Here is a 143,649-nt window from a genome sequence, read left to right as displayed (position 1 = left end):
AAACTTCTTCCATTTAAGAATGATGGAGGTCCCTTTCAATGTTGCAGACATTTTTTGATAGCCTTCCCCAGATCTGTGCCTTGACATAATCCTATCTCGGAGCTCTACGGACAATTCCTTTGACTTCATGGCTTGGTTTTTGCTCTGAAATGCACTGTCAACGGTGGGACCTTTTTATATAGACAGATGTGTACCTTTGCAAATCCAACTTCAATCAAGTTGTAGAAACATCTCAAGGATGATCAATGAGCACAATTTAAAATCCCATAGCAAAGGGTCTTAATATATTTGCAAAAATGTTTAAACCTCTTTTCGCTTTGTCATTATTGGGTATTGTGTGTAGATGAGGAAAATAAGGCTGTCACGTAACAAAGTGGAAAGTGAAGGGGTCTGAACTTTCCGAATGCAATGTATGTAAGCCTATTACTAGTGACCCGCTGGATTAACCACACTTATGTGACAGAGGTAAGACTGGTAAACGAACCATGTAATGGTTAGGACTAACTAAAGTGATAGTTAGTATGTGGGTATTACTGACGGTGGCTAATATTTAATTCAATAGAAATTGTCAAAACAAACCACTGATAAGTTGGGGCATATAATTGAAACATTCTAGAGTGCATAAATCATCTCGGTAGGTTTGGAATTACTGTCAGTGTGCACAGGTTACCATAGGCTCCAGCCTCTGCTTGGATCTCCAAATTCAGCCCCACAAATGATGAAACAATAGGCCTACAATTTATAATTTTGAATAACATCACTGCTGTTTATAATTCATTGTGGAAAAACCTGACAAGTTGACATGCTTTTCAGTTTGCTGAAATGACTAGTTTCACATTCTGTCGCGACAGGTTGAAATGACTAGTTTCACATTCTGTCGCGACAGGTTGCTCGATCATCACAGTTTCCTCATGAGTAAAGGTGGTGGCATTATGAGGGAATTCAGTCAAGTTCAGAATACAGCGTACCTGTAAGACACACCACCACACCTTAATTTCTTTGATTGCCACATTAAATGCTTACCTTAGCTGGCACTGGCATTTCCCCTAGCACAAGATCAAGGTCAGAATACGCAGAGAGAAGTGCCTAAAAACTGAATAAATTTCCATTCCGCGTGTGTAGCTGGTCTGAATTCCCCCTTTTAGAGACACAATTAGTTACATTTTTTTCCCCCCTTCACATTTTGAACATTGTCACTTGTGTTAAAAGTACAAGTTGTATCCTATTCTCCCCCCCAGTTGGAACAGTATTTATACTGCGGGTTGAATAATTTTTGTTTTCAAGATGTTTGTTAGATGATACTGTACAAGTTATTACTAGATGCTGAAAATGAGTCCCTCTCAAGTTGGTACATTTATAAGTGGAGGAATCCTTCAGAAAGCACAACACCCAGGTCGCCACATGTGGCAGCAAAGTCTTACTGTGATAGACTAGCCAATGGGAAGTTTGAGTTCTGCCAAATAACTTTGTTTTGTGTAGTCTCATAACATTAACCTTGTGCAATAAAACAACCAATGTTTGTACGAAGGCATCATTTTGTTATTTTTTTGGTTTTGTGTATCACACACAATCTGCATTTCCTCACCAGTAACATCTCTCCTGAACGCCACGTGCTATGTGTTCACTCTTACTCCCAGACAGTGTGCTGTAATGACGAACGTACAGTGTTGTCAGTTTACTATTTGGACGGTTGCCCATAAGGGCCATGGGTCGAAAGTCATGACAGCAGTCAATGGGGTCGTAATATTTTGGGCTGTTGTGTGACGGAGAAAATCTCTGGAACTGTCTAACTTCTCAGGAACCACATTTATGTGACAATCCTCTTGAGTTGCACAGTTTGACAGTAAAGAAAAAAAAGACCTGGCTCGACCCAAATGATAGCAGTGGTGAACATACAATGTAATGTAAGTCCATCTCTTTCTCTTGTTACACCAAATTTGGCCTTTGAGGCCAGCCGCTTCTATTGGGCTTTTAATCAGCAAGTTTAGACTTGGGATACCGGGGTCATGTTTATGGCCCACTGAATCAAACTATTCTGTTTGGCAATGGGAAAATAGAACTTCAGGGGTACCTCGTTTTTCAAAGCATTTTCTCGTATTGAACATGGCCAGATGTGTAGACTGGCCAATTAACTAATCGAGTAAAATTAGACACTGGTTGGATTCAATCCATATCGCCGAAGGTAATTAACGATGTGGCGTGAATGCAGTCTCCAGAACCATGGGAACATTGCCTTTTAATAGTGGATCTTCAGCGCTGCAAATTGAGTAGAGCCGGCCCTTAGTGTCTTTTCTCTAATTAATCAGTGTGTGCAAAGTAAAGGCTTACCTTGACCTATACAGTGTAAGTACTGGAGGTCATCCTAGGTTAAAGTATTTTACAACCTGCAAAACCGTTTCCATTACCCTGGTCCAAGATTTGATCTGATCTTGTTTGGCATGCCAATGAGAGGCAGGAAGTTGGCATGATGATAGTACTTTTGATTTGGACACGATTCAATAGTTTACACCCTTCCTCTTTCGGCCAGGGAGAATGCCTAGAATGGAGGGAGGGAGCTACTGAGCTGCTGGTCCTTCCCCTCTGGTTGAGTATAAGACTGCAGCTCCAAGGCCTTACTGCCTCTATGCCTAGACAGACAGACAGACAAGATGCACTCCTCTGAGCCCTCACTACACTGGTCGTCTGCCAAAGGATGTACACTGAAGGTATGTACGGTCACTCAGGAGAACATTGAACTAATTCTGGAACAGTGGTTATTGACATTTATTTGTACTGTGCAATTTCAGGAGGTTTGATTTGGAGATCTAGTCTATTGAGCATGCTTTAGTCCAGGAATAGATTTATGCCAATCTGTCCGGGAAACTGGCCCAAAGTAGAAGTTGCATCAAGCTATTGGTCCCTAGTGACCCAATGTATTTTCTTTACACATATTGAAAACCGTTTTTAGGTTACAAACAGTATAATATTCATGCTCTTATGTGGAGTTGTGGCTTTGCAGAAATTGAAATGTGATATTTTCACTGCATAGCATTTAAATATCCACCTACATGGTGGCAAATTTAGGGATGCACAGTTTAGCAAGTTCACATGATGCATCTTTGGCTGTGTGGGATGCAGTGAAATAATATCTACCCAGTGGCTGCAAAGTGTTGTATTTGTTTGAATGTTATGAGCTGGAGGCCCTTCACCTCCAGCTCATGACATTCCTATCAGCAGACTGCACCAAAGAAATATAATATATTCATTTTCTGCACTGCAACTCTCATTTGCCCAGTGGGTTCATTCAGTTGTTGTATTGCAATAATTATCTGCATGGACAATTTTGACATTAGTGCAGCTCAAAATTAGTAGGTTCTGCTTGTCACCCTTAATAATGTACTTTCTATGAGCAATGTATACTCTTCATTATGATGCCATATCTAATCTACCTGCATATTTGCTGCTTTTTCTGCAAGGAAGAACTTGGTATTGAAGGAGCAATTATGTCCTCAGTTGTAAAGCATCAGAGGATTGGATGCAATGTCTCCTTTTGGGTCCCTGAGATGTATATGTGAATGAAGTGTACATGTGTAATGTAGGCTTCAGTAGAAATGGAGCATCCTCCTTTCTACGGTATCTTTCTAGAGGGGAGGGCAGAGTATCCTTGCCAGAGTGACAGAAAGAGCGTGGGAGGCGGTTGTATTTTAAGGCTGCTATCATCCATAATTCTATCCTAGCTGAATTATTAATCTTTATTTTGTAACTCGCTGTACTAAAACAAGCATCAAGGTTAATACGGGGTAACTGCTATGTGCTCTTTGCTTGATAAGGATAATTTTGGGGGCAATGTTTGTTGCCATGCTTTGGTTTGTAGTGGCTGTTTTGATAGTGTGCATGGAGACTCCTCCTACTTTATGTTGGGTTGAATGTCTTTGTCTTGAATATTTATGAGTTTCCTTGCTTATCAACTAAATAATAATCTATAATTACTGACCGCCAATTGTTAAGCTTTATTACAGTGAAACTTATAACCAGCAAATAAAATATTATTTTTAGGTTTTATGCCACCTGTTTGCCCAAATTGTTGTGGAAAAGTATGATTAAGCCTACGCTAAAAAATGTTTCATCTTCAACTCAATAGCCTAATGTTTTTGTATATGTTAATGTGTTGGTGTTAATAATGTAGTGGACAAGACCATTGTGTTCAGTCAGATGAGTGGTGCTAGATATTGATTATTAAAGTGCATTCTTTCTTAGGTGCTATGTTGGCGGAGTGTTGGTGTGCTGTACTCCATCTTGTGCCTTGCAGCTCTACCAGACCATGCAGAGTCAAGAGCACGTTGTGGATCTGAACTTGTTGCCCACCTAGAGTTTGTGTGCGGAGACCGTGGATTTTACAGAGGTATGGTTCCCTGTTGTCACCTTTTGTGCTGCTACTTGCCATTTAATGTCCTGCTGTTTAGATAGTATGCTCCCTCTTTCTGTCAGAGAAACACTACATGGTCACTGAATCCCACAGCTGACACCAGTGTTACAACTCGATGCTCAGAAGAAAACGTATACTGGGACATTTCTTACAGGCAAATAGCCATTCATTTGAAGGGGGGAAAAAGTATCCATGCTGAGACATTAGCAGTATGACCAGACATACTATCCATAAGCCCTCTCACCTAATCACCTTTACCCTTATTCTACCAAGGCCACTTTCACAGCCTGATATCATGTTTCTTTCTCATCCAACAAAATGACAGAGTGCTTACAAGGAACATTTTGCCAACACTAGAGCGATAGCCGTAGCTATAACAATAAATAATACAACTGATTATGTGCAATTTTATGTAAAGGGAAGTGTATTAAACAGGGGAAAAATGCTTAGAGAACTGCAGTAGGGGAGAGTGGGGTAAGTTGAGCCACGCTTGTTTCTAGGAAACCATACACAAAATGTATCATTTGACCAAATATTTAGGAAGGGGTCATTTTATGTAGTCTGTGAAGAAAGAAATCACATGGAAAATTTGGTAAGCAAGTTGGGTCCAAAAAACATGTATTTTTACCAAGTCAAATGAATTTATGTTAGGAGTTTCATTCTTGTATCTACATCAAAGTAGATCATTTTAAGATTGTTCTATACATCAAACGGGGTCTCTAAGCTTCAACATGAGGTCCTACACCTAGCAAGAAAGTGCATCCTTCTACTGTATACTGAACAAAAATCTAAATGCAACAATTTCAAAGATTTTGCTGAGTTCATAAGGAAATCAGTCAATTTCACGTCACTGGTGCAGCCCTGCCAATCAGAACGAGTTTTTCTTCATTGCAGACAGAAATACTCTTCAGCACCCTTCAGTAGATGATAAATTATGCTTAATTCTCTGGCAACAGCTCTGGTGGATATTCCTGCAGTCAGCATGCCAATTGGATGCTCTCTCAACTTGAGGCACATTTTAGTGGCCTATTGTCCCCAGCATAAGGTGCACATGTAATGATCACGCTGTGATATGCCACACCTGTCAGATGGATAGATGTATCTTGAAAAATGATACAATGCTCACTAACAGGGATGTAAACAAATGTGTGCTCAACATTTTAGAGAAATAAGCTTTTGGTGCGTATGGAAAATGTCTGTCTTATATTTCAGCTCATGAAACATGGGACCAACACTTTACATGTTGCGTTTTATATTTTTGTTCAGTATAGCTGTGTGGTCTAAATGTTTGCTTGGGGTAAGTTGAGCTTATGGTTGAGTGAATTTAAGTGTTTTCTTCCCAGGCGTAATGCAAGCAAGGCATTAACGCTTGGGTATGAGGTAACAACTGGGCCTGGCCTACGTCGTGTTAAAAAAAAAAATTTAAAGCACAAAGTGTTGGAGATATAGATGGTTTTAAAAAGGCAGTGGTAATATTTAATTCAACACAGAAATGTATATCCTGCTTAAGTTAACCTGGCTCAATTTACCCCATATCCATGGTATGTTGTGCCAAGAGACCCGTTTTGGACAAGCTATGTTTTCAGAACTGTGATGTTTTGGGCAGCAGGTAGCCTAGTGGTTAGTGTTGGACTAGTAACCGGAAGGTTGCAAGATTGAATCCAAGAGCTGACAGGGTAAAAATTTGTCGTTCTGCCCCTGAACAAGGCAGTTAACCCACTGTTCCTAGGCTGTCATTGAAAATAAGAATGTGTTCTTAACTGACTTGCCTAGTTAAATGAAGGTAAACAATGTAATTAGAGCAGTAAAAATAAACGTTTGTCACACCCTTGGTATACGGTTTGATATACCACGCCTGTCAGCCAATCAGCATTTAGGGCTCAAACCAGTCAGTTTACAATTGCATACAAAAACATACTTTATACTGTTCTAATTATGTTGGTAACCAGTACATTTTCTTTATGATTTTGTCAAATATATGAAGTATATAGATGGCCAAAAAAAATACCCGTCAGAAGTTTACATACCATACACCTTTGCCAAATACATTTAAACTATTGTTCACAATTTCTGACATTTAATCATAGTAAAAGTTAGGATCACCACTTTATTTTAAGAATGTGAAATGTCAGAATAATAGTGGAGAGAATTATTTATTTATTTCATCACATTCCCAGTGGGTCAGAAGTTTACATGCACTCAATCGGTATTTGGTAGCATTGCCTTTTAAATTGCTTAACTTGGGTCAAACATTTTGGGTATCCTACCACAAGCTTCCCACAATAAGTTGGGTGAATTTTGGCCCATTCCTCCTGACAACTGGTGTGACTGAGTCAGGTTTGTAGGCCTCCTTGCTCCACACACTTTTTCAGTTCTTCCCACAAATTTTCTATAGGATTGAGGTCAGGGCTTTGATTGCCACTCCAATACCTTGACCTTGTTGTCCTCAAGCCATTTTGCCACAACTTTGAAAGTATGCTTGGGGTCATTGTCCATTTGGAAGACCCATTTGCGACCAAGCTTTAACTTCCTGACTGATGTCTTGAGATGTTGCTTCAATATATCCACATAATTTTCCTGCCTCACGATGCCATCTATTTTGTGAAGTGCACCAGACCCTCCTGCAGCAAAGCACCCCCACACCATGATGCTGCCACCCCCGTGCTTCACGGTTGGGATGGTGTTCTTCGGCTTGCAAGCCCCCCCTTTTCCTCCAAACATAACGATGATCATTATGGCCAAACAAGTTTATTTTTATATTTTTCATTTCTCCAAAAAGTACGATCTTTGTCCCCATGTGCAGTTGCAATCCGTAGTCTGGTTTTTTTATGCCAGTTTTGGAGCAGTGGTTTCTTCCTTGCTGAGCAGCCTTTCAGGTTATGCTGATATAGGACTCTTTTTACTGTGGATATAGATACTTTTGTACCTGTTTCCTCCAGCATCTTCACAGCATCTGTTGTTCTGGGATTGATTTGCACTTTTCGCACCAAAGTACGTTCATCTCTTGGAGACAGATTGTGTTTCCTTTCTGAGCGGTATGACGGCTGCGTGGTCCCATGGTGTTAATACTTGTGTACTATTGTTTGTACAGATGAACGTGGTACCTTCAGGCGTTTTGGAAATTGCTCCCAAGGATGAACCAAACTTGTGGAGGTCTACAATTTTTTTTCTGAGGTCTTGGCTGATTTCTTTTGATTTTCCCATGATGACAAAGAGGCGCTGACTTTGAAGGTAGGCCTTGAAATACATCCACAGGTACACCTCTAATTGACTCAAATTATGTCAATTAGCCTATCAGAAGTGTCTAAAGCCATGAACTACTTTCTGGAATTCTCCAAGCTGTTTAAAGACAGTCAACTTAGTGTATGTAAAGTTCTGACCCACTGGAATTGTGATAATTTCATTTATAATTCACTATCTGTCAAACAATTGTTGAAAAATAACTTTTGCCATGCACAAAGTAGATGTCCTAACCGACTTGCCAAAACTATAATTTAACAAGAAATTTGTGGAGTGGTTGAAAAACGAGTTTTGATGACTCCAACCTAAGTGTATGTAAACTTCCGACTTCAACTGTAAGTACTGTAACGACCCTGGGTTTATGTTACTGCTAATTGGTCAATGGAGTTAGTACTTCATATGATCAAGACCATTCTTGCATGCTACATATTTAAAGTGCACTCAAACAGATATTTATCCTATTTCAGTCTTTGGGAGCTAATGTTAGTTCCTCTTAAAACACTGACAGCAGATCACGATTTCATGGTAGGCTGTGTTTAAATTTTAGATAGAAGCAGGCCATTGGCTGCCTTCATCACGAGGGGTATATACGGGAGTTCTGATTGGTTCCAAGTTTAGCAGTTTGCAAGTTTGCCTGAACAGACAGTTGACATAACTTTCTGATGAAATTTGCAAGAATTGAAGGTGCCAACAAACTTACAGTAATTATAATATTTAATTGTCATATAAAAAGAAACAGCTCCTCCCTCGACGTAGGTCGATCAACTTCCTGATTTTTCAGCTTCAGCCCACCACCTACTAGATGTGTATTGCAACTCTTCAAGACGGTGCATTGTTTCACGATCTGATCCAAATACTTTTTGTTGTTGTTACAGCACCGAATGGACTTCGGTCCACCCGAGGGAATGGTCCTCGCCTCAGAGGGAATGGGACTCGGATGAGAGGGAAGGGAATTGTGGAGCAGTGTTGCTTAAAGGCCTGTGACTTGCAGCATTTGGAGAGCTACTGCGCAAAGCCAAAGCGGAGCCGACGACACGCTCCCCTCACCCCTCAGCAAGTTATGGTAAGAGACCTCACTTGGGTATCAACCAGTGGCGGATTTAGGTATAAGCGGCATCTTGCCCGGGCCGCCCGCACATTTTTTGTAATAGTGTCATATGAGCGATCGGTTTTCTATCGCTCATTTGCACGTTACGTCAATGATATCATGTCACCGTGTGGGACTGTTAGTCAATTAACCTTGTCTGATTGGGCGCCCTGATTCTAATTTGTGAGCTAGGCAGGCTACTGCCTGTGAAGGTCTCCCACTCAGAAGTACGAGGTGGGCGGGGGTTGACCTCAGGTCTCCCCACTGAATGCCTGAGGTAGTGGTAGTGGGGGAGTTTGTCAAATAGCGCACCTCTAACTTTGTACAGTACTAATGCAATTAGTCAAATCAGTCACACTACAAAATGCTACCAAATAAACCACAATTCATTCATAATACTGTGAATATATAGTTTCACAGACATATTGTTGCCTTTTTTTGTGTGAAATCGTTATTATATTATTAAAGAAAAATATAAAACCAGTCTGCACACCACCAGGGTGAATTGGTTTCGTCTTGACTCTTAGTTGTCAGTGTTGGGGGGGGGGGGGGAGAATGTATTGATGCTCCAGTGCCAAATCATCACAAATTTGTTTTTATTTGTGTTTGTTACTACTTTTTGATATTTATAAGTCTTTTTGTATGTATTTGTGGTGTTCCAAATGTCTGAATAAAAAGGGGGGTCCGCACAGGGTGCCGTACAGGGTGCCGTACAGGGTGCAGTACAGGGTGCCGTACAGGGTGCCGTACAGGGTGCCGTACAGGGTGCCGTACAGGGTGCCGTACAGGGTGCCGTACAGGCTAGAACCGCTGCTGGTATCAGTCCCATAGAAATGTTAAGTCAACCTCATTCTAAAGCTCTTACTTGGAAGGCCTTGGAATTGGTGTTTGAAAAGTTGAATCCAACCATCTGTCTAGCACGTCCATTAAGTTTAACACATGCACACACATACTAGAGGGGACAGCACATCCACAGGGTGTAGCTACAATTTGAAACCAGTAGCTCCCTCAATCTTGAATGTAAAACAACCTGTTTTCTTTGTCATTTCTAGGAGGAGCAATTTCAGACTGTTTTTCGGAGGAGAATAATGAACCACTGGAAACTTGAGTCAAGTCATGATGAAGAGCGGCAGATCCACAGTGTGCATCATGAAAATAAAGTGCATTACGGACACCGTAGACCTCAAAGGGTTAGTGCTGAGGGGAACACAGCGAAAACGCCAGACACGGACTCCCTCAGACTCAAGAAATCCCTTCAAAGCAGCAGCAACAACACTGTGGCCATTGTGATCTTTGACCTTTTTTGAGTCCAGCATTTCAAGAAACTGAGATGAACAGTCTGAACTGGGCGCAAAATATCTCTGATCCTTTTATTATTGGCTGTGAGACTGACAAGTCAATCCAGTACACCCAATGCACTTTAAAACTCTAGGCAGAGGAACTGAGAGAAAAAATGCAATGATCTAGTTCTGCTTTGTCATGTTATGAATTCAACATTATTTTGGGTATATAATCAATTTTGCTTAAGTTGCAGGACTTGTCCTGGAGATGTTCAGTACCCCTGATGTTCTTTAGCAGCATGCCAAATAGTGTACATTTGTTTCAATTCTTCTTGCATTCTAACAATAGCACAATTATGTGAATGCTTTATAAATAAAGGGGAAGAAGTTATCAAAAATAACTTACATTCCAGAAGTAAAAAGGTATTAATAAAATTGTGGTATCATGCCTAGAATAATTAAACTCAATCAATAATTACAATATATTGTTCCTTTATGAAAGAAGCAAGTAATTTACAGGTTATTATAATGACAATTTCACCATGTAAGCCAAATAGCCCCATAATGTCAAAGATCCACCACCATATTTGACAGTAGGCATGGGGTTATTTTCTGCTCATGCGTTTTCATTTCGATGATAAACCCACCGCTATTTTCATGTCATCTGACAATCCAACTGCTGTTTCGCATGTTCCAGGTGTTTACATTTGTTGTATGATGTGAAAATAGAGCTCTTTGGCCACACACACCAGTGATGGGTTTGAAATGTATGAGAATCAATGAGCATAACCCTATACCTACTGTCAAATATGGTGCTGGATCTTTGATGTTTTGGGGCTATCTTGCTTCCACAGGTCCTGGGGCTCAACGGCATCATGAACTTTACCCAGGACATTTTTGCCAAAAACCTGGTTGCCTCTGCCAGGCGCCTGAAACTTGGCTGCAAATGGATCTTCCAGCAAGACTATGACCCCCAAGCACACATTAAAATCCACAGAGAAATGGTTAATTGGCTGCAAAATCAACATTTTACAATGGCCATCTCATTCTCTGGACTTCAAACCAGTTCAAAATGTGTGGTTTGTGTTGAGGGCTGTCTAAAAGCACAGATTAATATCAAGGATCTGGAAAGACTTTGTATGGAGGAATGGTCCAAGATCCCTCCCAACAATCTTAAACATTTTAGATAAGGCTCAGTGTCGTTATCCTCGCAAGGTGCTGTATTGAAAACGGGTGTCCATTTTTACCCCTAACTTTGAGAAAAAACTATTACTTAAAAGTTTCTCTGATCAATTGTATTATAAAATAATGTAAATGTACAATATACAGTAGCTCAGTATTTAAATTATTTATTTTATACAATCATTTTTGCTCATTAAAGGTGTCAATCATTTCAGACCCCACTATATCATAAATGAAAGCACTACCATTATATTTCATATGCATATGACTTTTGTATTGATAACCTCACTTTATACTAGTATCACCACAAGCACTGCAAATAGCAGCACTGGGTTCCAATTTAAACAGCATCAGTACACTTGATTTGCCTTTAACCTGTATTTTGTCTCACCATGTCTTTATCTTTGAATATGAATCGTATGTGCCTTATGTACAGGCCCCTTCTGTGACTTGATGACTTACTATAATTATTTACTGTTGCCATGCCTCAGGCCAGGGCTAATGTTTATGAATGGAGACAATCTTTTTTTTTAAACTATTTATTACAATGTATCTGCTTTAATAGCCAGAGTGTTTATTGGATGAATGAAGAGTGAACCAGTATGCTGCTATGTATTTGAATGCTTTTTTTTTTTGTTTACTTTTTTTTTTTTACACGCCTTTTTCTCCCCAATTCCGTTGTGTCCAATTGGGAGTATAAAATAATGTCAATGTACAATTGTCTTGTCTCATCACTGCAACTCCCGCACAGACTCGGGAGAGGCGAAGGTCGAGAGCCTTGCGCCCTCCGAAACAACGCATTTGAGTGCTTGACGTATACAAAAAGTGTAGATTGCAATTTGTTCAACGCTTATTGTTTTGTACTTTGACTACATTGGAAGTGTTCACAATATTTGATGTAATACAATGTATTATTACATATTACATATATGCCACCACCTGACTTCTGGCTATTTGTGTCTTGTCATTCAAATCCTATTTTATATCATTTGCCAGAGGCTAGTACAATTCAAGTGTCACAATAACTACATTCATTATTAATCTTTCCATTACCTTCCTCCTGTCTGAAGGCTGTGCAGGGCAGAAAACTGTAATTTGCTACAGTCAAGAGCACGACCCCCAGTAGAACTCCATTGTACCATAAACAACTCCAAATGTTACTTTGAGTCAATTCGAATATAATCTCTTTAAGAAGCATCAATAATTGTGTCGAGTGGAATGTAGAGTAAATGTCCAAAATAGGTTTCTAAGGATCACAGGTCACCACACAGACAATGATTAAATGTTTAGAGTTATTTACTTAAAATCTCAGAAGTACACAATCATAAACCAAAATCAAAGGTCTGTGCTACTGGAGGAGTGTCCAGGATGGCCACAGCCAACTCCCGTCGGTTGCTCGTCTGCCGTTGGTTAGTTTAACTGTTGGTAGTTTGGCAGTCGCTCCCTGTCGTCTGTTGTCATCAAGCCTACACACTTCTCACACCTCAGAATCTCCCTTTAACATACTGCTGCAACAAAACCGTAAACTTGGTACCTGAAACATCATAGTGGGTTTGGCTACCACAGGATAACTTTTATTTATTTAACCATTATTTAACTAGGCAAGTCAGTTAAGAACACATTCTTATTCACAATGACGGCCTACACAACTTATATACCCTAGCATGACTTTATCCGGCAAACACTTTGCATCAAAACTCAGAAAGACAGACCTGGTCAGTCTCAAGGCCCTCACCTGGTCTGCATCGAAACACACGGCATGCATCAGACACAGAATCCTCAACTTCAGTCAATCCACCCCAGCGCCACCCCAGTTATCACTCCTTTCAGCGGCGCTCTGCTCTGGAGAGCAGAACACAGCTCTCATCCAGAGTCACTTGCACCTTCTCCCTCTGGGCAGCAGACACACAACAAATGTAATAAACACAAGTCCACTTCTGGATACTTTGCCCAAATTGACAGAACCAAAATCCTTCTTCACCCAGCCCGATACCACAAATGTATCACCAAAAGAAATCCACTTTCTCCACAAACCATACTCCCACTGGGCCAGAGTCATCTCGGGCATTTTCCTGATAATTGGGGTGAGGCTCGGAAGCTTTCACCTCACCTGTTGGCGGTTTTTCCTCTTCATTTCTGTCAGGTTCAATTTCTGTGAGTTCACTGTCTGTCAACTGCTCAACATTTTCAGGAGTGGAACATGTAATTATCTCTCCTGTACTTGACTCAAAGGAGAAAGTACTCAGCTTGTATTTCACAGATTAACCTTTGAACCTTGCACCCTTCTTTCTGCCTTGTGTCATCTCACCAGCTGCCATCTTGCCCACTGGCACCTCCTCCAGCAGCAGCTCCAGAACTTTAAGTTAGTTGATCAGGCCCAGGTGTGACAGGCCTGAGCCAACTCCGGTCTCCAAGGAGACCAGCCAAGGGGGAGGTTTACATTTCAGATGTGTGTGTTCAGACAGCAGTTATTTGCCGACATGTCTGCGCTAGTTGTCATAGTAATGACGGGTGTGCACAGGGGTGTATGCTGATTGGTGGTGGTGCTCATGCTTCCTATCACTCAGCAGTTATGAGGCAAGCTAAGGTGACAACATTCCTGCCATGGTCATTTATCAGTTGCTTTGAATGTTCAAAATCATAGTGTAAGTACACTTTTAAAGCCTCAAAGGATGAGATGATCCAATTTTCAAAAACAAGTCATTTTTGGCTAGCCACATCAGGCAACTAGCTAGCTAGGCACTGTAGTCGTTTAACTTTCGAGCACATTCACACGATTGTTTGTAAACCATTAACAAGCTAGTTAGCTACCATATGTTCTTGTCAAAGCTGTCAACAGAGTAGCTATCAAGCAGCAAGATATGACAAATAGTCTAAAAACCACTTGAGGGCAAATAAATAATATTTCACCATTTGAAGGTGGTTTTAAATGTGGCTTAAAATATCTGATTCCAAGTGCTGTTTGGTGTTCAGACTGCAAGAAAAAGAACAGATTTGAATCAGATATGCAAAAAAAATGATTTTTTGATTTGATTTGAGTCACTACACCCCACTACGCCAGGGTGAACAAGGCTTTAGCTGCGCTTGAGTTGGGAAGGTTTAGGGCTTACCCTGATCATTTTCCATAAAGAATAGGGTGCTATCTGGGGTTTCACATATGAATAAGCAAAACACTACATCCTCTCCCTTCCTCCCAGAGCAAAATTGGTTGATCACTGGTGGCAAAAAGAGAGCCAGAGGAAGGAGATGCAGAGCGGAATGACACAAATGTGTCACATAGTGTAACTGTTACAAATCATTGTGTCTGTAAGGTTTTTGGTGCTATCTGCTTCATGGCAGTCCATTGTGGCAAATCTGGTCAAATTTGATGGCAGCGGGAAATTGACCTAAAATGAGGCAGAGATGGTTTAACTTGGATGCTTACAGCAGTCCAAAAGTGATCCATGTACACTTGAATAGATCAAATGTCACAACAATTTTATTTATTTTTTATACCTTTATTTAACTAGGCAAGTCAGTTTAGAACTAATTCTTATTTTCAATGACGGCCTAGGAACACTGGGTTAACTGCCTTATTCAGGGGCAGAACAACAGATTTTTACCTTGCCGCAATCTTGCAACCTTTCGGTTACTAGTCCAACCCTCTAACCACTAGGCTACCTGCTGCCCCACTAAACAATGACAGGGGATTTGTCCAAAATCGGTCCTGCCTACTACTTACTAAAACTACATACTGTACTAATAGTACTACATACTATTTGGAACGTACTGTTTAGTAAAAACATATGCAGTATGCATAGCTACAGGAAGGGGGTGGGAGTTTTTTTTTGCATGCTCTACAGATGGCTATGTCAGTCCACTCAGAAGGACTAGTAAAGGCCCAGTGCACTACATTTGTGAAGAAAAACACATTTTTTATTCTTTATTTTTTTTAAACTGATTTTTCAAGGGGTGCTGCAACACCCCGACTTCCCACGGATATGGAAGCATGCAAATAAATATCAACATACTACTCATCCATACTGAGAAGGCGTCATACAACACACAATCCCGCTTGTTCCTCGCCATTCATACATTTTTGTTGAGCTCGTCCCCTATTCGTATTAACAGCTGTTGTCAAAACACACGTGAGTGTGACAAGACAATTCTCTTCCTCAATAGTGTGCAGCGAATCATACTGGATGAAAAGCCTAAATCAGAGGATGCATGTCAGCAAAGGATGCATGTCAGCACCAGATATAAACAGGGCTTATAAGACCTCTGCACCATGCTGGGTAGCATTGCGCCCTTTCTCCTCAGTAGGTTGTTGGTAATCTCAGTTGTTTCTGAGTTCCGGTTAGGAGTGCAAAGGGCAGTGAAGCTTTTCTCTAAGAATTTATGGCGCTTCTACTAGATGCACCTAGTGTGGAGAGTGGATTTTCTGCAGGATATTAGTAGGATTTTATGGGAATATTGTATGGGCTGGAGGGCAACATGTTGCACCTTAAAAGGCTTAAAGCAACAACAGCAGCCTGCAAAATACTTGGTTTGTTTCAGAACTGCAGGTGCAGAGCAAGTTGAAATTATATGTTAAACACATTCAATAAAACAGTGTTTAGATTATTATTGTGAACCCAGGTATTGCTTCCTTCTTTTACATAACTGTGACTACTGCATTTCACACACTGTCGCCAACGCAAACTGTCTGTCGTCTCACATAATATTCACTGAATTCCCCTCTCCTGACACCGACATGACACATCAACAAGACTGGTCCAAACCAGACTTCACCCTTTCATTCAGTTTGAAACATCCATTTTCCAGCACAAGGAGATGGAACTGGCCTTTTTAATATAGCGACTGAGTAACAGCTGCTCAGGCACTTGATAACCGCCTAAGTAAAGAGCCTGTTTCCCTGTGCCTGCCTGCGTCATTAGGCTACTCCAGATAGGGCCGTTCACTCCCCTATTTCACTTCGGTCCTCTTCTCTGATAATGCCCACAGTTATATTTGATCTCCATAGACAGGAATGAACCCAGGTTCCCAGGGCAAAAAACAAGAAGGGAAAGTGTGCACTGTCACCAATGGCTACATAGTAATAACTCTCTCTCAGTAACCTGTTGCACAACAGACAGTTGAGTTTTGCCAAGCTCAGCAAATCTAAGATCTGACATTTAGCAGTGAGGCAGAGTTTGTGAGACAGTGGGCTTGTGCAATGGAATAAGTCAGTGCATGACTTTGATGGTGACATACAGTGCCTTGCAAAAGTATTCATCCTCCTTGGTGTTTTTCCTATTTTGTTGCATTTGGATTTTATGTAATGGACATACACAAAATATTCCAAATTGGTGAAGTGAAATGAATAAAATAACTTGTTTCAAAAAATAAAAAACTGAAAAGTGGTGCGTGCATGTGAATTCACCCCCTTTGCTATGAAGCCCCTAAATAAGATCTGGTGCAACCAATTACCTTCAGAAGTCACATAATTAGATAAATAAAGTCCACCTGTGTGCAATCTAAGTGTCACATGATTTCAGTACTGTTCTGAAAGGCCCCAGAGTCTGCAACACCACCAAGCAAGCGGCACCATGAAGACCAAGGAGCTCTCCAAACAGGTCAGGGACAAAGTTGTGGAGAAGTACAGAAGAAGTACAAAAAATACCAGAAACTTTGAACATCCCACGGAGCACCATTAAATCCATTATGGAAAATATAGAAAGAATATGGCACCACAATCAAAACTCACGGACCAGGCAAGGAGGGCATTAATCAGAGAAGCAACAAAGAGACCAAAGATAACCCTGAAGGAGCTGCAAAGCTCCACAGAGGAGATTGGAGTATCTGTCCATTGGACCACTTTAAGCTGTACACTCCACAGAGCTGGGCTTTACTGAAGAGGGGCCAGAAAAAAAAACATTGCTTATTAAAGAAAAAAATAAGCAAACACATTTGGTGTTCAACAAAGGCATGTGGGAGACTCCCCAAACATATGGAAGAAGGCACTCTGGTCAGATGAGACAAAAATTGATAGTAGTTACTCGGGAGAGATGAAGGTCAAAAGCCATGCGTCCTCCGAAACACAACCCAACCAAGCCGCACTGCTTCTTAACACAGCGCGCATCCAACCCGGAAGCCAGCCGCACCAATGTGTCAGAGGAAACCCCGTGCGACCTGGTTAGCGTGCACTGCACCCGGCCCGCTACAGGAGTCGCTAGTGCGCGATGAGAAAAGGATATCCAGCCGCAGCCCGTCTAGTGTTCAACCTTCCCAAGTTCTCTCACGTCACCCCGCTCCTCCGCTCTCTCCACTGGCTTCCAGTTGAAGCTCGCATCCGCTACAAGACCATGGTGCTTGCCTACGGAGCTGTGAGGGGAACGGCACCTCAGTACCTCCAGGCTCTGATCAGGCCCTACACCCAAATAAGGGCACTGCGTTCATCCACCTCTGGCCTGCTCGCCTCCCTACCACTGAGGAAGTACAGTTCCCGCTCAGCTCAGTCAAAACTGTTCGCTGCTCTGGCTCCCCAATGGTGGAACAAACTCCCTCACGACGCCAGGACAGCGGAGTCAATCACCACCTTCCGGAGACACCTGAAACCCCACCTCTTTAAGGAATACCTAGGATAGGATAAAGTAATCCTTCTCACCCCCCTCCCCCCTTAAAATATTTAGATGCACTATTGTAAAGTGGTTGTTCCACTGGATGTCATAAGGTGAATGCACCAATTTGTAAGTCGCTCTGGATAAGAGCGTCTGCTAAATGACTTAAATGTTAAATGTAAATATCCCTACCGGCCAAACCCTCCCTAACCCGGACGGCGCTAGGCCCACGGACCTCCCGGTCGCGGCCGGCTGCGACAGAGCCTGGGCGCGAACCCAGAGTCTCTGGTGGCACAGCTAGCACTGCAATGCAGTGCCCTAGACCACTGCGCCACTTGGGAGGCAGGAATGTAGCTTTTTGGCCATTAAGGAAAACACTATGTCTGACGCAAACACAACACCTCTCATCACCCCGGGAACATCATCTCCACAGTGAAGCATGGTGGTGGCAGCATCATGCTGAGGGGATGTTTTTAGTCGGCAGGGACTGGGGAAACTGGTCAGAATTTAAGGAATGATGGATGGTGCAAAATACAGGGAAATTATTGAGGGAAACCTGTTTCAGTCTTCCAGAGATTTGAGACTGGGACAGAGGTTCACCTTCCAGCAGGACAATGACCCTACGCATACTGCTAAAGCAACACTCAACTGGTTGAAGGGGAAACATTTAAATGTATTGGAATGGCCTAGTCAAAGCCCAGACCTCAATCCAATTGAGAATATGTGGTATGACTTAAAGACTGTTGTACACCAACGGAACCCATCCAACTTGAAGGAGCTGGAGCAGTTGTGCCTTGAATGGGCAAAAATCCCAGTGGCTAGATGTGCCAAGCTTATAGAGACATACCCCAAGAGACATGCAGCTGAAATTACTGCAAAAGGTGGCTCTACAAAGTATTGACTTTACGGGGGGTGAATAGTTATGCACGCTCAAGTTCTGTTTTTTGTCTTATTTCTTGTATGTTTCACAAAAAATATTTTGCATTTTCAAAGTGGTAGGCATGTTGTGTAAATCAAATGATACAACCCCCCCCCCCCAAAAAAAAAAACTATTTTAATTCCAGGTTGTAAGGTAACAAAATAGAAAAAATGCCTAGGGGGATGAATACTTTCGCAAACCACTATCTACATTGGGCTGCAAAGAGTCTTTCAATGTGTTTGGAAAGAATCCTTTGGAAAAATTCAAAACAGAGGCACTGAGGACATGCCGCTCTCCCCTTCCTGCTACAATCTCAGCCTCACCTCAGTTATCAACCTGCAGACCAGCTGCACAGTGCACACACAGTTCGAATGGCCATGGGCCCTGCCTGCCAGTGCTGCCTTCAACAGATAATTTGTTCCTTACCCCTCTCCCTTCGTCCTAACCATTTGATGTTTACATACTTGTGTGTATATATACACTTGTGTGTGTATATATATATATATAAGTCTATGTGGACACCCCTTCAAATGAGTGGATTTGGCTATTTCAGCCACACTCGTTTCTGACAGGTGTATAAAATAGAGCACACAGCCATGCAATCTCCATAGACAAACATTGGTAGTAGAATGAGCTTACTGAAGAGCTCAGAGACTTTCAAAGTGGCACCGTCATGGCACCTTTCCAACAAGTCAGTTCGTCAAATTTCTGCTCTGCTAGAGCTGCTCCGGTCAACTGTAAGTGCTGTTATTGTGAAGTGGAAACGTCTAGGAGCAACAATGGCTTATCCAGGAAGTGGTGGGCCACAACCTCACAGAACATGACCGCCAACTGCTGAAGTGCGCACCGTGTAAAAATGGTCTATTCTTTGGGAGCAACACTCACTATCGAGTTCAAAACTGCCTCTGGAAGCAACGTCAGCACAAGAACTGTTCGTCTGGAGCTTCAGCTGGCACTCCGAGCGATGAATCTGGGTTTGGCGGTTGCCAGGAGAACGCTACCTGCCCAAATGCATAATGCCAACTGTAAAGTTTGGTAGAGGAGGAATAATGGTCTGGGCCTGTTTTTCATGGTTTGGGCATGGCTCCTTACTTCCAGTAAAATGAAATCTCAACGCTACAGCATACAATGACATTCTAGACGATTCTGTGCTCCCAACTTAGTGGCTACAGTTTGGGGAAGGCCCTTTCCTGTTTCAACATGACACTGCCCCCGTTCTTCCACACTGAAATGGTGTGGAAGAACTTGACTGGCCTGCACAGAGCCCTGACCTCAACTCCATCAAACACCTTTGGGAGGAATTGGAATGCCGACTGTGAACCAGGACTAATCGCCCAACATGAGTGCCCGTCCTCACTATGCTCTTGTGGCTGAATGGAAGCAAGTCCCTGCTGTAATGTTCTAACATCTAGTGGACAGCCTTCCCAGAAGAGAGGAGGCTGTAATATCAGCAAAGAGGGGACCAACTCCATATTAATACCCATGATTTTGGATGTAGATGTTTGACGAGTGGGTGTCCACATACACTACATGACCAAAAGTATCTTTAAGGTGGAAGAAAGATAGTATAAGCTCCACCACTGCACGGATTTTACCCGACTGCTTCGATCTGCCAACATCCAAGGGTTTGAGCCAATGGCAAGGGCTAGAGAGCAATTTGGGACCAGCTGTCAGAATCCTCAAAGTCGATGGGCACGTTTAAGTCCTGTGTCTGGTGTCTGTGCTGCTCCTATACTACACATAATTTATCTTCAAGCCCTTTATCTTGTGTTTTTAACATGGTTTTTTTCTCCAATATAATGAAGTACTGTTTTTACATATCACTGTATTTCACCTATTGTAAGATGTGCACAGGAATGTCCAATGTATTTGTCAATGTGCAAGTTCTAAGATATCAGGATGTAAAGGTAAAAACATTTTCATTATCTGGAAATTCCTGTGGATGACACGTTCAAAAAACCCATTCACGCGCACATCAAACGCAGTCCCAGAGAATACTGCCCATCCTGCTGGTGGGTCATCAAGATGGCCACTGCCACCACTTGACGATCGCTCCATTGGTTGGTTGGTTAATTCGTTCGTCAGTAGTCGGTTGCCAGTCTTTCTGCATCGTCCGTTGTCATCAAGTGTATATGGCACTCAGACCATGAGCCAGGCCCATGCAGGCGAAAGAAACATGCATGAACAGGGAGTTAATCTGAACACAAGTATTCAACCACACGTTTGGTCCCCCTCTGGATGCAGGTCATTGGCAGCTGTGGTTCTGCATTGGTGTTATCCCTCCAGCAGCAGCCCGAGAATTAACTGGAAGCTCCATTTTAAGGAGCACAGGTGGCTCGTTAGTTGATCAATTCTCATCAGGAGTCTACAATAAATCAATTAAGAAAACAATGAAGAGAAACACAGCAAACCAAGGTAAATCATGGAAAGTAACAAGGTACTCAATTTCTAAATGAAAATTCACTGCAAACTCTCAATACATATGAAATTCACACAAAAAAGGTCTGGCCTGCAAATACTAGGGAGGAACATATCATTCTACTGACTTCAAGGAAATAGGCTTGCATGCTACAAACCATTCTTTTTGCTATAGGATGGTACTAATTCACAGAGGTATTCAATTCTACCCATATAAATAATGCTTACTTGAGTCCACACAGGCACAATATAACATGAGTCGGAAATTGGATTTGAACAACTTGAGTGTGAACACAGCCATGGTCAACTGAAACCCACCTGGTCCTGATAAACGCACCTGCTGTGTCACACAGCTGTGCTTGTTGCAATGGGAGTTTTTGTCAACAACTTTCTAATTGAGCCAGGACAGTGGGAAAAGCTGGCCATTCAAAACCAAAGACCAAGGGCTCTATTCAATCTGTAAAGTGTTACAGATTCCGCTATATACATTTTAAGGTAATTTCCGATTGAGCCAACATATGCAGCATTTACCATGAATGCCGTCTCTGCTAAAGCTGAAACATTGCCTTTAAATTCCAGTCATGCTGTAAAGCTGAACTTCCACTTTGTCGATTGAATAGAGCCCCTAATCATCTTTGTATAGTGTGACAGGGCAAAACAACTAAATGTCCTGAATAGGAACATACTGTAGGAATTCTTCAGGGGCATCTGATTGAAACATATTTGTTTGTTTTTCTGTCAGTCTGACTGTTGATATGTTTGTTTAACATCAAGTCCAAAACAAAACATCTTGGTTGGTTTACCAGAGAAACATGACGAAATGCTTGAAAAAAGGACAAGGACCATTCACTGTTGATTAGATGGCGGTTAAATTCCAAGTCTAGACATTGACCTTTTCTGGGGGGAATGACCAGACTTAGTGGCACTTGCAGAACGCACAGTGACAGACGTGATAAATAAATATCTCTGTTATCTAAAACAGGGCCTGAAGGGTAAGGATGATATGAGTGACAGGATGAGCAAGACTATTGAGATTAATTAAAGGAGAGGGAATGAAATGAAGATCCTAAGGACAGAACAGACATGACTGTGGTCCTATATGTGTTTTCACCAGTCCATCTTGTCTCATTTAGTGCGTTTTAGGCCATTTTTGTGCCACTAGTTTTTGCGGGATGTATGATTAAAGCTTGTTTGTGAAGAGCTCGATCTCCTTGAACAAGTAGAAAAGACAAACATGTCTGAGGTATTATCAGACATGGACTAGGTGTGTGTGTGTGTGTGTGTGTGTGTGTGTGTGTGTGTGTGTGTGTGTGTGTGTGTGTGTGTGTGTGTGTGTGTGTGTGTGTGTGTGTGTGTGTGTGTGTGTGTGTGTGTGTGTGTGTGTGTGTGTGTGTGTGTGTGTGTGTGTGTGTGTAAGGATGTTGATGTCATTGTATATCTTCATTTCTGATTATTTCTAAACATTCATGCTGCAACAGATTTACCCTGATCATCCGAGTGATGCACTTTGAAATTGTTGCATGTTGCGTTTATAGTTTTGTTCAGTATATTTTTATTTTTTATCAGAGTGATGGCTGTTTCCCTTTACATTGGTCTAAGATTTTACTGAGTTACGGTTCATAGAAGCGAATCAGTCAATTGAAATGAATGAATTAGGTCCTAATCGATGGATTTCACATGACTGAGTAGGGGCACAGCCATGGGTGGACCTGGGAGGGCATAAGCCCACCCACTTGGAAGCCAGGTCCACCCACTTCACATGTTTGCTTTTATATTTTTGTTTAGGATATATGGAACAGGTTAAGGGTTTATGGATGCTTTTTTTCTCTGTATAGATTTGATGGATTTATGTTGCAGTTGAGAAGAATATATAATGTTTTAACGTTTCTCTACTTCTAACAGGATGTAAGTTATATTCTATTCTGTTCTAATCTACTGATGAACTAGAATGGAATTAATGGCCTGGTTGCTTCAATTATCAAATGATACCATGAAAGACACATTGATAGGCTAGATTGAGGCTATGCATCATGTACTGCAGCTTTTCCCATTAGAGAACGTGCCACACATGTCCACTAGATGGGGGTCCTTGGCCATTAACTCCTGTTCATACTACAGAGTCATTCATGAATTGTGGTGGCATTTGCATCTCTTGTCTTTGCAACCATGAAAAACACTTTAAAATAACAAATATGTCCATGTTTTTGTTTATATTGAACTGTTTATCAATGATAAAACATAATGCAAGTCCTTTATACTGCAAAACTTTGTTTATACATGGTGTAAAGTACTAAAGTTGTAGAGACATTTAGATATATCTAGTATTTTGAATGCTAGAAAGTGAACAAAAGTATTTGATATATTGCATAGTTCAATAAAAACAAAGACTATTCAAATAAAATAAAAATACTGGTATGGCGCTCATTGAAAACCACTCACTACAAACATATACAACGACCTTGAGCATTTCCTCTGGGAAGAGGTCGATATCAAATTAAATCAAATTGAATTATTAGCTAATCACATCTGTCATAAATTTGAGGATTCCATTGATAATTTGCTGTTACTCAATTTAAATGAAGGGAAATTATATTGTGGGCAAAATTCTAAATCATTGTCACGCCTGCTCCCGCTCTTCCTCCACCGGCGCTCGGGGACGCTAGGATTCCCAGCATTGTGCAGTCAAAGCCATCATCAGTACGCACACCTGCCTTCCCCCCGCCATGCGCATCAGCGATCATTGGACTCATGTGGACTCAATTACTTGTGTCATTACCTTCCCTATATCTGTCTGTTTCCTAGCTCTGTTCCCTGCTTCAGGATTAATTGTCTCATGTCCGTGTTACCTGTGTTCCGACACTGTTCCTGTCTTGTTTCCTTGTCTGTTCCCTTGTCTGTGCCCGAATAAATGTCTGACTCCCCTTACCTGCTTTTCCTGTCTGGCGTCGGTCCTTACAATCATATCACTTTAGTAAATTATTATTAAGGATTAATGACCTTAGATATGAGCATCTGTGACCTCATCAACAAACTAAAATGTCTCATTAGTGTTACCATCATTGGTGTTACTATTCCTACTGTTGGCACAATGTTTTCATAATGGTAAGAAATCAATAGTTGCTACAGACATTTTTGGACTTATAAATTAATATGTACCTATTGGTTCTTGAAAAATATAACTTATAAATGCCTTATGACCTTAGTTGAACTGTCGTACCCCATCAGAACCCAAAATATGTGACCGGTTTCAGGAAACTAGGCCTGTGTCGCACGTCACCACCTCACAGGAGACAAGTGAAGATAAAAAACATTTTTTAATCAAAATGCATCTTTTGGCAGAAATTCCTTCTGGAATATGTGAAATTTCATGTGCTTTAATAACAAACTTGTATGCTATCTGTAAATATGAATAAAATAAAAAAAAGGTCTAAGAAGAGTCTTGGTGGTTCTAAACTTCTTCCATTTAAGAATGATGGAAGCCACTGTGTTCTTGCGGACCTTCAATGTGGCAGACATTTTTTGGTACCCTTCCCCAGATCTGTGCCTCGACACAATCCTGTCTCGGATTTCCATAGACAATTCCTTCGACCTCATGGCTTGGTTTTTGCTCTGACATGCACTGTCAGCAGTGGGACCTTATATAGATAGGTGTGTGCCATTCCAAATCATGTCCAATCAATAGAATTTACCACAGGTGGACTCCAATCAAGTTGTAGAAACATCTCAAGGATGATCAATGGAAACAGAATGCACCTGAGCTAAATTTCGAGTCTCATAGGAAAGGGTCTGAATACTTATGTAAATAAGTTATTTATGTTTTTTATTTTTTATAAATGTGCAAAAATGTCAAAAACAAATTTTCACTTTGTCATTATGGGCTATTGTGTGTAGATTGATGAGGGGGGAAATTATTTAGAATAAATCTGTAACGTAGCAAAATATGGGAAAAGTCAAGGGGTCTGAATACTTTACTAAGGCACTGTAATCCTTTCTACCGCAGCTTTTTTTGAAAGATATCATGAAGAACTGAAAAAGGGTTGCTACTGCTCTCAACATTGCTGCGCTGAATTTAACAGGCACTATCGACAAAGATCAGTGGGAAAAAGTTGTGTTGGACTACTTTCTGGAGGACGATCTTGCATAAAAAAATGAATCAGACGATGAGGAAATCCCTGGATTAGGTCAAAACATTATAATTGAACCAGACATTGTAGAGTCTTCTGTTGACAATGATGGGGAAGAAATGGCAATCAACAGTGTTGTTGTCACAGAAGAAGTTGACTGAGTTTTGAAATCAGTGGAATACACGGTGGAAGCAGAGATATGATTGCCAAACGAGTCGAAAAGAGAACAGAAGGCATTTTAATTTGTATTTCTATTTAAATGGATCCCAATTAGCTGCTGCTAAGGCAGCACATACTCTCTCTGGGGTCCAGCAAAAATGAAGGCAGTAATATACATAATATACATTATAATAAAAAAAGTGACATTAAAATACATTTTACAACAGATTTCCCAATACATTGTGTGCCTTCCAGCCACTACTCTACTACAACACACTCCATGTGTGTATAGAGTGTATGTTGTGTGTTTTTGTACCTGTGTGTGTGAGACTCTTCACAGTCCTGCTCTTATGTTCAGTGGTTCTTCCTTTAAAAGTTTTGAGCTTGTGCCAAGACCGTTTGTGGTAGATGGTGGAAAATTGCGCAATTCTGGCAACAATGGCTGACACATGAGTCTCACTAGTGTTGAGTAATAAATTGTGTAGGTCTTATTTATTTAAAGAGCATATTGAAGTTAGAAGCAATAGCCTACAACTCTTTCAGACCGTTTCGCACTGCTCTGAGACAAGCATGGGGACTGGTCTTGATAATCAATAAGATAGTTATTTTCACTGAATCTCCTTTTGGGAATTGATTAGACTACAATTATACAATTAGTGTGTAGAAATGTTATGCTCTTAGTGTAACCTTTATTTAACTAGGCAATTCAGTTAAGAACAAATTCTTATTTACATGGACAGCCTACTCCTTCCTCCCCGTCGGGGAATTGAACCCCAGTCTCATGCATGCCCACACAACACAGGGATTCTTTAGCTAAATAGCCCAGTACTGTAGCCTATTCCCGTTGTCACGTTTTCTGTTCCATCCTAATGGCAACCCAGAGGGTTTTTAGTTTTTATTGGAATAGAAACACCATAATATGAATCAAATTTATTTAGCAAAATTTCTTAAAATCAGTCCCATATACTATGTTCTTACAAATAAAGGTTTTAAATTCTCTAGTACAGCCACTATCGAAGGCTATCAAATGCTTCTCAAAGATGCCCGCCTCTGTAGTGTGAGTTGGGATTATGGTTAATTGTTTAGCCAGCTAGCTACATGTCTAAACAAAATACTCCACTATGCAAGTAACCATTTTGATGTACTGTTTACACTTTCTGTATCCTGTGCATGTGACAAATAAACTTACATTTTACTTGATATAGTGTGTTTACCAGAGACGGTAATGTGAAGAACAACATGACCTGCACCAAAGTCAGATTAGGATATAGGCCAAATCCTAGATAAAGTGTATTTTTTACAACTACTTTTTGCTACTACTTTCACCAGTTTTAGTTTTGAAATCTTTGCTGGTTTACTACACTACCACAGTGGTGATCCGTCATTCAGTCTTAAGCCCTACCTGTTTTGCATGTTTTTTTGTCATTAATACGTGTCAGTTTGCAAACAATGTAATTAAAAAATTAAGTTAAATTAATAAAGCTGCATACAAACATGATCTCTCTTTTGCTTTCTTGAGTAAGGCTGCTCCAAAATGCAGGGGTTTCAGCCTGGCTCAGTGCTTTCAATAGTGGTGTGGCAGCCACCGGAAAATGCGGAGCGGAGGGGTTGGTAATGTTCTTTAGTTGCGCCGTGATTGGCTCAGTCTTCTGTCACTCATGGGGACACTACATCACTGCAAAATCTATGGGTAGAGATAAAAAATTTAAGTCCCTTGTGTGCTGCCATAGAGTTGCATTACAAGTGCCCATCCAAGAAGGCTCAAGGTCATTGGCCACAGATAAAATTACATCAAATCACGTTATAGCTACAGTAGCTTTGATTGGACTGATCATGTCAACATCATACTTTCAAAATCTTAGCTAGCAAGCTAGCAGTCATCATCATGAATCAAGTCAACAATCTACGGACAAATCCTTTTCAATCCTTGTCATATGAAGAGAAATGTGCTCATCGGCCATTGGACATACACAATACACAACAAGTTGGAAATCACAAATTCAGCAATGAGTGGTTTGGAAGGAATCATATTATATATATTGTAAGAGCTTTCATTGTCTGCTTATATACCCCCTTTATTTATTCTATGGTTCTGACTTGGGAGAAATCTGTATGAACAGCCGATGTTCTGAATTCTGCCGCTGTACATTTCAAAAGTGCTGAACAAATAGTTATATTGTCTACGTCCTTCCTTTCTCACTCATTAATGTCTTAAATCTAAATGACGGATTGCCTCTTTTCCACTAGTCATCCCCTAATGCCATAGTTTGTACATCTCAATTGTCAGTAGAAACAACATTTATTTAAGCAAGTCAGCCATATCAGCTATGCTTTTTTTTAAAGCAGTAAATGAAACTGAATTAACTTTTTCGCGGATAGCCAGGTGTAGCAGTGGTAAGGTGTTAGGACTCTGCTGTTGGGACAGCTTTATGTAGGCCTCAACAGTTTGTGGGCACCGTTTGTCACCGTTATAGTGCAATTAATGTATTCTTTAGTGTTGTGTTGTGGCTTTGCTGGCATTCATCTAAAACATTAAATTGTTCAGCTAGCTTCCGCCCTCTGGGTACATTGTCTTCAATACAAAACCTAGGACGCTCATCGTTCTCACCCCCTTCCGTAGACTTACACAGTACTTATGACTTCCGGAGGGACGTCCTCCAACCTATTTGCAGCATGAACTGACATGTTGTCCACCCAATCAAAGGATCAGAGAAGGAATCTAGTACTGAAAGCTTAAGCTACAGCTAGATAGCACTGCAGTGCATAACATTTTATGAGTAGTTGACTCAAAGAGAAAGAAAGACAATAGTTTAACAGTTTTGAACAAATTCATTTAAAATTAAGGAGAAGCAAGAGACAGTGAGATATTTTGTCATTTATTTTCACTTTCACTTACTTAGCTAGCAAATGCAGCTAGCTAGTTTAGCCTGCTTGTCAGGATTTGGCCAGTTCCGGTTTTTGGTCACTAGATGCCCCCATTGTGCCTTTTGACCTTTTGTTTTCCCTTGATCCCCATTATTATTTGCACCTGTGCCTCGTTTCCCCTGATTGTATTTAAACCCTTTGTTTTCCTCAGTTCTTTGCTCTGTGTATGTAAGTTAGCACCCAGCCCTAGTACTCTGTGAACTCTTGTTGATCCCGGTGGACTCTCTTGTGGAATTCTGTTTTTTGTTCTTGTTTGTTTGATTTTGAGTATCTTTTGAGGCTTTTTGTGCTTTACCTTCCACCTTGTGGATTTACCTTTTTTGTCTTGGAGGATTACTTTTGTTCTTGTGGAATTACTTTTGAGGTTGTGGAGTTACATGTTTTCCTGAAGAACTTCACTTCTTACTTCATTAAATACACCGTCTCAAGTACTGCTGTGTCTGCCTCATCTTCTGGGTTCTGCTGACTATTCGTGGCTCAGTTGGTTAAGTGACTGTTTCTCACTCCGGAGACCCGGGTTCGTAACCGGGTCCTGACACTGCTCAAACACCTGGCTCAAACAGAGGGATGCTATGTTAGCTAGCTGGCTATGATTATCCAACACAACACTGGAACTCTTCCAAGGTAAGCTTTTGGTTTTACTAATTTATTGCCACCAGGGCCCGTTTGTGTAACTGCTAAACTGCTTACTAACTGTACACTGCGCTGCATGATTGTAGCAGGTTTACTAATGCATTTGTTCTATTAGCTATATGACTATGACGTTACCTTAGCTAATATTGTGACAACGATGTAGGCTGTGTGTTGCGGTTATGATATGGTTTGGCTTGGAGAAGTTTTTTCATCTGGTCATATACAGCTGGTGTGTTTTACATTTACATTACATTTAAGTCATTTAGCAGACGCTCTTATCCAGAGCGACTTACAAATTGGTGCATTCACCTTATGACATCCAGTGGAACAGCCACTTTACAATAGTGCATCTACATATTTTAAGGGGGGTGAGAAGGATTATTTTATCCTATCCTAGGTATTCCTTAAAGAGGTGGGGTTTCAGGTGTCTCCGGAAGGTGGTGATTGACTCCGCTGTCCTGGCGTCGTGAGGGAGTTTGTTCCACCATTGGGGAGCCAGAGCAGCGAACAGTTTTGACTGGGCTGAGCGGGAACTGTACTTCCTCAGTGGTAGGGAGGCGAGCAGGCCAGAGGTTATGCATTGAAGTCCACAAGTGAAGGGAAAAGGTGAGAGGAGGAGAGTGTGCAGATGCGAGAAGGAATACAACGTGGCTGCTATGAAAGTGTCACGACTTCCACCGAAGGTAGTTCCTCTCCCTGTTCGGGCGTCGCTCGGTGGTCGGCGTCTCCGGCCTACTAGCCATCACCGATCCTTTTTTCCTTTTCTGTTTGTTTTGTCTTTGGTTCTTTCACACTTGGTTTCATTTGCCTTAATTTCTGTGTAGAATTAACCCTGTTGCCTGCCTAGGTTTGTGCAGGATTATTTATTGTGATGTTGCTCGTTTAGGTTGTGCCCATGTTGCTTCACATATTTTATACTGAGTGTGTATATATTTAGGAACTTTGTTTGTTCCTTCTTTCGTGAATAACGGGTTTATCTGTTGTCGAGGGCGTTTGATTTTGGTATTGTACATACCTTACCTGTATGTTGGTGGACTTGCCCATTCAAATTACGCATCTCAGACATCTCTGCTCTCCTGCGCCTGACTCCTTCACCCACCTTTAAACACAATCTTTCACAGAATCCCGCACCATCGATGGAGTCAGCAGGAGCTGACGTGCTCCCAATGTCTATGGAGGAGCGTGTTCAACCCCACCGGTGCTACACCGGCTGGGGACCGCAATGGATCAGGTGATGGCGACGATGGAAAGATGAGAGAGAGGTGGCCTTTCTACACCTCCACCAGCCACACTCCAAACCAGTCCCACAACCCTCTCCTTCGTTGCCTGGTCCCAGTGTAATTTGACTCGCGCTCCCGAGGGAGTACAATGGGACCGCCGGGTGCCAGGGGCTCTTAATCCAGATGGAGCTATACCTGGCAACCGTTCATCCGGCTACTTCGGGAGGTGAGAGCGTGAACGCCCTCATCTCCTGCTTCTCAGGCAAAGCCCTGGAGTGGGCCAACGTGGTGTGAAAGATACAGACTCTGCAAGGGACCACTACCCAGAGTTCACCCGCCGTTTTCGGGCCGAGTTGAATGTCTGTTCCATCTAAGGCAGGAGAAGAGGAGCGCACAGGACCCCAGAGTTCGGGACCTTGGCCGCTGGCGCGGGATGAAACGACAGGGCCCTGATCAATCACTAAAGGTGCAGTTTGCGTCCGTAGGGAGCTAGCCTGTAGAGACACCACCCTCTCCTTGGACCAGCTGATAGACATGTCCATTCGGCTGGACAACTTGCTGGCGACCCGCGTACATCCGGATCGGGGCCTGTCAGTTTCATCCCCCAGCCCCTCCGCTCCAACGCCCATGGAGCTAGGAGGTGCTGCAGCGAGGGCGACCGGAGGAGGAGCCCTTTCCTGTACCAGCTGTGGTCGTAGAAGGCACACTGCTTACCGGTGCTGGGGGGGGGTCCTTCTGGGAGTCGAGACGCCAGGCCGAGCACTGCTCGGACACCCCAGGTGAGTCGGTACCTGGCTCACCCAGAGTCCCCTGTTGGTCACATGTATGTGTTAATTTATTTTCCCCTCATTCCCGGTATAAGGCGCTAGTAGATTCAGGCGCAGCAGGGAATTTTATTGACCGCGGTTATGCGCATAGTTTTGGGATCCCCCTGGTTCAGATTGATAAACCCTTCCCAAGTCCACGCCTTAGATAGCCGACCATTAGGGTCAGGGCTAGTCAGGGAGGCCATGGCTCCACTGGGCATGGTTATGCAGGAGGGTCATGAGGAGAGAATGTCTCTTCCTCATTGATTCTCCTGCATTTCCGGTGGTACTGGGGATCCCCTGGTTGGCCCATCACAACCCCAAGATTTCGTGGCAACAGAGGGCTCTAAAGGAGTGGTCCGAGGAGTGCTCAGGCAGGTGTGTAGGGTTTTCCATCGGTGCAACGTCGGTGGAAAGTCCAGACCAAATCTCCACCGTGCGCATTCCCTCAGAATATGCCGATTTGGCTATCGCCTTCTGTAAAAGGAAGGCGACCCAATTACCACCTCATTGACGAGGGGATTGTGCGATAAATCTCCTGGTAGACGCTGCACTTCCCAGGAGTCATGTGTATCCCCTGTCACAGGAGGAGATGGTAGCTATGGAGACATGTGTCTCTGAGTCTCTGGGGCAGGGGTACATTCGGCCCTCCACATCACCTGCCTCCTCAAGTTTCTTTTTTGTGAAGAAGAAGGAATGAGGTCTGCGTCCGTGCATTGACTATAGAGGTCAAAATTCCATCACAGTGGGGTATAGTTACCCGCTACCTCTCATTGCCACAGCGATTGAGTCATTTCACGGGGGCACGCTTCTTCACAAAACTGGATCACAGGAGTGCATATAACTTGGTGCGTATCCAGGAGGGAGATGAGTGGAAGACAGCGTTTAGTACCACATCCGGCCATTATGAGTACCTCGTCATGCCGTATGGGTTGAAGAATGCTCCAGCAGTCTTCCAATCCTTTGTAGACGAGATTCTCAGGGACCTGCATGGGCAGGGTGTGGTGGTGTATATCGATGACAATCTGCTCTATTCCGCTACACGCGCTGCGCATGTATCTCTGGTGCGCAAGGTACTTGGGCGACTGTTGGAGCATGACCTGTACGTCAAGGCTGAGAATGCTTGTTCTTCAAACAGGCCGTCTCCTTCCTTGGGTATCACATTTCCACATCAGGGTTGGTGATGGAGTGTGACCGCATTGCAGCCGTGCATAATTGGCCGACTCCAACCATGGTAAAGGAGGTGCAGCGGTTTTTAAGGTTTGCCAACTACTACCTGAGGTTTATCCGGGGTTTTGGGCAGGTGGCTGCTCCCATTACGTCACTGCATTTACATTTACATTTAAGTCATTTAGCAGACGCTCTTATCCAGAGCGACTTACTGCTGAAGGGGGGGGTGTCTGGGGTGGTCGGTTGAGGCGGACAGAGCCTTTGGTTGCCTGAAGGCTCTGTTTACCTTGGCTCCCGTGCTGGCTCATTGGGATCCCTCGTTGGCATTCATAGTGGAGGTGGACGCATCCGAGGCTGGGATTGGAGCCAATCTTTTCACAGAAAGTGAACCGTGTTTACGTGTAATCAGGGGTGTATTCATTCTGCAGATTCTGTTGAAAAACGTTTCTTAAACAGAAGCAAACGGAACAATATAGGGATAAACATACCTGAGTTTGTCCAATAGAAACTTGCGTTTGCAACAGTTGGACTAATGATTACACCCTAGAGCAGCTAGATACAGGCAAGAGTGTGCAAAGCGGTATTGAATGTGCCACTGTCTGTCCATGTGTCACTGTCTGTCACCTCAACATTTTCTCTCGACCTGTGTGCGCCTACGTTGTAAACTTTCATTCATAGGCTAGGTTAAAGCAACCTCATGATGGGTCTTCTGGTCTCCTGTGTCTTCGATCCTACTCTCCTCCCTATCTGCATCCTTTGACTCTCACTGTCTCCTTTCCTCTCAGCCAGCTCAACTCTCCCTTCCCGCTACGTGGCTGAGTGACTCACTGCGAGCTCACAGTATAAGGCTGTGGGCAGCTGAGCAAAAATGGAGGAAAACTAAACCTCCGGAGGACCCATCATCCTTCCACTCCCTATTCTCTACCTTCTCTTTGTCTGTATCCGCTGTTAAACCCACTTTATATCACTCTAACCCTAGCAAATTATTTTCCATCTTCTCCTCCCTTCTTAATCCTCTACCCCTTCCCTCCCTCTGTCAACCACTGAAAAAAAGGTTGACGACAACCCCGCTGACACCAAAAACTACAGACCGCTATGCTTTCTTTATTTTCTTTCCAAAACACTTGATCGTGGTGTCTATGACCAACTCTCATTATCTTTCCCAGAATGATCTTCTTGACATTAACCAGTCGGTTCACTCAACTGAAACACCTCTGTGTCACGGAGGCTCTCCGCTCTGTCAAAGCTGCTTCTTTCTTCTGTTCTCATCCTCCTAGATCTATTCACTGCCTTCAACACCATCAGATCCTCCTCTCCACCATCTCAGGGCTGTGCATCTAAGAGCTCTGCACAGGTCCCTCCTATTAGGTGATGTGGAAAGGCTCTGTGTCTGCACCATGTGCTCTCACTACTGGTGTCCCCCAGGGCTCGGTTCTAGGCCCTCTCCTCTTTTCTCTATACACCAAGTTGTACAGCTCCCTCATATCCTCACATGGTCTCTCCTATCATTGCTATGACACTGAACTACTTTTCTCCTTCCTCCCTTCTGACACCCATGTGGCGACACGCATCTCTGCGTATCTGGAGGAGATCTCAGCATGGAAGTTAGCCCACAACCTCAACTTTGACAAGATGGAGCTGCTCTTCCTCCAGGGGAAGACTTGCCCTCGCCAAGACCTCTCCATCACGGTTGACAACTCCACAGTGTCCCCCTCCCAAAGTGTAAAGAACCTTGGCATGGCCCTGGACAACACCCTGTTGTTCTCTACAAACATCAAAGCAGTGACTTGCTCCTATAGATTCATGCTCTACAACATCCGTAGAGTATGGTATGACCTTTCCTCACAGGAAGTGGTGCATGTCTAGCTAGACTGGTACCTTCAGCAGAGTGAACATTTTTGTTTGTTCATTCTATCTTTGACTAATGTTAGCTAACATTAGAGTAGCTCAATCTGGTAGCAATCTATTCCACCCTTTCACTAGCTAACTCACTCTCTGTTTATGTGTTGGTAGCAATGATGCATTTGTATAAATCGTCTATGATTGATTAGTTGGTTCTCAGCTGGCTAGCAATCTTGCTGTCAATTTATTGACGCTAGCTAACAGCAAGCTGAAAATATTGAAATGTCCATGTTATGTGTGCTAAGCTTGCCAGTCTAATAGAGATCGATACAATTAGTGGGATGGTTAAATTGTGTATTGTTGTGAGTTTTGTTGTAGGTGGTACAGCATCTGATTACACCAGCATGTGCTTCCAACTCTTGGCTCTGCACAAGGTGAAGGTAAGTTGGCAAATATATTTACAAGCTGACGGCTAAGATAGCAACATTTACAGTAAGCATGGCATAAACATGAATTGGGCAGTGTTTGTATGGGTTTGTGTTATGGAGTTACAGGTGGCTAGATGAAGCCTGAGGAAACAAAGTACTTTCCAGACCATGTAATACATTTAGTTCACCTTTTCTCTTTGTAAAACTCAGGTTATCTGGAGTCCTTCCACAGTGCCCTGCTGAAAAATACCCCAACACAGTGCAATTTTGGGTACACGAGCATGAGGGAGGGGATACACACCTTGTGGTTATGGAGCACCACAAGATTGTGGGACAAAAACCATCAAAGGACACTGAAAGGTATAAAATCAAGACTCCAACAGTAATAACACAACCACCTCATTCTTCTCTCTGCAGATTCTCAAAATGTAATATCAAGATGCGTCTACAAAAATCCCCTGCTAAGGGAAACTATTGACAGGAATGACCTGTCAGTCAATGGGCTGGGAAGGTTTTTAGATAGGCATTTGAAGTGAGGAGTTTTTTTAGATTGTGCAGGGTTGTGCTTAGAGACAGTAAATCTATTGTTGTGTCTGAGAATGATTGAAATGTGCCATTTTTCCTCAATCACCCATACACAACAACAAATGATGAAGACCGCGTCGCCAAGCTGTTGGTCGAAAATTCTCTGCGCTACATCAAACAGTACCTATCCTATAACTCTCAGTAATGGTTACCAAAAATCTTTGGTTAATGTCAGGACCCGGTTACGAACTCGGGTCTCCGGTGTGTAGTGGAAATTTCCTGTATTTGCCAAATCATGAGAGCAAACCACACACAAGTCAGAGTTATCATATGAGCTCCATCACAACCCTGTGACTCTCAGATCAATTCAGTGTCTATCAATGAATTCTGAGAGTGCTTACACATTGCAACTGAGATCCTTTATAGCAAAGACACACATAGCCAGACAGAATTGGCTATAAATTATCGTTCAGCTTTGTCTCCTAAACTATGTTCTTATCTCGCTCTCAGGACCATAAAAAAACCTCAACAGGCATATCAGCCGTTTCCTTGGCAGAAGGTAACTTAGTTAAGGGAACGAACCTGGCCGCCTTAGAAAACCTGTCGATGATGACTAGGATAGTAGTATTGCCATGGGACGGAGGAAGGCCAGTAATAAAGTCCAACGAGATATGGGACCAGGGTCGGTGGGGAACAGGTAAAGTGTGAAGGAGTCCTTGAGGGCGGAGGTGAGAAGATTTTCCCTGGCAGCACACGGGACAGGCCTTGACGAAAGTGGTAACGTCTTCCTTTATGGTGGGCCACCAGAACGTTCGCTGGATGAACTCCAAGGTGCGACCTACGCCCGGGTGACAGGTGAGGCGAGAGGAGTGCCCCCACAGAAGGACCTGAGTCCTCGCTGCCTTGGGGACAAACAACCGATTGGCAGGACCTCCTTTCGGACCTGGTTCGATAGCTTGAGCTCGTCTCACGGTATCCTCAACTTGCCACGAGATCGGGGCCACGATCTTAGCGGCAGGAAGGGAAGGCATGTCAGTATCTTCTCGAATGGCAGGAGCGTAGACTCGGGACAAGGTGTCCGGTTTGAGATTCTTCGACCCGGGCCGATAGGGGAGGATAAACTGGAATCGATTGAAGAAAAGAGACCATTGAGCTTGTCTGGAGTTCAACCGCTTCGCCTGCTGGACATACTCCAGGTTTTTGTGGTCCGTAAGCACTTGAAACGGTTGAGAAGCCCCCTCGAGCCAGTGTCTCCATTCCTTCAATGCCATCTTAACCGCTAGGAGTTCACGATCCCCCACATCGTAGTTCCTCTCGGCCGGGGTAAGCCGGTGTGAGAAGAAGGCACAAGGGTGGAGCTTCTTGTCTTCACCCCTCTGAGACAGGACAGCTCCAACACAAACCTCTGATGCGTCTACCTCCACCACAAAAGGTTTATCCGCAGTCGGTAGTGTCAGGATGGGAGCAGAGAGGATGTGCTGCTTGAGTCCTTGGAAGGCCGTCTCAGCTTATTTTCCCCACAGGAACCTTGCGTTGCCACCCTTGGTTAAGGCTGAGAGAAGGGCTGCCACCAAGCTGAAGTTCTTGATGAACTTGCGGTAAAAGTTTGTGAAGCCCAGGAAACGCTGAACTTCCTTAACGGACTTGGAGGTGGGCCAATCCACTACCTTCCTGGAATCCATTTGGACTCGACCGGGTTCCACTACAAATCCCAGGAATTGTACTCGGGAGGAATGGAATTCACATTTTTCCGGCTTAACGTACAAATGGCTGTCTAGGAGGCGTTTGAATACTTGTCTGACATGCTTTATGTGTTCTTGAAGGGAGCTCGAAAAGATGATGTCATCCAAGTAATTGAACACGAAGATGTTAAGCATATCCCTAAGCACATCGTTTATGAGCGCTTGGAACACAGCCAGGGCGTTGGTCAGGCCGATTGGCATCACCAAGTATTAGTAGTGACCAGTAGGCGTGATGAAAGTAGTCTTCCACTCGTCACCGTGTCTGGCCCGCTGCCCGGAGCCCTGCCCAGAACAGGGCTCCGGGCAGCCGAGCGGAAATGGAGGAAAACTCGCCTCCCTACGGACCTGGCATCCTTTCACTCCCTCCTCTCTACATTTTCCTCTTCTGTCTCTGCTGCTAAAGCCACTTTCTACCACTCTAAATTCCAAGCATCTGCCTCTAACCCTAGGAAGCTCTTTGCCACCTTCTCCTCCCTCCTGAATCCTCCTCCCCCTCCCCCCCTCCTCCCTCTCTGCAGATGACTTCGTCAACCATTTTGAAAAGAAGGTCGACGACATCCGATCCTCGTTTGCTAAGTCAAACGACACCGCTGGTTCTGCTCACACTGCCCTACCCTGTGCTCTGACCTCTTTCTCCCCTCTCTCTCCAGATGAAATCTCACGTCTTGTGACGGCCGGCCGCCCAACAACCTGCCCGCTTGACCCTATCCCCTCCTCTCTTCTCCAGACCATTTCCGGAGACCTTCTCCCTTACCTCACCTCGCTCATCAACTCATCCCTGACCGCTGGCTACGTCCCTTCCGTCTTCAAGAGAGCGAGAGTTGCACCCCTTCTGAAAAAACCTACACTCGATCCCTCCGATGTCAACAACTACAGACCAGTATCCCTTCTTTCTTTTCTCTCCAAAACTCTTGAACGTGCTGTCCTTGGCCAGCTCTCCCGCTATCTCTCTCAGAATGACCTTCTTGATCCAAATCAGTCAGGTTTCAAGACTAGTCATTCAACTTAGACTGCTCTTCTCTGTATCACGGAGGCGCTCCGCACCGCTAAAGCTAACTCTCTCTCCTCTGCTCTCATCCTTCTAGACCTATCGGCTGCCTTCGATACTGTGAACCATCAGATCCTCCTCTCCACCCTCTCCGAGTTGGGCATCTCCTGCGTGGCCCACGCTTGGATTGCGTCCTACCTGACAGGTCGCTCCTACCAGGTGGCGTGGCGAGAATCTGTCTCCTCACCACGCGCTCTCACCACTGGTGTCCCCCAGGGCTCTGTTCTAGGCCCTCTCCTATTCTCGCTATACACCAAGTCACTTAGCTCTGTCATAACCTCACATGGTCTCTCCTATCATTGCTATGCAGACGACACACAATTAATCTTCTCCTTTCCCCCTTCTGATGACCAGGTGGCGAATCGCATCTCTGCATGTCTGGCAGACATATCAGTGTGGATGACGGATCACCACCTCAAGCTGAACCTCGGCAAGACAGAGCTGCTCTTCCTCCCGGGGAAGGACTGCCCGTTCCATGATCTCGCCATCACGGTTGACAACTCCATTGTGTCCTCCTCCCAGAGCGCTAAGAACCTTGGCGTGATCCTGGACAACACCCTGTCGTTCTCAACCAACATCAAGGCGGTGGCCCGTTCCTGTAGGTTCATGCACTACAACATCCGCAGAGTACGACCCTGCCTCACACAGGAAGCGGCGCAGGTCCTAATCCAGGCACTTGTCATCTCCCGTCTGGATTACTGCAACTCGCTGTTGGCTGGGCTCCCTGCCTGTGCCATTAAACCCCTACAACTCATCCAGAACGCCGCAGCCCGTCTGGTGTTCAACCTTCCCAAGTTCTCTCACGTCACCCCGCTCCTCCGCTCTCTCCACTGGCTTCCAGTTGAAGCTCGCATCCGCTACAAGACCATGGTGCTTGCCTACGGAGCTGTGAGGGGAACGGCACCTCAGTACCTCCAGGCTCTGATCAGGCCCTACACCCAAACAAGGGCACTGCGTTCATCCACCTCTGGCCTGCTCGCCTCCCTACCACTGAGGAAGTACAGTTCCCGCTCAGCCCAGTCAAAACTGTTCGCTGCTCTGGCCCCCCAATGGTGGAACAAACTCCCTCACGACGCCAGGACAGCGGAGTCAATCACCACCTTCCGGAGACACCTGAAACCCCACCTCTTTAAGGAATACCTATGATAGGATAAGTAATCCTTCTCATCCCCCCCCCCTTTAAGATTTAGATGCACTATTGTAAAGTTACTGTTCCACTGGATGTCATAAGGTGAATGCACCAATTTGTAAGTCGCTCTGGATAAGGGTGTCTGCTAAATGACTTAAATGTAAATGTAAATGTAAGATGGTATGTGTTCCGCAGGTCAATCTTAGTGAAGACAACTGCTTCATGAAGCAGCTCAAATGCTGTGGCCATAAGGGGCAGTTACAGACGGTTATGGCATTGAGTCCCCGGTAGTCGATACAAGGACGTAATCCTTGCGTCTTTTTTGGCCACAAAGAAAAACCCTGCTCCCGCGGGTGAGGTGGATGGACGAATGAGGCCTGCTGCCAGAGCGTCCTTGATGTAGGTATCCATAGCAGCTTGTTCGGGAGGAGATAAGGAAATGATCTGACCCCTGGGAGGGCAGGTGCCCGGAAACAGGTAGATGGGGCAATCGTAAGGTCTATGGGATGGTAGCATGGTGGCCCTCTGTTTGCTAAATACCAGTTTGAGGTCATGGTAACATTCGGGAACTCGGGACAGGTCGATGGATTCTAGAGACTCGGGAGGAGAACTCGGGGAACTCGGGAAGATACAAGTGGCTTGGCACGTAGGGCCCCACTGCTTAATGATGCCCACAGACCAGTCAATGTGAGGGTTATGGCTGTGAAGCCAGGGGTAGCAAAGGATGAGAGTGAACTCGGAACAGGGGATCAGATGAAAGTTCATCACTTCCTGGTGTTGGGAAACTGAAAGTCGCAAGGGGGTAGTGACGCGAGTGACAAGTACAGATCCAAGAGGGCTTCCATCCAACGTAGTAACCCTCATGGGGTCCCTTAGAGGTTCAGAGGGGACCCCATTCTCCTTCGCCCAGATACCATCCATGAAGTTTCCTGCGGCTGATGATATATGCGATCTTGAACCGGTCGGTGGGGAACGAGGGAGGGTTGCAGCTCGAAGGAGAGAGAACATTGGGTGAAAAAACCCTTACAAGCACTCGGATCACCTGAGAACCGTTGGGGTGGAAGACGAGGTTCACCCAGGGGGTTAACTGCCACGGGCACTTGAATCTGAGGTACTGGGGTGGGAGCGGTTGCCGGGGGAAGTCGATCAGATATCTGCTTTATGGAATTCAGCATCTCCGACAGAAGTTGAGAATGTATAGCCATTTTAAGGCCTCTTGCTGAACCAGAGGGGCTTCGTGGCGTTGGACAGTCCCCTCGTGAAGAACAGCGTGGCAAAAATGTCCTGAGAACTGGCTGCCTCTGGGTTCATTTTGGCTCTGTGTTTGTGTCAGGACCCGGTTACGAACTCGGGTCTCCGGTGTGAGAAACAGTCACTTAGCAAACTGAGCCACTAAAAGTCGGCAGACAAGTAAAAAGGAAAGTACTTCAGGCAAAAATATAAATCCACAACGTCAAAAGTAATTCCAAGAGAAAAAGGTAATCCTCCAAGTGAAAAGGTAAATCCACAAGGTGGTAGGTACAGCAGGGGAAAAGCCTCAAAACGTAATCAAAAATAAATAAATGAGAACAGAAACAGAATACCACAAGAGCGTCCAACTGGAGTAGAAAATGTTCACAGCATCGCTGGGGCTGGGTGCTAACATTCAAACACAGAGCAAAGAACTGAGGAAAACTAAGGGTTTAAATACATTTAAGGGAAACGAGGCACAGGTGCAAATAATAATCTGGAAACAGGGGAAAATAAAAGGGTCAAAAAAGCACAATGGGGGCATCTAGTGGCCAAAACCAGAACAATCCTGGTCAAATCCTGACAGTTAAATCACATTATCTGGTGTAATAATCTGTAGCTATGAGAACTGGTGATCAGCAGATGATGGGAGAGGTGGTCATGATGAAATTGCCATTCACAAAGAAAACAGAGTAAGAAAATACAGTATGATCAGTGTAGTAGAGTTCAGGGAATGCTTGTACAGCTGTGGCAGGAGTGTTGTCATGATCAAACTGTCATTCAGCTCCTCGAGTCATCTTCTACCTGAAATCCAGAATAATGTTCAATCCATCGAGAGGGATACAGTTCATGGAATACAGCTACAATGACACATGCAGGCAAAGGAATTCTCCATCTAAAACCCACTCCACGAAAAAAACCCAGGCACCAAACAGTATTGTCTGCAAGATAAAAAAATATAATAAATTATACTCTATTGTACAGTTTGAACGACAGTTGAACTGTGCCAGCATAACATCAACATTAGGGTAGATCAGTTGAACATGCATACATGTGCACAGACATTTAAAACAATGTCTAGCCTAATAGAAATAAATATGGCGTAACCCTCAACCTTTGCACAGTGAACAAACCGTACAAATGTACCTAGGTACACTACATGAGCAAAAGCTTGTCGAACATCCCATTCCAAAATCATGGGCATTAATATGGAATTGGTCCCCTCTTTGCTGAAATAACAGCCTCCAATCTTCTGTGAAGGCTTTCCACAAGATGTTGGAACATTGCTGAGTGTAGTTGCTTCCACTCAGCCACAAGAGCATTAGTGAGGTTGTGCACTGAGGTTAGACAATTATTAATTTATTTCTAAAGCCCTTCAGTCAATGTCAAGGCTCTGTGCAGGCCAGTCAAGTTCCTCCACACCGATCTCGACAAACATTTCTGTATGGACCTCGCTTTGTGCATGGTGCATTGTCATGCTGAAACAGGAAAAGGCCTTCCCCAAACTGTTTTGGGAATAGAATCATCTAAAATGTCATTGTAGCGTTAAGATTTCCCTTCACAGGAACTAAGGGGCCTTGCCTGAGCCATGAAAGAACCTCCTATTCCTCCTCCACCAAACTTTACAGTTGGCACTATGCATTGGAGCAGGTAGTGTTCTCTTGGCATCCGCCAAACCCAGATTTGTCCATTGTACTGAAGCAATAAGCATGATTCATCACTCCAGAGAACGTATTTCTACTGCTCCAGAGTCCAATTGCGGCAAGCTTTACACCACTCCAGCCGACGCTTGGCATTGCGCATGGTGATCTTAGGCTTGTGTGCGGCTGCTCAGCCATGGAAACCCATTTCATGAAGCTCCCGACTAACAGTTCTTGTGCTGACGTTGCTTCCAGAGGCAGTTTGGAACTTGGTAATGAGTGTTGCAACCTAAGACAGACTATTTTTATGCGCTTTAGCACTCAGAAGTCCCGTTCTGTGAGCTTGTGTGGCCTACCACTTTGCGGCTGAGCCGTTGTTGCTCCTATATGTTTCCACTTCACAACAGCACTTACAGTTGACCGGTGCAGAAATTTGATGAATTGACTTGTTGGAAAGGTGGCATAGAATGCCACGTTGAAAGTAACTGAGCTCTTCAGTAAGGCTATTCTACTGCCAATGATTGTCTATGGAGATTACATGACTGTGTGATTTTATACACCTGTCAGCAACGTGTGTCGCTGAAATAGCTGAATCCACTCATTTGAATGAGTGTCCACATACTTTTGTATATATACATTAGGTCCATAGAGGTGTGCTCAGGTGTTCCGCAAGGTTCTATTTTGGGCCCACTGTTGTTCATTTTGTATATCAACAACATTGGGGATCTTATTGAAACAGCGGATGTTCATTTTTATGTAGATGATACTGTTCTTTATTCAAGTGGTATTAGTTTATCTTCAGCTTTTGAAAATGCCCAAAGAGGATTTAACATTTAGCTGGTTCTAAACTCAGGTAAAACAAAATGAATGGTATTTTCAAATGCCAGGCATTTTACTAATCATGTCATTGCTACATTGGCTGGACATACTATAGAGCAAGTTTATGTGTACGAATATTTGGGTGTCTGGGTTGATGATTAGCTGAACTTCACTGTGCATGTAGAGAACTTGATAAGGAGGCTCAAGCTGAGAATAGGTTTTTATTACCGGCATAAGACTTGTTTTTCTTTTGAGGCCAGGAAGGAGCTGGTACGATGTACATTACTGTCGGTTTTAGATTTTAGTAATGTTATATATATGTAGGCCTCAGCCACTACCCTGAGAGCACTTGATTCAGTGTATCATGCAGCCCTCAAAAACGTCTAACACATCATTGGGATCTCTACAGTGCTGTTGGCTGGTCGTCATTGACCTTAAACACTGGTATACACTGATTTATAAGGCTATTGGGTAAAATGCCATTTTATCTCTGTTCTTTTTTAGTCAGGTTGGTAAATGAATAGCAATTACGGTCCCATTCTCATTTGCTTCTAACAGTACCAAAAATTAGAACAGGTCATGGTAGAAATAATCTGGCTACTTTTTTTTTTACTATCTAGCTACAGCCATGTCTATCAGGCATGCTTAGGCTGTCATGCAGGTGAAAGAGGACCCAAAAGCGACTTAACAGAAACAGAGTTTATTTAAGTCCAAACAGGGAATAACAAAAATCCTCTAGTCTGTAGAGGGGAATAACTGGAGAAGCGGCCACAGACTGCAGGTCGCTTCGGGTAGGCGCAGGCCGTAGTTGACAGAGACACCTGCTCACACGCAGCATCTGATGAAGGCAAAAAACACGACAGGACAGGGCGATACACAATCACAGCAAAAACACGACAGGACAGGGCGAAACGCAATCACAGCATGGTGAATACTAAACAAGGAACCGACGGGACAGGAACGGAACACAAAGGAATAAATAGGGACTCTAATCAGGGGAAAGGATCGGGAACAGGTGTGGGAAGACTAAATGATGATTAGGGGAATAGGAACAGCTGGGAGCAGGAACGGAACGATAGAGAGAAGAGAGAGCGAGAGAGTGAGAGAGGGAGGGGGAGAGAGAGGGATAGAAGGAGGGAAAGAACCAAATAAGACCAGCAGAGGGAAACGAATAGAATGGGGAGCACAGGGACAAGACATGATAATAAATGACAAACATGACAGTACCCCCCACTCACCGAGCGCCTCCTGGCGCACTCGAGGAGGAATCCTGGCGGCAACGGAGGAAATCATCGATGAGTGAACGGTCCAGCACGTCCCGAGACGGAACCCAACTCCTCTCCTCAGGACCGTAACCCTCCCAATCCACTAAGTATTGGTGACCCCGTCCCCGAGAACGCATGTCCATGATCTTATGTACCTTGTAAATAGGTGCGCTCTCGACAAGGACGGGAGGGGGGGGAAGACGAACGGGGTGCGAAGAAAGGGCTTAACACAGGAGACATGGAAGACAGGATGGACGCGACGAAGATGTCGCGGAAGAAGCAGTCGCACAGCGACAGGATTGACGACCTGGGAGACACGGAACGGACCAATGAACCGCGGAGTCAACTTACGAGAAGCTGTCGTAAGAGGAAGGTTGCGAGTGGAAAGCCACACTCTCTGGCCGCAACAATACCTTGGACTCTTAATCCTGCGTTTATTGGCGGCTCTCACCGTCTGTGCCCTGTAACGGCAAAGTGCAGACCTCACCCTCCTCCAGGTGCGCTCACAACGTTGGACAAACGCTTGAGCGGAGGGAACGCTGGACTCGGCAAGCTGGGATGAGAACAGAGGAGGCTGGTAACCCAGACTACTCTGAAACGGAGATAACCCGGTAGCAGACGAAGGAAGCGAATTGTGAGCGTATTCTGCCCAGGGGAGCTGTTCTGCCCAAGACGCAGGGTTTCTGAAAGAAAGGCTGCGTAGTATGCGACCAATCGTCTGATTGGCCCTCTCTGCTTGACCGTTAGACTGGGGATGAAACCCGGAAGAGAGACTGACGGACGCACCAATCAAACGACAGAACTCCCTCCAAAACTGTGACGTGAATTGCGGGCCTCTGTCTGAAACGGCGTCTAACGGGAGGCCATGAATTCTGAATACATTCTCAATAATGATTTGTGCCGTCTCCTTAGCGGAAGGAAGTTTAGCGAGGGGAATGAAATGTGCCGCCTTAGAGAACCTATCGACAACCGTCAGAATCACAGTCTTCCCCGCAGACAAAGGCAGACCGGTAATGAAGTCTAAGGCAATGTGAGACCATGGTCGAGAAGGAATGGGGAGCGGTCTGAGACGACCGGCAGGAGGAGAGTTACCCGACTTAGTCTGCGCGCAGTCCGAACAAGCAGCCACGAAACGGCGCGTGTCACGCTCCTGAGTCGGCCACCAAAAGCGCTGGCGAATAGACGCAAGAGTGCCTCGAACACCGGGATGACCAGCTAACTTGGCAGAGTGAGCCCACTGAAGAACAGCCAGACGAGTGGAAACAGGAACGAAAAGGAGGTTACTAGGACAAGCGCGCGGCGACGCAGTGTGCGTGAGTGCTTGCTTAACCTGTCTTTCAATTCCCCAGACTGTTAACCCGACAACACGCCCATAAGGAAGAATCCCCTCGGGATCAGTAGAAGCCACAGAAGAACTAAACAGACGGGATAAGGCATCAGGCTTGGTGTTCTTGCTACCCGGACGGTAAGAAATCACAAACTCGAAACGAGCGAAAAACAACGCCCAACGAGCTTGACGGGCATTAAGTCGTTTGGCAGAACGGATGTACTCAAGGTTCTTATGGTCTGTCCAAACGACAAAAGGAACGGTCGCCCCTCCAACCACTGTCGCCATTCGCCTAGGGCTAAGCGGATGGCGAGCAGTTCACGGTTACCCACATCATAGTTGCGCTCAGATGGCGACAGGCGATGAGAAAAATAAGCGCAAGGATGAACCTTATCGTCAGACTGGAAGCGCTGGGATAGAATGGCTCCCACGCCTACCTCTGAAGCGTCAACCTCGACAATGAATTGTCTAGTGACGTCAGGAGTAACGAGGATAGGAGCGGACGTAAAACGTTCTTTTAGAAGATCAAAAGCTCCCTGGGCGGAACCGGACCACTTAAAACACGTCTTGACAGAAGTAAGAGCTGTGAGAGGGGCAGCAACTTGACCGAAATTACGAATGAAACGCCGATAGAAATTAGCGAAACCTAAAAAGCGCTGCAACTCGACACGTGACCTTGGAACGGGCCAATCACTGACAGCTTGGACCTTAGCGGAATCCATCTGAATGCCTTCAGCGGAAATAACGGAACCGAGAAAAGTAACGGAGGAGACATGGAAAGAGCACTTCTCAGCCTTTACGTAGAGACAATTCTCTAAAAGGCGCTGTAGAACACGTCGAACGTGCTGAACATGAATCTCGAGTGACGGAGAAAAAATCAGGATATCGTCAAGATAGACAAAAACAAAAATGTTCAGCATGTCTCTCAGAACATCATTAACTAATGCCTGAAAAACAGCTGGCGCATTGGCGAGACCGAACGGCAGAACCCGGTACTCAAAATGCCCTAACGGAGTGTTAAACGCCGTTTTCCACTCGTCCCCCTCTCTGATGCGCACGAGATGGTAAGCGTTACGAAGGTCCAACTTAGTAAAGCACCTGGCTCCCTGCAGAATCTCGAAGGCTGATGACATAAGGGGAAGCGGATAACGATTCTTAACCGTTATGTCATTCAGCCCTCGATAATCCACGCAGGGGCGCAGAGTACCGTCCTTCTTCTTAACAAAAAGAACCCCGCCCCGGCCGGAGAAGAAGAAGGCACTATGGTACCGGCGTCAAGAGACACAGACAAATAATCCTCGAGAGCCTTACGTTCGGGAGCCGACAGAGAGTATAGTCTACCTCGAGGAGGAGTGGTCCCCGGAAGGAGATCAATACTACAATCATACGACCGGTGAGGAGGAAGGGAGTTGGCTCGGGACCGACTGAAGACCGTGCGCAGATCATGATATTCCTCCGGCACTCCTGTCAAATCGCCAGGTTCCTCCTGAGAAGTAGGGACAGAAGAAACGGGAGGGATGGCAGACATTAAACACTTCACATGACAAGAAACGTTCCAGGATAGGATAGAATTACTAGACCAATTAATAGAAGGATTATGACATACTAGCCAGGGATGACCCAAAACAACAGGTGTAAACGGTGAACGGAAAATCAAAAAGAAATAGTCTCACTGTGGTTACCAGATACTGTGAGGGTTAAAGGTAGTGTCTCAAATCTGATACTGGGAAGATGACTACCATCTAAGGCGAACATGGGCGTAGGCTTCTCTAACTCTCTGAAAGGAATGTCATGTTTCCGAACCCATGCTTCGTCCATGAAACAACCCTCAGCCCCAGAGTCTATCAAGGCACTACATGTAGCACCCGAACCGGTCCAGCGTAGGTGGACCGACAAAGTAGTACAGGACTTTGATGGAGAGACTTGAGTAGTTGCGCTCACCTGTAGCCCTCCGCTTACAGATGAGCTCTGGCTTTTACTGGACATGAATTAACAAAATGTCCAGCAACTCCGCAATAGAGGCACAGGCGGTTGGTGATCCTCCGTTCCCTCTCCTTATTCGAGATGCGAATCCCTCCCAGCTGCATGGGCTCAGTCTCAAAGCCAGAGGAGGGAGATGGTTGCGATGCGGAGCAGGGAAACACCGTTGATGCGAGCTCTCTTCCACGAGCCCGGTGACGAAGATCTACCCGTCGTTCTATGCGGATGGCGAGAGCAATCAAAGAGTCCACATCTGAAGGAACCTCCCGGGAGAGAATCTCATCCTTAACCACTGCGTGGAGTCCCTCCAGAAAACGAGCGAGCAGCGCCGGCTCGTTCCACTCACTAGAGGCAGCAAGAGTGCGAAACTCAATAGAATAATCCGTTATGGACCGTTCACCTTGGCATAAGGAAGCCAGGGCCCTAGAAGCCTCCCCACCAAAAACTGAACGGTCAAAAACCCGAATCATCTCCTCTTTAAAGTTCTGGAACTTGTTAGAGCAATCAGCCCTTGCCTCCCAGATAGCTGTGCCCCATTCTCGAGCCCGGCCAGTAAGGAGTGAAGTGACGTAAGCAACCCGAGCTCTCTCTCTAGAGTATGTGTTGGGTTGGAGAGAGAACACAATCTCACACTGCGTGAGAAAGGAGCGGCACTCAGTGGGCTGCCCGGAGTAGCAAGGTGGGTTATTAACCCTAGGTTCTGGAGGCTCGGCAGGCCAGGAAGTAACAGGTGGCACGAGACGTAGACTCTGGAACTGTCCAGAGAGGTCGGAAACCTGAGCGGCCAGGTTCTCCACGGCATGGCGAGCAGCAGACAATTCCTGCTCGTGTCTGCCGAGCATGGCTCCTTGGATCTCGACGGCAGTGTAACGAGCGTCTGAAGTCGCTGGGTCCATTCCTTGGTCGGTTCCTTCTGTCATGCAGGTGAAAGAGGACCCAAAAGCGACTTAACAGAAACAGAGTTTATTTAAGTCCAAACAGGGAATAACAAAAATCCTCTAGTCTGTAGAGGGGAATAACTGGAGAAGCGGCCACAGACTGCAGGTCGCTTCGGGTAGGCGCAGGCCGTAGTTGACAGAGACACCTGCTCACACGCAGCATCTGATGAAGGCAAAAAACACGACAGGACAGGGCGATACACAATCACAGCAAAAACACGACAGGACAGGGCGAAACGCAATCACAGCATGGTGAATACTAAACAAGGAACCGACGGGACAGGAACGGAACACAAAGGAATAAATAGGGACTCTAATCAGGGGAAAGGATCGGGAACAGGTGTGGGAAGACTAAATGATGATTAGGGGAATAGGAACAGCTGGGAGCAGGAACGGAACGATAGAGAGAAGAGAGAGCGAGAGAGTGAGAGAGGGAGGGGGAGAGAGAGGGATAGAAGGAGGGAAAGAACCAAATAAGACCAGCAGAGGGAAACGAATAGAATGGGGAGCACAGGGACAAGACATGATAATAAATGACAAACATGACATAGGCAAATCTTTTTATAGTTAAACCAGCTTATCAGTTTCAGATTTAAATTATTGTATTATTGTTTCTCATCACTGTTACCTAGTAAGCCCATAATTGTTATTTACATCTGTTTGGACTCCTAGCTTGCCTAATGCCTATAATTATGTGAGATTGAAATGCATTCACATCATAATCATAACCAATGTCAACCCTCGTCAATTATGTTACACATTTTCTAACAAGTTACAAACACGAGGCGTGGCGCATAACAACTAGCTAGCCAACTCCAGTCACATGCTAATGTTTGCTGGTAAACCTAGCTTTAGGTGGCTGGTTGTAATGTTGTAGCTTGCTGTTTAGTAGACATATCTAAAAAGAGAAGATGTTTTTTAATCAACATTCAATAGATCTCAGATTGTAAAACCTCTTCTATTTTAGTCATAGATATGGCTACCTGTAGTTGTTTAGCTAACTTAGCTAGCAAGTTAGCTACCTAAGTTGCAAACAGAAAAAAATAATTAGATTTCCCCCCCACTGTAACACAGTAGTATGTTAGCCAGCAATACACAATGTGGGGTTCAGTAAATAAACTGAAGTTAGCTAGCTAGGTGGCTTGCAGGAAAAACGACTTAGCTAGCCACCATATTTTTCATACAGCATCGGCTGTAGCTGGCCTTCTAGCTAAATCCAACTCGGTTTCGAATCCTCTTCGCTATATTCCAGTTGAAACATGTATGGTTGAATGTCACCACGTAGCTAATAGAGCATCCAAAAATGCTATATTATGAAATTCGTGTTGATGAGAGGATTGACTCGAAGCCATTGTGGTCTGGTCAGTTCTTTCAGTTTTGCCCAAAGGATTGTTATTAGTGTCCGCCTCGCTTCAAAAAAGCCTGCCTTTGGGTATGGAAGGGGCCAGAGCACGAAGCACCGTCCCACACAAGTTTTAGTCTTTCAGAGACTGGAAAACAATTGTCAGCTTGTATATTTAGAAATTAATCCGCTGATAGGAACATCACTGAAAGACATCCAATGGCTCTATCGAACAACAACAACCATATCGACACGCACAAATGTATAGTGCGATCAGTATCACATAGAGCCTTTTGCGAAATGCCAGAAAGGACTAATTTCTTTTCAGATCCCACCCGTCAATACACCAGAAGCAGTCATAGGGTGTATCATTCATTGCATGAAGCCCAGACCTGCCTACAGTATAGTTATTGCACACACACACACCTGTTTGATACTCTATCAGAATTGTCATGTGTCATTCCAACATACAACAGCTGAATGTTAAGAGATGTGCTTAGCTTAGATGCTTAGTAGATGTTGGCACGGGTTATATAATATGAAGACACTAGGGCGAAAAGGATGCTATGTTTATGCATAGTGAAGCATACTTTGCTTGGAGTACTTCGGGCTAGTTTGCACCTGGTCACAGATCAATATTGTAGAGCCGCTCTCCTCCTCCCCACCAACCCTTTGGGTTAGATTGGTGCCAGGAAACTGCTTCTTGGGAGTTGGTGGACATTGGTCTTGTCATATACAGTCGAAGGAAGACAACAACAACATGCAGATGACTGAGATAACAAATCGTAACACACTCTCATACAGAAGAGAACCAGTATGCGGTGCAGTTTAGTTTGTCTACAGCTACTTCCTGTAGGTTACCATTGACCTATATGTTAATGAAGAACATTCTGCTTTCATGTTGTAATCCATTTCACATTCGTGTTGTAGCCCATTTTGCAAAAATAAAGTAACCCTATTTAGCTGGCCGACATAACTTCCCATAAAGTAGAGTGCTGTGTGTCAAATGGATAGGCAAAGGTGTGTCAGAAATGATTAGGTTAGAGAAAGGGATAGCAACTTTTAGCAGCATTACTTGGTTGTCAACAATATCCTGCGAAGGGAGGATAAGGGGTGAAATTGAGAGATTGGTGATACATGATACACACCTGTCTATGTATTATGCATACAGATGCATATGCAATAGTCACAACTCCTATTGAAAGAGGAAATTCCCCTGGGCCTGGGTTAAAGTCGACTTCTACTAACTGAGGCGTGCATTGTACACACTGTCAACATGCACACTTCCTCATAGTGTAGGGCACCAGCAACCTTTGGAACTGCTAAACATACAGAGACAAGGAGAGTACGAACAAAATACTTCAAAGTGAAATAAAAATAAAGGAAATAAAAAATATAGGTTGAAAGTAAAGAGGCAAGGAAGGACAGAATTGAGAGAGTGAGAGAAAGTTATGGGGACTTCAACTTGACCGAATGATCCGCTGCCATATCCTCTAGCAGTGGTGTCTGCCTGGGTAGAGGTGAACTGCAAAACGAACCAAGCAGTGGATTGTTCTATCAAACACAATTGGAGGACACGATCAGTGGATATACCTACAGGTTGATTCTGATTGGGCAAGAGATTGCACATTGGTGAGTACCGGTATGTTAGTCGGTCTGACTAACATGTGTTCTACATGTGTTGAGTTCAAGGTTGCACTACGCAGCATTACCTGTGGGATTCTGACCTAGGCCTATGATCAGAGGCACAGATGTTGCATCAGGCAAAGTAAAGCTAAATGCATATTGGTAAATACACTGTAAAAGTAAGATAAATACCTGATAGAGAAAGAGGACAAAAACCTGAAAATAATCACTAAGTGTATAAACCATTGCACAGTTTGCGGGGGGTTATTAGATCAAGAGAAAGTGTATTGTCTATTCTGTTTTTATCAAACCTTGATCATTTTTGCCACAGCAGATTTCTTTCGAATCATCTCAATAGTTGTGTAAGAGGCACTTTTAAAATATTTCCCATCAATAAACATCACATGATGGGAAGGGTGGAGAAATATGTGATCTACTTGACAGGATGCTGGTGCTATCAAACTAACACAATTTTACTTTTACTTCCTGTGGTTAGTGGTAACAGCACAACAACTGTGTTTGGTGACTTCCTCTTGTTATAACGAAATCAAGACATCAGACTTGCCATAAATACAGTCCTTTTTGAGTACAGTCCTATTTGAGTATAAAAAGGACTATTTGTGCCACCGGTGGTTGTGACTGAATCACAAGGCTGTGCTTGTGTTTCAGTGCCCTCCATATGTTTGGGTTACACTCTGCAATGCTGATGGAAAAGGGAAAGGGGGATACCTAGTCAGTTCTACAACTGAATGCATTCAACTGAAATGTGTCTTCTGCATTTAACCCAATCCCTCTGAATCAGAGAGGTGCGGAGGGCTCTATTAATCAACTTCCACGTCTTCGGCGCAGGGAACAACTCACTATATACAGCAAAGAGCAATACTGTACTACATTGCAGCCACTGTAAAAACCCAGTATATAGACTTGATTAATTGTTAGCTCAACCGAGTTAGCTTGTTTAGCTTGTTAGCTTGTAAGCTATTTATGAACACATATGATCAAATAATACAATAAAAGGTAGGTAATAATAAAATAATACATGACAGAACAATATTGTGTTAGATGTGTGTCTTCTTTCCTAGTGTTCTAACATTGCACAACCACGAGCTGCAGCATACGGCAAGCACAATATGTCAGATTTTAGATAAGCTTTCGAACCTAATATTCAGTCAGATTACCAGCAACTACAATTACTTAGGAGATGAGGTAAAAGAGAGAGAGAGAGAGAGTTAACACCAAGTCAGATATTTTATTTGCCCTAATACATTTCAGTGGGGGGAAAAGCAGGTGTTCATGATACGTAGTAACCTGTTATTGAGATAATGAATGACATCGACACTGGGACTAGTAGGGGCTTGTCAGTTGGTGAACTCTGGCTTTTAGGAGGGTAGTGTGTATGAGAACAGGACACAGAATCTGACCAAAGTGAATTTCACACAATCTGGAATCGTCCCAAATGTTGAGTCTGGGAATAGGTGCAGTACCTACAGTAGGCTACTGGTTAGATTCAAAGTGAACAGTGGACAGAGAGCCCCAGGTTGGGCGAATGTGTACAGGCCAATCCAGTCATTGACAGTTCAGACACACAATGCCCAGCCCCCGAGTTCCCAGAGGCTTAAAATACCCCCTCAGTGTTTGCACTTGCGATGAGGGGTGGTCCTAGTTGTACACCAAGTCACATTTCACTGGACAGGGGATCCCAAGAGGACAGCATGACCCAAATCTAGAATGGGCGGTTAGGAGCAATTCCCTCTATAACTCAGAAGAGCACGGATGCAGATTTCATACTGATCAAAAATGGAAACGCAACATGTAAAGTTTTGGTCCCATGTTTTATGAACTGAAATATGCACAAAAAGCTTATTTCTCTCAAATTGTGTGCAAACATTTGTTTACATCCCTGTTAGTGAGCCTTTCTCCTTTGCCAAGCTAATCCATCCACTTGACAGGTGTGAAATATCAAGAAGCTGATTAAACAGCATGATCATTACACATGTGCACCTTGTGCTGGGGACAATAAAGATCACTCTAAAATGTGCAGTTTTGTCACACAACACAATGCCACAGATGTCTCAAGTTGTGAGGGAGCGTTCGATTGGCATGCTGACTGCAGGAATGTCCACCAGAGCTGTTGCCAGAAAAATTTATTTAATTTCTCTATCAGCCCAGAAACTCCACGTATGGCTTCTTCACCTATGGGGTCCTCTGAGACCAACCACCCAGACAGCCGATGAAACTGAGGATATTTCTGTCGGTAATAAAGCCAGTTTGTGGGGAAAAACTCATTCTGATTGGCCGGGCCTAGCTCCCCAGGAGGTGGGCATATGCCCTCCCAGTCATCTGAAATCCATAGATTAGGGGCTAATTAAAATATTTAAATTGACTGATTCCCTTATATAAACTGTAACTCAGTAAAAAAAATGCCATTTTTGCGTTTATATTTTTGTTCAGTAAAGTTATTGTTTTGACTTAGATGTCAGTAAAAATAGACCTGGATCTATCATTGAAGTGAGGGGTTTGTGTGTTGGCATTCACACTCTATTAGCCTCTGATTTAGCCCACAATTCAGAATCTTCAAATTATCACATTATGACAAAGATTAGGAAAAGACACTAAAGACTGTCCACTTGTTTATGATGTTTTATAGGCCTACTGGGCCACTAAATATTCCATTACCATCACAGGGCATACTACACCCTGTTCAATGAAAAAAGTGGTAGTGGAACCCAAACTGTCATTCTTAAGCTACAGCACACAACATTCGTACAATGTTTCCACAACCACGCTAGTTTTGGAAATCCCAGACCTTGGACCAGCGTAAGCTAGACAATGGCACAAGGTCTTGGGACGATGTCAGATTCTCATTTCAAAAGGAGAAAACATTTTGCAGGGAGGGTCCTCTTCAGACAACTCTCAACAAATCACGAGTTTGGTTGAAACGGGTTTAAAACGTGGTGCTCATGTTTAGCTAGGGCAACAAGCGGATACGGCAGTGACGTCACCGGTGACCGGTTTCCGTCTCGTCCTCTCTGTCCCAACTGACCCCGGGAAAAAAACAGACATGTAAGCCGGAACATCGGGGGAGGCAACCCATCTGTCTAGAGACTACAACCAGGCCATAACGTTAGCGTCCCCTCCCAATACTGTGGGGTTGTATCATCAGGGAGATTTCCCATGGGGCGTTCCGTGTCCTGTCATTTTGGTCAGCTATAAATAGTCTAGCTAGATGCATTCCCATCCAGATCCATGATGTGCACATACAGCCTGTGTCTCTGGTAAAGTACGTAAACTGACAGGTAGACAGATGGGAGAGCATGAATACTGGATAGTAGTGACACAGGGATGACCTTCACGAGACAGGGAATCAGGTGCTTGAGGTTCAGGTGTGATGCTGCTATGACATTCAGGGACGGTATCTCGGACTAAAATCAACAACCAAAAAATGATCAACGCAAAACAATCTTAAGTAGTTGAGGTTTGGATGTTGACATTTGAGTCATTCCTTTCAATTCATTGTATTCCTTAAAAAAAATCTACACTATTTCTCCCCCTCTCTTCCAGACAAAGAGAGCTAGGATGGAGGGAGAGAGTCCTCAGAGAAGAAGCTGGAGCTTTTCCTCTTTCTATCCCAAACGTGAGCATCCATGTCATCCTTCTATTCACTGGCCCAGGTGTTCAAAACAGACAGATGGCACTTGCCTTGACAAAAAAAAACATTTTTAACTGTCTTGACGGTGTGTCAGTGTTATAATTTATTAAATCATATTTATTCATTTATTATTATATTATTTTAGCTAAGTTGATACATACAGTACTTGCATGAACATTCATCATTACTGTCCATTTTTTCGAAACTGTGATGAAACATTCCTTCATATACATGTACATCACAGAAGTTTGGTGTAAATTCCAAAAGAGGTTGAAGTAGAACTTCTCGATGCTTAATGTCAATTCAAGGTAAACAGCTAACAGATGGCCAAGAGACTGGATTTAGACGGAGAGGGCAGCAGTTCTACTCCTCGGTGCGCGAGGCCTCAAAAAACGGTGAGTGGCCCGTCACCTAAACATCTACCATTGCTCTCTCTTTCTCCTTCTCTCTCTGAACATGAACAATGTTATACCGAACATGCATGTAAAGGATGAATTGCTGTTGTTGTGGTTCTTCTTCTTCTAGAGAGGGTTCTAGAGGAGAGGGAGGAGGTTGATGCTCCTGTGACGGGCGCCTCAGGAGGACCCACCCATCTGGTCCAGCTGAGACCGATGGCTGACCGGCTAAAGAGTAAACATACCTTACTATTCACCTAACTATTCTCAACATCATGGATGCTATGATCAAATCAAAGCAATGTTATCTGTCACATGCTTCATAAACAACAGGTATATATAGACTAACAGTGAAATGCTTACTTACTGGCCCTTCCCAACAATGCAGAGAGAGAAAAAAAAGAAATAATAGAAAAACATAATAACACAAGGAATAAATACACCATGAGTAACAATAACTTGGCTATATACACAGGGTACCAGTACCGAGTTGATATGTAGGGGTACGAGGTAATTGATGTAGATATGGACATATAGGTAGGGATAAAGTCATAGGCAACTGGACAGATAACAAACGGTAACAGCAGAGTATGTGATGAGTCAAAAGAGTTTAAAGGGTCAATGCAAATAGTTTAAAGGGTCAATGCAAATAGTTAAATAGTTAACCAATAGCTACGTGGGCAAACTATTTAGCGGTCTTATGGCTTGGGGGTAGAAGCTGGTCAGGGTCCTGTTGGTTCCAGACTGCATCGGTATCGCTTGCTGTGCAGTAGCTGAGGGAACAGTCTATGACTTGGGTGGCTGGAATCTTTGACCATTTTTAAGGCCTTCGTCTGACATTGCCTGGTGAAGAGGTTATGGATTGCAGGGAGCACGGCCCTAGTGATGTACTGGGCTGTACGCACTACCCTCTGTAGCGCTTTGCGGTTTGATGCTAAGCAGTTGCCATACCAAGCGGTGATGTAGCCAGTCAAGATGCTCTCAATGGTGCAGCTGTAGAATGTTTTGAGGATCTGAAAGCCCATGCCAAATCTTTGCAGCCTCCTGATGGGGAAGAGGCAGTGTTGTGCCTTGTCCACGACTGTGTTGGTGTGTGTGGACCATGATCATTCCTTAGTGATGTGGACACCGAGGAACGAAGCTCATGACCCACTCCACTACAGCCCTGTCGATGTGGATGGGGTGTGCTCGGCCTTCCATTTCCTGTAGTCCACGATCAGCTCCTTTGTCTTGCCAAAGTTGATGGAGAGGTTGTTGTGCTGGCACCACACTGCCAGGTCACTGACCTCCTCCCTATAGGCTGTCTCATCATTGTTGGTGATCAGGCTAAACACTGTCGTGTCGTCAGCAAGCTTAACGATGGTGTTGGAGTTGTGCGCGGCCACGTAGTCGTGGGTGAACATGGAGTAGAGGAGGCGACTAAGCACGCACCCCTGAGGGACCCCCGTGTTGAGGGTCAGCGTGGCGGATGTGTTGTTGCCTACCCTCACCACCTGGGGGTGGCCCGTCAGGAAGTCCAGGATGATGCTTCACTGTATGTGTTGAATAATGTCACATCACTAATCTGTATAGAATAAGTGTATAGGACATGTGTATAGGATAGCTTGTGCATGTAGGATCTTGTGTTAAAAAGAGGAAATGGAGAGAGGGCAATTCATGGTGAGAACCATCATTATGGAACTATTGGTGGCATTTGATCGTGTAGGCTACTACCAAAAAACAAGTTACTACCAAAATAAAAGTTAAAAATACAAGTTGATAACATCTAGGAATGAGTTTGGAGACCTCATGTTGGTGTGTTCTTCAACTTCCTCTCACTTGCAATTCAGTCATAATTCACTGTTTTTATGTGCACTAGTATGCCTAACTACTGAAAACAAGAAGTGTCACTTTATTTATGGCTGTGAATCAGTAATATTAGGCTATTTGAGGAAGAAAACTTAAAGAATAGGGATGAAATATGTTTTGTCTACTTTTCTTTAAAAGAAAACAACAGTGTAATTTCTTGAATTATGAATAATTTGCACCTAAGGTCATGTGCTTGATGATTAATCATTGTTTTCCTGAGTAGGAGAAGCACACCTGTAAATGTATAGAGGGGATTTGATTCAATTGGCCCGGGTTGCACTTGGTTATGGCCCATCACGTGACTGGGGCTAAACCGGCGAGGGAGGCGCCGTTTGTTTGAATTTTCAAAATAGTGAATCCCTTCATAAAAAGGCATGTGCAAGACAAACAGCTAACATAATGAGGGTCACGTTCCCCTACTCAGACGTTGCATGCATCAACCAATGCCACGTCATCGACTGTGCCATCGAGCACCAGATTGCTATAACATATGGGTCGTGCTCCCCTGCTCAAACTTTGCTGACACATACCATATCTTACAACGTCTGGATAAGTATTTTAAGTAACAGCTAACCACATATGTTATAGCAATCTGGTGCCAAACGGCCCAGTCAATGATGTGGCACGCAACCATTGGTTGATGCATTTCACATCTAAGCAGGGGAACGTGACCAACATGTGGTTAGCAGATATGTAAAATACCTATCCAGGCATTGTAAGATTTGGCATGTTTCAGCAACACCTGGAAAGAGCTACGCGCCAAAATCTTAGATAACATCCCAACATGAGGCTCTGCATATACCCATTTTATTAGGGCTTCACATGAAACCTATTTTTATTCTTAGAATTTTTAAACATTTTTACAATGTCAACTAACTCATTCCGCTACCCAATAATAGTAAAGCCCCCTTTACTGGCTTAAATAGCTGACCAGAAAGCCTGTTACCAACCCTTAGTAAACTTCTGGAAAAAATTGTGTTTGACCAGATACAATGGTATTTTACAGTAAACAAATTGGCAACAGAATTTCAGCATGCTTATAGGGAAGGACACTCAACAAGCACAGCACTTACCCAAATGACTGATGATTGGCTGAGAGAAATTGGTGATAAAATGATTGTGGGGTCTTTTTAGACTTCAGTGCACCTTTTGACATTATTGATCATAGTCTACTGCTGGAAAAACGTATGTGTTATGACTTTACACCCCCTGCTATAATGTCGATAAAGAGTTACTTGTCTAACAGAACACAGTGGGTGTTCTGTAATGGAACCATGTCAAATATAATCCAGTTAGAATCGGGAATTCCCCAGGTTAGCTGTTTAGGCCCCTTGCTTTTTTCAATTTTTACTAACGACATGCCACTCACTTTGAGTAAAGCCAGAGATTCTATGTATGAGAATGACTCAACACTATACACGTCAACTACTACAGCGACTGAAATGACTGCAACACTCAACAAAGAGCTGCAGTTAGTTTCAGAGTGGATGGCAGGGAATAAGTTAGCCCTAAATATTTCTTAAACTACAAGCATTGTATTTGGAACAAAACCCTAAACCTCAACTAAATCTTGTAATAAATAATGTGGAAATTAAGCAAGTTGAGATGACAAAAACTAGAGGTCATGCGTAACTTCGATCAAAAATAATGTCACTGATCATCCTATAGGTGGCGCTCTTATAAGCAGTCTCACTTAAACCCTCATATCCGCGTCCCTATGTTTGTAGGTATCTTTCCTCATGCTGGCCAAATTTGCCTTAATGGGACTTAATAAGGTCTGTCAGGATAGATTTTTGTCTGTATTGAACTTCTTTTTTTTGTGAAAAATGTCTTCTCATGAACCATATGTCCAAATATCTCCAAGTGGATTGGTTAATAGATGGCTGAGTTATTTATAAATCAGGAAATCAGATATTACATGTCCATGTAAGTCCTTTGTAATTCCACTGCATAATGGCCTATTACCATGATGAACCATGTTAGGTTTGGTATTGATGTCTTATAAAATAAGGAACCTATTAACAATTAACTTTTTGGATTATGTAATGCTAATGTTTAAGAAATCATAAAAAAACATTCTTCTCATGGACTAGAAGTCAGATTCACTCCAAATGTTATATCATCACAATAGTCCCTAAAGAGTTTGAGAAAATAGTGTTACTGCATTCAAAGATGGCCACACCATATCAGTAGATTCATATTAGCACATATACTAATATGAAGAAAAAAATCTACTTTAAAAATCTTCTTCTCATGAACCATAGGACGAAATTACAGCATGGCACATGTCTTAACTTCTTTGGGATAGGGGGCAGTATTTTCAGGTCCGGATGAAAAGCATGCCCAAAGTAAACTTCCTGTTTCTCAGGCCCAGAAGCTAGGATATGCATATAATTAGTAGATTTAGATAGAAAACACTCTAAAGTTTCTAAAACTGTTAAGAACATGTAGAATTTATTTGGCAGGCGAAACCCCGAGGACAAATCATCCGGGAATGTTTTGTTGTAGAGATGACTGTGTTTTCAATTAGTTTCTATGGGATAATAGATTTATGAGGAATCTGTTTGCAGTTCCTATGGCTTCCACTAGATGTCTAAAGTCTTTAGAAATTGGTTGATGTTTTTCCTTTGAGAAATGAAGAAGAAGCCTTTTCTTTTCTGGGTGTCAAGCCTAGTGGACTGTTTTGTTTGGGGCACGCGACCTGGAACTCGCTCCACATTCATTTTATCCCTTATTGAACGCAGTATATTACAGTCTTACATTTTATCGATTATTTACGTTTTAAAATACTTAAAGTTGGATTAGGAAAGTTGTTTGAAATGTTTGGACAATGTTTACAGGTAACTTATTAGATAATTTGTAGTCATGTTGGGCAAGTTGGAACTGGTGTTTTTCTGAATTAAATGCGCCAATAAATGGACATTTTGGGGATATAACGAAGGAATTAATCGAACAAAAGGGCAATTTGTGATGTTTCTGGGACATATTGGAGTGCCAACAGAAGAAGACCTTCAAAGGTAAGGCAAGAATTATATTGTTATTTCTGAGTTTTGTGTCACGCCTGGCTGGTTGAAAAATGTTTGACATGCATTTGTATGATGGGTCGCTGTTCAGATAATCGCATGGTTTGCTTTCGCCGTAAAGCCTTTTTGAAATAAGACACGGTGGTTGGATTAACAAGAAGTTAAGCTTCATTTGGGTGTATTGCACTTGTGATTTTATGAAAGTTAAATATTTCTAATAATTTAATTTGAACTTGGCGCTCTGCCATTTCACCAGATGTTGTCAAATTGATCCCGCTAACGGGATTTGATCCATAAAAAGTCTTTAACTTAGTTTGAGAAAATCTAAGTGTTGGCTAAGTTATTGACAAATCAGAAAGTCTGATTTTATGTGTCCATTTAAACCACTGTAAATCCACTCCAGAGGGGCCTATCAACTTGAAGCTTTTCATCGCTATCATGAATGTCCTTAAGATACCTTTGGTATTGTGTCAAAAAACAAGGAAACTATAAATAACTAATTCTTCATCTGCAATCATCTTCTCCTCTTGAAACATAAGTCAGATTCACTTCAGATTTTGTATTTAGACTCATTACATCATCTTTAATGGTTTTGAGAAAATATTTTTGCAGCATTCAAATATGGCCACACTGTACCTATAGATGCACTTTAGCACATATGCTAATTCAAAAATACTTGAATCTTCTAATAATGTCATCACTCATTGCATATAATGTAAGATAGTTCTTACATGATAGTGCTTGCTTTGTTATCCAACTGATCTTGTGTCCTTTCTGTCATCCTGTGAACCCCGTTCATTGCTGCTCGCAGCTATATTTTTACTATTGTCTTCTTGACTCACGAGATGCAACGACCTGTAATTCTACAGTTACTATCAAATGAATAGTTATACACATTGGTAGCGCGTAATTGTATCCGATGAAGCACATCCACGTGAAGGGAAAAGGGTGACAATTGCTAAAACATAGGCGCGCGCATGCGCACAGTTACAGTAACTCGACATCCAGCGAAGCCAACCCGTGAACAGCATGCGTTGTGTACTCTCCTTACGCTACAAACGGAATGAGGTCGATAAAACAAATAGTCTGCGGAAACGATCCAGTGAAATAAGATAACATTGAGTGTTAAACCTGTGAGAGCCATGAGTGGAGATGAGGTGCAGAGGAGGATTCGAAAAACACATGGACTAAAACATACGAAGCAGAGATGGAGTGAGTAAGACTATCATTACATCAACCTAATGTATAGTCTTAAAAATGTAAATTGTTTACATCAACTGTTAAATCTGTTTCAATTAAGTCACAACTCGCGGTCCGACTCCGCCAGTGCCAACAAGTGATAGGCTAGCGCAACATTGTAGTCATTTTCGGCCTAAAAGTTTATTTACCGTGGGAAAATGTTTTTCCAATGACGATCCTCTTGTTAAGAGAGGCAAATAACCTGAACAGCTTTTCTGTTGACTTAACATGGTGTGGCCACTACGCATGAAGCTGGGCTGAGTAGCCTATAATGTCGCGTTCAAAACAACTGGGACCTCGGAAATCTTCGACTTCAGTGCGTTCAAGACAACTGGGAACTTGGGAAAAACGAGCTCTGACTGGGAAAATCGCTTTGAACGGTCATCCAACTATGAATTTCAAGTCGGGAACTCGGGCATCCTTCTAGAGCTCCGTCTTTCCAACCTACACATCACTGACGTCATGATTTTACATCGTTTTTACCCGAGCCGAGTTCCCAAATGGATTGAAAGCACCATTATTGCACCTTCCCACATGATCAGGACACTGCAAGATCTGGCATGAGAAAGCCTTGGGAAATGTACCTCTATCCATCGACGTGTGAGGGCCCTGTACTCCTCTAATTATACCATTATCCAAAATTATATATGGAGAAGATTGAAGTACTGCAATTTTTTTATTAAACTTCTGTTTTTGTAATTTGGCTAGCTAATGTTAAAGCAGCCCATTGGATTCAACAACACTTCCTGTAGCGCTACTAGCATGCTGATGGAAACGTCCAGTTTATTTTTTTTAAACGATCAGTATTCCAATCATCTCAATTTACCATTCATCATTTGAAAATAATTAGGAGTACAGTGACATATTCCACCCCTGATTTAAGGCATGTTTCCTCAGCCATATACCACGCCAGCCTCTTGACTGTCCACATTTTGGTATAGCCTAAAACTGTTCAGACTAGAGTGAAGAAATACATTTAGGTTGAGTAGACCTAACTATATGTATCTAACAGCACTATATTTGATGGGGGGGGTTCTTCTTTCTAACATTGTAAATCACTTCCTTGTTGAAACATACATTCCATATGTTTCCACCTCACTTGTGATATGTCTTAACTATATTGTTCTATTTGTAGCTCTGTCTGCTAGTTTTTTTGCCTTGATTTAACAAGGGTGGTGTAAAGTACTTAATTTAATGTAAAAATACTTGAAAGTACTAATTAAGTAGATTTTCAGGGGTATCTGTTCTTTGCTATTCATATTTGTGACAACTTTTACTTCACTACATTCCCAAAGAAAAGAAGGTACTTTTAACTCCATACACTTGTTACATTTCGAATGCTTAGCAGGACATGAAAATGGTCCAATTCACACACTTATCAAGAGACATCCCTGCTCATCCATACTGCCTGATCTGACTGACTCACTAAACACAAACGCTTTGTTTGTAAATTATGTTGGAGTGTGCCCCTGGCTATCCATAAATATAAGAAAATGGTGCCATCTGGTTTGCTTATTATAAGGAATGTGAAAGGATATATACTTTTTCTTTTACTACTTGAATTCCATTTACTTTTGATACTTAAGTAAATTTAAAACCAAGTACTTTTACTTTTACAAGTAGTATGTTACTGGGGGACAATTGGGTACTTTTCCACCACTGCCTATGCTACAGATGATCCCTCCCTTTTGAAGGCCATTGCTCCTTTCAAATAAATTTCAGTTGGTCGACTAGTATGGCATTACGGGGACCTTTAACAGCTGACTGCACATATTAGGGACTGGAATGTGGCTGTTGACACAAAAATGAATTAGAGACGAGTGAGACTGTTTTGGTGTACATTTTTGAAGCCGCAGGACCAAAACTATGAAGCATGGACTTTAGCGAACTATTTTGGTCATATCTCAAGTGCAATAATACTTTAAAAGATGACATTCAGGTAAAGGTTTAGGGAAGCAGAGAGTGAGTTTGAGAGAAAGAGGGAGTGAGAGTCATGCCAGAATAAAGTTACCTATCCCTCTTTGGATGTAGTTGAGGCTTGCTGGCTGCGAGAAATGTTGTTGTAACATGTTATATAGCCTGAGGGAAAGGCAGCACACCCTGTGATGGAGAATGGCTGTTACACCTACGCAGTATGTAAGCCTTGCTGTTCATATATTCTTCTAGTGCAGTGTTTCCCAAGACTCTTTTCGAGTAACCCAGACAGTTCCACTTATTTTATGAATTCCTGAACTAGCCCATCTGATTCAAATACTGAAGGGCTTGGTGATTAGTTGACTAATTGAGTTAGGTGTGCAATTTTAGTTTAAAAAAACAACCTAAAGTCAGTATTTGTTCAGTGTTTAGGTCTGAACGAAAAACCTCCTTGGAGGTCCAAGTGTGTTTCCTGTATTTAACTTTGAAATTGATGGTAAATAAATATGTAGAAAAAGGTGGTTGGACCACATCCAATTGCTGGACAGGAAAAAGCAAATATAGGTAAAAAGTAATTTCCCAACTGTCATGTTTCCCAGCAATTTATTTCCCAACTGTGTCAGGTCCAAATGATATGCCTAGTAAATGTGTCTGCAGTGCAGCTAGCAAGAGAGCCATTTGAATTACTGTGAGAAGAGGCGTAAATTATCGAGAAACGGTCGGTGTTCTGGTAAAAATCTGTTGAGTAGGTATGTGGTAATGATTAGGTAATGTTTCATCTCTTTCTGCGTGTTCAAACATTTGTGATCATACTGAGACTGTTGAACTTAGATCAGTATGGATAAACGTAGGAGCTGTGGTAGGTTTAGGAATTAGAGCACAAGTCTCTAAAAGACAGTGTTTGTTTACATCTTTCTTTTTGGCAGCTCAGGAACTTGGAAAGATAGTTAAGGTATTCATTTGGTGGTTGGAAAAGCAGTGGCATGTATACGTGAATGCCATGGGAAGCCAGGCTTCCCCCCCAAAAAATGGCCAAGGAAGAAAACATGTAAAATAACTTATCTTTCATCTGTGTTTCATAAATGTCCTTCAATAGGCTGAATGTATCTCACCAGAGAAAGCATCCAAGCAAACAAAACACCACCCCTCTGTCTTTGTGTAGCCCATCTATGCTGTCTGGTCAAAAAGTGTATGACATTGCTGTCGCCCTTAGCATTGAATTCAAAGGAAGCCAGCGAGCATTTGGCCTCCCTTGATTAAAAAATAAATCTAAAATAATAGCTCAACTGAGTGAGCTCAGCTGTGAATGGTCCTTGCGCACCAAAAAAAGTGTCACGGGGAGGCAGTTTGGAATTGGCTTCACACCAATCACATTTGAAGCCAAACGTAATTTACATTTGAAGCCAAACGTTACATCTTGTTGTGTCATTGTCCTCCTGTGGCTAGCTAGCTAAAATCGCCCCTTTCCTAAATTTGGCATGGATGGAGATGGATTTGGACTTGTGTTTTTACTTCTCCGTACTGGCCAATAATTATAATGGCGATTCTGATTCAACCACCCTGAAGAAGGCACAGTGATGCCGAAATGTTGGTGTTTTACCCAATAAATTACTGGAAGTTTATTTATATGGCCTGAGAGGATGGAAGTTCAATATGTAGCTAGATGTAGTAACGTTAGGCTAATGTTAACTAGCTGGCCTGGCGCATTGTTGCCCATGAATGGAAGTTGGGCTAGCGAGCAAGCAATTTAGCCAGGTAGCCTAGGACAACAAAAATGTAAAGCATATATAACAGAGTCATAGACCGTTTAGGCAACATGTAAGAGGAGGCTGACATTGGCGTTTCTCTACAAATAGTGTGTTTTTTCCTACTTACACACAGTACCATGGACAGCCACATAATAATATAATATATGCCATTTTAGCAGACGCTTTTATCCAAAGCGACTTACAGTCATGTGTGCATACATTCTACGTGTGGGTGGTCCCGGGGATCGAACCCACTACCCTGGCGTTACAAGCGCCATGCTCTACCAACTGAGCTACACAGGACCACATCATATTTGGCTTACCCTAAATGGACTAAATTGTTTTTGGTATCTTTTAGTTGTCACTGTATTAGACTAAGATTAGAGGATGAAATGGTGCTGGAATAGTGGAAGCAGCGGCTATTTTCTTTGACATGTGGTTCTAAATCAATAGTCCGAAAAATGTTTTGCTTGACCAAATTAACTTGCTTGACTGTTTGTTACATGCAATATGTTTTATGGACTTCACAGGACAGATGTTTCTCTCCGGTTTTGTAATGAAACAAAGATGTGGTTGAATTTCTTCTTCCACTGTGTCTTATTATATAGGCCTAAGCCTGAGACATCAGTCTCAAGTCATATGAACAGGTTATAGAGAAAACAACGTAATTATCACAACACATAGGTTGTAATACAGTGCCTTTGGAAAATATTCAGACCCCTTGACTTTTTCCACATTTTGTTAGGTTACAGCCTTATTCGAAAATGTATATTTTTAAATCCTCATCAATCTACACACAATACCCCATAATGACAAAGCAAAAACAGGTTTTTAGAAAATGTTGCTAATTTATATAAAACAGAAATATCATATTTTACATAATAATTCAGACCCCTTACTCAGTACTTTGTTGAAGCACCTTGGGCAGCAATTACAGCCTCGAGTCTTCGTCGGTATGACACGACAAGATAGTCACACTTGTGTATGGGGAGTTTGACCCATTCTTCTCTGAAGATCTTCTCATGCTTTGTCAGGTTGGACGGGGAGCGTTTTTCAGGTCTCTCCAGAGATGTTCGATCTGGTTCAAGTCCAGGCTCTGGCTAAGCCACTCATGGACATTGAGACTTGTCCCGAAGCCACTCCTGTGTTGTCTTGGCTGTGTGCTTAGGGTCGTTGTCATGTTGGAAGGTGAACCTTCAACCCAGGGCCAGCCGACGAGAGCATACAGGTCGCAGTGGTGGGTGGTATAAGGTGATTTGGTAACAAAACAGATGGCACTGTGATAGACTGCATCCAGTTTGCTGAGTAGACTATTGGAAGCTATTTTGTAGATGACATCACCGGAGTCGAGGATCGGTAGGATAGTCAGTTTTACTAGGGTAATTTTGGCGGCGTGAGTGAAGGAGGCTTTGTTGTGAAATAGAAAGCCGATTCTAGATTGAATTTGAATGAGAGTTTACAGTCTAGCCAGATACCTAGGTATTTATAGTTGTCCACATATTCTAGGTCGGAACCGTCCAGGGTGGTGATACTAGTCGGGCGGGCGGGTGCGGGCAGTGAATGGTTGAAAAGCATGCATTTGGTTTTTACTAGCGTTTAAGAACAGTTGGAGGCCACGGAAGGAGTGTTGTATGGCATTGAAGCTCTGACATGCACTGTCAACTGTCGGACCTTATATAGACAGGTGTGTGCCTTTCCAAATGTCCAATCAATTGAATTTACCACAGGTGGACTCCAATCAAGTTGTAGAAACATCTCATTGATGATCAAGGGAAACGGGATGCACCTGAATTTTGAGTCTCATGGCAAAGGGTCCTAATACTTATGTAAATAAGGTATTTCTGTTTTATTTGTAGTAAAATTGCGAACATTTGGAAAAACCTATTCAGTTTTTCATTATGGGGTATTGTGTGTAGATTGCTGAGGATTTTTATTTTTTGAATCCATTTTACAATAAGGCTGTAAAGTGGAAAAAGTCAATGGGTCTGAATACTTTCCAAAGGCACTGTATGGCTTTTCTTTAATGGCTTGGCTTCCCCAGTGATTTTACCCAAGCACCACTACTGTGGAACAGCCCAAGTCGCTGACGAGAGCAACCGCATAACTGAAAGCTACTTATTATATAGCTGAGGTGTGCATGTATTTGACCTTGTTTCCACAGTGCTGATCTGCAACCCATAATGATGAGCAAGCATGGAAGTGAAATGTGCCACTTGTTCAGTCAGTTGGCTGGCTAGTTAATGCCTAGTTAATGCCTATTTAATAACACTGGTTAATGCCTATTTTGTGACAAGACACATGAAATGGCAAACCATATGGGGATTTTGGCAGTAAGCCAACGTCTATTACTTCCTACGGTAGTGGTGTTGGATCAGTATCTATGATCCGTATTGAAATAACGTAGAACATCTGCTGTTGTGGAAGCGTTATGACAACCCAGTTTCTCTGCATTCACAGAACTACCTGCGCGAGGTGTGTTTTGACCTGCGTGTCTTTTCTCCTGTCCAGGTGAGCAACCTCAACGCGCCGCCAATGGGAAAGAGAAAGACGCCCTGTCATTTGACCTCGGTGAGTAGCCCCATTGTGCACGGAACACCTTTTCAATTGTGACTTTACCTATAGCTCTAACAGTGTGTTCAAAAGTGTGACGTCAGGGGAAAATATACACTACACTTTAGATATGACATAATGATAACTCTGGAGGAACCTGTGGAGAGAAGCATCTAGCTGCAGTTTATGCGGGTTTATACCGCCTGGTCTGCAAAACTCAAAGGGGATGTTTATGTGTCTCAGATGGTATCTTTGCATTTCATATGGTATGTGGGTGCGCAGCCTGAACTCGACATACCAGTCTGTGCCCTAGCTCTGGTCCAGGGCATTATGTTCATGCGTTAGCATTGTAGTGATCAAAGTTTGGAGAGTTAGTGTTCACGATTAATTTAGTTTAGCAAATTTTTGGATGCAATGTTGATGCCAAATCACTGGGCTCAGACCCTATTGTCCATGAGGAGTTTTGCTATTTGATCCTATACTAGTTAGCTGATGATTAAGCTATTAGGTCAGAGGAGCACAGTCCATATCGTTCCATTCGGTGCCTAATGAACACGATCCTTGTGTAGGAGGTACTAATGATCTGTTGGTCCTGTGATCCCTTCTAGGCACCGTCCAACCCAGCGAGGGTGAGAGAGGTGCCATCAAGAGGCTAAGCACCATGTGGTCCTCATTCCGGGGCAAACATGACAAAGACCGTGAGTATGAGGCTAGGGATGAAGAAAATGCGTTACATTTTGCTGCCGACTAACCGACCCTTATTAAATGGTCAACAAATAGCCCCCCAAAAATCTAAACAGTCAAATGACCTGCCCAACAGAAAATACTATACAAGGAATTTACATTTTTCATTAGGAGCTTAATGGAAACGTGCAACAATAGCAAGCCCATAGAACAACATTTTAAATTGATCTTTTCACTGAAAACATCACCTTTAGCCAATAAGCATGGGATGCATCATCACATTTGCAGACTTATGTAAAACAACTAATATTCCTAAGGTGATAAATAGATGATGCGTTTTTTTTCCCTTTGCACAGCCCCAGCTAGAGGAACATATTTTAGGAAGATCTGTCTTTTAAAAAACACGTTTCATGCAATTCTACAACACTTTACATCACAAGGTAGCCTACTCTGCTGACAATGACAAACTGACATCAATAAAAACGACCTTGTCTTGAATGCAACCATCTAATCTCGGCACACGAAAAGGTGAGGTACACATTGTTCAATATGACGTCCAAATTATATTGTCCTAAAATAACTTTCCAGTAGCATTGACTCACACAATGATAAAGACAGTGAGTATGCGCAATGCTCTCCGATAGTGCTAATAACATAGGCTATAGGTCGCTATTGTTCACTTTGGGAGTTGAGAATTTTGATAACAAAATACATATTGGAGTTGTTTTTGTCTTTTCTCGTATGTGTTTTTCCAGCGATTGTTATTTTGAAATATTTTGATAGGCCTAGCACTATTTTAGATGCGTTTCACTGCCTGCCGCAACGCAACAATCAGCTCTGAAATGTTCTGCTTCCAATATTGCGCACTTCCCAACTGAAGTCTATGGGCTTGTGATTTAAAACAAACCACAGTTATTTCTTAAAATAACCTAATGATCCTCTATGCCTAAATCATGTTCTCTGGTGTAATAATTTGAATGATTTCATTTATTTCTGTATAGACGGGAGTAGCTTAATTATATACTTTTGGCAAATTCAATTTACTTTTGGGGAAGCTAAGCTAAGACAATTGGACGTGCCACATATTAACGATCTTATTATTGAAAATAAAACTCCTGTAACGAAGCAGCTAATAAAACGTAATTTTCAAACATTTGCCAAAATGCAATTCGCGGGAAAACACTGTTCTAAACAGCGTACCTAATACGAGCGGATTCCTATGTGACAGAGAAGAAAAATCTCTGAAATGTAGAAAGAGGGGGCAATCATATAGCAACAACTAGGAAAGGTTGCTAATATTTCTAGGACTGTGCCTTTGGCTTCTAGACAACAAAAAAGTTGATAAGAAACCATTATAACAATAGGGAAATGCTGCTTAATGGCATGAGAAAGTTCATTGAAAATAATTGCCACCACGTTTCTATGGTTGGATTTTGGCTAGGCTACTTTGAAGCAAGGTAAAGACATGCTTCATTATTTGATGGATGGTAAAAGGTTCAGGTTTCAGACAATTATACTGCCTCAAACTCACATTGCAAAGTGGTGGGTGACGCGCTGATCGCCTGCTTAATTACGAGTTGAGATTGAGAAATAAAAATAGTAGCACTTTTTAATCATGGCCATCAAAACAGTTTAACACACGATTGCATTTAGGTTATTTGTTGTGCAATGTCTAGGTTTACAAAAGCACGTTTCACTCCAGTAGCAGCTTTTTGAGGAACTGCTCTCATGCTGTCTGACAGGTGGTATAGCATATTCCGCTCCTCAAACTAGGCTCTGTATGCTATGCGAGTGTGATAACTAAAATCCATGAGGACTAATGACTAATACACACGCTCCAATTTAATTCCACAAAATTATGCAAATGAACCTATAGACTGATAAGCATGACTGGTCAAATGTATTTTCAGTGGCTAACCGATTCATGGTTAACCATTAACATCACTATTTAATGCTCCACAGAAACGCTTTGTTACTTAGAAACACTTCTTATTTTCTATTAAGTACTTCCTATTGCACACACAATACTTCCTAATTTACCAAGACCAAGGCCCTGTCCAGAATAACCCCTACCCACCTAGGGCATAGGCATTTGTGTATAGTAGATCATAAATGATTGGATGAATGTAGGCTAAACAGAGGTAATGGCCTCACCTTACACTCTGTCTAGCTAGGTGTCATTTGTTTAGACAGGACCAACAGGTTTGCCTAACTCCAAAGTAAATTAGATCTTTGACTAGTGTGACACTGAATGAGAATGGATAGGCTGGTGCAAGTCAATGGTGTTGACCGCAGTCAAATTCCGTTTGACCGTAGTCAAATTCCGTTTGACCGTTTAGTTACTGCAACTAGGATTTTCCAAGCTCTGATGCTGCTGATGGTCATTAGTCCACCAAACTTGCTTATTTGCCTTGTACTCTATTGTCCCTCTGATCACTCTGACATCAATGCAAATGTTTTGGAAAATCAAATCAAACACTTCATGAGAGTTGCGTGAGAAAACCTCAATTAAAAAGGAGGATCCCATCAGCTTTCTATATGCGGGGCCTACTTTATTTATCAACTTTCCTAATAATAAGCACATTGCTTCGCTTTACAACAGGAGTATAGCCTACCTGGCTGGCATGAAAATGAACCATGGGAAAAGTGTCCTCCATTCGCTATTTAAGTGCATAGATTTTTTCCACAATGCCCCTGTTCCTAGACAGTTGCATGATAACGGTCCATTCTTAATCCAAACTAATTTCACACATATATTATTTAGTACATGTAAAGACAATCCATTTAAGAGTAGTCTGATGGGTGACAATATTAGCCTATCAATTGTGAATGATGTATTGTCACTTAATGATACAAACACGCTGGGCATCATTCACTACTAAAGTGTCCAAATAACTTTAATCCGCTTTACAACCAGTGTAGAGCCTAACTGGCATACATAGGCAGCATGTGAGTTTCAAGTTTGGGGAAGATAAAAAAGGCACCTTTTTATAATAAAGCATTAAATGCATAATCGCATTTGCGGTCACTTTTGAGAACAGTGTATTCCCTCTAATTGATTCCATTTTGTAACATTTGCGCTTCTAGCCTAGAGCCAGCCATGTGCGCATTGCTGCACTTATAATGTGAAGAAATAGGCTAATAGTTGATCAACATTTTTAAGCTAAATGTTCCGATCTAGTACATCAGCCTCATTGCTTTAAAAAAAAAATGTTTTGATGTGAGTGGTTGTATTCATTTGGGATCTATCGCATCCCACAACTGTCCCAGAGTATGTTTGGAATATATATTTATTGCACAGAAGGACAAGTTGTCCAATAGAATAGGTCAACTTTTTAACTATGGGAGGGGTAGTAGATTGACACAGACTAGTGCTTTTGCTGTTCATTAGGCCTACTCATCTTGTTGGCTGACAAAAAGTAGGCTAAATGTGGACAGTCCATCTAACATCTTCAATATGCACCTCAGAATTTTATAAGAGGATGCCCGCAGTTGCATCCCCGATGTCTTTGTTTTCTCTTGTAGCCTACTTCATAGCTGAGATGCCTGTGAGAAGGACCTGGTCACGTGACATGCATTGGCTAATAAGAATTGAGATATCTGAGAGAGCCATGTGAGTGAGAGGTTCTTCGGTGCATGGCAGCCAGGTGAAGGGAATTATAATTATTATATTCAGCCCAAGGGTACAATGGCCACTTTGGCTGCAAAAGGCATGGATTCTTTTGGGGGCATTACGGCCATACAAGGGGGATGCCGCTGGGAAATTCGAGGGCTGGTGAGAATATTATCAAGTGCTTGTCAAATTGTGAATGAGAAACTGATGAAGTGTGTGCAGCCTGCACAAGAAACAAGTCAGAGCTCATGGCTTTCATGCACATTTTTTTTCAATCTCATCATGCAGACTGTATTAATATATTAAATATCAAATAAAGTTGCATAAATAACTCTAAATGAAGCATATAGGAGAACCTGTTTCTTTGTTAACCGCTCAACACAGAGTAGCCACATGCACTACCTTGGAAATATCCTTTCGATTTTATTCAGCTATGTTCATTTGTCTTCTTTATACTCTAAAATAACGCCACAGAATTGTAAGCAAATCTTGTCTGCTAAATGAACTAATGTAGCCCACAGCCAAATGGTATAACCATATCAGGGCCTAGAAATAGACTACATTTTCTTCACATCATGTTTCTTTAGACCTGTCGAAGATAATGAGTTCATTGTGATGATGAAGGCTACAGTATATTCAATGAATTTGAACCTTTTTAAGGTGTGCATCAGTGGCGAGTAGACTATGCATGGAAGCCAAGAGATGCTAAATGTGTTTGTTAATTAACGGTCAATTACCACGAGACTGGCAGTTACTTGCTTGACAATCACCGGCTGACAATTTCATAACCGCCACAGCCCTAGTTATGATTGATTTGGTTTTCCAGTTGTGCCAATTACCTGTAAGTTATTGCAGACCCAGTAATGCATTTGTTTAGCTTAGCTTTATCACTGGACTGCAGAGTGAAGGAAAAGTAGCCAACAAGTGCTCAGCATATGTGGGAACTCCTTCAACTCCTTCTTTAAGACTGTTGGAAAAGCATTCGTCATGAAGCTGATTGAGAGAATGCCAAGAATGCGCAAAGCTGTCATCAAGGCAAAGGGTGGCTACTTTGGAAAAATGTCAAATATATTTGTCATTTGTTTAATACTTTTTTGGTTACTACATGATTCCATATGTGTATTCCATAGTTTGGATGTCTTCACTATTATTCTACAATGTAGAAAATAGTACAAATAAAGAAAAACCCTTGAATGAGTAGGTGTCCAAACTTTTGTCTGGTACTGTACAATAATGTGGAGTGTAATGGGTTAGTCATGCCTTACACAGGGACTGTTTCCATGGTAAAAGCAGTTGGAGGTGAAACCTGTCACAGTAGGCTGAGTCACAGAGCGGTTCTTTTGTGTGTGTATGTGTCCGTGCGAGAGACAGACTGTGTGTGTGCGGCAGTGCAGCATAAAGAACTTGTCTGGGCAGCCCGGCTCTACTATTATTTCTAAGGAGCAATGGAAAAAAAAAAGCAAGAGACCCGTAACATTTTCACAAAACCCCGAGGAGAGAAAAGATTAGCCAATATTTATCTTTGGTGTTGTTTGCTGTTCAGCAGGTTCTCTGTCAAACTGCAGGGTTTACCCAACTGTAAACACACCATGTGGCAGAGGTTGGTGGGGGATGGGCATGTCCTTAGTTTCTAGACATTAATAAGCAGATTAAGAACCAAATGTGTCATCATTTCACATCCCAGAAACCTCTTGATAAGAATCTTTTAAAACAGGCTGGTGCTCATATACTTAGAAACCTCGCAAAACATTCCATTTTTTTTATTTTGGCATGGTGTCTGTTGCGCCTGTTTTCACTTTGCTGGTATGTGGTTGTTCTCATTAATACTGCATAAATAACATGCATGTATTATAAGTATCTCAGAATAATACGTGTCTTCTGGTTAGTAATGATAAGTACTTTCAATTCATAGTGGTAATAAATGTAATGTACATTTTTAATATAATTGTATACGTTGTTGGAAAAACATACGCCTATCATAGCTGTTGTTATATTCACACATCCTTATGGCTGGAATCACATTGTATGGTGCACATTGTATGGTGCAACGGCAGCACAGGTATTAGTCAGTCGACCTGTATTGAGTTTTGCAAATCTCAGCCATTGTGCTTTTTGATTTTGAGGTTGTCAGCACCAGCACATGAGTTGAGTTCCATTCAATATTCCGTGTTGGAAAAGTAAGAAACAAACCAGATAGCATTCTTATTGGCCACATTCCTGGGATTCTCCCTCAGGCAATGAGCAGCAATACCTCTTCTATTGTAACTGATACTGTATATCTGCTGCTGCCTAGGAAGCACAGTGGAAGAGATAGAAAGGGAGAGATATTCAAAAGGATTTGTTTTCACCCTCAAGTGGATATTGTATTTTCAAATATTTCTTTCAACAGAGATGTATTGAAAAGTACTCGAATCAAATGATCAGTAAGATGTAATGTGTCCGGTACGGGGATAGAACCTGCTGCCTTATCGCTGCTGACACCATGGTCTAATCAGCTGAGCTATCCAGACCATAAGCCTTTGGTTTTACTATATGTTATTAGTGAGCCTCTGCCTTAACACTCTGTTGTCCCCGACAGGGGTGATGAAGGAGCCACCCCTTCAGGAGTCTTTGGAGCCAGCTCCGGTGGACACCCCAGCCAAGGAGCAGCGCTACATGAGTGGGCAGTACTTCTTTGAGTACTTGGTTGTGGTCAGCCTCAAGAAATCCAAAGAGGGGGCCTACGAGCCACAGATCACCTACCAGTTCCCCAAAGTGAGTCCGCTAGTTAGTAGAAACTCTGCATGTCTCCCAAAGGGGATAAAGAAGAAAAATGTGGGTAAGAAATGAAAAGCGCAAGGGAAGTCATTGAATGGTCAGAGGGAGGTAGGAGAGAAGAATTCAGGTGGGCCTTCAGCACGGAAGATTATTACGATTTGTTTTTAAATTCCAGGCTTTATTCCATTAGATAGATATACTGACGTTTCAACGTCACATGACATGTCTTCTTTGGGTTCTATTTAAATTTGCTTTACGCGATTCTACGCTTCCCATCTCCTCGCCTCAACTGTATTGGAGGAGAATGTCTAAGGTCTCTCCCCTAGGACCTTTTTTGTGTTTTGAGAGAGGAATTGAATAAATATTAATTGAGAAAGAGCCCAAGTTACATCCCTCCGACAAATATATTGGTCTTTCTCTCCATTTCTCTGTTGCCCTCTCTCTCCCTCTGTTAATCTCTCTCTTGCTCTTGCTCTCTCGCACTCTCTTTCTCAGAGGGATGGGATGGTGAGATTCCAAAGAGAGGAGGAGGAAAAGACCCTGAAGGCCATCACACTCTTCTGTTTCCCTGAGGGCATCAACTGGGCCCCCTTAACAGAGTACCACAGGTAACACTGCATCTAATATGAAGGATCATCGTCAATGTGGGAAGATGGGTGTATTGTTGAGTCATTCCAATGTTGATGTCTTAAAGCTACCAATAGACTTACTTTCTCTCTCACTCGCTCCCTCTAGTGAGACATTCTCATTTGTCTTGACTGAGATCGACGGCAGCAGAAGGAACGGATACTGTAGGAGGCTACTGGTATGTTTCACTTTGGGTTTTCACTTGAGATTATTTATAGTGCGGTGAATGCCATGCCCATTATCTGTCTCTCTCTCTCTCTCTGCTTCTCCATTGTTCTCGTCTAGCCCCACGGCAACGGCGCTCGCCCACCTGAGGCCTACTGCATCATTAGCAGGTTGGCTTGTTTCGGACTGTTCTCCAAGGTAACACGCCTCGAATGTCATTGGCTTTTGGCTGTCAGAAATTAGTGTTTTACCCAGAGACGTAAGCCTGGATGAGTTGAACTGGGTGGATCCCTGGCTGTAACGATGCTTCATACTTCTGAGTAAATCTCTCCCTGGGCCTTCAGTTAGGAATCATGCTGACAACATTGTGCACGTGGTAAAAAAGGAATTAAGCCAACATTGGATAACACCACACGTGCTCAGATTTCAAATGGATTACAAGCCATTTCCACTAGCATTGCTACATGCTTCAAAAATGCTAGCCAGGATCTTCTGGCCTTTCTTAATTAACCAGCTAATAAACTTAAAAGCATTCTTGAGGAAATGGCAACTCTTGTCTTTCATGAAGTGTACTTTCTCTTTAAAGTGAAAAGATAGCTCTCACTTATCCCAGTACTCCCTTGAAAATGTCAACAGCTAATAACTTCTCTACAATCTCCCATATCGAGAAAAAAACGACAAGAAGAAGACACTCCTCCCTCCACTGACGTGGAACTGAAAGTGATGGGGATCTCTTGTAAATCTGACAGCCGTTCGTAACGCTAATCGGTGTGAAATAGAATTTCTCGTAACTACTGTGTTCATATAACGGTGTGTTATGGTACTAGCAAATTACTCTGCATCGAGTATGAGCCTCTTAGACTGGCCTTTGGGTTTTGAAATGCCCTATTTGCAGCACAGTTCAGACCTTCTCTCCCTTAGTGGCCCTTCATCATTAGCCCCTGTCTTTGATCCAAGTCGCTGTATTTGTTTTGTTCATAATTTGCTGCCTTTCAGTGGTGCCCCAAGTCTTGTGAAGTGAATATTGACACACATCATCACCACCGCCACCAAACTGTCCCGTAGGCTACTGGAAACACTAAGCCCCACAGTTCATCATATACTTATTACTAAATACTTATTACTGCCACACCATTTACTGTGGTTTGTCAGTCTCTGCCTGTCACCCAGGAAATTGTGTAGGCTAATTATTTTATTCCAGTGGTGCAAAATCACATGATATCAGAGCTAGATTATTCCTGTCTTTCTCCAACGTAGATCTTTGACGAGGTGGAGAAGCGGCGCCAGATCTCCATGGCGATGATCTACCCGTTCATGCAAAGCCTGAGGGAGGCGGCGTTCCCCGCCCCAGGCAACACAGTCAAGATCAAGAGCTTCATCCCCGACAAAGGCACTGAGGTTAGCACCCTGATGTGTCCGATGTAGCCACATGGCTAAGTTGGCATAGCACAATGACATGCTGTTCCTTGAGACCTGGGTCATATTCATTTGGGAACACTGTAGCAAAATGTTAGGATTGGAATAATTGGTTGTAATTAGATGTCATGAAAACCAGCACACACAGTTCCACGAGTTGAGAAACATCCACATTGATAGCACTAGCGGTCAGTTTAATTTAAGATGAGGGAGGATGATATTTTTTTTATTATGAGCATGGCCTAATTTCTGTTACAGCATATTGGATGACTGTTATTCATATTCCATTCACCCAGTTCAATGTAACATATAGGTTTAGGCAACTACATGATACTCTAATTTTCCCTATACCCATCATGAGGTTGCTACAACCTAGCCTATGAATGAAAGTTTACAACGTACAGTAGGTGCACACAAGTCCAGAGAGATTTGAGGTGACAGACAGTGACACATTCAATACCGCCTTGCACACTCATGCCTGCAACTAGCGGATCTAGGGCGTAATCATTAGTCCAACAGTTGCAAACGAGAGTTTCTATTGGACAAATGTGGGTATGTTTATCCCAGTTTAATTCCATTTGTGAAACGTTATTTTTATTTATCCGTTATTTTACCAGGTAAGTTGACTGAGAACACGTTCTCATTTGCAGCAACGACCTGGGGAATAGGTACAGCGGAGAGGAGGGGGATGAGTGAGCCAATTGTAAACTGGGGATTATTAGGTGACCGTGATGGTTTCAGGGCCAGATTGTGAATTTTAGCCAGGACACCCCTACTCTTACGATAAGTGCCATGGGATCTTTAATGACCTCAGAGAGTCAGGACACCCGTTTAACGTCCCATCCGAAAGACGGAACCCTACACAGGGCAGTGTGCCCTGGGGCATTGGGATATTCTTTTTTTTTAGACCAGAGGGAAGAGTGCCTCCTACTGGCCCTCCAACACCACTTCCAGCAGCATCTGGTCTCCCATCCAGGAACTGACCAGGACCAACCCTGCTTAGCTTCAGAAGCAAGCCAGCAGTGGTATGCAGGGTGGTATTTTGTCATAACAAAATCTACAGAATGAATACACCCCTTATTACACATAAACACAGTTCACTTTCATAGCAGCCATGTTGTATTCCTTCTCGCATCTACACACTCTCCTCCTCACCTTATCCCTTCACTTGTGGACTTCAATGCACACGTCAGCTGACCATGCAGGAAAAGAAATCCGAGCCAAACCATATAACATCATACTCAACATAGGTAATAGAACTAACCCGGTACAATCATTCATTACAGTGAGTCAGTAAGCAGTTTAGCAGTTAGACCGGTGGGCCCCAGTGGCAATATGTTTGTAAAACCAAAAGCTAACCTTGACTTGGAAGAGTTTGTGTTGGATAGCTATAGTCAGTAAAAAGTGACAAAATATAGCTCTCTTGCTTCTTATGTTTGAAGAAATGAAGTTGTTCAACTATTGTCTTTCTCTCTTTGAGTCAACTACTCACCACATTGTATGCACTGCAGTGCTACCTAGCTGTAGCTTATGCTTTCAATACTAGATTCATTCTCTGACCCTTTGAGTAGACAACATGTCAGTTCATGCTGCAAGAGCTCTGATGGGTTGGAGGATGTCCTCCGGAAGTTGTCATAATTACTGTGTAAGTCTATGGAAGGGGGTGAGAACTATGAGCCTCCTAGGTTTTGTATTGAAGTCAATGTACCCAAAAGAGGACGGAAGCCAGTTGTCCTCCTGCTACACCTTGGTGCTACCCTGCAGAATGCTGTTGAGGCTACTGTAGACCTTCATTGCAAAACAGTGTGTTCTTATAATACATGATTTGGTGACGTGAATAGATTTATCTCAAAAGGAGAACTTTTTAAATTATTCACTATTTTTATGAATGACAGGTGGGGAGGGAAAGCACTAGGGTAGACACCTACCCAGGCCCTGTCACTAATGTGATCATCCAGGCCAGGAGAGGAGAAGGGCTGGGTGTATTCAGTAGGAACCAAAGGGAACGGGAAGGATCCTACAAAAAATGGTTTCTGTTGCAAAAAGTAAAAGGTTTTGCTATGGTGTGCGACTAATGAATACACCCCTGGGTGAAGGGTACTCACCTTCCAAGCTACAGAAAATAACGATAAGCACACCACTAGAGAGGGGGGGAGACATTAAAGTGACAAGCGTCTTCATAGAGCAGGGTTCCCCAACTTTGGGTTTTCACTTGAGATTATTTATAGTGTGGTGAATGCCATGCCCATTATGTCTCCCTCTTGCTCTCTGTTCATGCTGCAAGAGCTTTGATAGGTTGAAGAACGTCCTCCGGATGTTGTCATAATTACACACACACACTGCATTGAAATAGGAGAGGTATTACTGAGGTGAGATGTTCCAATCCTATCCTGCAACAGTCCATTTCTCAGGCCCTTTTTTCCCCAGTTAACCCCCACGCACACTTTGTTTAGTGGTTGCTGTATATTATCTGTATGTTTAGGTCTGATTACTTTAGTTAAACTGCTATATATTTCAGCAAGCACACTCATTCTGAAAAATAAACTGTGTCTCAAACTCCACCGGGACATACTTTCAATGGTGCTATCCCACTTCTGATACTGTTGTAGTTAATTAGGGTGCAATGTCTACCGGCACTCAAACTCTGGTCCCTGTGACTTCCATTCCAAAACCCTAGCCATTATACCAAGAGTCAAGCCAACATTATTAAGAGGTTAAAATCTCCACGGGGTCAATTATTTTCCCTGCTCGCTTGCCTCAATTTTCATTAAATTAAATCCGTTAGTAAATCAACTTTGTATTGCTTTGGTGTATATAACAAGTTGTTGACGGTGGTAACATTTACTGTACATAACATGTTGGCAACAATGGTGACGTGTAGATAAGAGTTGACTCTCTCCCATCTAGATCATCAGTCTGACGCGGCCGCTGGACTCGTGGCTAGAGCATGTGGACTTCCGCACACTCTTTCGCTGCTTGACCGATGAGGAGGTCCTGCTCGTGTTCGCTGCCGCCGTTATGGAGCGACGCATCGTCTTCATAGCGGAGGAGCTCAGGTACTGCACGCACAGACGCACAGGTTATTACTTACTAGTCAAATCAACATAGTCGTCTGAGACGAATGCATCAACTCTGTCAATGGGAGCCTATTATAAAAACGTCATTACATATGAATCGAGATGCTCCTTACACGTTGAGGACCACTCAGAAATAAAAACTTAAAATCACAATGAGAAGCTTCAAGGGGGTATTAGAAGTTCACATTGTTCACACAGTGACACACATACCAGGGGTTGGAACAAAATTATTTTTCAATTGTTGTTTCATTTTGAACATAACCTCTATTTTTGTCGTTCTGTTGCACTATTCCGACCAGCGAAATAAAGTAGTGAACCGGTTAAGTACTGTTTTATATCGTTCCTTTTTTAACCTGTGATAAAGTTGTTTTTTGTTTTTTTACATTTAGCTCGTTAAATTACTTTACCAAACAGTGAATTATACCTGGGAGGAGTGGCTTTTATGGAGGAACTTTGAATGTCCTTTGAGCTAGCTAGCTAACAAGCGTGCTTGTCTTACCTTTTTTTTTTTGTTCCCAACATGAAATGTGATATCTAGGCCTATGGTGTCCTTAACTAGCTTTTGAGAAAGTTAATCCATTCATCTCAAGCTAATAAAAAAATCTTGATCTTCTGAATAACGCTCGTAACGTCAGTATAGTAGCCTATGCTTTGGATGGGGAGGGGCAGGTAGTCTAAGCGTACACTATCAAAGATTTTCAACTGGCAGGCAGACCCTGGAATACATTTCTGAGTGACAGAGGGAGGGCTTTGCATAGATGCTTTTTTTTTTGTGGGACGAGAAAAAAATGCTTGAAACTTTAAAATAACGTTGTTACCCGGTTCTCATGCTTTTAAAATAACATTTCTGTTCTGGAATAGTATGGGTGACTTGTTTTTGTTTCTGTTCCTTGAACTGGTTCCCCTGACACATACACACACGCACTGAATAAGTCGTAACTTCTGTCTCTCCTCAGCACCCTGTCCCAGGTGATCCACGCCGTGGTCGCCCTGCTCTACCCCTTCACCTGGCAGCACACCTTCATCTCCATCGTCCCCGAGATCCTCATTGACGTGGTCATGGCCCCCACCCCCTACCTGCTGGGAGTGCAGAAGCGGCTCCTGGAACAGGTCACGGACCAGAGCGACGTGAGTCACCCCCATCTGTGATAATGTTACAGAAATGTTGGCTTCGACACACCAGCTTTGCTCACGTTCGTTACGAAAGCCTGGGGAAGTTGTCGGCAGGAAAACACACAAAAAAGGGGTGGAGTATGGTAGAATCTAGATGAACTCTAATGATGAATTCCCACTTCTCAAACCAATCACATATTTTTGCATTGGTCAAACTCCAAACAGAGGTAGTTTCTGAACATTTGACTGACTTGCAACAAGGTGCCTAACATAAGATACAAAAAACCCAAAGCAACAGTAAACATGTTGTCCCCCACGAATGATGCAGCCCCTCCCCCTAGGCCAATTGAGTTATGTGACGTAACACATTTCAGTTCATTACCATAGCCATTGCCTTAGGCCGATCCGTGTCATTTTGTTAATGCCGGATCTCTATGGCATCATTCACCTAAGTTTCGTCAAAATCGTCCCAGTGCTGTCTAGAGATATTGCGTGTGACTAAGATAGAAACGGACGGAGACAGATTCACAGTCCCCTCCCCGATTTCATCGTGGGGGACAATAACACTGCATAGGCTACTAAAACTTTTGTCCTAGATGGTAGGAAAGGATGCACGGACAAAACAATAAAAGTGAAATGCCTCTACTGAGGGGATATGGCATGTCTTCTCAGAGCCAATCAAATGTGAGTGTTAACTGCCAGACATTAAAACACAAAAATCCAATAGTGACTTCTAATAGTTGCGTCAACGAGACGAGATTTGGAAGGATGGCCCTGTGATTATTTTTGATTTATTTAATTTCCTAACAGTTAAATTCATACTTAACAATCATAACGAAAGACGTCTTTCACCTTGTCACACTACACAAACAATACAATTCTTCTCCCCCAGGCTTTTAAAATAAATAGTGAGACTACAACAAAGTTAGCACATTACCAGTTAAATGTCAAACGTGGAACTAATGACATGGGCCCTGTCCAGAAACAACACCTAAACCCCATGTATATATCTGAAAAAACTGGATAGAAGTCTGCTATCCTATTTGACTGAAAGCACAGGAAGGGGTAGGGGCAATGGGGTTGTTCCTGGATCAGACCATGGCGCTATCTCAATTGATTTCCTTGATTCTTCACCTCCTTCACAATGTATTGGAGGAGATGGTCCAAAGTCCCTAGCCTCAGACCTCCAATGCATTTTGAGGAGGAGGTGAGGAATCAAGTAAAGATTGAGAAAGAGCCCCTGAATGACTGGATGAGAAGTTTGGGAGTCTTGGTAGTAATAGTGATGGATTGGTGTTGGAATAATGATTGTAGGCTCTGTTTTCCCCTACACAGCTGCTTGTTGTGGACTTGTCAGAGGATAAGGGGGACACTTTCCTAGTTCGAGTAAGTGTGTAGTCTCGAGAGTGGAGCAATGGCCTAAATGTGCGTTTAAAAAAAAATCACATTTTATGCCTTGTATGCTCTTTTGAATTAATTCAGTTTGTTATTTGTACTGTTTTGCACTTAATACTATGGGGGAAATGGGAATTTTGCTTTGTCATACCATTGAATATTGTAACTGTTTTATAGAGCGGAGATGAGAAGTCTATTCTGCCCCCTAAGCTCCAAGATGAAATATTGCAGGCACTAAGAAATAGGAAAGAAGAAGCCAGTGAGTATATTTTGATATCAGCCTTTGAAACAAATGCCTGAACATATGTGAAAGGAAAAAACGCTTTATAAGATGTTGTGCATTTTAGTTTAGTTGATTTCACAATTGGAAAATAGGTTTTCCATCAGATGTTTTTGCAAGAGGAAAAAGAGCTGTTGCATGGGTTATTTTATTTATTTATTCTAGAGATTGCATTGCTCTTTTTCACCTACAGTACCACATCAGGTGTGCAGATGGCCATACTGATGAATTAACTGTAACCTTTGAATATAGATTGTTTTATGCTCTATTCGATCCTTTCAAAGTAATGTGAGTTTTAGGAAAATTAGCATGTCATCATAAGAGACTGGTTGATCACACTCAAGGTCGACATTATGGCTCCCAAGCACGGCCAAATAACACACCTTGGTTGAAACCACCTGGACTGTGGCTAAACGTGTGTGTACCATTTCCCACGCAGCTGTGGAGGAGCTGAACACGGTGGTCTCGGAAGCCTTCCTGCCCTTCTTCGTGAAGACTGTCGGCCATTTTGCCTCATACGTGACGCGGAAAGGAAGAGGGCAGCCGGGGGTGTTTCAGAGCAGGGCCTTCTACAAGGCCATCGAGTCCAAGACCACGCGGCACTTTGTCAAGAAGTTCCTCCAGACCCAGATGTTTGACCTGTTTATCCAAGAGTTGGAGCAGCAGCAGCCAGCGAGCCCCCAGCAAGGTGAGAGCTTTAATACATACTTGCATAACATGAGAATTTGAAAGCTATATAACATATCTAAAGAGGAGGCCGGGTTGTTCTTGGGGGATAACATGCCTCTTGTTCGCTTATCATTCATTTACTCATCACCCCCTCATCTTTTCAGGGATTTTCCACAAAAAGATTGTCGAATACCAGGAAAAGAAGAAAAGAGAGAAGGCAAAGAAGAGATAGTGTCTTGTGAATACACTGTAAACGAGGCTGATTGTGTATATAAGGGATTTACTGTAGATGTGATAAAATAGATTTGAGATGTAAATATTGGAAGTGAATAATTTGTATTTATAGTTTTATGTGTTGGGGTAACAGTGGGTATTTTATGTGTTGCTACTGTATATGATAGACGGTTGACAAGACCACTTGTTAGAGTGTTGGGCTCAAATCTGTCACCATCTGAACCTGCTATTATTAAGCAGAAAAAAATTCTAATAAAGAGTGAATTTTTGAACCTTTACGCCAACTTTCCTGTTTTTTTTTCAGTCAGGTTCAAGAATGAAGTTGCTAAATAAGCACGTGTGTGCATACATGCACAAGAGGTCAGAGTGGGAGACTGACAAGTCATTAAAAAACAGATTTATTTGTAGAAAAGTAAAATACCAGAAATGTTTCCAGCAAACTGTACAATACAGATACAGCAAAGGCTAACTCGTGGACCGTAGGTCAAAGCTGATGCATCACACTTTCAATTAACATCTTGACCCACTAAATATCTTTACTTGTGTTCATTAGGCACCAAACTGAAGCAGGGAAGGACTGCCTGAACTAGTCCAATAAGGAAACACATTTTCCATTGTGTGACGTAATGAACACAACACAGTTCAGTCAATGAAGTGCTGAGTCTCCAATGGCATCCTCTTGCCTCCTTTCCTTAAATCACAGACCCCAAATCACGTGGGCAAATGCATTATTGTTCCAGCCTATTCAAACCTTCCATTTAGCAAGAGATGAACGGAAGTCATTTCGGGGCACAGAGATGCTTTTCCTGGGGTGGGACTGCAGTGTGGACACAGAAAGGGGCAGTGTAGTCAGATGCTCCCAGCCAGCAGTGGCGAATGCTCTCCATGGTGGGCATGCTCTCTCACGTCGTAATGGGCGTAGTCATACAGGTGATTACTCTGCATGACAACTTGTACCCGCAACTGGATTTTCTGGGGAGCAAAGAACATGAATACACCTGAGACTTCTATGGTGAGAGGCCATTCAACCCATCTTCCTTAGCTGATGAAACAACTGAGAATGAGCTGTAACATATTAAATGTATCACATTCAGCTCTACTCATACAAATGTAATTTGTTATACAAAACAGATCTGAGAATGAAGTCTTGCAATGGTAGTTTTTATTTTGCTTTGCCATTGGGGAGAGCAGGAAGACCGTACCTGGAAATCTCGGATGTAAGTGAGGAAGAAGCAGATAAAGGAGAAGGCCAGGCACCACTCAGCCACAGCACTGACCAGATGGGCTGTGTAACCCTGCAAGATATGGCACCATTGACCCCAGAGGAAACCATTAGAAACAAACTCAAACAGTTGACAAAGGTAATTTGAGCGACTATGATTTAAGTTCAATTAGTAAAATACTAACCAATATAGTAGCATTGTTATGGAAATGATAATGGACAAAGGGATATTATGGTCCTTGCTGAGCCATATTAGACAATATATTAACAACGAAAGGATCTCCATGTTCTAGTATTTTAGTAGGAAGTAGCATTCCTACGTGCCTCATGTATTTGTACGTACTTCACATTGTACTTGGGTGCTGCTGGACAACAATCTCTACATAGAACAAACTAGTAGCCACTATTTCCAATCTTATATTTAGTAGGATCACAGTGTAGAGGACCCTGATGTTTGCCCACCGTTTCTTCTGGTCTCCAGCGTATTTTTCTGTCCACGTCCACGCCTGGTAGGTCATCATACAGAATGGCTGACGACACAAACGCTGAGAGAGGGCGAAAGGGTCAAGGGCTAGAACTGCAGCAGTGGAAGATGTAGTCATATTATTGAGGGATAGACATAACACTTCAATACAGTATCAGATTTTAAACGAGGACCGAGTCGGTTTTCCCCAAACCAATGAGCATGCTTTTTAGTCCAGGAGTAGACTTAATTTGAGCCCAGGAAACTGGTCCTACAGGTGGTCCAAGTATCCCCAAAATGCAATGGTTTCTCACGGTTTTCATCCAAAATCCATTCAGTTCCCCACTGTTGTATCCCCTTCTAATGTGTCAATGTCTGCAACTTCCCTTTGTACACTGCTCTGTGTGTGCTCCAGAGTCAGACTAGTATGGTGAAGGATACAGATGATGACGCTGGCCATTGTCCACAGCCCCACGGCGGTGCGCGCCCACAGGATGTCTCGGCCGTGGAAGCGAGGCTGCATGTGGTATGACACCCCTGTCTGAACCAGGATGTAGAGCACCCCACAGCCAAAGGTCAGCCCCGCCCCCAGCAGGTGCACTGACATGATGGTGGTTTTCTGTGAAAGGGCAGAGGTGGTAATGGATTTCATCCCCGACCCAAGCTTTCACACTTTCCAGAAGGAAGAAAATCCAGGGTCTTTGACTCAAGAGGTGAGAAAGAGGGAGCAAATGTGATATGTCCATCATCATTCAGAGAACAGTGAAGAGTTGAGAACACTGAAATGTGTGTGTGTTCCTTCTCAACACTGACAGCTGGCTCTTTCGTCCAATTCCAAATCGACCCATTCCTTACCCCCTATGCTAGATCTGAGAGGGTTTGATAAGTGTAAGCTATATGGCAAAATGATTGCTTATAAGGGTCAGGGTTGATTTGGAATTGGGTATTTATAGAAGAGGATAGTTATAATGGAAAAGTGGGGTAGGCAACGCTGTATGTACCTGGAAGTTGGCGACGACGCACATGCCCACTGAGCTCATGATACCCAGGACCATGCCAGCACAGTTAAGTCGATGCAGTTTAAGCTCGCCCCCTAGTGCCAGAGCCTGGACCTGCTTGTATCGCACATAGACAGTGGCTACACCTGCAGGGTCAACCACATATAGAGTGATGGACACAAGATTAATGGGAAGTGTGTGCTTTAAAGTAACTGTCCAGTGTCTCCAGATTGATAAAATATTACCAGTTACAATTAGTGAACGTTTTCCTTCCCCAAAAATGGCAATTAAAGCTGAAATAAGTAACTTTTTGGGTGACCTGACCAAATTTACGTGTTATAGATAATTAATTGAAAGTAAGTCTAAGAGGCAATAGATCTGTTCTGTGTGCTATTTCTATGCTTCACCTTCTTAAGTTTCGTTTTTGCGTAATTTACTTCCGGCCTTGTACACCAGTTTCCGACAGCTGGTTATGGAAAATATATTTCACCGCGTTTTAGATGGTACAATGATTTATACACTACTTGCTTTGTCACAAACTACAATTTTTGCAACCAGGAAATGGCGGAGCGATTACAACATCGTAAATTCAAAACAAGATTGTGTTGGAACGGTGTGGGCGTATAAATCATGAATAAAATGTATGCGAGTAGTCCACTGATTGGCCAGATCATGAGGAAATGGCAAGCATTTTTTAAACTGTCTGTTTGAGGTGGAGTTTAATTTTGACCACAATTACGACCAGCGGATGATTCAACAACATTATTTGGGTAGGAGTTAACAGAATATGAATTTAAGTGATTCTTACTTGGTCTTTCACGTGTGAACCACTGACAAAAATCCCCACTTAACTGATTTAACAACGAAACCACATAGATCACACTAATTCGTCCACAATCCCGCTAGGTCTGACAGGGCCAACACATACTTCTTGCTTCACAAATAACATCCATGAAACTAGATTTGTATGTAGCAGTCATTTCATTGGCTGACATTCAAAGGCACTTTTTCTCCAACCATGACAAATCCCTGGAAATGTTGAAACTGGAATACAATCAAGTCAGTGTTTGAGCGATGTGTTGAACTAGGTCACAGAGAGACGTAGTCGTCCTGCAAACTGTCACCCACTTTAATATTTTCAGCCACTAAATTCTAGTGAAAGGAGTTTGCATTCCCCTTTTATTTTGGGACCACTTAACTATTATACATGATATGGTGTCCATTTTGTTTTACCTAAAAAGGAAGAGATGCTCAGCATGAACCCAAAGACACAGCTTTCGGGAACCACTGCGCTGGCATCACTGTAAGGAAACACACCACAATCATCTCTGTTATACACAGGAACAAAAGGGCAACATTTTAGTCATTTCGCAGAGGCTCTTATCCGGAGCAATTAGGGTCAAGTGCACATTGTCAGAATTATCACCTAGGTCTGCTTGGGGATTTGAACCAGCAACCTTTCCGTTACTGGGTAAACATTTTTTTTGCGTTCTTCAAACCTTTTGGTATTGGAATCATCCTGTAATTATTTATAGCACAAACCAGAAGTTGTCCAAAAACATCTCATCTTCCTCTCATAGGAGCGAATCCCAACTTCAGACATCAATGCATGACTAAGTGGAAGTTAGGATTCGCCCTACACACACACACACTTTGGCAGGCCCTGGTCCAGTACCTGATGTAGGGCACTAGTAGGTCGACGTGGCCCAGCAGCACAGCGGTGACATAGCTGACGACAAAGGTGGACAAGGACCAGGTGACCAAGGCTGCAGGGAGGGCACATAGCCCCCTCTGGAACCACCACATACCCCCTGGGACAGGGGGAGGTAGGAGTCCTCTCAGAGCAGTCCTTAACACATACATAAGTGAATACATAGATCACATAATCATGTCCAAATTCCACCATTAGTCACTCAGTCAACCTCCTGTTCAAAAAGCCCCCCCCCCCCCCCACACACACACAACCACTATACAAATCAGTCTTAAAAACCCACGCTTTCTCAACCAAACAGATTTCTACATCCTACTACACACACACTAACCCATTACTGACACCATACAACCATTCACAATCTTAGTCCCACTGTTTTCATTAAATCGCAGCACATAATCTCAATGGTGGTATCACTCACAGTAGTAGGCAATTCGAGAGACTCAGGACGCCATTCAACGCAGCAAGAGCAGTATAGCTCTAGATAGACACGGGTTTCAAGCGTGAGAAAAGTTGGTCCGTCTCTGTGAAACCCTGCTTTTATTAGTCAGTTGGGAAACTGCTTTGATGGGAGATGAAGAGAACAGAACTGTGTGTGTGAGAGCAAGAGAATGTGTGTTTGTCTGTTCCATACAGACAGTCTAAGAACTCAGACACACCCCTCCCCTCAAACAGGACTTGTGACTAGTCTCCTGTTCTTTGCGCAGCCTAAAACCAGCTGACTCCCAGACAGTATGACTTTCATTTAACTTAGTGCTGGCTGACCCCACACGCACGCATGTGCCAAAGAGGCATACACATTATGACAAAAAAATACTTAACAATTATCCCTAATAAGAGTTAAAATATTGGGGCAGTTCCCCAGATCCAGATTAAGTTTAGCTTAAATCCAGGATTTGGCTTAATCTGTGTAAGGGAAACTGCCCCATTATGGCACTTGTACATATGTTAATTAAAACACAAGTAGAATATCACGACGCTACACATCAAACCCAAAGTCTGTTTCCAATTTTGCAGAGTCTGTCAAAAGGTCAAAGGACTGCATAGGATCATTAGTCACTTTGTCCATCTTCATCACACTAATACATTTGTACTGGAGAACAATATTGCAGAATACTAAAGAAGAGGTCATGATAGACACAAAAGGCTGCTAGCAATAGACTAGATCCCCTGTTATAAATATAGCAATCTTTATTTTACATAGGCTTGTTTATTCAAAAATGAATGGTTTTCTTTAACAGAAAAGTAACAATTTTGACCAAACAAATTAAAACCATTGAACATCATTAAACACTAAAAAGCATTTTTTGTTTTTTTTTGTTTTACACTGACCAATGATGCACCCTTTGCAAGTCATCTTAAATCTCTGCATTGCACAGAAAATAAACAATCCAAGGGAAAATTAGTTACGCTTGAGGCGGTGTTTCAATTGGTTGAACACTATCAGTTACATATCCATGTGGCCATTGACTGAACATTACAGTGGTTGTAATGCCCATCCCATGCATCGGATACAAACATTGACAAGCTCTTGTTATGAAGAGACATTAAACGGTAGACATGTTAATACTCTGTGCATCACTGTTTGATATTAGCTAAATTGGTAGGGTAGACATTCCTTAATTTTTGCTTTAAAAAAAACATTCCTTATGTTTGACCATGGACGGTACTGCGTCCCTACAGGTATAGTTAAATACTTGGTTAATGATAAGACCCCATACAAAATGGGTGGATTGAACTGTTCCACACAGGAGAGATAACTGATGGGCTATTGTGTAACAGACCAAAGTTCACTAACTATGAACAGAGAGAAACCTAAATGGGGATGCAGCTGCCATGACACCAGTGTTGCTCTGGGAGAGTTGGAGTGGCTGTAGGGGTAACATCAGGGAGTGAAGTGGAGGAGAACATCTAAACATACCCTTCATTGTATTCATCAGTTACTAATCAAGCATTTATAGCACAACACTTAGGTCTAACACTAGCCTCTTCAGGCCATAGTTTTGAAACCTTCCCATCTAATGCAAATACTTAGCATTTAAGGCAACTGCTGCATACCGACTATTGCATTTTTTCACATACATCCCCACTTGGAGGAACTGATTAACACGGGTGCCAGCCTGATCGACTCCTATTTCATCAACGCTACAGTATAACCAAAGCTCAACTAAAAAGCAACACAGTTGAATTCATTAAAAAAAATATATGTAAAATGTTTGTTTTTTTAAAGAGAAAAAACAGATGAATATTGTAAAAGGAGTGTGAGGAGGTTGGAGTAACACCTATCACTAAAACATTCCAAACTATTTTTTTTTTGTCATCCATGGTGACAAAAATGACTTGCGGTGGACAGAACACATACCGGTACTCATAACTGTTGCTTGAATATCATAATGATGAGCTAGATTCCTAACGGTTAAGAGTCTGAACGCATGGTCCTTCTGTAGCTCAGTTGGTAGAGCATGGCGCTTGTAACGCCAGGGTAGTGGGTTCGATTCCCGGGACCACCCATACGTAGAATGTATGCACACATGACTGTAAGTCGCTTTGGATAAAAGCGTCTGCTAAATGGCATATATTATATTATTATTTATAACGAGAAGAGCTCCATTGACTTGCACAAGTTAACTGGAAGCATACAGCAGGAACTGTGTTCCATCTCTCAGAAACAGTAGTATTAATGCAGGTCCATTTGTACTGCAATCACATGGGAGAAAATGAAGTACATAGCCATATCATGTAAACATGATGAGACAATGGTCCCCTTGTTTGGGGCTTATTGAACATAATACAATTCAGCGTCATAGATCATGCAGGCCCCTCAAACTCAACCCTGGAGCTTACAGCCAGTTCCAAAGCTTTTCCCCCCATTGTTCCCCTCTAATGAGAGACTGATTTAGACCTGGGATACCAGGTGTGTGGAATTCATTATCTGGTAGAACAGAAAACCAGCAGGCTCTAGACCTCATAGTGTAAGAGTTGAATAACCCTGATGTAGGCTATACAGGACAAGGATGACATAGGATCAATAACAGAAATGCAAGGCAGTCTTCGCTCATGACCATGTGTTCTTCCACAATGCTATTCGCAATCTCTAATGACAGCTTTTCAGATGGTTCAAACAGAATGCAGAAATACTATAAAGAAATACTCTGTGCTACACCTTAAACAGAGAACTATCATTTTTCTCTGGAGTGGAATACAGGTGGGAATTGTATGTAGATGTGCTGAACAAGTACCATTACTGAAAGAACAGACCGGCATTTAAGTCATATTGCTCGGACAGAAACACGCAAATACACTAAGCGTTTTTCTCATAGCTAAGTATATCATTTGGTTAGGTATAACCTGCTCCTTCCTATGGATAACATTTTATTTTCAGTGCATTTGGATAGTGGTAGCATGGTTATAATAAGCAACATTAACCCCTATCCACAACCTTTGGTTAGATAACTGATAAATCTCAAATAGTTTGTTACCAAACAACCAGGTTCTTCTTTTATGACAAACTACACCTCAACAGAAAACATATTACTCATTCTCCTCTTCGGCTAGGTACCTTTTACACCACACATCTGCAAAAACGTATCACTATTGCACACCAGACTGAAATAAATTATCTTAATTAAAAAAAAATCGAATTTTCCCCACCCTCAATGTATTCATAATTGAATTGACTAATACTGCGTTCATAACCAAGTGGGAAGGTAGTAATTATCAGTTGGGTGTATTCACGTTTTGAACTGGGAAATATTATCAAACTTGGAGGTCATTAGAAGGCTTCAGATTGTTTCACTATTTTTTGCCCATAAAAATAAATATCCATATTTCACTTTCTAAATCTAAAGGAAGATTAACAGAATCAATTTTGTATTAACAATTTGTATTTTGTTCTTACCATAAACAACTGCTGAAAATACCGGCAAGCTTGCTGTCTTGTTTGTTGACAAATGACGTCAGAGAGGTGCAAGTGGGAAACTGAGCACAGGGATGATAGTTTCCCACTAGTAATTACCAGTTGGAGGGGCGTTCATGTGGATTTTTCCCAGTTGTATGCTGGTATTTACGAAATGACGAGATGTTGTGAACACAGCATTATACATTCGTAGAAAGACTGCCTCCAATTCGTCTCATCCAATGGGAACCCTGTGGAGACAAGGGGGAGGCGGTTGGGGTTAATTCCACCAGCTCCAGTCGGACGGTGTCACCACCTGTCAGTAGTGTCACCAGACCAGTTACACCAGACGTCTTTGCCTGACCGAGAGGCAGAGGCGGACCGTAGGTTGGGGGGTTTGATCTTGAACACGAAGATGTGCAGGTGAGAGGCGATCTGGTTGCAGACGCTAACACAGTAGCGCACTAGATCAAAGATGGACAGGAACTGGAGATAAAACAAGAGACAAAATAGATGTCAAATAAAGTACATTTAAGGCTCTTTATTTACAGAATTTGTTGAATGTCAATCATCTTTTGCCCCTGAAAATAATTGCATGAATATACTCTAGGCAATCTACACAACAGTGATGGACTTTGGTATACTACTTTACCACTCAACTATGGGGTTTTGACATCTTACTTTGGCTAGAATCAGCCTGTGAAGTCAAATGTTTATCTGCAAAATGACAATTTCCTTGTCATGTTCATGAAATTCTATTGTGTGTGGTATGACCGATAGGGGGCAATGAAGTTCTCTCGCAGTCCTACAGTAGGCTTAGGCTTCTGGAATCTGCTTTGAACCTGCCAGGCAACAGTGTGATTGCGGGGCGTTCCTGCATGTGGCTATTCCTGAATCTGCAGGAACGCACCCCTGATTGTCTATGCAATTTAAAATGTGGGTCTAAGGGAAATAAAAGCATCAGAGTTTTTCAGGCGTGAAGGACATAGTGTCCTAGCTGGCTAGCTACCGGTGTCACTCCAGTCTTCCAAGCTACTGAACAAAAATATAAATGCACGGTGTCACTCCCGCCTCCCCTGCTATGTACCGGAGTCTTCCTAGCTACCGAACAAAAATATAAACGAACCATGTAAAGTATTGGTCCCATGTTTCATGAGCTGAAATAAAAGATCCCAGAAATGTTCCTATACGCACAAAAAGCTTTCTCTTGTACCTGTTAGTGAGCATTTCTCCTTTGCCAAGATAATCCATCCACCTGACAGGTGTGCCATATCAAGAAGCTGATTAAACAGCATTATCATTACACAGGTGCACCTTGTGTTGGGGACAATAAAAGGCCACTAAAATGTGCACTTGTATCACACAACGCCACAGATGTCTCTAGTTGATGGAGTGTGCAATTGAAATACTGACTACATGAATGTCCATCAAAGTTGTTTCCAGAGAAGTGAAAGTCTAAAGAAATTAGCTCTGGAACATTTAATAGATGACAAGACAAAAATAAGTTTGGAGATTTGCATAACATATTTGATTAATCAAATATTATACTAAGCTAAGATATGGAATTGTTTTAAGATGTTCATACCATGGACATCTTACCCCACCTCTTTAAGGAATACCTAGGATAGGATAAAGTAATCCTTCTCACCCCCCCCCCCTTAAAATATTTAGATGCACTATCGTAAAGTGGCTGTTCCACTGGATGTCATAAGGTGAATGCACCAATTTGTAAGTCGCTCTGGATAAGAGTGTCTGCTAAATGACTTAAATGTAATGTAAATGTAATCATTTAGCTATTTGATTTTGAATTTTAGGACCCCTGCAGGTATTCCCCCCAAACATGTTTTATATTATTTGATCAAATATTTAATTTGGCCTTTACTACTATAGCCCATAGAAACACATTGAATAACACAATCATAAATGGTGACAGTCAAAAATAAATAATAAGGAATAATGTTGATGTGTCTGTACCTATATCTACACTAAACAAAAATATGAACACAACATGCAACAATTTAAATGATTTTGCTGAGTTAACGTTCCTATTAGAAAATCAGTCAATTGACAGAAATTCATTAGGCCCTAATCTATGGATTTCACATGGCTGGGAATACAGATTTGTATCTTTAGATACCTTAAAAAAGAAAAGTAGGGGCAACTATTTGCCTCGTGCAGTGCGACATCTCCTTCGCATAGAATTGATCAGGCTGTTGATATGGCCTGTGGAATGTTGTTCCACTCCTCTTCAATGGCTGTGCGAAGTTGCTGGATATTGGCGGGAACTGGAACCTGCTGTCGTACATGTCGATCCAGAGCATCCCAAACACGCTCAATGGGTGACATGTCTGGTGAGTATGCAGGCCATTGACGAACTGGGAAATGTTCAGCTTCCAGGATTTGTGTACAGATCTTTGCGACATGTGGCCATGACAACCGTTTATCATGTTGAAACATGAAGTGATGGCGTCGGTTGAATGGCATGAGAATCGGTATCTCTATGCATTAAAATGTCCATCGATAAAAGGCAATTTTGTTAGTTGTCCATAGCTTATGTTTACCCATACCATAACTCCACCATTGGGCACTCTGTTCACAAATATGACATCAGCAAACCACTCACACACACACAACGCCATACACAATGTCTGCCCGGTATAGTTGAAACCGGAATTAATCCGTGAAGAGCACACTTTTTCAAGATGCCAGTGGCCATCGAAGAGCATTTGCCCACTGAAGTCCGTTACGACGCCAAACTGCAGTCAGGTCAAGACCCTGGTGAGGACAACGAGCACACAGATGAGCTCCGAGACGGTTTCTGACAGTTTGTGCAGAAATTCTTCAGTTGTGCAAACCCATAGTTTCCTCAGCTATCAGACCCACAGGTTAAAAAGCCAGATGTGGTGGTCCTGGACTTATGGTAGAGAAATGAACATTCAATTCTCTGGCAACAGCTCTGGTGGGCATTCCTGCAGTCAGCATGTTAATTGCACTCTCTCAAAACTTGAGACATCTGTGGCATTGTGTTGTGTGACAAAACAAAGAAAAAAGCTCACTAACAGGGATGAGAAAAAAGCATTTTGTGCATATGAAAAGTTTATGGGATCTTTTATTTCAGCTCATGAAACATAGGACCAACACTTTACATGTTGCGAGTCTCATCTTTCCATAGAGTGTCATTCTAGTTAGTAAGACAAATATTTGTGGGGAAAAGTTGAGATTGTCCCGTCTTTCAAGAATCTCTGAGCTCTAAAATACAGCAACATTTTCACTCAGCCTCATGGCAAAATAGCTAGCTACCTATCCCACCCACCATGTACTGAAGTCCTAGCTTGCTAACTAGCTAGCACCCAGTGTATTAAACACCTGCCTTACAACTGCCCACATTAACAGAACCCGACCGTTGTCCTAGCAAGCTAGCTACCGTTGTCACCCCTGCCTCTTCTTCTGTCCAATTTGTAAGTCGCTCTGGATAAGAGCGTCTGCTAAATGACTTAAATGTAAATGTAATGTATGTTGGTTGATATCCAACGTTATGGTGCATTACCGCCACCTACTGTACAGGAGAACCCTTGCCTCCCGTCTGTGTACCGGCTTAAAAATTGATCAATAAAAGTATGAAGGGCTCCTGCAGATGCAGGAATGCCAACATGCAGAAACACGCCGAATTATGGGCCACAATTGCACCCGTCCTCCAGGCAGGTGAAATTTTGTCCCAAAGACAAGCGTTTAATTCACTGTAGTGTTCTTTCCATTTGTTACATACATTAGCGACTCGCAACAAAAAAAATAAACCTAGCCAAGTTATCACAGTTCTTCTCCTTTACCTCCGTTACGCGGTTCTCACCTCAATTCCGATCCGACCGCTCCCTCTACACACACGGGTGCTGCGAACACAAGCTCCCATTAGGCCTATAGAAATTAGTGCCTATAAAAATGTACCCAACTGATGGGCTACACAAACAACACTGTAAACAAGCTACATTCCTTGCTAAATCATGACAGCCTCATCACAAATAAAAAACAGACTGGTTGATTAAAGTAGGGAAACGTGTTCCAACTATGAGCTACAGTTTAGGAATAATATATTTGTCTCGTTTATTTTCTGTTTTTTTTTTTGCGAACTGCTATAGTGTCCCATTTAGAAAATGGAGTAAATGGTGAACAGTGATATTGACGAGAACGAGGCAACATTTTCATTAGCGCGAGTCGCGGCTCAAATGGAGCTTGCAGTCTTTCATTTAGGAAATGACCTCACAACTCAAGTAGGCCATTGACAATGACTGCATATCAACTGCAGCAATTTCTGTATTGAGTGTTTTTTAAACCCTAACTGTTAACAATGATGATGTGCAGAGCACTTCATATCCGTGGCAAATCATTTTAAAAGATGCATATCCCCCTTAATAAAGTTACAGCATTGATGTGTTAGGTAGGCCTATTTGTTACATTTTTCCCTTGATGATGATCGGGACCTGTTAGTGTTAGTTTTGTGATAACTGCACTGTGATTTCAATTCTGTTTCTTAACATTAACGATAAAATGTTGTTTAAACGTTTAAACAATCACACCCCTACTTGGCACATACAGTGCCAGTCAAAGGTTTGGACACACCTACTCATTCAAGGGTTTTTATTTTTTACTATTTTCTACATTGTAGAATAATAGTGAAGACATAAACTATGAAATTACACATATGGAATCGTGTAGTAACCAAAAAAGGTTAAACAAATCAAAATATATTTTATATATTTGAGATTCTTCAAAACAGCCACCCTTTGCCTTGATGACAGCTTTGCACAATCGTGGCATTCTCTCAACCAGCTTCACGAGGTAGTCTTCACTATTATTCTACAATGTAGAAAATAGTACAAATAATTTAAAACTTGAATGAGTAAGTGTCCAAACTTTTGACTGGTACTATACATGCACATGGATGAAGCTATTAAGGGCTATGGTGACTTACCAGTGCCACCCAGAGGACCAAGTACTCGTCTATGAAGCTGTTAAAATACTGGTCCAAGAAGAGCAGCCCTGGCCCCAGGTAAGCCAAGTCATGGAGATACATCTCACTTTTTGTCATATGAGCTACCTGTAAAACAAACAAACAAAAAACGAGAGAGAATCAGCAACGTATAATAGAGTAAAGACCAAATAACTATATTGAGTCCAATTAAAGACATTGGACTAGGGCTGAAATTCAATGCAAGGTACGTTATAGCGCACTATACCAGACTTAAAAGTAATTGACCCTTGAGCCGACAGTTATACCAAAACAAGTGACGGGTGTGGATATTGGAATGTAGACTGGCTTTTTCAGCATTTCATGTTTCACGGTCATGTTCAGTAGGCACAGAATGGAAGAAATCTATGCGAAACAGAGCTACTATCTGAACTTGTCCAATCAAAAAACACTTGTGTTCCGTTACACAACACTTCGCTACAGTGTGCCCTAACGGACACGATCCAGGTCACCTGGTTCCTCACCACTAGCTTGTTGGTGATCTTGGCCGACACAAACCCAAAGGCCAGGACATAGAGACAGGGGTGCTTCTCAAACAGCTGGGACGCAGACTTCTTGTAGATCATGACGGCCAGAATGATGACTGACCCTATGTGGAAGAACGGCGACAGGACACTTGTTCCCTGAGGAAGAAGGGACATGGCTATCACAATCACTGTACAGCTGAAAATTCCACTATCCTTATCCGTCTCTAAAGTGATAAATAAACCACAAGGTAAAGTTCTGACTAGTAGCTTGGCTGATATCAATGAAACGGGCATGATAGTCATTCATGTCACTATTTTATGGAGGCCTAGAAATGAAGCATGCCAAGTGCTTTGGTATTTAAGCAATAGAAAAGACTGGCTACTTCACCCAAAATTGTAATATGTAATATGGATCATATTATAAACCAAAGTTGAAATAACCAATCGTACGGTTTTGTGACAAATGCCCACGCACTGTATACTTCCACACAACAAGTCATCTTTTATCAGCCATACAATTCAACCCTTGTTAGTCAGGACGGATAACGTCATCCTCACCGCTATGGTGGACCCGTTCTTTCCTACTCCTCCCGTGAATATGACCCGGAAGTAGTTGGTGCAGGAGAAGATGGCTCCCGCCACAGTGAGGATGGCTGGAATGAGCTTAATCTGGATGTTCACCACAGGGATCTGTGTGTTTGGGGGATTAGTAGCAGCATAGCCCTGTTTCAATATTTTATCTATTTTATCCATCTTTCCTACCTTCCTTAAAGTAAACACAGACCTCAATTGGTGGGATTGGTGGAAGTAATAGCGCGGCAACTGGGCTTTCACCTATCCAATACCTTATAGATCTGTGCTTACCTCCAGGAAACAAGGAAAGGATGCATTCAGCAAAATCGGCAACAAGGACGCGAGTCTTAACACGTTAACCAACATGCTATAACTTCCCTACATTACTTTCATAAGTCTTGACATTCTTGAGGCTATAAATGTTTAACTGCATATATAACAGTGTATTACACTAGATTCAATACAAGGACAAAAAAAGGATAGAAAATGCATCAAACTACAACTACAATGCATGTAACCATTAGCATTAAGGTCATTTCTTTAATTTCCAAGCAGTAGGAACAAGCCATAATTTGCTGAATCAAATGGGTTAAATTAATTACCAAGAACTGCCAAAAAGCTGGTCCTCCGATGGCAGCCAGCAAATACATGATTATAATGAAGAATTGCACTTCAGTCACATCAATGCTGCACAGGCAAAGAGACAGAGGAATCATATGCAAACGGTTAAGTGATTTCACATAGTTATCAAAATCAAAATGCACATAGCACCCCCTAGCAGGTCCTGCACAAACACCATCCATTCCTCTGGGTTGTGGGTTAGTTGTGAGTGTGTGTGTGGGGGGGGGGGGTGTAGAGAACATGTCCCTCAAAAAGCTGAGAGGAACCTGATCTGATAAGGTTGATTTTTTTCTGGCGGACAACCTATAACTCTTACTTACTCTGTCAAGGGCTTACATCATATCAAATCAACCATACTCCCAGGACATTTGTCCCTTGTCCTTGTTGTGGCTGTTCCCGAAAGCCAAACAGATAAGCAAATGTTGATACACACCCGGTCAAAAGTTTTAGAACACCTACTCATTCAAGGGTTTTTCTTTTTTACATTGTAGAATAATAGTGAAGACATCAAAACTATGAAATAGCACATATGGAATCATGTAGTAATCACAAAATATATATATTTTATATTTGAGATTCTTCAAAGTAGCCACCCTTTGCCTTGATGACCAGTTTCATGAGGTAGTCACCTGGAATGCATTTCAATTAACAGGTGTGCTTTGTTAAAAGTTCATTTGTGGAATTTCTTTCCTTCTTAATACGTTTGAGCCAATTAGTTGTTGTGACAAGGTAGGGGTGGTATACAGAAGATAGCCCTATTTGGTAAAAGACCAAGTCCATATTATAACAGCTCAAACTAAGCAAGGAGAAATGACAGTCCATCATTACTTTAAGACATGAAGGTCAGTCAATCGAGAAAATGTCAAGAACTTTGAAAGTTTCTTTAAGTACAGTCGCAAAAACCATCAAGCCCTATGACGAAACAGGCTCTCATGAGGACCGCCACAGGAAAGGAAGACCCAGAGTTACCTCTGCTGCAGAGGATAAGTTCATTAGAGTTACCAGCCTCAGAAATTGCAGCCCAAATAAATGCTTCACAGAGTTCAAGCAACAGACATGTTAACATCAACTGTTCAGAAGAGACTGTGTGAATCAGGCCTTCATGGTTGAATTGCTGCAAAGAAACCCCTACTAAAAGGACATTAATAATAAGAAGAGACTTGGAAATCTGTCCTTTGGTCTGATGAGTCCAAATGTGAGATTTTTGGTTCCAACCGGCGTGTCTACGTGAGATGCAGAGCAGGTGAACGGATGGATGATCTTCGCATGTGTGGTTCCCACCGTGAAGCATGGAGGAGGAGTGATGATGTGGGAGTGCTTTGCTGGTTACACGGTCTGTGATTTATTTATAATTCAAGGCACACAACCAGCATTCTGCAGCGATATGCAATCCCATCTGGTTTGCGCTTAGTGGGACTGTCATTTGTTTATCAACAGGACAATGACCTCCAGGCTGTGTTTTTAGGGCTATTTGACCAAGAAGGAGAGTGATGGAGTGCTGCATCAGATGACCTGGCCTCAACCCAATTGAGATAGTTTGGAATGAGTTGAACCACAGAGTGAAGGAAAGGCAGCCAACAAGTGCTCAGCATATGTGGGAAGTCCTTCAAGACGGTTGGAAAAGCATTCCAGGTGAAGCAGGTTGAGAGAATACCAAGAGTGTGCAAAGCTGTCATCAAGGCAAAGTGTGCCTACTTTGAAGAATTTCAAATATATTTTGATTTGTTTACATTTTTTTGGTTACTACATGATTCCATATGTGTTATTTCATATTTATGTCTTCACCATTATTCTACAATGTAGAAAATATTTTCTTTTTAATAAAGAAAAACCCTTGAATGAGTAGGTGTGTCTAAACTCTTGACTAGACTGTAGTTTAAAGGAAAGCTCAGACGGGGTGCCCACCCACTCACATGCCAAAGCGCAGGGTTCCTGACACGTAGGTCTGCCAGTGAGCACAGTAGAACATGAACATGCCGGCGAAGCAGCAGAAGAACATCCAGTCGGGGTTGGTTCCAAGTTGGACGGCGATACAGGTGCCCAAGACCACAAACACTAAGAGAGGGGAGAGAAGTCAGAGACAGAGAATATGAGAGAGAGACAGAGACATAGAGAAAGAGAGCGAGAAAGAGAGCAGGTGGGTGATAGAAAGTAAGAGTTAAAGAGGCAGGTATATTCTGATTCCTCACTTTGTCTTAATTGTGTGTGGAAATTTAAAAAATATTAGTACCAGTGACATCAATGCATGCAAAAGAGGGAGAGAGGGAGAGAGAGTGATAGAGAGAAAGTTCAATTACACAACATGATGTTTCTCAGTCTTAAATCATTAATGTTGTTTACATCTGTAAGTGTGTTGTGTACATTTATGGGTATATTGTGTCTGTCTTTAAGTGCATATTTGTTGTGTCCGTCTTCCATGTAATTTGTAGACTGTGAGTGTTGTTTATGGTAGTTTGAGACGGTATACACACGCTCCAACACACACACCTGTTGAAAGGGAGTCACAGCCATGGTCAAAGAGCTCTCCCAGTGGGGTGCTGCTATTGGTGCGCCGTGCCTGTTTCCCATCGATGGCGTCCAGTGATTGGTAGATGAAGAGGCCCACTGCACAAGACAGGTACACCCACAGCGGTGCCTGAAAGGTAAACGGAACAAACATTCAACATTTACAATAGACGGTCTACTAGTGCTCCTCGACTTCCACAGAAAAGTATGGGTTTCGGCCTTTATGAACACAATTTCTATGTTTGGGTTATAGGATGTTATGTCCAATCCACAGGTCAAATTGGGATTGGGAAGTCCCTACTAGTTCATAGCCACACCCGGGGGGGGTGGAGCTTTTCATTTTTGGGAGAAAGACAGGTCAGTTCAGGTGACTTTTTAAAAAGGACATTCTACTCCAAAATGAATTAAAATAAAATGATACTGACATCTAAAATAGAATTTGACCCTCTAGAAATAAGTCCCATGGGGCTCCGCTCCACTCATAGAACTGGAGTTACAACTCTGGTAACTATCGTTCTATATCGTGGAACTCCGCCCCAAAGGAGCGCGCCGCTCCTAGCGGTTTAAGGCGGAGCGGAGCGCAACGCTCCAAAATGTACTCCTGCCGAGCCTAACACTTCCCACTTAATGAAAAGGTCGGACTCAGCCATGGCTGCGACTATGTTCCGCAGTACTGTAACACACTGTTCCAATATACTGCGTCCTCAGTTCAATCCGCCCTACTCAGTCTAAAGGCATTGCCAATGACTAGTGGGCAGATAAAACACAATATGAGCCATACTAATCTGTACAAGCAGATAGATGATACTTCAATATTAAACAATACTAATCTGTACAAGCAGATAGATGATACTTCAATATTAAACAATTGGTCTAATAGTTTTGTAATACCAGTTAAAGAAACTACATCCCTCATCCTTCCGCCCAAACAGTCATAGACTTGTGGGCAGGTTAGAAAACATGACTCTACTGTACTAAACCTTCAGCCAGGAGTCATGCTATGTAGTCATTCTAACAGGAAAAGGCAGAACTGATGGAACCCTGTCCATTGGTCCTCTCCCTTTAGTTCTAGTCCTCCCATCAGCAATGCTGAGTGCAGGCTGAACCAAGTAAGACATACTCGCTGATTCCTCAGTGTAACCCGCCACACTCAATCCATTAGCCAAAGCCAATGATTAGTGGGCAGATAACAGAAAATGGGCCAACCTTCGTAGGGCTAGCAACAGGGCAGCATGTTGAGGATCCGAAATTCAAGCCTTCATAGTCAGTGGCTAGCTGCAGTCCCAGGTAGACAATCCGATGACTGGGCCATGGTCTGCTCTTTTCCCTATTCACAGCGAACCCCAGAAGCCTGAGATTAATCACCGTCTGTGTTGTGTGTGCGATTGCCAGCTCTGCTGACGGGGCGAGAACCAGTAGGTCGTCTAGGTAGGCAAAGACCCTTATCCCTTGATGATGCAACAGGTCCATTGCCGCCTCCACGCACTTGGAAAAGGTGCCAGGATGTACCCGAATGGTATTCTCGCATACTTGTACGCCACCCCTTGGAAGGCAAAATGCAGAGACTTCCAGTGATGCGGATGAACCAGCACATGGAAGAACACGCCCTTTAGGTCTATGCTTATACAAAAGTCTTTGTTGTGGACACATTCCAGCAGACGTTTTATCGTAAGCATTCGAAAGGGCCGTTTGGCTACGCTCTCGTTGAGAATGCGTAGATCCAACAATGGCCTCATACCCCCAGTCTTTTTTGGCACTAGTTAGTAGGGCGAATATAGCCTGCTGTTCCATTGTTCTAATCGGGGAAATACTGTGACCTCCTCCTTCACCAAAGGTACCGTAATCTCTTTCACAAGAGCAGCTACTTTCTCTGCCGATTTCATCACAGTTTCCACCACGGTCGAAAACGGTAACCCTTCTCCAGCGTCCAGCGTAGCCAGTGGGAGAGGGTGCAACTTCACTGCCACTCCCAATAATGATCTGAGAGCGGGAGAGAGTGAAGTTGTGGTGCATTCAGTAGGAAGGACCTGTATTCCTCTATGGCCCATGCCGCCGCTGTCCTCCAACATAGAAGTAGTGGCACAGCCCAGGGTGGGCCCCCCTCGAAAGGGGGTGGAAATATTAGAGTGTTCTGTGAGAAAAGGGAGTGACAACACGGTTACACTCGTAACTTTATGGTTCCAGCCCTCCGTGAACGCAGCACGGGTCTGAACTGCACTGAGGCTATTGCCTGAGTTAGTGAGCAGTCTCCAACAGCGATTGAGTCATCAACCCAACACAGGGTTGTGTACACAGGCTGTTCTTTAAACCCTGAGCCACATTACTCCTAGGAGTCTGGGGTCTAGGGTTTTTATGAGGTATAGCATGGCGGCTCCTCAAGAGTGTCCGCTTTGCTGCCCTCTTATCATTGCCATTCATAGCGTCCTCATGTGTGTGCTCAGCTACGCACCCATGGTGGGCTGTACTACCCACAGAGTGGAGAGAGAGAACCTGAACGATCTCTGGTTTGTTATGGAAAAGAGGTTCTCGTGACAAATACAATTGGAATCTAGTCTTTATTCAACAAACACGTTGCCTCCCCCATCACTTTGCAGGGGAGCGGGGGGAATAGTAGCCGCTGTTGAACAGAGCGTTGCGCTCTTCCCTCTCTTCTCCCCCTCGTCCTGTCATGGTCGCTTCTGGCTCCCCTTAGGTTGTCGCCAGGGACACGTCATGACCACCTCTCTCGCCGGTGAAGCGGCTGCTCTCTCTGGCGCTGCGGGAGTGGAAAGGCCCACTCTCGGTGAGCTGGATGCTGCTGTTCCTCGGGCTATCCGTCTGGCCATAGACCAGGGTCTACTGGAGACGGTGAAACTAGGTGGCTCTCTGGAAAGCGATCTAGATCCTCCTGCCAATGGCAGGTGTCTAGATAATTGTTCCCTCCCCTCCTCCAGCTTTCCGAAACGCGTTGTTGCCTCTTTGAGGCCGGCTCCAAAGAGGCCGCTGTTGGATGGGGGCATTCAACAGGGTGGCTTTGTCAGATTCCTCCATGGCCGTCAGAGACAGCCAAAGGTGTCGTTTCCCAACCTCCCCGCATACACAGCCGACTCCTGGGTGAGATGAAGTACGGGTCCTATCTCCTCTCATGACAGCTCAGTCTTGTCCGTGGTGAGACGGGATAGAGAGGCTGCCAGGATATTGTTGGCAATATTGTTCACTGCTGCTACAGTGCCAGTGGCACCGCCACCCTTCTTGTTAGAGAGTACAGCAGCCCTACATCATGTCCACTTCTGGGTTGGAGGGCAGCATGATCTCAAGCCGAATCGCAGCCCGCTCAACGAGCCCTGGAAAATCAGAGCGCAAAGAGGCGGTTGCATAGGAGAGGGCTGCTGAAAATTCAGAGCCCGTCTCATCCTTGCACTCTCCATAGGGAGTTTTTTTTTTTTATGATCAAAATCGGTCAGTGGGTTAGACTGTTCCGGAGAAACATCCACACACTTCCCAATATCCTCATCTTCTCTAGAGGTGGCATCATCATATGATGCCTCAGAACCTGAGGCTAGCACAGACATGGCGTCCTCGAGGGATATCCTCCCTAAAGAACACCAATCACTGTTTCCTCTCCTTTAAAAGATAGGAGGGCGCAGCTTGGGCATTCAGGGGGTCTGTGAGATCCTAGACACACGAAACACAAGTTGTGTGAGTCCACAGCCACCATGGTGGGGCAGCGACACTGAGCTCAAGAGCTGAGTTAGGTGGAAAATCTGGAATGCTCATTCTAGAGGGACGACGAACACTTGGATATCGACGGCGGGTTCGTCCTAAGACTCATCTTCCCTTCTCGGCTTCTTCAGTCTAGTCCAAGTCGCTGAAAATAATGGGAGGCTGACTGAGGGGAAGCATCCCCTTATATAGGGACACCTGTACTCCCATTGGCTGCAGGTGTGTGCATAGTTCTCTCTCAGGCTATTCACTGCCTAGGCAGTGGGGTAAACCACTAGGAGCAGAGCTCCCCTATGGGCCGAAGCTCCACGATATAGAACATAACTACAAATATAACTGCAAATATAACTGCAAACATAACTACAAAACTGCAAATTGACCACAAGAAGCTAAAACACTGAGGTAAATCTTCAGTGAAAATTGGATATATTTGACTAAGGGCAATGTTGTCCGGATTGTGGAATTTATTCACATGAGCGAGTACTCTGTTCGGACTCGATACTGTGTGCCCCCGTACGCGCACTGAAATCAAAGCCCACCGTGATGTATAGTACCTCCCACCAGGCGGAATGCTGTGAAAAGTGTGTCCCGGGTCTGTTTGAGTTGGGTTTTTTCCCCAATGTATGCTTTGGCCACAAATACAAGTATAGGATGAGTTGACAACATTACCTGGGTAGGAGTTAACAGAATATTACATTTTCCCATGTACAGTTACTTTAATGTAGGCCTACCAGTTGCACCTGACTTGTGTTACATTTAGCCCCAGTCTACCCTATACATTAAAATGACATTGGCAAGCGCTGATGCTGTTAAAACTCTAGTTCTGAAAAGCTGCAGTTCACAAATGTTGGGGATTTGAGAAAGAAAAAAGTGTAGTAACACTAGAAAGTTCTCAGGTCCTACAGTGGCCATAAAAACTGCTATCAGAAGGTGTGTTCTCTTATGACTGCATTAACAATGTTGTGCAATGACTGGGCATGCATGTTTCTCTCCCTATGCGCTGTGCAGCACTCACTGTTTGAAAGCACCGGAGAGAAACTTCTCGCATAGAATGTGACAAGCTGGCCAATTGAAAAGGTAAACTATTCCAAGATGGTGTCATCTGATTTTGCCTTGGCTTATTTGTGTTGTTGGCTGAGGAAAATTAAATGGCAGCCACCAGGCTTTCATTTGACCCGGCCCAATTTAACCCCTGACAACAACAGACCCATTAAAATCTTTTTCAACTGATTGGGTTGAAAGTAACCGAAACCTTCCCATGTGTCAGCATTCAGTATTGACAAAAGTGTGTTTAATATCAGACTAAGAGTTCCAGATTGTTTGAACAGCTGCCCCTTAACTAGCCGTGGGAGGAGGAATACAAGGAGGGATCTAGTATCCGTTGTGCAAGCTTCCCTGATAACAAACTGTAGCTGATAATATTTGAACGCAACATACAGTAGACTAAGAAATGTAACACTATGGAGGGGAGGTTGAGTCAATTGCAGATTAAACAATATCCTCAAGTGATCTCATTTTCAGAAACAAGATAACTTAACAACCTTGCCTATATTACAGTCAAGCATCCAGCTCCAAAGCTTTAGACGATCAAAACAAACCCATGAACTTGATTTCTCCACTAATCCTGTGTGGCTCAGTCAGTAGAGAAAGTGTTTCGGGTTCGATTCCCAATGGGGCCACTATTATGAAAAATCTCAACTCATGACTAAGTCGCTTTGGATGAAAGTGTCTGATAAATGGCATACAGTGCCTTCTGATCGTATTCAGACCCCTTGACTTTCCACATTTTGTTGCAGCTCTATTCTAAAAAATAAATAAAAAAAACATTTTTTTAATCCTCAGCAATCTACACACAATACCCATAATGACAAAGCAAAAACAGGTTTTTAGAAACGTTGCACAATTATAAAAAAAAATATATATATATATATATATATATACACACACACACACCTTATTTACGGAAGTATTCAGACCCTTTGCTATGAGACTCAAAATTGAGCTCAGGTGCATCCGGTTTCCATTGATCATCCTTGAGATGTTTCTACAACTTGGAGTCCACCTGTGGTACATTAAATTTATTGGACATGATTTGGAAAGGCACATACCTGTCTATATATATGGTCCCACAGTTGACAGTGTATGTCAAAACTAAAACCAAGCCATGAAGTTGAAGGAATTGACCGTAGAGCGTCGAGACAGGATTGTGTTGAGGCACAGATCTGGGGAAAGGTACCAAAATATTTCTGCAGCATTGAAGGTCCCCAAGAACACAGTGGCCTCAATCCTTCTTAAATGGAAGAAGTTTGGAAGCACCAAGACTCTCCCTAGAGCTGGCCGCCCAGCCAAACAGCAATCGGGGGAGAAGGGCCTTGGTCAGGAAAGTGGTCAAGAACCCGATGGTCACTCTGACAGAGCTCTACAGTTCCTCTGTGGAGAATCTTCCAGAAGGACAACCATGTCTGCAGCACTCAACCAATCAGGCCTTTATGGTAGAGTGGCTAGACGGACGCCACTCCTCAGTAAAAAGCACATGGCAGTCCGCTTGGTGTTTGCCATACAGAACCTAAAGACTCTCAGACCATGAGAAACAATATTCTCTGGTCTGATGAAACCAAGATTCAACTCTTTGGCCTGAATGCCAAGCGTCACGTCAGACCTGGCACTATGCCTACGGTGAAGCATGGTGGTGCTAGCATCATGCTGAGGGGATGTTTTTCAGTGGCAGGGAGACTAGTCAGGATCAAGGCAAAGATGAACGGAGCAAAGTACAGAGAGTACAACCTAACAGAACTTGAGAGGATCTGCAGAGAAGAATGGGAGAAAATCCCAAAATACAGGTGCCAAGCTTGTAGCATCATACCCGAGAAGACTCTAGGCGATAAATCGCTGCCAAAGGTGCTTCAACAAATTACTGAGTAAAGGGTCTGAATACTTATGTAAAATGTGATATTTCAGTATATTATAAATTACCAAAAATGTATTTTAACCTGTTTTTGCTTTGTCATTATGGGGTATTGTGTGTAGATTTAATCCCTTTTAATCCTTTTTAATCCCTTTTAAAATAAGGCTGCAACGAAACATAATGTGGAAAATGTATGTATGTATGTATGTATGTATGTATGTATGTATGTATGTATGTATGTATGTATGTATGTATGTATGTATGTATGTATGTATGTATGTATGTATGTATGTATGTATGTATGTATGTATGTATGTATGTATGTATGCATGTATGTATGTATGTATGTATGTATGTATGTATGTATGTATGTATGTATGCATGCATGTATGCATGCATGTATGTATGTATGTATGTATTCACAATTAAGCCAGCTTGAGTAAGCTAGTCTGAGGGAGACCATTCTAAATGCCTATTCCTACCCTCTACTGCTCGGGAGGCGGGAGAAGGGGCCTGAGGCTAGATGTGAAACCTGAGGACGGGGACACGGGGTGCCTGTCCCCAAGAGCCCTGTAAGGCATCCCCCACGTACTGCAGCAAAACAAGCACACATGACATGAAGCATTGTGCAAGCCTGGCCCCAGTGACCAAGAGAAAGGAAAAGCAAAACGTGTCTATTGTTAAATATTGATAAACTAACAATAATTGGTCAACCTTTTTCCATTCACAAAGTCATAGCCTAGTCATATCTACTTTGTTAAAATTGACAGCCTTAAAATGCCCTTGATCTATTCTATAATGTTGCTTAAATCATTTTTAAGCACAACACTTTTTGTGGTGACACATACATCCTGCTGTATCACATCTTCTAAGCAAAAGCATTAAGGCAAGCAAACTGGTTTCGCATTGACAGGCTACATTCCTAAACAGAAAGGAAAACGCTGCACACTGCTGCTAGTTTCAATATGTCCAAATTGTGTTGTTTTATCCTAATTGAGTATTGTATGTATATTACTATAAATATTGATCATATTCCTTGTGTATGATCATATATTTTGATACATTGAATGTTAATATTGTGAACTTATGTTATACATTTTTTCCCTCCTGTTTCAGGAAGAGATGTCACGGAGTACTGCCCCTATATATAGGGCCTTCCACCACCACCTGGGATATGGATGCCTGACGAAGACCTTAGGGTCGAAACGTTGTCATAAATAAATATCACCTGGGAGCATGAGCAGCAGTGTTCAGCGCTTTCCTTTCTGTTTTCCATGAGTTTGCCTACAACTCCGGCACCTACGGAAAGTACCTGAATGTGTGCATGTTCTACAGCTTTTGTACACTCATAAAACACACGTCCTTTCATGAACCGATTGATAATCTACAATCACTCGTAGTTGAAATGTCAATCTTTAGACATTCATGAGGCCAACACAACAACATGTTACGTAGGGGCAATTCCACAGTAACAGTGATGCTGAAACTGATTTTTCACTTGAAAATGTCAAACAAAAAACAAAGATTGGCAAGCTAAACAAACCATAAATCTATGCACAATGACTAATTTTAATAATTTCCACAGAACTTTTACAAAAACACATTTATTGAAGAACAGTGCAAATGCTAAGTTTGGTAACAGAATGACATGTTGTGCTGTTGGTACCATCATTCTGTTACCAACACTTGCCTCTGCACTGTTCAAGTACATGTGTTTGAGAAAAAAAATGAAGTGACAAATCATAGTCTTAGAATCACTCTGATACCGTGGAATTGCCCGTATTACAACGTGCAAAACCCCAGAAAAAGAGTCATAACTCTTCAACAGGTCAGATTCCAAAAACATGTCACCAGTACCAACTCACACACTTTTGTCTAAGTTAAACCACATGGGTAGTGTTGACATTAGACCTCCACATGGAAGGTCACAGGTAAGACTGCATGGCGGCCAAAACACCTACACCTGCTCTTTGTCTGAAAACCTTAGCTGGTGTCAAATCCTTGCATCCTGGTTTCCTCAATTCCTCTCAAAGCGCATTTAGAGGAGAGGATCCAGGGTCCCTCCTGTCAACCTCCTCCAATGAGCTTTGAGAGGAATTACGGAAACTTGGATGAGGGAAGATTTGACAGCAGGTAACGTTTTCAGACAGCCAAGGAAGTGACATTCAAATTCAGTGAGTTGGTCCTGTGTAGCTCAGTTGGAGCATGGCACTTGCAATGCCAGGGATGTGGGTTCAATTCCCACAGGGGGCCAGTTTGAAAATGTATGCACTCACTACTGTAAGTCGATCTGGATAAGAGCATCTGCTAAATTACTAAACTGTAAATGTAAAAAGTCAATGTTTGTGGCATTCTGGTGTTTTACCATAACACCATGTTCATCAAATACTGTTACTGTAAGATGGATTAGAATAGATTGATTCTCACAGAGACAACAAGGACAGTAGGTATAGTGTAGCATTCTTATATACAACAAATTGCACCCAACATTGACAAAACAGAGACAGACATTTTGATAAACCTTCGCTTTGAGAAGGGTAGGCTATATATGACAATTACCCAATCGATACTATTTTATTTACCCCGTTTTCTCCCCAATTTCATGGTATCCAATTATTTTAGTAGCTACTATCTTGTCTCATCGCTACAACTCCCGTACGGGCTCGGGAGAGACGAAGGTTGAAAGTCATGCGTCCTCAGATACCCAACCAAGCCGCACTGCTTCTTAACACAGCGCGCATCCAACCCGGAAGCCAGCCGCACCAATGTGTCGGAAGAAACACTGTGCACCTGGCAACCTTGGTTAGCGCGCACTGCGCCCGGCCCACCACAGGAGTCGCTGGTGTGCAATGAGACAAGGGGTTGCCCTTCCGGCCAACCCCTCCCTAACCCAGACGACGCTAGGCCAATTGTGCGTCGCCCCAAGGACCTCCCAGTCACGGCCGGTTACGACAGAGCCTGGGCGCGAACCCATAGTCTCTGGTGGCACAGCTGGCGCTGCAGTACAGCGCACTTAACCACTGCGCCACCCGGGAGGCCCAATCGATACTTTTCAATCAAGAAAGTCTGAAAGAAATACTGACGGCCTCGTCTTCTCTCTATGTCCTGTCAGTAGTTTATATTATTACAGCCGTTACAACAAACATTGACCTAATAATCCATGGTTATTACTTAGTAGGAATACCTGCTGATTAATTAATTAAAATATGCATACTCAGTGGGAGGGAGGGCCATTTGAGTGGCCGTGTGTTAAAGAGATCCAACATCAAATTCTTTCCAGGGCCTAGAATTCCCAGTGATGCCCCTGCATGGACCTACCTGTTCAGTGGCAGTGGGGCAGTAGTACACCAGCACCAATGTGGTGAGAATGTTGATGGCCAGGCCCACAATAGTGATGAGGTTGGGGGCTATCCATGCTGGCACACATGCCACTAGCCACTCCCAGTAGTGCTGCATGAAGGGCTCCAGAAGTGAGCGACCTGCACTGCTGTATCTGTGCTCCTCTAACTTCTTCAGCTGGTGGCGCGACAGTGGCGGAGCCGGCAGTTGGATGAGCTTACTCAGGACACAGGAACTCCCCCCACCACTGCAGGCTGTAGTTGGACCTGCAGTGGTAGTAGGCCTGTATGAAGGGTCCACACTCTGGTCCTGAGGGGTCCATGTCGTTGTCCCCCCTGTCCCCTGGCTTGCCTTCGCCGCCCGGGTCCGTGGTGCTCTCTGACCGGTGCTGCTACTCATAGGGGAAGTCGGAACCGCACTTCACGTGGCGCCTGCTCTGCCTACGACTGCCTCCGCCCCGGTCCAATCCAGGGAATCCACAGTGGGGCCACAACCGTTTTACTGGGTTGAAGCCTAATGAGGAGAAAGAAATATTTATATTTTATTTGACCGTAATGTTAAGCATATATATATATATATGCCATTTAGCAGACACTTTTATCCAAAGCGACTTACAGTCATGTGTGCATAATTTGACTGTGGCAGCACACTGAGCACAAGCTGCAGCGGGAGGGCTGGTAAAACAGGAACTCATCAACCATACATGCTTATCATATGTTTCCTGATAGATTCTGCTAATACTGCAAACAGCAGTCAGTGAGACAAAATAAATAAATAAATGCAAGACTTGCATAGTTAAAGCATTGAATTACAAGGGTATATACTTTGGGTAGATATTTGTATGCTTACTCATAGTGAATAATAAGCAAATCATGTCTACGAAAAATACATTTTTAAAAAACAACGTTGAATAATTAGTTAAGAGGTTCATGTCATGTTGCCCTACAATACTTGTTAGGTAACGTCGTTAGCTAGCTACCAACAAAATCAACTTGCTAGCTAGCTAACGTTCCCTTGCTAAGCTAGCTATCTATCAATATTATCTGTAGCTAACTAAAGGCAACTGTCACAACATATATTTTTATCATATTACCATATGTATAAAATTTAAAATAGGTTGTCAACACAATAATGTTATAAAGAGCTGAGTTGACATGCAGTTGTCCTTCGAAAATCTCTTACCTAGCTTGATTCCGTTACACGGAAGCGGTGGCCTCTATCGTTGTCTGACTAACAGCTAGTGCCTACTACACTACGGCAACCTCGGCCTCTTCTGTCAGCTTATATGTAGCTAACAAGAAAACAAGTGCATAGAGCAGCGACAGCAGTCTAGTTCCCAACGAGTTAGAACCGTTTTCGGGAAGACTAGGATCAGCTGATGCAAGTGAATATCACGAAATTCGACCGCGGCTTTGAGAAAGAGCGGAAATATTTTTGACAGGCAGGCGTAGGGATTTCCCACTTCCGTCGCACAATTTAAAAATACCGTCTCCTTGACTGCATTCAATATCTTTTTATGATAATTTAGTATGACATACAATATATTACAATAATATATGAATAAACCATTGCATTAGTTTAATATCAAAATAACTTAAATGAACAGTAAATGGAATGAACAGTGGTATGTCAAATGAAGACCTTGTGGTATTATGGACTCTTATTTTGAAATACCCAAAGTCAACTACTTTGTACCTTAATCCAAATTGCTTTTGCTTTTGGATTGAGACACATCTTTGTATAGATACACTACATAAACCAAAAGTATGTGGACACATCCTTGTCAAACATCTCATTCCAAAATCATGGCTATTAATATGGAGTTGGTCCCACCTTTGCTGCTATCCCCCCTTGGGTTGTGCCGTGGCGGAGATCTTTGTGGGCTATACTCAGCCTTGTCTCAGGATGGGAAATTGGTGGTTGAAGATATCCCTCTAGTGGTGTGGGGGCTGTGCTTTGGCAAAGTGGGTGGGGTTATATCCTTCCTGTTTGGCCCTGTCTGGGGGTGTCCTCGGATGGGGCCACAGTGTCTCCTGACCCCTCCTGTCTCAGCCTCCAGTATTTATGCTGCAGTAGTTTGTGTCGGGGGGCTAGGGTCAGTTTGTTATATCTGGAGTACTTCTCCTGTCCTATTCGGTGTCCTGTGTGAATCTAAGTGTGCGTTCTCTAATTCTCTCCTTCTCTCTTTCTTTCTCTCTCTCGGAGGACCTGAGCCCTAGGACCATGCCCCAGGACTACCTGACATGATGACTCCTTGCTGTCCCCAGTCCACCTGGTCGTGCTGCTGCTCCAGTTTCAACTGTTCTGCCTTATTATTATTCGACCATGCTGGTCATTTATGAACATTTGAACATCTTGGCCATGTTCTGTTATAATCTCCACCCGGCAAAGCCAGAATAGGACTGGCCACCCCACATATGCTCTCTCTAATTCTTTCTTTCTTTCTCTCTCTTGGAGGATCTGAGCCCTAGGACCGTGCCCCAGGACTACCTGATATGATGACTCCTTGCTGTCCCCAGTCCACCTGACCGTGCTGCTGCTCCAGTTTCAACTGTTCTACCTTATTATTATTCGACCATGCTGGTCATTTATGAACATTTGAACATCTTGGCCATGTTCTGTTATAATCTCCACCCGGCACAGCCAGAAGAGGACTGGCCACCCCATATAGCCTGGTTCCTCTCTAGGTTTCTTCCGAGGTTTTGGCCTTTCTAGGGAGTTTTTCCTAGCCACTGTGCTTCTACACCTGCATTGCTTGCTGTTTGGGGTTTTAGGATGGGTTTCTGTACAGCACTTTGAGATAACAGCTGATGTACGAAGGGCTATATAAATACATTTGATTTGATTTGATTTGATAACGGCCTCCACTCTTCTGGGAAGGCTTTCCACTAGATGTTGGAACATTACTGTGGGGACTTACTTCCATTCAGCCACAAAAGCATTAGTGAGGTCGGGCACTGATGTTGGGGGATTAGGCCTGACTATCAGTCGCCATTCCAATTAATCCCAAAGGTGTTCGATGGGGTTGAGGTCAGGGCTCTGTGCAGGCCAGTCAAGTTCTTCCACACCGATCTCAACAAATAATTGCTGTATGGACCTCGCTTGCTGTACAGGGGCATTGCATGCTATAACAGGAAAGGGCCTTCCCAAACTGTTGCCACAAAGTTGGAAGCACAGAATCGTCTAGAATGTAATTTTATGCCGTAGCGTTAAGATTTCCCTTCATAGGGGCCAACCCCTTCTTTGGACACTGTGCTAATGTAACAGTATAACTTTAAAACGTCCCCTCGCCCATACCTGGTCTCGAGCCAGGGACCCTCTGCACACATCAACAACAGTCACCCACGAAGCATCGTTACCCATCGCTCCACAAAAGCCGCGGCCCTTGCAGAGCAAGGGGAACCATTACTTCAAGGTCTTAGAGGAAGTGATGTCACCAATTGAAACGCTATTTAGAGCGCACCGCTAACTAAGCTAGCCGTTTCACATCCGTTACACTCACCCCCCTTTTGACCTTCCTCCTTTTCCGCAGCAGCCAGTGATCCGGGTCAACAGCATCAATGTAACAGTATAACTTTAGACCGTTCCCTCGCCCATACCCGGGCGCGAACCACGGACCCTCTGCACACATCAACAACAGTCACCCACGAAGCATCGTTACCCATCACTCCACAAAAGCCATGGCCCTTGCAGAGCAAGGGGAACTACTACTTCAAGGTCTCAGAGCAAGTGACGTCACCGATTGAAACGCTATTTAGTGCGCACCGTTAACTAAGCTAGCCGTTTCACATCCGTTACACTAACAAACCTCCAAACAAGCTTCAACGCCATACAATACTCCTTCCGTGGCCTCCAACTGCTTTTAAATGCTAGTAAAACTAAGTGCATGCTCTTCAAACGATTGCTGCCCACACCCTCTAACCCAATAAGCATCACTACTCTGGACAGTTCTGACTTAGAATATGTGGACAACTACAAATGCCTAGGTGTCTGGTTAGAATGGAAACTCTCCTTCCAGACTCACATTAAGCATCTCCAATCCCAAATTAAATCTAGAATCAGCATCCTATTTCACAACAAAGCCTCCTTCACTCATGCTGACAAACATACCCTCGTAAAACTAACTATCCTACCATTCCTTGACTTTTTTCGATGTCATTTACAAAATAGCCTCCAACGCTCTACTCAGCAAACTGGATGTAGTCTATCACAGTGCCATCCGTTTTGTCACCAAAGCCTCATATACTACCCACCACTGTGACCTGTATACTCTCACTGGCCCTCACAACACATTTGTCGCCAGACCCACTGGCTCCAGGTCATTATCTTTGCTAGATAAGCCCTGCCTTATCGCATCTCACTGGTCACCATAGAAACACCCACCTTCCAGCATTTCACTGGTCATCCCAAAAGCCAACACTTCCTTTGGCCGCCTTTCCTTCCAGTTCTCTGCTGCCAATGACTGGAACGAATTGCAAAAATCACTGGAGCTGGAGTCTTATATCTCCCTCTCTAAATTGAAGCATCAGCTGTCAGAGCAGCTTACTGATCACTGTACCTGTGCACAGCCAATCTGTAAATAGCACACCCAACTACCGCATCCCCATATTATTACTTACCCTCTTGCTCTTTTGCACCCCAGTGTCTCTACATCATCTGCACATCCAGTGTTAATACTAAATAGTAATTATTTCACCTCTATGGCCTATTTATTTTCTTATCTCCCTACTCTTCTACATTTGCACACACTGTACATAGATTTGTCTATTGTGTTATTGACTGTATGTTTATTTATGTGTTACTCTGTGTTGTTGTTTTTGTCACACAGCTTTGCTTTATCTTGGCCAGGTTGCAGTTGTAAATGAGAACTTGTTCTCAACTGGCCTACCTGGTTAAATAAAGGTGTTTTTTATCAGATTTTTTTTACCCCGAACCATGAAAAACAGGCTCAGACCATTATTCTTCCTCCACCAAACTTTACAGATGGCACTATGCATTGGTGCAGGTAGTGTTCTCCTGGTATCTGCCAAACCCAGATTCGTCATTTGGACTGACACGTGGTGAGGCATGATTATTCACTCCAAAGAACGCATTTCCACTGCTCCAGAGTCCAATGGCAGCGAGCATTACACCACTCCAGCTGATGCTTGGCAATGTGCATAGTGATCTTAGGCTTGTGTACTGCTGCTCGGCCATGGAAACCCATTTCCTGAAGCTTCCGTTGAACAGTTATTTTGCAGACGTTGCTTCCAGAGGCAGTTTGGAACTCGGTAGTGAGTGTTGCAACCGAGGACAGACCATTTTAACGTGCTACGTGCTTCAGCACCTGGTGGTCCTTTTCTGTGAGCTTGTGTGGCCTACTACTTCGTGGCTGAGCCGTTGTTGCTCTTAGACATTTCCACTTGACAATAACACCACTTACCAGGGCAGCTCTTACAAGGCATAAATTTGAAGAACTGACTTGTTGGACATTTGTCATCCTATGACGTGCCAATTTGAAAGTCACTGAGCTCTTCAGTAAGACCATTCTATTGCCAATGTTTGTCTGTAGAGATTACATGGATGTGTGCTGGATTGTATACATCTGCCAGCAACAGGTGTGGCTGAAATAGCCGAATCCACTCATTTGAAGGGTTGTCCACATACTTTTGTATATATAATGTATATCGAAATGAAAGGTTAACTTACAAATGTGTGTGTAATGGCACGGTGTTTTATGTAGGCTACACTTTCAATGAAGTAGCCTCGTAGGCCTATGCTTATTATCTTACGAATGTAGGTCACTGATTGCATGGAGAAGAATTGCGCTTCCTGTCGGGCTCAAGGGCTGCCCCCAAACCCCTGTCATGGACCGTGTCACTGAGCAGAGAGCAGGGGTTTGGGTAAAGCCCTATTATTTTAACCTAAAAGCCAACAGGTCTAGCCACTAGTCTCTAAAAGGGGGAAAGGGGTGTACTAAATTAACGTTATAACTGAGACAAATAGCCTATAACGTAGACGATGCCCCTGTTTAGGGATAACCTATGAATCCTTCATTCCTCCCATCCATAAAGACCGATAGATGGATTGTGAAGTGAGAAATTACGCTAGGCCACGAACCAAGTCATGTCAGATCAGTTATTATTTATTTATAGCCTATGTAGCCTATCATAATTTATCTAATAGGCCTGCAGTATATATAGATCAATGATTATTTCAAGAAAGGGAGAATGCATCCATTAATATATTGTAATGAAACAAGCAAACAGCGCCTCATTTTAGCATTTTAGCTGCGCATGCAGGAGTGGTCATTGAGTTGCCTCTCCTCCCACAGACACATGCGTAAAACCCCTTCTTAATTGTTCATTTCTCCCGCAGCCGTTGGATAGGCCTATAATTTACTTTCACTTTCCCATTGTAATTTACAATATGCCTACAGGTTAAGGTACTCAATCTCGTTGGCCACTATACTTTTATAATGGGCTGCAAAATAGTGGCGTTGTAGCGAATTTGCAGAGCAGCTGCTTGACATGGAACATACACACTTTTTCCAGGATCGTGTTTTATTTGGTGTGCTCACGTAGTCTACGAGCCTATAGTTGTTAGAAGGACAGTTTCCATAAGAGGGAAATACTACTGTCAGTAAAGCACCATGGCCTAGGCTACACAGCAGAACGTTGTAGCGAATTTGGAGGGCAGACTGACCGGGACTGAATCCCAGTTTTCTTAGCATTCAGTGACAGTTCCAATAACGTTTGTTTTGTTTGTTCTCTTAACGCACAATGAAGGTTAGAATAGTGTATGCGTATAGTCTGAAATGTCCAGTTATTAGATTATTCGATTGATAAACGTGAGTGCGCAGTAACGCCTGTTTGAACGAGTGTACTAGATCATTATAGGGATGGGAAATACTTACTCTTTTAGAACATAATAACTATATTATTAAAAAGTAGGGGCAAAACAATAACATGGTTATTACTACCGAGTTTCCTTCTTAAAAAAGCCCATTCTAAATTATATTTTCACCAGGTCATCTAACTCAGGCATTTCAACGTTGACGCACACAGCAACAGCGAAACAGATTCCCGTTGTCTGTGACAGTCGCTGTTTGGTGCAACGCCGATGAGTTGGAGTGCTTGGGGAAACGAAGGTGTCTGTTCTGTTGAGTTTTGATGTAGAGTCATATGGTAGGTGTGTAAGTTATCCCTTGAGAGCGTTTGTTCCTAAAATACTTCAGCGTTGTAGGTGTCAAGTTTATGGGCATGTTTGCAGCAGTATGTACACGGGGAAGAGTCCAGGATGTGAGCATGATACGAAGGAATGTGTAGTTTCGGTGGAGAAAGTTGTGTGTTAGTTATGGGGCTGGAGATCAGAGGTGTCCGTTGAGAGAAAGTCATGTTGAGGTTGCTAGGGTCAGGTAGTACAGGATGTGTCGTATGTTGAAGCAGTGTAGAGAGAGAGAGAGAGGTAGAGGAAGATGGGTACAGGGTGAGGATTAATGTGAGTAGGCAGAGACTAATAGAGAGAGTGACCGGAAGAAGAAGCGGTGTGGCAAATATCAAATCGTTGCGCTTTGCCTTGTTGGCCACCAAGCGTCATGATGAGTTTAAAGCGAAAGGGAAACACAAGGTTGAGCCACACACAGCCGAGCAGATAGAGCGAGGAGAGACGTTCCTGCGAAGGTAAGATAACAGAAGACAAACTTGCTGAGAAACCGAATATAATTTCTATACGATAACACGTCTACTAGTTTTGTGAAATTAAATGTTATGGTCAATATGCCCCCTCCCGTCTTATCTTCTAGTTGTCTCTTGGGCTAGTTAAGTTACAGTAGTGCCAGCCAGGCATCAATGACTAACTAGCAGTTGTAGTGTAGCCAGTGATATTTTCCCACTTTTACGCTGTGCTATTTTAGCTAGCTACCTTGGTTGAAGCTATGCCATCTAACCTTAGCTAGATTAAGCTCGCTACCTGGCTGTGGTTAGATCATTTTAGAAATGCATATACAATGTACTTTGGTGTGGAATTTAGTACGTTTGTTTGCTAGCTAACATTACTAGCTATGTTACGTTCTGATTGGGTTTGCGGAACTAGTTAACGTTACCTGGCAGCAGTAAACTGCTAGGCTAGTTAGCAAGCTGTCTTTAATGCCACAACAACACAAGCTAGTTATATACCGCTAACTATCCAAGCGTGTTCCTTCAACTCCACGATGTAGATGACTACATCACATCAATAGACCTACAAACGTGTGCAAAGTCAAATATGGGTTTTGATGGCTTGGTCAAAGATACTGATAGCAAGCCGGGTGGACTGGTTGTAGGCTGGTCTCTCAGCTAGCTAACGTTACCTAGCTAGACACGCTTGCCTTGTTGTGACAAGTTTGATAGTGTTGGTTAACTTGGATGGTATTTTACTTCAGCTATTTAGCCAATTGCCATTCATATGTTGATGAAGCTCTCCACTTTGTACTTGTCATTGAGCTAGCCAATAACTCTAAACGGCTTGCTGTTACCTAGCTAGCTATTTACATGCAGCTAAAGTTAACGAATGAATCTATCCAGGGCAGACAATCAACCTAAACCAGACTAGCTAGCTAACTAGTTAGCTAGTAGATTCATAGCTATTACATGACAGACTTGCAGCTAGCTAGCCTATTTTATTTGTATATATTAAGTAGCTATTTGTGAGTAAGGCATACTTGAGTTGTTTGCATGTCTTGTAGGACTTTCTAAACCGCTTGGACAGACGAGGTGACGTATCCTTTCTGCACAGTTTACACTCCATGGTTGTGCACACAGCCTACCCGTCTGAGTCACTGTAATGCGCACCAGAGTTGTGTGCACGAAGTTGATTTACACACCATAATTTTAACTGCTCCGTCACAATATTATTGACCAGGCTTTATTGTAGTACTATACACATGGCGACTTTAATTCTCGTTTTATAGGACACCAGTCATTCCTTTTAATGACATTTTTCAGTGCCAAACGGAATGTCTGACAGAATTGAATTACCCTGACCTTCTAGCATCGGCAAGACACAAATCAAGGGCTTTGTATATGCTTGGAGCTCATAGCCAAATGGCAGACTCTTTCCACGTGCCCATCCTCATGCTACCTCAAGGGTACAGTGTCCCTGTTGCTCAGCCATGCAGAATGCGCTGAGTGGACATTGAGTTACAGTACAATGACTGAAAGAGACTAATTGTCTTTAACTCTTCTTGGCACCTTGTTTTAGAAAGAGCTGGTCCCAGCACTTTGAAAATGTTGTAATGAAAGTTTAGAAGCAAAGCTATGACCAAGTGAAAGTGTTTGCGAGGGTATGCCTATAGGCTGGTTCTTTGTGAATGAAAACCAGCACAATTACAAGGACTATGAAGACTACAACTTCCTTTGGATTTGAAGTTAATCATGCCAGTGTACGCCTATTTGTAGTTCTTTCTGTCTATCATGGTTGGCAACAGGTGGCTGATGGGCTAAAACCGGCCTGCAAGTGAGCCCTTTAGGTTGAGAACTCAAATCACCAGGAATTCAGCAAAAATTACTAATTTAGAATTTATTTTCCCAAATATTATCTAAAATAAAATTGTCAATTTAAAAGGTGATCAAAAAAACACATCAGGATATTATTTTTGATGATATAGGTATAGTTTTGACAAGTTCACAGTATTGTTTTTGCGGTAGTTGACTGTACCTCCACTAAAACTCCATTTTTGTTTTTTTTCATAGCTTGTTCTCAATCTTTTTTAAGTAGGGAGCCAATTTTTTTTCAGCACTTATTTCCTTGACAAAATTCATTTTCTCATGTTCTCTCATCCTTCTGCAGCAGACATATGGTGATCAATATGTTTGGAACATCAAATCGCAATAAAATCACAGTATCAAATTGCAATAGATATAGTATCGGCACCTAAGTATTGTGACTATCGTATCGTGAGGTTGGGGTAAAGTCCCCCCCTTTCCTCTGCATCCCTTAGGTAACCATGGCAATGATGGGCCAGAGTTCCTGCTCCTCGATGAGTAACCACACCAAGGAGCGTGTGACCATGGCCAAAGTAACCCTGGAGAACTTCTACAGCAACCTTATCGCCCAACATGAGGAGAGAGAGATGAGGTAGGCCTCCGACTGCACACGCATGCATCCGTCTGGGCTGAGCCAATGGGCAACTTTCTACCAATGCTTTCCACCGACAGCCATCTTTTCCAATTTCTCTATTGCTACATTCTTCTTATGCCTTATGACATTCAAGGTGGCGGTTGCTAACTTTGGTATTTGTGCTTTATGAATGTGTTGGCTGATGATTTAGACTAAGAAATTGTGGCCACTGCATTATATCTGTAGAAGATATTCACATTTTAACAGTAGCATTTCCCTCCCCTGTCATTATTTTTTTTATATTGTGCTGATGACACTTGTCTGTCTTGCTTGGTAGGCCTCTATGCTCTTTCTAATGCAAATTGTCTGCTGTCTTTCATGTTACCTCCCTGGCTCCCTTTGATGGAAACCACACCCTGTCTGTGTGCGTTCTAGCACACTGAGGTCATTTCAGTTTCGAGATAAAACAACTGATGTGTGAAGAATGAATGTGGCACTGACTGGGGCTTTTTTACATTTTTTATATTTATAACTTGTGATCTTGAAAAAATTTGGCAGAGATTGAGTGCAATAAACCAGAATGTTTCATACATTCTTGACATGATTTCAAAGTGTATGTAAAGGACCATTTCTGTTCAAACACTGTCACCTGAGTAATGATCAAACAAGCAGCTGATCTTGGAGACATGACAGTTGGCTACTGTCAAGTAGCGGTCTGAGTCGCTTTCACCCTCATGGCCACAGGAGGACCTTGTTTGTGTCGAATTCAAGAGGAAACTGATAAACAGTGAACATGACACACAGTGGCACCAATCCAACCCCTACTAGCACATAGCCCTATTAATATCACTGACAACCAAAGGTTACGTGGTGGTCTCTTATCTCAGCGGCTTCAGAGCAGAGAAGGAAATGACACTACTAATATGTAAGTCCCTGGGTCACAGTCATTAGTGCACACCGTAGCAAATAATTTTGCAACGGAACACTAAAACAAGCAATTCTTATGTCCATAGAAAGCATGTGGGCATAAGGATCGAACGACACCTGTCTGTTTTTCTGGAAGGATACTACTCAATGACGCAATAAACTCTGTCCCTTACACATTTTGCTAGATGAGCCAGTGAGGGTTACTCTTTCTCTCAAGGTCGAGATGTGTGGCTGTGTTTATATGGTTCACTTAATTGGTGTTAAAGGAGAATAATTATGCGGCTCAGCTGGAACCAATCTCCACTCTCAAAGCAATGTCAGTTCTTGAACAAAGTATCAACCCAACACATTAGTTGAATGAAAGTGAATTATTTTTGCATTTCTGTTCTAGGCAGCAAAAGTTGGAAAAGGTGATGGACCAAGAGGGCTTGGTTGATGAAGAGGTGAGGTGTACTCGCGCACACACCCGGGTTTCCGTTATAAAAATGTGTTGCCGGACATTTGATCGGGAACATTTAAATAAAATGACAGTACATTTTAAAAATGTACTGGACCCATATGCATTGAGTGCATAACTTTTTATCAGGGCGTCCACCCTCTGTGACAAATCATATTTAGGATATGGGAATTCATATTAACAGAATATGCAAGTCTAGGTTGCAATGGTGTGCCGTCCTTACTGAATTCTGATGTGCACTTTGAACATGTTAGAATTTACTTTTCCTCAGCCAAAAAGATGAGTAACTAACAGCAAAATCACTAGCCAATGTCAATCTACTACAGTACAAAAGTTTAGGCTACATATTGTATTGGTCAGCTTATCAAGAAATGGTCTATTCCAAACACACTGGGACAGTCATGTGACGATAGATCCTAAATTCATACAACAAGTAGACCGAGGCTACATAAAAAAATAACTTAAAGCTATGAATCTGCTGCAACAGATCAGAACATTTAGCTTAATGTTGAATAACTATTTCTTCACATAAGCGCAGCAATGCGGGCAATGCAGTAGACTCCAGTCGAATGGTAGTTCCATAATGCAATTAGCAGGAAAACAATTAAGTATATGTTTTCAAAATGCATACTGCCTCCAGCTCAATGCAAAGTGATGTGACGTGCTGATGAAGCCTGCCTTCCATTGCCATTTGATGCCGTGTTCAAAACAACTCAAATCAGGCTTCAGTGCATTCAAGACAACTGGGAATAAAAACGAGTTCCGACTGGGGTGGAAATAATTTTGAATAGTCTTCAACTTGTAGTTCCAACTCTGGAATCGGGCCTCTTTCTAACGTTCCAATTTTCTGACATGAAGATCACTGGCATGATTTGACCACGTATTTTCGAGTTCCCAGTTGTCTTGAAAGCACCACAAGATGCTGCGCTTACACTGTCTGGCAGATTTCCCACTCAAAGGCTCTCTGCTGTAGGCATGTGATAAGGTAACGAATATGCTGTACACACGGGCAAATAACCTATAGACTTTTAAGCATCACCAGTCAAATGTATTTCCATCAATGAATAGGCTAAAAAGCATTATTACACAATGGGATTTCTTTTCCCTCTCCTGGACAATTGGCTGGTGCCAATTTGATCTGCTTTCAATGTATTTTTCAGACAAAAGCCAGCTAATGGAAACCCTGACAGACAACAAACCTTTTGACACTAACCATTGCCCCTTCTACCTGTGCAGAAGTGTATCCGGCGTTCTCAGCACGCCAGGAAAGAGACCGACTTCCTGCGTCTCAAACGAACCCGCCTGGGCCTGGAGGACTTTGAGTCCCTCAAGGTGATTGGCCGGGGAGCTTTTGGAGAGGTAGGCATCATCCCTTTTGTATAAATGTCTTTTATGTAGCCTTGCAGAGTTTCAGCTTATTATTCAATGCACTATTGGCACGTTCTGGTCCTCTTTGTCCCCAGGTACGTCTGGTGCAGAAAAAGGACACTGGCCATGTGTACGCTATGAAGATCCTCCGTAAGGCTGACATGCTGGAGAAGGAACAGGTGAGAAGGAAGGAGTAGGGGAGGTATACATAGATAGCCAGCAATTTCTCTCAAATATCCAAAGCAGTGTCTTTGACACAAACATGAGTGCCTGTCATGCAATTGAGAAAAGAAATGTATGGTGCTGTGCGTGTATTCGTAGGTGGGTCACATCCGTGCCGAGCGAGACATTCTGGTGGAGGCAGACAGCCTGTGGGTGGTCAAGATGTTCTACAGCTTCCAGGACAAGATGAACCTCTACCTCATCATGGAGTTCCTGCCTGGCGGTACGACCCCCTCCCTCTCCCTGAAAACCTGAACAGTCTCCACACTAAGGCACTATTGTCCAGTGAGCAACTCTCAGATTAGCGAGTCTTGCATGTGTATTTAGTCCTTGGGGCTTGTATTCATAGTGTTTCAGAGTAGGCATGCCTACTCGACTCAGCCAAAACTCGGCACTCCTAATCTGAGACATTTTGAATACGAACCCAGTAATGAGAAGCAATGTTGCAGAAAGACCCGTTTTGTATAGAATAAGCAACCTGCCATTGTCCAAAATGCACAGAATTGTTTAACACATTTCTATCTGAAATTTCACCAAAACAAACTAATGCCTCACTGAATATGCCTCAAAGTCCAGTTGCAATGTGGTGATTTTTAACATGCCGCTGCCCTCTACAGGTGACATGATGACCCTGCTCATGAAGAAGGATACTCTGACTGAGGAGTCCACTCAGTTCTACATCGCTGAGACAGTGATAGCCATCGACTCCATCCACCAACTAGGCTTCATCCACAGAGACATCAAACCTGACAACCTGCTACTCGACTCCAGGGTGAGTTTGAGCACGGACTTGGAGACACACAAATATGAGCTCAGACTGGTGGTTTGGATAAGGCGAATTCGACCCAGTTGTGCACAAGGCACCAAACTGAAGAAAACGGACTAAACTTCTCCAATAAGAAATGCTTGTTTTCATTTTGCGGTGCATAAAGTGTTTGCTTTGGTGTGCAGTAATGAATATGATCCTGTACTGAAGGTGCCTTTTGATTGTTCCAGGGCCATGTGAAGCTGTCTGACTTTGGTTTATGCACGGGTCTGAAGAGGGCCCATCGTACAGAGTTCTACAAGAACCTCAACCACAGCCTCCCCAGTGACTTCAGTAAGCAAAGTCAGGCATCTCCAATCAATCCATTACTTTACATACTAACACCCTGTATCACTTTGTTTGCAAACATTCAAATGACAATGATGAAATATTTGGGTTAGGATGGAGTAAAACGGATGCAATAAGCTCAAAAGGAATTTAGAAATTCTATTAATTAGAAATGTATTTGAACAGTAGGAAATGTCCCAGATTGAGCCTTTTTAATGTTTCTCTACAAACCTGGTTCTGATTTCAAATGTGTTTTTATTTTTTAAGGTAAGAACTTAGATTTGTTTTTAGGTATGTTTTAGGTATGTTTTTATATTATATAAAAGGTGTTTTAAAAAAAAATAAAAAGTTGTGTGTACATATTTGTTGCATGTTTACAATCCTTACTAACAGTCATTGGATATATCCTGATTGTAAATCACTGGAGCTGATTAATGACAATGAAAAAACAGGTTTTTAGAAATGATTGCAAATGTCTAAAAATATCTTAAATATCACGTTTTACGTAAGTATTCAGACCCTTTACTCAGTATTTTGTTGAAGCACCTTTTGCAGCGATTACAGCCTTGTCGTCTTTGGAATGGCGCTACAAGCTTGGCAAACCTGTATTTGGGAGAAACTTCCCATTCTTCTCTGCAGATCCCCCTCAAGCTCTTTCAGGTTGGATGGGGAGTGTTACTATACCGCTATTTTCAGGTCTCTCCAGAGATGTTCGATCGGGTTCAAGGCAGGTCTCTGGCTGTGCCACTCAAGGACATTCAGAGACTTGTCCCGAAGCCACTCCTACTTTGTCTTGGCTGTATGCTTAGGGTTGTTGTCCTGAGAGCTCTGAAGCAGGTCTTCATCAAGGATCTCGTTCATCTTTGCTTCGATCCTGACTTGTCTCCCAGTCCCTGCCGCTTAAACATCCCCTCAGCATGATGCTAGCACCAGGTTTCCTCCAGACATGACGCTTGGCATTCAAGCCAAAGAGGTCAATCTTGGATTCATTAGACCAGAGAATCTTGTTTTTCAAGGTCTGAGAATCCTTTTGGTGCTTTTTGGCAAACTCCAAGCGGGCTGTCATGGCTACCGTCTGGCCACTCAACCACACGTCTGGCCACTCCAACTTTGGAGCTCGTTCAGTGACCATTGGGTTCTTGGTCACCTCCCTTGCTCAGTTTTGCCGGGCGGCCAGCTCTAGGAAGAGTCTTGGTGGTTCCAAACTTCTTCCATTTTAAGAATGTTGGAGGCAGCTGTGATTTTTGGGGACCTTCAATGCTGCAGAAATGTTTTGGTACCCTTCCCCAGATCTGTGCCTCGACACAATCCTGTCTCGGAGCTCTACGGACGATCCCTTCGACCTCATGGCTTGGTTTTTGCTCTGACATGCGCTGTGAACTGTGGGACCTTATATAGACAGCTGTGTATGTGCCTTTCCAAAGCATATCCAATCAATTGAATTCACCAAAGGTGGACTCCAAACAAGTTGTATAAATATCTTAAGGATGATCAATGGAAACAGGATGCACCTGAGCTTAAATTCGAGTCTCATAGCAAAGGGTCTGAATACTTATTTACGTAAGGTATTTCTGACTTTATACATAATAACAAAGCGAACAGTTCTTTTTATGGGGTATTGTGCATTTATTTAAATAAAAAAAAGTTATCCATTTTAGAAAGACTAACGTAAAGTGTAGGTCTGAATACTTTCCGAATGCACTGTATCTTAACCTGAAGGTGAATTAAACCGGTTGAACCACTAAGTTGCATCATTTTATATAACTGTTCATTTTTCTTTACAGCATTCAATAACATGAACTCAAAGAGGAAAGCAGAGACATGGAAGAGGAACAGGAGACAGCTGGTGAGAAAATAAAGCTAGATGGGAAGGCAGCATATTCTACACCGACACACTTGTGTTGGTGTGGTCTTATAGTCACATTTATACAATACTATGAAGCCTTGAATCAAGTTTTTGCTCTCCCTTTAGGCCTTCTCTACTGTGGGCACCCCTGACTACATCGCCCCAGAAGTCTTCATGCAGAACGGATACAACAAGCTCTGTGATTGGTGGAGCCTGGGAGTCATCATGTATGAGATGCTGATAGGTGAGATCTCATTGACATGTTGTACTTGGAGCCTCCTCAAAGCCATTGATGGTAGTATTTGGAAATTGTCTTTCAAACATACACTACATGACCAAAAATCTGTGTACACCTGCTCGTCGAACATCTCATTCCAAAATCATGGGCATTCATATGGAGTCGGTCCCCCCCCTTTGCTGCTATAACAGCCTCCACTCTTCTGGGAAGGCTTTCCACTAGATGTTGGAACATTGCTGCAGGGACTTGCTGTTGTGCCTGAATAGAAGCATTAGTGAGGTCTGGCACTGATGTTGGGCGATTAGGCCTGTGTCGCAGTCGGTGTTCTATTTCATCCCAAAGGTGTTCGACGGGTTTGAGGTCGGGGCTCTGTGCAGGCCAGTCAAGTTTGCCACACTGATCTCGACAAACCAGTTCTGTATGGACCTCGCATGCTGCATGGGTGCATTGTCATGATGTAACAGGAAAGGGCCTTCCCCAAACTGTTGCCGCAAAGTTGGAAGCACAGAATGTCATTGTAGTTTCAGAAGGGAAATCTTAACGCTAAGGGGCCTAGCCTGAACCATGAAAAACAACTCCAGACCATTATTCCTCCTCCACCAAACTTTACAGTGTGCACTGTCCATTGGGGCAAGTAGCATTGTCCTCGCATTCGCCAAACCTCTATTCGTCTGTCGGAATGCCAGATGGTGAAGTTTGATTCATCACTCCTGAGAATGTGTTTTCACTGCTCCAGAGTCCAGTGGCAGCGAGCTTTACACTACTCCAGCCGACGCTTGGCTTTTCGCATGATGATCTTAGGCTTGTGTTCGGCTACTCGGCCATGGAACGCCACTTCATGATGCTCCCGACGAACACTTATTGTGCTGACGTTGCTTCCAGAGGCAGTTTGGAACTCAGTAGGGAGTGTTGCAACCGAGGATGGGATATTTTTACACTCTTCAGCACTTGGCGGTCCCGTTCTGTGGGCTTGTGTGGCTTACCACTTTGCGGCTGAGCTGTTGTTGCTCCTTCACAATAACAGCACTTACAGTTGATCGGCGCAGTTCTAGCACAACAGAAATTTGACCAACTGACTTGTTGGAAAGGTGGCATCCTATGACTGTGCCATGTTGAAAGTCACTGAGCACTTCAGTAAGTCCATTCTACTGCCAATGATTGTCTATGGAGATTGCATGGCTGTATGCTTGATTTTTATACACCTATCAGCAGCAGGTGTGGCTGAAACCGCCAAAGGGGTGTCCACATACTTTGTGTCTAATATAGTGCATATTATGAATGTCACAAAATTATGCCATTCCTATGCATTTGGCCATGCCTGGCTTATGTGTTGATCCCTTGTGTGTATTATGCTCCAGGCTATCCCCCGTTCTGCTCGGAGACCCCCCAGGAGACCTACAGGAAGGTGATGAACTGGCGGGAAACGCTGACCTTTCCGCCGGAAGTGCCCATCTCCGAGAAGGCCAAGGACCTCATCCTCAGGTTTTGCTGTGAAGAGGAGCACAGGATTGGAGCGACGGGGGTGGAGGACATCAAGGGCAACGCCTTCTTCGAAGGGGTGGACTACGACCACATCAGGTAGGAGGGCTTAAAATAATAGTTATTTTTTCTTTGTGTGTGCAGACCTGCCAACATGCATGCATTTTGTATACCATGCATGCAATTTGAGGTCAAAGTACTCTGGCATGAAAAACTACCCTATAATATGTAAAAAATGGTAATGTTGTGTTTTTTGACTCAACCGTCTGAAGGTGGAGTCAGTACTTGGGCGAGAACATGGAGATCTGAAACCAGCTCATATAGGCCAAGTTCAGTTGTTTCATATTCCAAATAGCCTACTGTAAGCTAGACTACTACATTCCACCAGTAATTGAAATATTCAAAAATGTCTCCCCAAACAAAATTAGACAGTTTACATTTTTCTAGGGGCTAACCACATAGACACCAATTTAATTAGAATAATCATTACCCCTAAATTTTACCAAGGAAAAATATGCAAGTGTCATTAAGACTCACAATTTAATTTTCAAACCCAAAACTTCTGTGTTGGCTACATTTTTGTTATATAATTTAAGACTCTAGGTTTCAGGAAATGGCAGTTACATATTTTCAAATGCAAAATTCTCCAAATTTTTAAGTTGACTGCCACCCCCCCAGAACGCTCCCATATCCTGTCAAAAAAAGCCATGATTGTACATATACTTTCTAAAATGTTGATCTAGTTAGACTTAAGGGGTACTTAGCTACTGAAGAGCAGCCATCTGTACAGCCTACTATTCCTATGGAGGCAGTCTTCTGCCAACATCATTATTAGGCAAAACATGAATTAGCATGTTCCTATTATTTGAGCATTGTAGTTGCGTGTGCTGTGAATTGGTACTTGTAAAAATGATTCAAGGTTGACCGGTCTTTGTATTTTCATCCAAACAATTAAAAAAATAAAAGTTTATTAGCTGGTTATTTACCAACCTCCATAATATCCTGGCTAGCATTTTCTGACAATGTAGCGGTGCATTTAAAAAAACTGGTGGGAACAGTCCCTTTGTAAAACGAGTCCCGTGTTGTCCCTACAGAGAGAGGCCTGCTGCCATTCCCATCCAGATCAAAAGCATCGACGACACGTCCAACTTTGACGAGTTCCCAGATTCCGATATCCTCCAGCCAACGGGTAAGTTGCTTATTGTCACAACACCAGTGGCTGTCAGTAGTCATAGATCGACAGGATCATGTTCATTAGGTCCCTCCCCGTTTTCTGGTTCCTTCTGTTCTGTTTGGTTCCTAGAGTAAACATTTTCCCTTGCAAAATGTTTTGCAGTAGTCTGCGACTAATGAATACACCCCTGGTAGTCCCTCCCAGGTTGTCAGTTCTCTTTCATTTGGTACATTTTTATCCTTTACTTTTCCTCCTCAGCTGCCCCTGTGGTGTCTAACCATTCTGAGGCAGACCTAAAGAACAAGGACTGGGTCTTCATCAACTACACCTACAAGCGCTTCGAGGGCCTCACAGCCCGAGGGACCATTCCCTCCTACATGAAGACAGGGAAGAGATGAATAATTTCTTTTGTTCACTCACACACTCTACCTGCCCCTCATACTGGCATTCAAAAGGAATACACCATGGAGCCCAGTGACCACTCCTCTAGCTCCAAAAGACACTAAATTAACCTTGTTTTGGGCCCTTCCTGCTGAAGGGACGTTCCTCCTTCCCTTGCATGGGACTTGTTGAAGGGCTCTGTGTAGAGAAGTGTGGCCTACTCCAACTCTAGTCTGTCGATCTAAAATTTAAAAAAAGCCAGTACAGTGCTGGAAGATAAGGACGGTGTTCCCATTATACTGTCTGCAAGCTCAATTCTTCATGGAATAATAGTTTTTTTTATATGGAAACTCACATGCTGTTCCACCTCAGTATTTAATTTCCCATAGCTTTTTTTTTCAAGTGGGATCCACCAAAGAGCAGTCTTGGAGATGTTATTTCCTTAGTTTGGGGAACATCTCTCAGATCTCCACTAGCATCGGTCCAACTCGGCCAAGACTGATTCTCTATGCTTCATTATTTCACAGGAACGAACCAAGATACCAGCATAACAGGTCACCCTTGGGGCCAGAGCCTGTTGTCATACCAGCGGACCACACTCAACTGGCTATCACTTCTCCCGTCATAAACGGGCTTTGAAGTCTTAGCGGAGCGGCCAATTATCAAGGGCCTGGGATCCAATATGCCTCGCTTTTCTGTCAAAGGGCTAGCTTTTCTCTCTTCAGTCCTTTTTCAACAAGAGAAAAATGCTCCACACACAATCGAATTCTCCATCTTTAGAAATTAGGTCCCCCTATTAAAACTATTAGAAATGGAGTGTCATTTGACGGGAATTGATGAGTTTTTAGTAAGCTCTCTGAAGCATCTTGGGTGCTAGGCCTTCCAACAGGTTGCCTGTTGCAACAAGGCAACTCTTAACCAAATATTATTATTTTAGGGTTTCAATGTAATTGCTTTGTCCCCATGTAATTGTCACTTCAATACCATCAATGGTAGAGCTGTTTTTATACATGGATTTATGCAAGTGTTTATAGCAATATAATCACCTCTCTGGAATATGATTCCATTTGAAATGGAACTACACCTCCCAGAAGTCCACTTGTTTAGATTCATTCTTGATTTGACAATCATCCACTTTTGAAGGGTAGCATTCATGTTGTCCTTAGTTTTTATTATTCGCCAATAATCTGTTAGCGCTATAACTTTATCCTTTAGCTGGAGCGCAAAGTCAAATGCAAAAATTTGCATGTACTGACCATTTCTTTGGTTTACTTTTCAATTGACCTTTTTTGTGGTAGGGGAGCTAGAAGTAAGGCCAAGACATCAATCTTCTGTTTGTTCTCTCTTTCCTTGTTGTTTAAAAAAAATAACTTCCTGACCATTGGTCTGTAGGGGCTTGGTAGGTGACGTGGCAGGCAGGGCAAGTTGGTTCAGTGGAGCTGGAAGGAACGGGGAATAGAAAAGGAGCACCTTTTTAGATTGAGGGACTCTGACTCTGTGTACTCTGACCCCAGGTTCGGATCATTCACGTCACCGTTCACTTCTTGTCTTGTCTATAGTTTCCTCTTGCTGTCGCTTGTTTTTTTTCTTAGCAACTGAGCTTTGAGTAACATTTTTAAACATTTCATTTGTCTCAAGTTTTGTCAAGGATATGTCACCTGGACGTTCCTTACTTTTCAAGAGGTGTGAGGGAGAAACTCTGACCTTAATTCTACCCAGGGCTATATGTGACTGTCCTTGAAACAAAATCCCAAATGCTGTGTCCTTTGAATCGAATGTAATCCCCAAGGTGTAGTGGCAGATTAATTTCATGCCATGTTAATTCCAAAATGCTGAATGGAATGTAGCCACAGCCACCATTTAGTGGTAGGTTTCTGTCACTCAGGGAAGATGTCATCTGGTCTTTTCTTAAATCCCTGTATGGTGTTCTGGGTATTTTAGAGTACTTGCTGAAATTTAATAGCCAGATTATTTATTTTTTACAACTGAGCGACAGCTGATTCGAGACTGGTCTCTAATCATTTTACTGATGCTTGATGTCCAAATGATTCTGTAATGCTGGGTTTAAAAACTATTTGGGCAGATGAGGTGGGAATGTGCATATGACTTTTTAAATGATTGTATTGTTAATTTATGCTGCTGTGTGTGTGTGTGATTTGCTTGTCTCCAGAGGAATAGTTGATATGCTCAGTAAAAATGAGATGTTTGATTAACCCACACTGATGACTTGAGGTTATTTTCTAGATGTCACCCAATGATGTGTATGCTGTTCTTTTCCCCCAGGCATACATTGTGTGTGCCAGTCAAAAGTTTGGACACCTACTCCATTCAAGTTTTTCTTTATTTCTTACAATTTTCTACATTGTAGAATAGTAGTGACAGCATCAAAACTATGAAATAACACACAATTATGTAGTAACCAAAAAATGAGATTCTTCAATATGGACATTCTTTGCCTTGATGACAGCTTTGCAGTCTTGGCTCAACCAGCTTCAACTGTAATGCTTTTCCAACAGTCTTGAAGGAGTTCCCACATGCTGAGCACCTTTCGGCTGCTTTTCCTTCACTCTTCGATCCAACTCATCCCAAACCATCTCAATTGGGTTGAATTCAGCTGATTGTGGAGGCCAGGTCAGGTTCTTTTTTCTCAACTGCACTTGAATAAACGTTAAATTCTTGGTGTTCTGTATTGACTGACCTTCATTTCTTTAAAGTAATTATGGACTGTTTCTCCTTGCTTATTTGAGCTGTTCTTGCCACAATATGGACTTGGTCTTTTACCAAATAGGGCTATCTTCTGTATACCACCCCTACTTTGTCACAACTGATTGGTTCAAACGCATTAAGAAATTCCACAAATTAACTTTAATGATGCACACCTGCTAATTGAAAAGCATCCCAGGTGAAGCTGTTTGAGAGAATGCCAAGAGTGTGCAAAGCTGTCATCAAGGTAAAGGGTGGCTACTTTGAAGGATCTAAAATATATTTTGATTTTAACACTTTCTTTGGTTATTACATGATTCCATATGTGTTATTTCATAGTTTGTCTTCACTATTATTCTACAATGCAGAAAATAGGTTATTTATGACAGTTGAATGTGTCAACTTTTGGTGTGTGAACACTTAATCAAAAGTAAGGGGTTGTAATTTAATGCGTGTGAATATTTGACAATGAATAACTAACCCTGCACTTAATGTCTGTCTGATTTGTACAGCAAAAGAATGGGCACCTGAAATCTTCAGTCTTTAGAATTTTGTAGTGAGTGTTTTGTTTTGATGGACCAGTGGAATTAATGCCATTTTACTGGTTGAACAAGCAAGCAAGCCATGTGCAGGACTTGTACATTTTCTTCTGGAAATTGTTTTGACTACAAACTAACCACAACTTAAATTGGCACTTCTGTAGTTCTGAGGTGGAATTATGGAAAGCAGTGAACTAACAGTTTGAGGCAAAAGGCTAGAATATGAGTTATTCCTAATTTGGCTTCCACATTTTGCTACTCAACCGATTCACTGTTAAGTGGAACCAGTAAAAAAAAAAAATTTTTTTTTTAAAGTAACCCCCCCCCCAATCCGAAAAGAAGGGTGAGGTGGGCGTTCTGTTAATTTTGAATCACCCTCCATGCATCCTTTTTGAATATGGTAGCCACCTAACATTGGGTTAAACGTGGCTGTATGATCAATCTGACGTCTGCATTGGGCCATGCAGCATTTACGGGGATATGGTCTCTGCAGAAGTCAGGGAATTCATACTTCTTGCACTTCGCCGAGCAATGCAGAGCTTTTGTTAAGGAAGTGAGTTTGTTTATACAGAACCTACCATCAACCAACCATGTAAACGTGGAGCTATACGGAGCCCTCTGCATTGTTACAACATTTGAGAGGCACGAGGCGATGCACTATGGCACTCAATTTGGCCTCTGCATGCCTCTGGAGGCTCCGCAATTGCGTCACACAATCTATTTGTCGCCTCCGACCATGTTTTCGAATCCGGCTTAAATGGGCTTTTAGTTATATTGCTTCTCCCTTCAAAGAGCACATTTAGCCAGTCAATGGCAGTCCGCTTGTTTCACTGATGGTAGCATTACTGACCTGCTATGTATTTTCTTTTTCATTCCTTGTCTTTTAGGGGTACAGTTGGTTTAGATTAGTGAAGAAATATCAGTTTTAGCGTCCCCCCCCCCCCCCCCCCCCCGTGTAACGATTCCTCGCGGAGGATGCTCTGGTGAATCCTACTGTTTTGAAATCAGCCACAACCCCTCTGAAATAGCTCGTATTCCTCAAAGTATGTACACATTTTTTTTCTCTATAGAATGTCTAGCACATCTAGTTAAATTTATTGTTACGACTTTACCCATGTATTTTTGGATTCCACCCCTCTATCTGTAATTTGTCTGATACACTATGGAGAAGGACTTGTAAGAAACAAGTGTATTTGTTTCCACATTTCCTCTCTTAGCTTCCGTCCCTCTGAAGGTCTCAAAGAGAGGGGTTGATGTACAGTGCGTTCTGAAAGTATTCGGACCCTTTCACTTTTTCAACATTGTTACGTTACAGCCTTATTCTTAAATTGTTTTTGCCCTCATCAATCGACACAATACACAAACATCTAAACCGGTTTTCACTTTGTCATTATGGGGTAGTTTTTGTGTGTGTGTGTGTTTTGCTGAGGAATTTTGTTTTATTTAATCCGTTTTACAATAGAGCATCCAACCTGGAAGCCAGCCACACCAATGTGTGCACGGTGTTCCCTATCGACGTGGTCAGCGCGCACTGCGCCCGGCCTGCCACAGGAGTCGCTAGTGCGCGATGAGACTAGGATATCCCTACCGGCCAAACCCTCCCTATGGACGTCGCCCCATGGACCTCCCGGGCACAGCAGGCTGGGACAGAGCCTGGGCTTGAACCCAGAGTCTCTGGTGGCGCAGCTAGCGCCTTGCGCCACCCGGGAGGCCTACGACACTCTTTAACACCCTTCATCCACCTCCAACCTACCTCCCTGGAGCCAATTTCTTTATTTTACTCTCACTTGGAAACTCCACCCACTAACCTGTCACTAAGCTCTGCCCACTGAGCTTTCATGCAACCAATCAATTAATCCCAGACTACCTCTGGTGATGGTCATGAAGCTCTGATCACATTCAGATCTACACCACCTGTTTTAAACATGTGGACAAGATCAGGACACATGTTAGCACAAGGTATAAAAGGGGTTAAGAAAGAACTGCAGCATAGCTACTTCCCATGTCACATCACATTTGTCATGAAAAATATGTATAATGCTCTTTAATTACTCAAGGCACACATTCATCTAGCCTACAACTGATTATAGGATCTACAGGCTCAGGGAGACAGTGTAACATGGCAGACGCATCAACATGTTGAACGTGGCACACATTCATAAGGTCATGTTGCCATGGGAACATGTCATATGGAATGTAAAACAAATTGGCTTCATTCATAGGCCTACATCTCATTTGCATGCCTACAACAGAGACTAAAACAGCAGGTATTTTAAATGCATACCATCACAGACGACACATAACGTCATAAAATGTGCATATATTGCACATGTATGTGTATAAAAGCTATCTCTGAAATAGTCATATGACATTCAAAGCTATCCACCAAAAAGACGATTTCGCATTCCAAACAATAAAAGTGCCGAGTTAGAACTGTAACATAGCCCTCTGTATGGGAGGACAGTCTTGCAGTTATCAGAGGTGCAATATATCCAACATGGCCAACAATACCTTAACTTTTAATGTGCCCCCTGTTGAAGACAAGCACTGTACTCTTGCCAATATGCTTGCTTCCAAGGGAATAACGACTTCCACTGGTTTGAAGGGAATAGTCCAAGAGCCTCGGGATGAGATGGGTAGCAGCAGATTTGAGGTGGGAGTGTGGTCCGAGAGTCTCAGCTTTCATTGGTTGCAGTCTGGGGGAGTTGAGAGGGCGCTGGCCCGTTGAGCCTGTCCAGCTCATCCACCTGCGGGGAGGGCATGGTGCCCCCCCAGGCCGCCCCACCTCCGCCCCCCTCCCCTGGCACCGCAAGGTTGGGCACGCTCTTGCTGCGGACGCACTGGAAGTCAACGTGACGGCTCTTCCCTTCCTCCTTCTCCCAGGACAGCTGAATGAAGGGCCGCTGCACGTAGTTGTAGATGACCTCTGACCTTCCTCCCGGACGCCGCTTCACTTTCTCCTTATAGGTTGGGTACCCTGGGACACAGATCAGTGGAAATCCATGTGTAATGTATATCAATTCATATTTTACTCGGGGTAGCTTGGGTAGAACAAGCCCGACTCACCCTCAATGCCTATCCGGATGTTCTTCAAACCTCTCTCCTTCAGCAGGGTTTTAGCAACGTCTCTGTTCTCTATGTACTTGAAGAAGCGGTAGAGTTTGGAGCTGTACAAAACTGGACAGAAGAGAGAGAAACATATTAATTCACTCAACACTGAAGTTCTGCCGGCGCACAGTTAGGAGAGATGATTAGCTAGCTACCTAAGGTTAACAGTCAATAAGCAACCACTCCTACGTACACTCTTGACAGAAACCCTAACACTGCTGCGTCAAAAACATGCTTCCAAAAATGACGAGGTGTCTCCTGTTGCGTAACCTTTTTAAATGTGACCAATTTTGAATTGACATGGATTTTGGAAGTTGGTCATTTTTCAGAGTACTTTAGGATTTGTGATGTGTGTGTTGTGACTGATGCCTTACTTTGGGAATACTCCTCTCCCATGGGTGGAGGGTGTTCCTCATCCCAGTCCACAATGTCATCGTCAGCCAAAACCACGATGTGGCACTCCCTCTCCCCTCCCTGGGCACATGACACCATGGCAGGCACCACTAGCTCCTCCAGGAATCCCTCAAACTGCCTCCGTGCCCCATCGTTGGACAGCTCATGAAGCAGGGCACCTGGGAACAGGAAGAGACAGTCACTTGACCAACCTCACTATCATGATAATCAAGTGAAGTGTCTTTGTTGAGACTGCAGGAGGTTTGAATGCTAAAAAGTCATTTTGCAATCATTCTCAAACAATATTCACTCAAAACATTTAGTACCTCAACTTGTTCTTGTTAAGATTCATAGATGTGGGTATCCTTGTGACGTGTTGTGCTGTCATAAGAGTTGCTCATACTGGTGAAGATATATTTGTAATGGCTGCTGTACTGCATATCCCATTCCTTTTGCCTGCCACTACCCCTACCTTGGGCAATCCCGTATTCTGGTCAGTTTACACATGGAGTACACATAATGGGTGGTTATACTCACTGAGGTCGCGACACTTGACTGTGCTGGCACTGAAGTTGATACAGAGGTAATCACAAGCCTCTCTCAGCTCCGACACTGATACGCCATCGGGACACCTCATAACACCCGTCTGATAAAAGTTCTAACGGAGAAATACACATTGGAATGAATGAACTGACTGTTTTTGGTACCTCTACAGCTGTGGCAATATCTGTCATTTCACTGAGATGAGAGACTAGCTTTAAAAATGCCAGTCCCATCACAAGTACTGGAAGAGAGCTTTTAAGTTCTGCACTTATAATATAATAATATATAATAATATAATAATAATAATATAATATATGCCATTTAGCAGACGCTTTTATCCAAAGCAACTTACAGTCATGTGTGCATACATTCTACGTATGGGTGGTCCCGGGGATCGAACCCACTACCCTGGCGTTACAAGCGCCATGCTCTACCAACTGAGCTACACAGGACTTAAAAGGTCTCCAGAAGTTAGTTGAGTTGAGGCTATAAAGCATACACTGAGTATACAAAACTATAACAACACTTGTTCTTTCCATGACATAGACTGACCAGGTTGAATCCAGGTGAAAGCTATGATCCCTTATTGATGTCACTTGTTAAATCCACTTCAATCAGTGTTTAGATGAAGGGGAAGAGATGGGTTAAAAAAATGATTTTTAAGCCATGAGAAAATTGAGACATGGGTTGTGTATGTGTGCCGTTCCTTTGAACAGGGTACGTAAGTAGGTGCCAGGCGCACAGGTCTGTGTCAAGTACTGCAACGCTGCTGGGGTTTTCACGCTCAACAGTTTCCTGCAAAAGTTTGGGTTCCACTCAACATTAGGACAGTGTTCTTATATTCAAGTTGTGCCAACTTACCAGTATGACCTGAAAGATGCTGGCACTGATGCCCTCTGTCAGTTCATACTCGCCCTTCCCATTGGGCCTGGTGAAGTTGTGCTGTCGCGCTGGGCCAAACATTCTGCAATGACAACTTGAAAAAATGTAACCCAAACCTTGATACCTTAACCAACTATGTTTTCTCTAAGTAACATTTTCATGTCTGTATGTACTGTACATCCATAAGTAAGTGAAATAAAATATAGTTATTTAAGTTAATTTCCCACTGTACCTTCCTAGCATGGTGTTGGGGTGTGCAGTGAAGGTGGCGGGGTCCACCGCAAAATGGCTACCGTCCACAACCAGAGTGACCCTCTCACGGTGAACGGTACCCGGGTCCGTTCTTCCCTCTTTCAATCCGCTCATCTTTCGGCGTCTCTTTACCTCTAGCCGTCTCTCCCTCTACTGTGGGTGGATCTGGCCACTTGGAGATCACTGTAGGATTGGCTGTTTTTAAGATCTGTAAAAAAAAAATTTTACTGTGGAGGATGCCATTGTGAGATGCTCTGAGGTCTGTTCCAAAATCAACAGGATTCTGATGATTTCATGAGAGAATATTGAATGGGCTGCAATGATATTAGCATGAAAATGCTTTAGAATCCAGACTGTCAAAATTCACCTGACTGTCAAAATTCCCCTTAAAAATAATGACAGTGGTAGTCATCAACCAAAAAACCTTATAAAATGTAATACATCGTTCACTAAATCTCTAGAGTTTAAATCAACATTAGATGAAGTTCTGTTGTACGAGAAACTAGCTATTCTACATTTAAATTGACTTTAGGCAGATTGACTGTATGTGATTTCAAGAATGAGTTAATCAAGGCTACGTTACAGTAGCCTATTCACATGGCACTGCTGTTACAATGAGCAGCATACAGTGCCTTCAGAAAGTATTCATACCGCCTTGACTTATTCCACATTTTGTTGTGCTACAGCCTGAATTAAAAATGGATTATATAGATTTTTCTCTCTCACCATCTGCACACAATAACCCATTATTGTTTACAAAATTCTCCAAGCACTGTCAAATTGGTTGTTGATCATTGCTAGACAACCATTTGCAGGTCTTGCCATAGATTTCCAAGTAGATTTAAGTCAAAACTGTAACTCGGCCAATCAGGAACATTCACTGTCTTCTTGGTAAGCAAATCCAGTGTTGATTTGGCCTTGTGTTTTAGGTTATTTTCCTGCTGAAATATGAATTAATCTCCCAGTGTCTGGTGGAATGCAGACTGAGACCGGTTTTGCTCTAGGATTTTGCCTGTGCTTAGCTCCATTCCATACATTTTTTTTATTCTGAAAAACTCCCCAGTCCTTAACGATAACAAGCATACCCATAACATGATGCAGCCACCACTATACTTGAAAATATGTACATTCTGTAATTCATTCTGTAAATTAGGTTATTATTGTGGAGTAGCTAAAATGTTGTTGATCAATCCTCAGTTTTGTCAAATCAATGCCATTCAGCTCTGTAACTGTTTTAAAGTCACCGTTGGCCTCATGGTGAAATCCCTGAGCTATTTCCTTACTCTAAATCAAATCAAATTATATTGGTCACACACGCGTTTAGCAGATGATATTGCGGGTGTAGCGAAATGCTTGTACGGGTGTAGTGAAATGCTCTATGGCAACTGAGTTAAGAAAGACTCCTGTATTTTTGTAGTTACTGGGTGTTTTGATACACCATCCAAAGTGTAATTAATGACTATCCCTTTGAGCATGGTGAAGTTAATGTCCCCCCCCCCCCCCCATCTACCAATAGGTGCCCTTCTTTGCAATACATTGGAAAACCGCCCCGGTTCACAGCTCGACTGAGGGACAATTATCTATATGTGTAATTTACAGATATGAAGTAGTCATTCAAATATCATGTCAAACACTATTATTGCACACAGAGTGAATCCATGCAACTTATTGTGACTTTTTAAGCACATTTTTACTGCTGAACATATTTAGGTGTGCCATAACAAAGGGGTTGAATACCTACTGACTTAACATTACATTACATTTAAGTCATTTAGCAGACGCTCTTATCCAGAGCGACTTAAGACATGTCAGCTTTAATTTTTTTATTTTGTAAACATTTTGAAAACATAATTCCACTTTGACATTATGGGGTATTGTGTGTAGGGCAGTGACACCAAAATATACATTTAATCCATTTGAGGTTCAGGCTGTAACACAATTTTTTTGAAGTCATAGGGTGTGAATACGTTTTAAAGGCACTGTAAAAACGGAACATGCCCGTTACAATTATGAAACATATTTCGTGAACAGCATAAATATTGAGTTTGTCCCGGCCCCTTTACCAACCAGAACCAACTTGTACATTCCTGTTCAGCTAGACAAGTCTACATTACTGTCCTCTGAATCATCAGAGTCTAGCTGTCTAAAATAGAATTGAAAGTTAAATAGCCTAGACTCTCATAAAATAATTATTTGTTTAATAATTACCATAAATGTATATGTAATATCAAATGTGTTACCATAGAATTACGAATTAGAATACTAGAACATAAACCTTCTTATGGTGGTATAAAATGTCAGCCATTTTGGTAAGGGAGTTAGTCAACCATGGTCAGCCATTGCTGTGATAAGATAGTGAAAAGAAGATTATCTGCACTGTATGTTTGTTAGCTAGCTAGCCTGACAGTTTTAGAGGAATGATTCCATAAATTTGCTAAATAACTGCCAACATTCCAACATTCCATTCAAGCAATGCAGTCAATCCATTACCATACATTGGCTGGAATCTGCCGAAATGTATGGTCAGTTTACTTATATTTTAGAGGCTATTTATACAGAAAATGTGTCCCAAAAAAATAGTTTATAATTTATATGACAATATTTTACGTTGACAATAATATTACACAATTTCTGATGTCTGCCTTACTTTTATTTTCCTGCATAAGTAAAATCAGGAAATGAATAACCTATGACTATTGCCATTCATTGCAACTAGACTGGGTTGGATTTCTCCCTGACCACAATGGCTGCCATTTTTGGACCATTCTGGAACGTTTAGGGTTTATGACAAGCCCGCTCTAGTAATTAAATAGGATATATATGTGTGTTACAATCTACAGTATCGCCGGAGTTCTAGAACGTAGTGTGGAACCTTTATTGTGAGAACACCATGTGACTTTTACATTGAAGTCTTGTAATACAGTCGCATTGTCCATGGTCATCATCATAAATAGGTCTACATTAGTCGATAGGCACATTCAGATAACAAGTTTAAAAACGGTCAGTCATCTATCTTTCTGCTTTCGTCTCTTCGTCCAGCCATTCGTTAGTCAAATCATTGATACATTAGCTTCGTTGCTTACTCTGAGAAAATACAAATATTGCATAGTCACTTGGACTACCGCGACAAGTTGCTACATGTTGCATAGACTACTGTACCTAAAATATAAAAACTTACGCCAGTTTCATGCCCTCGGTGCTCCGGTCGGTTCAAAATTTCAAATGTGCCATGGTGCCACCTCATGTGGTTTCAAGTCATTTGAAAAACCTTCGCCATGACTCAAATATGCTCCATTTAGGTTCTTTCCTTGTACTGTACAAACTGAACCAATGATGGCCAGAATACTGCGCCTGTCATAAGGGGAAGTCTTCTAGCCTCAGCTGCGCAAGAACCTGAATGCGGCACTGAACGTGTTTGTCAATACATTTGTATCTATATTGCCATAGGTTCATATCAATGTATTTGAGTTTAAATATTTTTTCCTAATTCAGGAATAAACAAATTATAAACAATGTAATAACTTCAGTGTAACAACAAAGTATAGTGCCTCTACCCTTTCAAATGTATACATATACGAGATTTGGATATCTGCTTGGATAAACACATTGTTAAATGATATATAGCATGTATCAACTATATATTATAGTTGTTACTCATGTAAAATATACAAAATCCTAGAGATGGAGCTGCCCAGAGATTTCACCTTAGTGTCATCATTAGGCCAACAGTCTGGCAGGTTGCTAACATGTTTCCCAGGGGGTTTTGAACTGTCTAAAACTCTTCTTTTCAATCCATCTTCTATTAAATCCTTGCAAGAGCTCTGTTGGTCTGGCTATAAATTGTAAGTTTAACATGCTCATTTAACTTTTTTGTGTGTGCTAGGATCAGAAACACACAACCTTTTTAGATTTGTTGCAAGGTGAGTGCCTTGTTTATGTTATTTCACCAACAGGGACAACCAGTTCTTTTGGGGTTTTGAACATCATTCATGGCAAGACAGGTCACCGCTGTGACCCACTGGGTAAAAGAAAGACTGCTTTGTGCAGACTGGACATGTAGAACAACTCCTGGCATGCACAATGGATTTTAACTGGTCAGATAGATTTTATATTACAAATGGGTTTAATGAAAAGCTGATGAATGATTAACTATGCAGGGAACAAAAAGTATGTGTCTGTCCCAGCTAATACATTAACAGGAAATTACCACTCTTTGACCCTCTCATTCAAGCTGCTGCCTGGCACAAAAATGTGTGTGTGTGTCTGCCCAGTTGTTCACAGAGAAATGACTACTTGTAGACCATCACATCATCCATGTAATTTCTTTAAAAAACCCTGATCAAACGATTGTTTTTAACCTAACACAGATACTGTAGAATAGACAAGAATGCCAGGTTTCATATTATTTCAGGGAAATAGACATCTTAAATGCAAGGTCGCAAAGCAACTGCCTCGCCATTGCTTCTCCCTCTTTCGGAGATCACAGTTTACAGGGAATGTTTGACTGGAACACACACACACACACACACACACACACACACACACACACACACACACACACACACACACACACACACACACACACACACACGAGAGTGAATGCTCATGACATTTTGAGAAGAAAAAAAACATACAGAAAGATTACAGCACTGGACATCATATTCTCAATTACATGGTATAAAGATGGACACATCATAAACCCACTCACACACTTGGCAAAGCAGGTCTCTTCTGCAAGCTTTTTCCCCCACACATTATTTCAAGTAGACATGATTAGAGCAATCCATTGCAAAAAAAACATCTGGAATAAGGACAAAAACAGCCTATACCAAACCCGGTCAAGATCATTTTGTGGTTAACACGGATCATGGGGGCAGGGGGAGACACAATATGATAATGTTAACGAGGAGGTAAGGTGATTCCTTTTATTTATATGCTACTACAAGTGGTTAACTAAACTATCAGGTTAATTGGGATCTTCACCTGCAGTCAAAAAGGAACAAACAGAAATGGTTGGTTCAAAGATCAGGCACACACCCTTAGCCTGACTGCAAAATGTATCGTAATATGCATAATATGCTCAGCCATTGTCATCACATAATTTAGCATTTCTTTGTCAT

At 42.8% G+C, this 143,649-nt stretch overlaps 7 protein-coding genes, 1 long non-coding RNA gene and 1 other non-coding gene across 13 annotated transcripts in view; 4 read left to right on the top strand and 5 right to left on the bottom strand.

Annotated features, from left to right (window-relative positions):
- Positions 1-285: 285 nt before the first annotated feature.
- Positions 286-1,523, top strand: LOC124021746. Its single transcript, XR_006836306.1, has 2 exons — positions 286-851; positions 887-1,523. It is a non-coding gene; the product is annotated as an uncharacterized LOC124021746 (long non-coding RNA).
- Positions 1,524-2,595: 1,072 nt separating this feature from the next.
- igf3 (insulin-like growth factor 3) lies at positions 2,596-12,131 on the top strand. Its single transcript, XM_046336872.1, has 4 exons — positions 2,596-2,705; positions 4,237-4,381; positions 8,521-8,708; positions 9,785-12,131. Exons 1-4 carry the CDS (start codon positions 2,649-2,651, stop codon positions 10,037-10,039), a joined length of 645 nt encoding a protein of 214 aa, XP_046192828.1. The 5' UTR covers positions 2,596-2,648; the 3' UTR covers positions 10,040-12,131.
- A 38,548-nt stretch (positions 12,132-50,679) lies between these two features.
- LOC124031867 (DENN domain-containing protein 2D-like) lies at positions 50,680-83,701 on the top strand. 2 transcript variants are annotated; one of them, XM_046343643.1, is made up of 17 exons: positions 50,680-51,033; positions 54,589-54,661; positions 54,985-55,071; positions 55,202-55,306; positions 67,352-67,411; positions 68,002-68,091; positions 74,269-74,444; positions 74,943-75,055; positions 75,183-75,252; positions 75,360-75,437; positions 76,497-76,637; positions 79,563-79,711; positions 80,689-80,860; positions 82,181-82,231; positions 82,418-82,499; positions 82,960-83,208; positions 83,354-83,701. In XM_046343643.1, the coding sequence occupies exons 2-17, from the start codon at positions 54,604-54,606 to the stop codon at positions 83,419-83,421; spliced, it is 1,749 nt and encodes a 582-aa protein (XP_046199599.1). In that variant the 5' UTR covers positions 50,680-51,033; positions 54,589-54,603; the 3' UTR covers positions 83,422-83,701. The 2 variants fall into 2 exon arrangements, with proteins under 2 accessions (XP_046199599.1, XP_046199600.1); XM_046343644.1 differs by lacking the exons at positions 50,680-51,033; positions 54,589-54,661; positions 54,985-55,071; positions 55,202-55,306 and adding an exon at positions 60,936-61,154.
- trnat-ugu lies at positions 65,071-65,150 on the bottom strand. The gene has a single exon. It is a non-coding gene; the product is annotated as a tRNA-Thr (tRNA).
- Positions 83,702-83,805: 104 nt separating the features above from the next.
- On the bottom strand, positions 83,806-88,833 carry LOC124031869 (DNA damage-regulated autophagy modulator protein 2). Of its 2 annotated transcripts, XM_046343648.1 has the most exons (8): positions 88,239-88,833; positions 87,782-87,955; positions 87,340-87,407; positions 86,110-86,252; positions 85,550-85,727; positions 85,108-85,190; positions 84,626-84,718; positions 83,806-84,395 (listed from the first exon to the last, which is right to left on the bottom strand). In XM_046343648.1, the coding sequence occupies exons 2-8, from the start codon at positions 87,910-87,912 to the stop codon at positions 84,273-84,275; spliced, it is 819 nt and encodes a 272-aa protein (XP_046199604.1). In that variant the 5' UTR covers positions 87,913-87,955; positions 88,239-88,833; the 3' UTR covers positions 83,806-84,272. The 2 variants fall into 2 exon arrangements, with proteins under 2 accessions (XP_046199604.1, XP_046199603.1); XM_046343647.1 differs by lacking the exon at positions 88,239-88,833 and having other exon boundaries at positions 87,782-88,028.
- Positions 88,834-88,985: 152 nt separating this feature from the next.
- On the bottom strand, positions 88,986-112,301 carry LOC124031868 (choline/ethanolaminephosphotransferase 1-like). 2 transcript variants are annotated; one of them, XM_046343646.1, is made up of 10 exons: positions 112,030-112,301; positions 110,827-111,360; positions 100,884-101,031; positions 100,310-100,451; positions 98,378-98,462; positions 97,761-97,892; positions 97,200-97,358; positions 96,679-96,804; positions 95,560-95,599; positions 92,080-92,198 (listed from the first exon to the last, which is right to left on the bottom strand). In XM_046343646.1, exons 2-9 carry the CDS (start codon positions 111,244-111,246, stop codon positions 95,585-95,587), a joined length of 1,227 nt encoding a protein of 408 aa, XP_046199602.1. In that variant the 5' UTR covers positions 111,247-111,360; positions 112,030-112,301; the 3' UTR covers positions 92,080-92,198; positions 95,560-95,584. The 2 variants fall into 2 exon arrangements, with proteins under 2 accessions (XP_046199601.1, XP_046199602.1); XM_046343645.1 differs by lacking the exon at positions 95,560-95,599 and having other exon boundaries at positions 88,986-92,198.
- A 5,967-nt stretch (positions 112,302-118,268) lies between these two features.
- LOC124031866 (serine/threonine-protein kinase 38-like) lies at positions 118,269-130,700 on the top strand. Of its 2 annotated transcripts, none has more exons than XM_046343641.1 (13): positions 118,269-118,508; positions 120,806-120,942; positions 122,243-122,294; positions 123,545-123,667; positions 123,772-123,855; positions 123,998-124,121; positions 124,516-124,670; positions 124,895-124,997; positions 126,776-126,837; positions 126,964-127,081; positions 128,434-128,653; positions 129,649-129,743; positions 129,987-130,700. In XM_046343641.1, the coding sequence occupies exons 2-13, from the start codon at positions 120,812-120,814 to the stop codon at positions 130,124-130,126; spliced, it is 1,407 nt and encodes a 468-aa protein (XP_046199597.1). In that variant the 5' UTR covers positions 118,269-118,508; positions 120,806-120,811; the 3' UTR covers positions 130,127-130,700. The 2 variants fall into 2 exon arrangements, with proteins under 2 accessions (XP_046199597.1, XP_046199596.1); XM_046343640.1 differs by having other exon boundaries at positions 124,895-125,006.
- Positions 130,701-135,380: 4,680 nt separating this feature from the next.
- LOC124031865 (BTB/POZ domain-containing protein KCTD20-like) lies at positions 135,381-141,875 on the bottom strand. Its single transcript, XM_046343639.1, has 7 exons — positions 141,708-141,875; positions 138,510-138,737; positions 138,257-138,359; positions 137,390-137,510; positions 136,834-137,031; positions 136,418-136,528; positions 135,381-136,328 (listed from the first exon to the last, which is right to left on the bottom strand). Exons 2-7 carry the CDS (start codon positions 138,641-138,643, stop codon positions 136,027-136,029), a joined length of 969 nt encoding a protein of 322 aa, XP_046199595.1. The 5' UTR covers positions 138,644-138,737; positions 141,708-141,875; the 3' UTR covers positions 135,381-136,026.
- Positions 141,876-142,633: 758 nt separating this feature from the next.
- Positions 142,634-143,649, bottom strand: part of LOC124031863 (mitochondrial carrier homolog 1-like) — a 23,418-nt gene continuing 22,402 nt past the window's right edge. Inside the window, exon 12 of the mRNA XM_046343636.1 lies at positions 142,634-143,649. This exon is cut by the window's right edge and continues 1,283 nt beyond it. The gene's annotated coding sequence lies outside the window, so the exon portion shown is untranslated.

Source organism: Oncorhynchus gorbuscha, linkage group LG03, assembly GCF_021184085.1.
Source record: "Oncorhynchus gorbuscha isolate QuinsamMale2020 ecotype Even-year linkage group LG03, OgorEven_v1.0, whole genome shotgun sequence".
NCBI lineage: Eukaryota > Metazoa > Chordata > Actinopteri > Salmoniformes > Salmonidae > Oncorhynchus > Oncorhynchus gorbuscha.
The sequence above is the reverse complement of the archived record's forward strand: the minus strand, read 5'-3'. Positions and strand labels throughout refer to the sequence as shown.

Coding starts and splice junctions, on each gene's coding strand:
- igf3 (XM_046336872.1), top strand. CDS start 2,649: ATGCACTCCTCTGAGCCCTCACTACACTGGTCGTCTGCCAAAGGATGT. Junction 2,706..4,236: donor CCAAAGGATGTACACTGAAG/GTATGTACGGTC, acceptor ATTCTTTCTTAG/GTGCTATGTTGGCGGAGTGT. Junction 4,382..8,520: donor AGACCGTGGATTTTACAGAG/GTATGGTTCCCT, acceptor TTGTTGTTACAG/CACCGAATGGACTTCGGTCC.
- LOC124031867 (XM_046343643.1), top strand. CDS start 54,604: ATGGAGGGAGAGAGTCCTCAGAGAAGAAGCTGGAGCTTTTCCTCTTTC. Junction 74,445..74,942: donor TCACCTACCAGTTCCCCAAA/GTGAGTCCGCTA, acceptor TCTCTTTCTCAG/AGGGATGGGATGGTGAGATT. Junction 75,253..75,359: donor GATACTGTAGGAGGCTACTG/GTATGTTTCACT, acceptor GTTCTCGTCTAG/CCCCACGGCAACGGCGCTCG.
- LOC124031869 (XM_046343647.1), bottom strand. CDS start 87,981: ATGTATTCACTTATGTATGTGTTAAGGACTGCTCTGAGAGGACTCCTA. Junction 86,253..87,339: donor GAGCATCTCTTCCTTTTTAG/GTAAAACAAAAT, acceptor TTGACCCTGCAG/GTGTAGCCACTGTCTATGTG. Junction 85,191..85,549: donor AATGGCCAGCGTCATCATCT/GTATCCTTCACC, acceptor GCCCTCTCTCAG/CGTTTGTGTCGTCAGCCATT.
- LOC124031868 (XM_046343645.1), bottom strand. CDS start 111,246: ATGAGTAGCAGCACCGGTCAGAGAGCACCACGGACCCGGGCGGCGAAG. Junction 100,452..100,883: donor CTGTGACTCCCTTTCAACAG/GTGTGTGTGTTG, acceptor CCCCTCTCTTAG/TGTTTGTGGTCTTGGGCACC. Junction 92,199..96,678: donor TGGTCCTCTGGGTGGCACTG/GTAAGTCACCAT, acceptor TTTTATCTCCAG/TTCCTGTCCATCTTTGATCT.
- LOC124031866 (XM_046343640.1), top strand. CDS start 120,812: ATGGCAATGATGGGCCAGAGTTCCTGCTCCTCGATGAGTAACCACACC. Junction 126,838..126,963: donor AGAGGAACAGGAGACAGCTG/GTGAGAAAATAA, acceptor CTCTCCCTTTAG/GCCTTCTCTACTGTGGGCAC. Junction 127,082..128,433: donor CATGTATGAGATGCTGATAG/GTGAGATCTCAT, acceptor ATTATGCTCCAG/GCTATCCCCCGTTCTGCTCG.
- LOC124031865 (XM_046343639.1), bottom strand. CDS start 138,643: ATGAGCGGATTGAAAGAGGGAAGAACGGACCCGGGTACCGTTCACCGT. Junction 137,511..138,256: donor GCATCTTTCAGGTCATACTG/GTAAGTTGGCAC, acceptor TTTCTCCGTTAG/AACTTTTATCAGACGGGTGT. Junction 137,032..137,389: donor AGTCAAGTGTCGCGACCTCA/GTGAGTATAACC, acceptor TCCTGTTCCCAG/GTGCCCTGCTTCATGAGCTG.